Source organism: Rosa rugosa, chromosome 4 (genome assembly GCF_958449725.1).
Source record: "Rosa rugosa chromosome 4, drRosRugo1.1, whole genome shotgun sequence".
Taxonomy (NCBI): Eukaryota; Viridiplantae; Streptophyta; class Magnoliopsida; order Rosales; family Rosaceae; genus Rosa; species Rosa rugosa.
In genome coordinates, this window is record NC_084823.1 from 856,885 (window position 1) to 997,213 (window position 140,329).

At 40.2% G+C, this 140,329-nt stretch overlaps 12 protein-coding genes and 1 pseudogene across 33 annotated transcripts; 6 read left to right on the forward strand and 7 right to left on the reverse strand.

Annotated features, from left to right (window-relative positions):
* Positions 1-4,822: 4,822 nt before the first annotated feature.
* LOC133742641 (probable glutamyl endopeptidase, chloroplastic) lies at positions 4,823-9,399 on the forward strand. The gene is made up of 8 exons (XM_062170327.1): positions 4,823-4,826; positions 5,837-6,101; positions 6,176-6,634; positions 6,767-6,832; positions 7,059-7,119; positions 8,479-8,628; positions 8,817-8,954; positions 9,150-9,399. The coding sequence occupies exons 1-8, from the start codon at positions 4,823-4,825 to the stop codon at positions 9,321-9,323; spliced, it is 1,317 nt and encodes a 438-aa protein (XP_062026311.1). The 3' UTR covers positions 9,324-9,399.
* A 785-nt stretch (positions 9,400-10,184) lies between these two features.
* On the reverse strand, positions 10,185-16,376 carry LOC133745546 (TMV resistance protein N-like). Of its 2 annotated transcripts, XM_062173631.1 has the most exons (6): positions 15,688-16,376; positions 14,292-15,396; positions 13,865-14,140; positions 12,156-13,752; positions 11,892-11,989; positions 10,185-10,610 (listed from the first exon to the last, which is right to left on the reverse strand). In XM_062173631.1, exons 1-6 carry the CDS (start codon positions 16,233-16,235, stop codon positions 10,605-10,607), a joined length of 3,630 nt encoding a protein of 1,209 aa, XP_062029615.1. In that variant the 5' UTR covers positions 16,236-16,376; the 3' UTR covers positions 10,185-10,604. The 2 variants fall into 2 exon arrangements, 1 of the variants encoding a protein (XP_062029615.1); XR_009863666.1 differs by having other exon boundaries at positions 11,892-13,752.
* A 1,293-nt stretch (positions 16,377-17,669) lies between these two features.
* On the reverse strand, positions 17,670-37,814 carry LOC133745548 (probable cytochrome c oxidase subunit 5C-1; annotated as a pseudogene).
* Positions 32,008-36,680, forward strand: LOC133745875 (probable glutamyl endopeptidase, chloroplastic). Its single transcript, XM_062174039.1, has 10 exons — positions 32,008-32,861; positions 33,269-33,397; positions 33,655-33,954; positions 34,029-34,487; positions 34,620-34,685; positions 34,910-34,970; positions 35,069-35,218; positions 35,421-35,558; positions 35,759-36,072; positions 36,346-36,680. Coding segments are annotated over exons 1-10 (2,388 nt in total). The 5' UTR covers positions 32,008-32,091; the 3' UTR covers positions 36,347-36,680.
* LOC133745547 (TMV resistance protein N-like) lies at positions 37,004-42,088 on the reverse strand. Its single transcript, XM_062173632.1, has 5 exons — positions 41,386-42,088; positions 40,132-41,239; positions 39,729-40,004; positions 38,083-39,616; positions 37,004-37,910 (listed from the first exon to the last, which is right to left on the reverse strand). Exons 1-5 carry the CDS (start codon positions 42,006-42,008, stop codon positions 37,855-37,857), a joined length of 3,597 nt encoding a protein of 1,198 aa, XP_062029616.1. The 5' UTR covers positions 42,009-42,088; the 3' UTR covers positions 37,004-37,854.
* A 1,864-nt stretch (positions 42,089-43,952) lies between these two features.
* On the reverse strand, positions 43,953-45,644 carry LOC133706973 (cytochrome c oxidase subunit 5C-2). The gene is made up of 2 exons (XM_062132516.1): positions 45,344-45,644; positions 43,953-44,333 (listed from the first exon to the last, which is right to left on the reverse strand). Exon 2 carries the CDS (start codon positions 44,321-44,323, stop codon positions 44,132-44,134), a length of 192 nt encoding a protein of 63 aa, XP_061988500.1. The 5' UTR covers positions 44,324-44,333; positions 45,344-45,644; the 3' UTR covers positions 43,953-44,131.
* Positions 45,645-51,340: 5,696 nt separating this feature from the next.
* LOC133746122 (uncharacterized) lies at positions 51,341-61,616 on the forward strand. 2 transcript variants are annotated; one of them, XM_062174283.1, is made up of 20 exons: positions 51,341-51,517; positions 52,444-52,523; positions 53,176-53,280; positions 53,706-53,762; positions 53,874-53,944; positions 54,376-54,475; positions 55,035-55,102; positions 55,192-55,292; positions 55,369-55,472; positions 55,549-55,602; positions 55,834-55,889; positions 56,055-56,093; positions 56,207-56,351; positions 57,077-57,255; positions 57,345-57,412; positions 57,969-58,041; positions 58,110-58,171; positions 58,268-59,195; positions 59,825-60,115; positions 61,150-61,616. In XM_062174283.1, the coding sequence occupies exons 2-20, from the start codon at positions 52,449-52,451 to the stop codon at positions 61,421-61,423; spliced, it is 2,850 nt and encodes a 949-aa protein (XP_062030267.1). In that variant the 5' UTR covers positions 51,341-51,517; positions 52,444-52,448; the 3' UTR covers positions 61,424-61,616. The 2 variants fall into 2 exon arrangements, with proteins under 2 accessions (XP_062030267.1, XP_062030269.1); XM_062174285.1 differs by lacking the exon at positions 51,341-51,517 and adding an exon at positions 51,572-51,717.
* Positions 61,617-66,646: 5,030 nt separating this feature from the next.
* On the forward strand, positions 66,647-71,653 carry LOC133743372 (histidinol dehydrogenase, chloroplastic-like). Of its 3 annotated transcripts, none has more exons than XM_062171281.1 (15): positions 66,647-66,806; positions 66,928-67,066; positions 67,541-67,662; positions 67,778-67,830; positions 68,001-68,073; positions 68,211-68,312; positions 68,380-68,481; positions 68,605-68,676; positions 68,758-68,820; positions 68,901-68,942; positions 69,206-69,265; positions 69,386-69,496; positions 69,841-70,011; positions 70,286-70,376; positions 71,024-71,653. In XM_062171281.1, the coding sequence occupies exons 2-15, from the start codon at positions 66,934-66,936 to the stop codon at positions 71,305-71,307; spliced, it is 1,479 nt and encodes a 492-aa protein (XP_062027265.1). In that variant the 5' UTR covers positions 66,647-66,806; positions 66,928-66,933; the 3' UTR covers positions 71,308-71,653. The 3 variants fall into 3 exon arrangements, with proteins under 3 accessions (XP_062027265.1, XP_062027266.1, XP_062027267.1); XM_062171282.1 differs by having other exon boundaries at positions 66,660-66,806; positions 66,931-67,066; XM_062171283.1 differs by having other exon boundaries at positions 66,663-66,806; positions 66,925-67,066.
* Positions 71,654-76,648: 4,995 nt separating this feature from the next.
* On the forward strand, positions 76,649-79,008 carry LOC133746524 (uncharacterized). The gene is made up of 2 exons (XM_062174694.1): positions 76,649-77,247; positions 78,318-79,008. Exons 1-2 carry the CDS (start codon positions 76,809-76,811, stop codon positions 78,863-78,865), a joined length of 987 nt encoding a protein of 328 aa, XP_062030678.1. The 5' UTR covers positions 76,649-76,808; the 3' UTR covers positions 78,866-79,008.
* Positions 79,009-81,908: 2,900 nt separating this feature from the next.
* On the forward strand, positions 81,909-84,269 carry LOC133742590 (protein trichome birefringence-like 6). Its single transcript, XM_062170276.1, has 5 exons — positions 81,909-82,868; positions 82,993-83,185; positions 83,273-83,463; positions 83,551-83,709; positions 83,806-84,269. The coding sequence occupies exons 1-5, from the start codon at positions 82,159-82,161 to the stop codon at positions 84,089-84,091; spliced, it is 1,539 nt and encodes a 512-aa protein (XP_062026260.1). The 5' UTR covers positions 81,909-82,158; the 3' UTR covers positions 84,092-84,269.
* An 83-nt stretch (positions 84,270-84,352) lies between these two features.
* Positions 84,353-91,557, reverse strand: LOC133742589 (histone-lysine N-methyltransferase EZA1). 3 transcript variants are annotated; one of them, XM_062170273.1, is made up of 16 exons: positions 91,432-91,557; positions 90,616-90,977; positions 90,346-90,510; positions 90,174-90,258; positions 89,925-90,074; positions 89,785-89,832; positions 89,535-89,606; positions 88,191-88,906; positions 87,619-87,769; positions 87,115-87,335; positions 86,348-86,479; positions 85,957-86,044; positions 85,797-85,844; positions 85,179-85,307; positions 85,001-85,078; positions 84,353-84,930 (listed from the first exon to the last, which is right to left on the reverse strand). In XM_062170273.1, exons 1-16 carry the CDS (start codon positions 91,492-91,494, stop codon positions 84,742-84,744), a joined length of 2,697 nt encoding a protein of 898 aa, XP_062026257.1. In that variant the 5' UTR covers positions 91,495-91,557; the 3' UTR covers positions 84,353-84,741. The 3 variants fall into 3 exon arrangements, with proteins under 3 accessions (XP_062026257.1, XP_062026258.1, XP_062026259.1); XM_062170274.1 differs by lacking the exon at positions 91,432-91,557 and having other exon boundaries at positions 90,346-90,515; positions 90,616-90,761; XM_062170275.1 differs by lacking the exons at positions 84,353-84,930; positions 85,001-85,078; positions 85,179-85,307 and having other exon boundaries at positions 85,957-86,096.
* A 4,035-nt stretch (positions 91,558-95,592) lies between these two features.
* Positions 95,593-98,174, reverse strand: LOC133745715 (DELLA protein RGL1-like). The gene has a single exon (XM_062173834.1). It carries the CDS (start codon positions 97,744-97,746, stop codon positions 95,767-95,769), a length of 1,980 nt encoding a protein of 659 aa, XP_062029818.1. The 5' UTR covers positions 97,747-98,174; the 3' UTR covers positions 95,593-95,766.
* A 13,118-nt stretch (positions 98,175-111,292) lies between these two features.
* On the reverse strand, positions 111,293-117,026 carry LOC133745213 (uncharacterized). Of its 16 annotated transcripts, none has more exons than XM_062173239.1 (12): positions 116,489-117,026; positions 116,228-116,321; positions 115,394-116,113; positions 114,755-114,881; positions 114,285-114,389; positions 114,127-114,194; positions 113,327-113,373; positions 113,014-113,224; positions 112,673-112,713; positions 112,419-112,467; positions 112,189-112,235; positions 111,905-112,084 (listed from the first exon to the last, which is right to left on the reverse strand). In XM_062173239.1, exons 6-12 carry the CDS (start codon positions 114,140-114,142, stop codon positions 112,016-112,018), a joined length of 480 nt encoding a protein of 159 aa, XP_062029223.1. In that variant the 5' UTR covers positions 114,143-114,194; positions 114,285-114,389; positions 114,755-114,881; positions 115,394-116,113; positions 116,228-116,321; positions 116,489-117,026; the 3' UTR covers positions 111,905-112,015. The 16 variants fall into 16 exon arrangements, 11 of the variants coding, with proteins under 11 accessions (XP_062029223.1, XP_062029228.1, XP_062029224.1 ...); XM_062173244.1 differs by having other exon boundaries at positions 114,755-114,857; positions 116,017-116,113; positions 116,489-117,025; XM_062173240.1 differs by having other exon boundaries at positions 114,755-116,113; positions 116,489-116,521; positions 116,664-117,024.
* Positions 117,027-140,329: the final 23,303 nt, after the last annotated feature.

Genomic DNA, 140,329 nt, shown 5'->3' on the forward strand with positions numbered 1-140,329 from the left:
ATGATTATGTGCGTAATGTCATGTAATGATTAGTGTGTGGGTTAGTCGAGACTAGACCTTATCTTGGTTGTGTTCTGTGATGGTAGGACACTTGTTGTGTAGTGATGCATGATTCATTGCTACTATGATAGATTTTGTGTATGTTTTGACATATGGAAAGATTGATATGACCTCGTGATAGGATTGACTGTGAGGTGCTACAATTACAGAGTTATGACCCACGAGATGTTGGGTTACCACCAAGTGAGCAGTGATGTGAGTCATAGGTGAGATACTGAGTGCTGTACCAGTATCGACTAGTGGAGGCTAAGATGGTACTGAGTACTTGATTGAACAATCCATGGATCAAGATTATGGATACCTACCAAGACATGTTGGTCTGTACTAACGCTGAGAAGAAGAAGAATATAACTATGTTCCTTCTCTAAAGTGAAGCATGAGGATGTTGAGATTTGGTATTAGGGTTTACAGATAAGTATTAACAGAGTAGTCTTTTACCACTTTGTTAGTACTTGGACAATAGAGTTAATACTCCAAGCTCCTCATAGGAAGATACCAATTATGAAAGATGTGGGCAGCAGAGTTGGCTAAGGTTTTGAAAGAACAATGGGTGACCAAGGTTCGATCTATGGTGTCGTTGTTGGTTTGTTTGTAAAGAAAAGACTACCACATTCATTCAGTCTTATTACAAACCAGAAACACATTAAAGTTATTGTTCAACGGAAGTAAAATGCAGAAAAAGAAATAAAATAACTAGAAGGTGAATTGTTTTTACTTCTTCCCCTTTGAATGGGAAAGCTCACCAATCTCCTCCCTGAGTTTAGTGATCTGATCAGAGTCCGTTTCACTGTCCTGCGAGTCACAACTGGTTGAGTCAAGAGTTTCCCGAGGAACATGAGGAGCGGTCGCGGGCGAGTGGTAGCCCTTTTTGCTGGTTTCAGCCTCAAGAGGAGGATCCTTATGGGGTGACGCAGCAATGTCCTTGCAAGGAAACCCAGGAGGATGACTCTGCATGTTTTGGACTTCTTGAGCAAGCTTGTTCATTTCAGTGTGACAGCGGATCAAAGAGGAGTTCATATCAGAAATGTAATCGATCATGCATGTGACTCGCCAATCTGTCACCATGATACCATCGCGGAGAGAGGAACGCAGAGCATCAATCGAGTCAGACAAGCCTTCCAGGGTGACCGCAGATCGAGGAGCACGAACAGCAGATGAGGAAGGGGACTTGCTAGGATGCAGTCTGGAGGAGCGACGAGGCAGAGGAGGGGGACTACGGCTACGCTCACGTATAGGACGATGGTCCCCAGGACGAGTGAGGCCAGCGCGAGTGGCCGCTTGACGACCTTCTTCTTCCAAGGAGAGAATGCGGCGTTCATTGACGCCCATCCGAGTGGAAACCTTGGTTCGAACTATGAGGAAGGAGAAGAAATTTGAAACTGCACCCTTAGACAAACCCTAGTAAAATCTGGAAGAGACAAAAAGGAGGTTTATATAGAGCACAAAATAGAGTTGAGAAAATGTGAGAATTGAAGAAGATGATGATGCGTGTTTGAGAGAGATTGCTGTTTGAAGGATTGAAGTTGATGAACTGGTGTTGGGGATTTGAGTTTATCAGATGGAAGAAGAGATTTGAGTTATCGGATGGAAGAAGAGAATTGAGAGAGAATGGCTAAAACTCTGGGAAATTTTCTTTTCTTTGGTGTGAACAGACTCTTGCCAGAATGCACCTATTTAAGGAACAAGGCGTGTAAATCTCCACCGTTGGATGGACAATCTCAGAGATTCAAACTACGTGTTGGATTAAAGTTGCCTTAAAACACGGAAAAGCAAAAATTTTTGTCGCGTGTGGAGCGCGTAAGGGAACAGAACGAATCTCGAGGAGCTGTGGCGGACAAGCTTTAGCCGAAAGTAGATCTGATTTCCGTAAATCACGGAAAAGACGAGTCGTGGCATGTGGAGTGTGCAGGGGTTTGTTTTTATTCTATCGTTTATGATAGAATAAATAAAAGAATTGTAAGGACAACAACGAGAGCAGCTGGTGCTCTAGTGGTTGAGAGCGAAGCTTTTGTACAAGAGGTCTGAGGTTCGAACCTTGCCTCCTACAAGTTTTATGGTTTTTGTGTATGCTCGGTATATAGATGTATATACGATCAGTACGGTATACATACAGTATGTAAAACTTCATACCGTAGTTGAGCCGAAGGTAGTCAAACAGTACGGCTGAGCCGAGCCGAAAGTTGGTGGGCCGAGTTTTCAGCCAGATTGGTTTGGGCCGGTTCGAATTGCAGTTGGTTCTGTTTCTTCGGCCCAAATTGCCAGCCTTAGTGATTAGCCCAAGTCATCATCACTGGGTGACATGTTTTATTGGCATGCTTAAATTTTATTATGGAGGCTCACAGTGATGTTATTTGAGTAGCGAAAAGCTTTGTGAGAGTGTTTACTGTACTTGTATGCCAGTACAGGGTGACAAATTGTGTGAAAACAGCTATATGTGCAATGCCACGTGGTGATTTGAGTGTGGGTTGCTTGAGGCAATTGTGTGTTGTAATTTTGAGAAATGTTGATTGAGAAAGAATGTTGTATGGTTGATTTGTGTTGAAATGAAAGTTCATGTATGAATTCTTGTTGGGTGGGTTTACATTAGTGATGAATTGATTTAGTTACTATTGGGATATGACCTTTGTGGTTGAAACTGTTCGTATCTTGGATAGTTCAACGAAGAGGCTTCGTAGGAAGGAGGTTGAGCTTGTGTAAGTGTCGTGGAGTCACCATGATGATGGTGATGCATCTTGTGAGTTGGAAGCTGATATGAGATGGAGATATCCACAGTTGTTCGACGATGAGCACGCTAGAATTTCGGGACGAAATTCCTTTAAGGAGGGGAGATTGTAATACCCCGTAAATTCAAATTATTTTCCGATGACATTTAAGAAATGATTTTGTAGTCATGGGCACAAGTACGAAGCTTGGAGAAGTTGTGGAATTAGTTCGAACGAATTTATTTTCGAAAACGAACGTTATTTAGGGACTCGTGAAAATTGACTTTTTGTACGTTCAAAATTTGGAAGAACTTCCTTCATGAAAGTTGTAGAGCTCTGCGATACGAGTTCGTGCATATGTGGAACGCAATATTCGGAGTTCGTATGATTAAGTTATGAATTTTTGAAAATTTTCCTTTTGGGTATAAATATGTTTTTTTTTCATTTTTCCCTATTTTTTTCCAGATTTCCGAAATTGGAAATCTCTCTCCTCCCTCATCTCTCTCGGCTGGCACCTTCACTATGCAAATTTTCCTTCTGACCCGACCCGGACCCGCTCGACCCGACCCGAGTTTTCCGGCCGATTTCGACGTCCTCCGGCCAAGCCACCAGCGCAGAACGCTTCGCCCCTCCCTCGCCGTCCTCCCCGTGCTGCTCGTTCACGACAGAAACCACCGGAAGGTGGAGATCGAAGCCACCCAGCCACCGTTCGGTGACCCGGCCGGATCTCCCTTTTTCCGGCGATGCATGGGCCGATCCTCCCCATTTTCGTGATCTCCTCCTTTTGCTGATCATCCTCATATAGGCCTTGCACGACAACATTGAGCGTAGATCGGTAGATCAAGATTTGAAGATTTCGACGTCCCTGATTCAATCTAGGATCTGATCAGACGCACCGGATTAATCCAACTTCCAAGCTTGATCTAGGACGATCTAGACCAAATCTCGCTTAGCTCCAGGTATGAAAATGGATCACCCTTTTATTTTGAAGGAGTTTGTAGTTGACAACTTTGGCATCTGAGGTGGTTGACCGGCGTTGACCACCGCGTTGACCACCGTCTGACCTCCGTGTGCGGCGGCGCGTCGGACCATATTTTGAGTTGTTATTATCTAGGCGATGATCTATGCATCCATACGAGCATTTTGATATATTACATGGTCATGTTAGAAAAAGTTGATAAATAGTCAATTTAGGTTTTTACGCTCCTATTTTACGTTTTCACGTTTTATCTTCGGTTTACGATATACGGAGATCAGACCATCGGTTTTGCTTCAAATTTTAATATGTTGATCGTATGACTGTCCCAGTGACTTTGTGTGGTCATGGGCGAAGATCCGACCATTGGATCTTCGTATATTTGTAAAAAGATGCTTCGGAAGGCGATTCGTGAGAATCCGACCGTCGGATTTTCGTATAAATTCGTAGAGATGTTAGTAAGGACGATTAAGGAAGATCTGAACGTTTGATCTTCATGATGATTTTTGGAGGATGATCCTAAAGGCGATCCGTGAGGATCCGACCGTTGGATCATCGTTTAATTTCAATCCGACCGTTGGATTGTCGTTTGAGTATGTTTTGGGCTATTGGCTAAGTTAAAGTCATGTTTGATTAGGTGTTTGACGGTCTTCCTTGGGTGAGCGGTTTCGGTGTGTGTTGTGTTGAATGGAAGACGCAGCGGGAATATCGAGGTGAGTAAATCGCACATGGTTCATTTACGAACCGAAATTCAGTGATTTATATTCAATTGTGAAATTGTGGAAATTGTTTTTAAGAAAATAAATATTTGTTTTAAATTATATGGACTTGCTCAACTACGGTCCATAGGTAAGTAAAACGTATTTAAACTATAAAAATGAATTTCCTGATTTTAATGCATGTGAACTATAGTTGGTATTAGTGGTCACTTTTGTGTGGGTGACTACGTATATATATATTTACGTGAAATATATATTGGATGGTGTGACATAGGGTGAAATATTGGTGTGATTTACTGAGTTATATTTTGAGCATTACCCTCTGGAATTTATGATTTATCTTAGATGTTGTGTTGTCTAAGATAATGGGTAATTGAGTAAAGTGCGAGAGTTGAGTAGATGAATTAAATGAGGAGTCGAGTGAATTGAGGAAAGCTGTTATTCGTAAGCGTGAACCTTGGGCAAGGTGACACATTACGATTCAGTTGAGGAGTCAAGTGAATTGAGGAAAGCTGTTATTCGTAAGCGTGAACCTTGGGCAAGGTGACATGTTACGATTCAGTTGAGGAGTCAAGTGAATTGAGGAAAACTGTTATTCGTAAGCGTGAACCTTGGCCAAGGTGACACATTACGATTCAGTTGATTGAGGCAAGTTTTGTCGTAAGGGTGAACCTTGGCCAAGGTGACACATTACGATTCAGTTAGAGCTCTAGTCTGTCTGCCTTGTACTGCTTGGGGGATAACCTTGAGTTATCGTATGCCCTTGGGTACACTATACTGCTAGGGGGATAAATGAGTTATCGTATGCCCTGGAGTATAATATAGTGCTTGGGGGATTAAAACAAGAATCGTATGCCCATGAGTATACATTGATTTTTAGTGAGAGGTTGAGTAGTTGTGTTGTGGTGGTCATTGTGAGATGTGAGTTGATTTATGCTTGAAGTGACGTTGTGCACTTCAATTAATTATACTGAGAAATAATTGAGTTGATTTTGTTACTTAATTTGTGCAATCCTTAAATTTACTCATACGAGCTTTCAGAAAGCTTACCGGGTTTTGTGTTGTTGCAATCCCGGTACACTATTCAAACGGTGTAGCGGATAACCCTGCAGGTTGGGAGAACCAAGGTGGTGATCGTGCAGTGTAGAGTGACAGTATTGTTTTACAGCGTTGTATGGTGAGGTTTATTATGTTAATTGAGGTTTACTATTTTATTTGGTGAGAGTGTGCTGTAATAAGTAACTTGAGGATTGGTTATGTAATCTTGAGTGGTGTGAGGCGAGTTGGTTTCTGCGAAAAAAATTCAGAACGTTATTTGTATTTGTTTTTATTCATGTTTCGGATTTGAATTGGTTATTCAAAATTCGGGGCGTGAAAAGTTTATGAGTCATGGTACAAAACACGGAGAACAAGAACCTGGGTAATTTCTCCTGGATCAAATGATGTCAGTCCCCGCATCCTGTTTGATAGGTCATCGGAAGATGTGTACTCCGATCCTGGCTCCCCCATGCTCCGGAGAACTCCTGCTGGCACATATGTGCTTGCAAAAGTGAAGAAAGAAAATGATGAAGGCACTTATTTACTACTGAATGGAAATGGTGCTACATCAGAGGGGAATATCCCATTCCTCGATTTGTTTGACATGTACGTGTTTAATTTACTTGTTTCTAGTGCGTTCTCCAAGTTTTGCTGTAGTGGTCTAAATCAATTTCTTTCAGAAATACAGGAAATAAAGAACGAATATGGAAGAGTGACAAAGAAAAGTACTATGAGGGTGTTGTTGCTTTAATGTCTGATGAGAAAGAAGGAGATCTTTCCATCAAGACTTTGAAAATATTGACTTCCAAAGAGTCAAAAACTGAAAACACCCAATATTATATCCTAAGCTGGCCGGAAAAGAAAGCATGTCAAATTACAAATTTCCCTCATCCGTATCCACAGCTGGCATCATTGCAGAAAGAGATGGTCAGGTACGAGAGAAAGGATGGGGTTCAACTAACTGCAACACTATATCTTCCACCAGGCTACGATCCTTCCAGAGATGGGCCTCTTCCATGTTTGGTCTGGTCTTACCCTGGAGAATTCAAAAGCAAAGATGCTGCCGGACAAGTTCGTGGTTCTCCTAATGAATTTGCTGGGATAGGTCCAACATCAGCCCTGCTCTGGTTGGCTCGAAGGTATCATTGTTTGTCTTGCTATGTTTTGGTGATTTCTATTTGTATGGTTCGTCTTTGTAATTGACCTTTTCGATGTCTGGACTGTTTTGGAGAATATGCTAAACCAATTTTTGGTTGCTCCAAATTGTGCAGGTTTGCTATTTTATCTGGACCAACTATCCCTATTATTGATGAGGGTGATGATGAAGCAAATGATAGGTAAGCTGTTTGTCACTTATGTATAAATACAGGTTTTGGCGTTCAGTATTATGAACTTTTTTTTTTGGTGACAAATAAAACTTTATTGCGTAAGGACCAAGGGGAGTGACTGAAGATTCATGTTGCATATATTGTCCCATTTTTAACAAGAAAAATAAAACTATTTTATGACACGCCTGTAATGATTTGGATTTTGTCAATGAATAGCATGTGCATTTTTGACCAGGTATGTGGAGCAATTGGTTGCAAGTGCAGAGGCTGCTGTGGAGGAAGTCATTCGACGTGGAGTAAGATTCTTCATATTTTTGGCATGAATTTTGTTTACATGCTTTTGGCCTTAAAACTTGACCTGACTCCTGAGGTGACTGTGTTACCCATTGTTTGGACCCAAAATGAGCATTTTGGCCTGACAAGGCGTGTCTTAGAGAAATTGAGCCAAAGTCAGTGGCTCAAGCTATATATTGTCGACAAGTTCGAAATATACTATTTAGAGGCTAAATAAAGCCTACTATGGAAGATTATGCGAGCTGCAAGAAAAGGAAATGATGGAAGCTTGGAAATGAAAAGTCAACTTTAGCACATTTCCCTACTTCGGCTAGGAGAAACCGAGCTAAACTAGGAAGGAGGGGCGGCAGACTAACCAAATGAAATCCAAATGAGCTAAAACTTTCCAGATTAATTATAGACATCCCAAGGATCGTTTCTTATGAAGAGTTCCAGAGCTAGATATGAGTGGAAAGCCTTCAAACAATCAGTCCAATTTTCTGCAGAAGCAAAACTGGAAAACTGGACCTGTAAGGAGTCCAGCAGCATTTCCGGCCCAACCACATGGAAGAAAGCTCTGAAAATTTGGCACATTGATCTACACTCATTGTGGATCATTTGATATGAAGAAGTCGAAGGCCAAATTGAGTTCCTGGTGGAGATATAGTTGCAGCAAAATTGGTGCAATAAGTGCTTAAACCTAACATTCCATTAGTGTTTAAGTGCTTAAACCTAACATTCCATTAGTGTTTTAAGTGCTCAAACCTAACCCATCATGATTTGTTTAAGGCCAATCACTATGGCTTGGTATGGCTTGGTAGCCTATATATAGAGGCTACAACAAGTAACAAACAACAACACAATTCAACAACAATCTCTAAGATTATCCAAGCCTCTCTAGAGCAACCCCTCTCTTTCTCTTACCGGTGATCACACCCCAGTCCTAGTCTTCTCAGGAGCCGACTGTCAGTGCCACCAAACCCTCTGTCAAAGTGCTTCGGTCCTAGTCTCCTCGGGAGCCGACTGTAGTACCGCGACCACAACGGTTACGGAACCAGCCAAGCAAGGGTAACGCCCTCGCAAACCAGCCAAGCTAAAGTCACGCTTTAGCAAGATCTCAATACTTCCCGGTGATTTCGCTCTGCTCAATCTACAATATTGAGTATCGATTGTGTGACAAGAAGAAACTGCAGCAAAGTCCTCACCACAAGGCACAAAGAATCCTGCGACGAGGTTGGTGCTCTTCTCGTCCTCAATCGCTGAAAAGAAGTCAGGTCAAGGGACACCCCGACGACCGCACCCGAACGGTGCTGGCACGCCCACGCAAGAAAAGAGACTGTTGACCAGCTGCAACAAAACTGGAGCCAAACACCCATATTAAGGTGGCTCATCCAAAGAAAATTGCTGTTGGGGGACATTCATATGGGGCATTCATGACTGCAAACCTACTGGCACATGCTCCTCATCTTTTTGCTTGTGGAATTGCTCGTTCTGGTGCTTACAACAGAACACTTACTCCTTTCGGTTTTCAGGTTGGGCATTGCTTTGATTAGGATTGCTACATATTTTGTCAGATTATTAGCTGTTCCAAAAATTATTAGTGTTATTATTGAACGAATATCTATGTTTTCTTCTTCTTTCTTCTCTTTCCATGATATTGCGCCCAAGTAAACTTTTATCTCTTATTTTGATAGTCTGACTCATTAGTTCATTTGTATAGAATGAGGAGAGAACTCTTTGGGAGGCTACTAGTACTTATGTGGAGATGAGTCCTTTCATGTCAGCTAATAAAATTAAGAAGCCAATCTTGCTTATCCATGGAGAGGAAGACAATAATCCCGGGACGTTAACCATGCAGGTAAAAAGGCCCTCCATCCCCTTCCAACATTGCTTGTAATTATTATTTTTTTGTCATCCTTCATGCCCTTCATTGTTTCAAATAAGTAACCTACAATATTGGATGTTTAGTTTGCTTATATGTTAGTGGCATGATGGATTTCTCTTGTTTGTAAGTTGTTGACTTGCTATTCAAATGATCTGGTGTGCTGTGCAGTCCGATCGTTTCTTTAATGCTTTGAAAGGTCACGGTGCTCTTTGCCGCCTTGTGATTCTTCCCTTTGAGAGCCATGGCTATGCTGCAAGCCTGCAAGAGAGAGTATCATGCATGTGCTATGGGAAACTGACAGGTGGTTGCAAAAATATTGCGTGTCAGACACTTCTGATGTAAATGTTGATCAAGATGCGTGTAAAGACAATATAGGCACAGGATCTACAAATTCTGAACCAAAGCAGTGGCTACTGGTGGAGGCAGTGGCTCAGAAGTTGACACTTCTGAGCATGAAGGAGTTGACTCTTTGCCGAAGTCATTGTTATGGTAATTTCTTCTCTTACAGAAAATGAAGTATTATATAGCAATATTAACTCAAATAATGGTGAAAATAGGAACTCACTTGAATATGTTCAAAATCTCTTCATGCTTGTCACTTCTTTTTTAACATATCCAAACCTCAGACCTCAGCAACTTGTCTTCAAACATCAACAATTAATTGTTGGGTCAAATATATGCAATATATATAATTATAGATGCATGATTATTTTTTTTCCCGTAAAAAATTATAGATGCATTTTTGCCGAGTCATAAATTTGGTTTGTTACATATACTGCAGAGTACATTGCTGATCTTGGGTGCTGAGGACTATAAGTTCGCACATCATTTTGGTGTACAAACTATGTCAGAACAGCGTGATGCTCGCCCCTGTGAAAGCACAATAGCAATATGCTTCCTCAGGTGGAATTTGCATTTGTATTAGTGGTGTACTATTGAAAATTGTAACCCAATTTATTTCCCTCCAATATGCTTTCCGTACCATAATATTCAAAACGGTGAATGGTCAATCTGCTTGGGGAAGGAAGTTTGGGTGAGGGGGGATTAGGACCAAAACATTCTATCTGTTGTCTGTCTCGTGATTCATGAAGCTGTTGGAGTAAAATATTTGTGTATTATTTTGGCCAAAAAAAGAAAGAGATTTGTGCAGACTTATGCAATAGTATTCAGACCAAAAAAAAAAAAAAAAAGGCTTATGTAAATAGTGATTCGATGAATTTTTGTGGGTGTTTTGGATCTGTTACACATAAATTGTATGACGATGAGCAGTGGATGGTCAACTTTGATTTTACATATTATGAACCATTTATTTGTCAAAAGAAAAACGTACAGAAGCCTGGTTAAAATCACAATGAAGCAAACAACAATTTCTGTTCAAAACAACACTGTTGAAACTTGGAAGTGCCCGTGAATTCATGATGGGCTAATATAGCAGTTTAGCATCTCACTTGATCAACAAGACTGGTTTCTTCACCTTTATCCAGCAAGTCATAGAATTAGTGGCTTCACTTTTCTGTGGTCATTCTGGCGAGTGATGCATTAAAGCAAGGGCAGTGATGCTACAGATCTCATTGACAACACTTGGTCCTTCAGCATCAGCAATCTTGTGACCGGCCATTTCACTTAATCCTGCAATTGGGAAAAGTGTCATTAATTACATGATAACAGATAAGAAACAAGTATCTGGCCTATTAATTAAATCCAAACATAACGCACGCAGTCTAATGGAATATTGAAGAAGGTGCTGGTTTGGATCTGTTGCCGAAAAATTAGAGTTGGATCATGTCAGTGACTATAAAAGAGCATTCATACATGGCAAAGCATGGATTTTTTTTTTTTTGGCGTGAAGGCAAAACATATGTTATACACATAAACACATACGTTCCACTTGCGCAAAAACACAAACGTACACATAGCTGCTGAAGTATGGTGGTATCTGTTGAAAAGTTTTAAATACACACCCTTAATTACTTAATACACACTCCTTACTCAATACACTTACCATTTAATTTCTCATTCTAACATTTTACTAAATACACAACCCAAATTACCTAAAATATCCTTAAATTAAAAAACCATGAAATACACTATTATTTAACTACATTAAGGCTACTATTTAATTTGATTAGTATATATAATTGATCATATTAATTACTTGTGTTAGTTGTTGAGAAATCCATAAAGATTCATTATTGTTCCCTTCAAAGTTCAAATAGATGCTTAGAAATAGGTTTTATATTATTTGAGTTCTCACCCACCAAACACCCTATTGATCAAGTATAAATTTTTGAGTCAAACATTCAACCAAAACTGTATCAGTAGTTTCTCAACAATAGCGGAACTACGAAGTTGTCATTGGATAGTTAAACAAATTAACAATTACAAAGTTTTATACCTGTGATGTTTTATATTAGATAATAAATTGACTAATCATAACTTTTAGAAAAAAAAAATAAAAAAAAATGAACTAAAAAATGGGAGTAAAGCTATATGTTTTAAAAACATTTAATGCCATTGCTTTCAAAATTTTAAATTATATGGTCTCTCACCCCATTTAATTACAATTTATTTAAGGAAAATTTAAATTAGATGGTTTCTAACTTTATTCTTGTTTTAAATGAGGATGCTATGTATAGAAATTCATTGTGTTGATAATTATAGAATAATATAAGGAAGATATGATTATTATTATTTTTCTTCTAATACATAGATGTCTATTTTGGTCATTTAACCTTCCTATAAAATTTGATTTAAAATATAAAATAATAGGGATGTGTATTAAGTAGTTTGGGGTGTGTATTTAAAATTTCTCTTTCTTAACCATTATCACCAACAAAAAAAAAAAGAAAAAAAAAGGAAGTTCTTAACCGGTATACAAATTCGGAATGGTGAAGAATTTGAAGGACTAACCCAATTAAAGATCTTGAGTCCTGATGGTCCTTCTTCTCTTGACCTATTCGCCCACTCGCTATAGTCCCTTGATCTGCTTTCATCAGAATACTTGTCATCTGTTTTGAAAACTGGGGAAAGTTATCAACTAGCACCAATAGCAAAGAAAAACTGCATAATGAGTTCTACAATATCCGGCAGTCAACTCAAGTCCTAACCGAGAAAACACCATAATCGATAAAAATAAAATTAAAAATAAAGTCTCCACAACGAACAAAAAGAGACCTGCTTTGAGGCTATTCCTGAGGTTCTGTGCGTGGGATAGTTTCATATACTCTTCTTTGGGTGGCATTACCAGGTGCACTCCGCAGCTTTTCCAGGGAACCATGTTATAACGGAGTCTTTGATAAATACTAACTCGACATTGAAAAGGTGGCAGCGGACGCTGAGAACCAAACAGACCCATATCAATTCTATCGAACGGAATATATAACAGCCACACACGAGCCGGATCAGCTCCCCAAATGAGACTAGGAAGCCGAAAATAGGATCTATTCTGAAAACGAATATGATCATATAAACTATAAATCGGCAGTAGTACTTGGTTGAGAGAAATTTTGAATCCCCAATCTACCATCCGTTCGGCAGCAACACATAGAGCCAATCCTGTGTTCTGCCATTTGAAATTAGGAAGGACTTGAATATCACATTCAAACAGTCCATTCCCTTTGAAATCCATTTGACAGCTGAACCACTTTGGAATTTCATAACCTGGAAGTACAACCCCGAATTCAGACTTCTGAGAAGAGAGAAAAAGAGAGAAGAGATCAGCCTCCACCTGATGACCATCACCATTTACCAACAAACCTTTCTTCTCTGCCACCTGCTGAATCAGATTGTCAAACAGTCTCCAGCAATTGGTCAAGTCCAGCCACTCAAACATTTGCGATTCTTCATGTTTCAAAATGTTTGATAACTTTGAAATTCTTTCCAATGATACGCAGTCTGTCACATCTAACAGTTTCAACCTTGGTGGAAGCTCTGAAACTTCTTGAAGCCTCTCGCACCCATTCAAGTTAAGCTGCTCCAAGTTGACAAATTTGGTAAGGCAAGCAGGAAGACTAACAATATTGCTTTCTGGAAAAAAAAGTGCTGTTAACGTGGATGCACAACCAAGCCTCATAATAAAATCAGGGTCCGAACTACAACAACCTCCTGCAAAGAATAAACGTAGTGAAGGAAACGCTAAATTGCCTTGATCATCATCATCACCACCACCACCACCACCGTCACAATCACTCTCTATTTCTGATGAAGTTGCCTTGCCGTAACGTGAAATCTTTGAGCTGGACCTTGGAGTTGGCACTTCACAGTATTCCACCTTCTTCGGAAATGGAGGTAGCACCAGTTTTCGGCAATCTACGAGTATAAGAAACTCAAGCCTTTTCATCTCATAAATGCTGAGCGGCAGATTCGTAAGGTTTTTACATTTTCCTAAATACAAAGATTGAAGATTAAAGAGATTATATCCAATTGATGAAGGCAATTCTTTGATGGCGGATCCAGCTAGATTCATGGTTGTCAAGGATTCCATCCTTCCCACAATTTGTGGGAAGTTCTCAAGCCTCTTGCAGTTTCTCAAATCAAGATCTTGCAGAGATTTCATGTTGACTATTCTTGGAAACATCTTAAGATTATAGCAATTCCTAATATTGAATTTAACAAGCTTATCAAGGAATCCAACAGAAGGATGCAATTCAGCTAAACTGGTACAGAAACTTAAATTCAACATCTCCAAGTTTGGGAACATTCCAGCCAAGTTAGGGACCTCAGTTAGGAATTTGCAATTTTCAAAACTTAGAGATTTTAAATTTTGTAAATTCTGCAACACAAAAAAGGAAAGATAATATTATGAGCTTCAAAACAAATCTATAACGATTTAAAATAGAGAAGCTCTGCAAAATAGCAAATGGATAGTTAACAGCTTAGAATACCTTGAATCCTTGCCCAAGTCGTGAGATGTGACTGTTTGGCATATCGAGCTTGACCAGTTTTTGTGGATTGAAGTTGGATGGCAAAGATTGTGCTGGGAATCCAAGCCAATCAAGGAACCTCAACTGATTTGGGAGATAATTAACCTCTCCAGAGAAGCGTGCATTAATGTTTATAAAAAGTTGAAGATTTTTCATCTTTTTAAAGCATTTAGCACTCAGACATATCTCATCTTCTCTTGGTAGCTCTACTCTGATGCCTTTAACTTTATTTGAGCCCTGATATGGAACAAAAATATAGGATTAGCAGAGCAAGTACAATATATATATATATATATATATATATATATATATATACGGCTTTATTTTTCACAATTAAGAAGCTCTACACACACAAAAACAAATAGAAGAATACATGTTCTATACTTACTATGTTTTCAGTCAAAACACGATAAACATCCTCATGAAACCATAGTCTGCTACGTCTGCCAGCATCTTCGGGTGACTCTTTACGAACTATTTCTTTCCCCATTTTCTCTAGCAAGTCATGCATCCAAATCTTACCAGATTCATCAGTATTTATGAGGGCCTTTTCTTCAAGTACTTCAATAGCATGTACAGGGTTGAGGTAAGAATCATCTAGTGCTTGCATAACATAGACCTTATGTCTACCTTTTAAGAAACATGCAATGTCAAGAAATGCTTCTCTCAACGGATCTTCCAATGCACTGTAACTTGTTTCGAGGACTTTTTGGATATCACAATTAGGAAACTTTCTGTAATTATCTAATGCAGCATGCCATTGATTTATGCTCTTGCCACAGAGATGTGAACCTAAAATGTTCACAGCTAATGGAAGGCAGTGAGTATAGAGTAAAGCAGTATCAATTGGGAATTGCACACACTCATCTGGATTTCTGTTATCCTTGAAGGCATTCAAAATCAAGAGGTTACGGGCTTCATCATTATCTAATGCCTTGGCTGTGTATATTGGATAGACTTGATGAGCAATTAGCAAACGTTTATCTCTTGTTGTTATGATAATTCTGCTGCCACAACCAAACCAATCCAATCCTCCAGCTAATTTGTCCAACTGGTTCAATTTATTCACATCATCTAGAACTAAGAGAACCCTTTTACTACCTAACCTTTCCTTTATCACCTGGATTCCTCTATCAGCATCGGTCATCTTCATTTTTCGGCCCCCTAAAATCTCATAAAGAAGATTATTTTGTAGTCGAACTAGGCCTTGATGGGGTACTGAATTGGCTCTAACATTTCCCAAGAAACAACAACCTTCAAACTTACGAGCAATTGAGTTGTAAACAGTTTTAGCAATTGTTGTTTTGCCTATCCCGCCAATACCCCATATACCAACCATGCGAACATCACTTCCCCCGACATCTAAAAGCTCAAGCATATCTTGTAAACGAGACTCTATTCCAACGGGATGCTTTGCCACATCTAAATAGCTAAGTTTTGCTACTTCTGCTGAAATCTTTTCAGCAATCTTATTAATGAAATTAGCTTCATGCCTGCCAATTTAAATGCAAAAAATGTTTTATCAGATGCAGCTTCCCGATGGTAATTTGATCCAAAATTTTATGAAACAACAATATATCTATTTATTTATTTTTTAAAGATCTAAACTTTAAATCGGATAACCTCACACGGCTTAGAGCCTCCATGGTCTACTAAACATGAGCAAGTACTATTGAGACATTTTGGAGATTAGTATGCCTGCGTGTATCTACATGTATATATGTATAAGGGTTTGGCCTACGTTAAAAATTGAAAAGAAACCATGCTGAAATATGGAAATATACCCGTCGGAGAAAGTCCACCCTGATATATTAGCTGCATCCCTAAGAGCCGTCCTCCATCTTTTCACCTTGTCCATGTTGTCTTTGAATCTGAACTCATGTTTCGCAAGTGCCTCACCATATTTACCTTTCTGGTACCGTACATCGGAGACATCCACCTTGTAAAAAACGGGCCAAACCAGTTGTTGCTTCAACTCCTTACATTGAAGGATCTCAACAAGTTCATCCAAACACCACTTTGAGGATGCATAGTTTTCAGAGAAGATGACTATAGAAATCTTTGAACCTTGAATTGCTTTGAGAAGTGCAGATGATATTTCTTCTCCTTTTCTAAGCTCTTCGTCATCTATGAATGTATTGATTCCCTTCTGATCCAAATAAGTGTGCAAATGGCCTGTGAAGTTGTTTCGTGTATCCACACCTCTAAAACTCAAAAACACATCGTATGGACGTGAAGGGGTGAGACGAGAAGAGGAAGGAGAGGCATTTTCTTGTTGAGTAATAATGGAATCCGAATGGATTTTTCTTCTCTTTGGTAATGGCAAATCCATATTGTTTGATAACTAAAGAGGCCGATGTAACAAAGAGTTGGGAGTTTTAATGATCATATATACAGACTTTCGATGCCTCTTGCAATTTCCTGGGAGCTTCATTCAAACTTCAGGGGTGATTGACCAAGCTCGGAATGTGCCAAAGTGACGGACCTAAATAAATGATCATCAAAACTTGATGAAATATAATATGGTAATAATACTGTAAAGGAGACTTTCTTTGACACGGATTCGAATATTTTAGCATTATTTTATTATTATTTTGGTAATGATTTTTAAGTGGTCATCAGCTTGAATCCGACCGCAGGATTTTAATACCAAAACTTGACCACCTTCCAGGACTAGCGATGGCTGATAGTCCAAAAGAAGACTTATTTGTGAATTAAGAAGGCATATTCCATTGTAAAAATTTCAATGGGTGATTTTGATCTATCGCAAAAATTGTGTGAAAATAGGTAATGGCTTCGATCGGTTTACATCTTTGTAAATCGTTTTTTTCCTTTCCGAAATGATCTCTAGGCCACAGCCCAAGAAACATGAAATTCCCAATTTCCAGAATGAATAAACTCATGCTTCTATTTTTTGACCTTATTTGGTAATCTCTGATAATATACTGAGATACTGTAAGATCAATAACTATACCTGATAACAAGTTGTGCCATAAATTTTCTTGAAAATCATCACCTTTGTTCGTTACACGAAACAGAGAGGAAGAATATGGGAAAATCATCCAGATAACATAACATAAGCTCAGCTTGAGTAACCATGAAAGAATATCACCATGGCGCAATTAAACAATGAGAAGATTAATCAACTGCCATTTAATACAATAGTACTGTATTCCACAACGTACTGTTTGGGAAACTTATTCAGAAACCAGACAAAGCTACATCATCTTAACTTATTCCACAACTGTTGATGGAAGCTTCAGTGCAACTTCAGGCTTGGAATGTTTTGTACCGTGATCTCAATCGATTGTTATTACCCCACTGTTGCGATGTATTAAAATTTTGCTGAGGTAATGTAATGATAAGACTAATTATATATGTATTAGCAAACCTCTTGCAGTTTCCTGAAAGCTTCAATGCAAAAGTCATTGACTAATTTTGTCACCAACTGCTTGTATATTAGTCGATCAAAGAAAAGGACAACCGACCAATCGATCAAAGGATGATTTTCTTTAGCTGGTATATTCGTCCAGTTACCAACTTTGTGAACCATTTAGTGCTCGAGGCAAACAAAAAATGAACATCGTGATAACAAAGTGGAAATGCTGCTAACCCACCTTCGGTGCACCCTCTTTACTTAGAAAGTTATTTGAAAAACAAACAAACCATAATCATTCATGAAACGGGGAGAAAGAGTACGGGAAAATCACCAGATAACATAAAATAAGCTCAGCTTGAGCGATCATGAAAGCAATCACAATGAAGCAATTAAACAACGTACGACAAGATCAATCAACTTCCATTTAAAACAGTACTGTATTCCACAACAGTTTGAGAAACTAATTGAGAACGCAGACTAAGCTCATCATCTAAAGTTCAACAGCCCAATGGAAAGTAGGGACAATGATTAACAAATTTTAAATGAGTCCACAAAATCATATTCAAAACTCGGAAGATCTATTCTTCGGCCACAACTCTGATTTCATCTTTCTCCAGCAAGTTATAGAATGTCCTTATTTTCCTCTGCTCATTCCAGTGATGCATTTTCCAAAGGCCTCCAGTAGCCAAACCAAGCACCAGACAACGTTTGGTCCTTTCAATGTGGCATGAGCAATCTTGTGACCAGCCATTTCACTTGAAAAACAGCTCCTTTTCTTTTTCAAGGATGCTCTGGATGTGTTGCAAAGAAATTGAAAACAGCTCATGTCACTGACTACAAAGAACAGTTGGACATTATACTGGTATACCAAAACACATAGGTTCTTGCTACATGCACAAAAACACATACGGTCTACATACACAAAACACATACATACATATAGCAGCTGTAGGAGGGTAGATATGTGTTAATCTTAACTTTTTATACATCAATGTAACACCAGTTATTTCCAGATTAATGGAATGGTGAAGACTTTGGACTTACCAACCTAATTAAAGACAAATTTGTCCTCTCCTGACGGCTCTTCTTCTCCAGAGCTATTTTCCAACTTGCTGTCATTAGTTCTGATCAAGCAAACTTGATTCAAGAGTTCATCAACATAGTCCTCTGTTTTGAAAAGAGGGGAAAGTTATCAACCACCAATAGCAAAGAAACTCATACTTTCGACAAACGTACATGTAGCAGCAGCTGTAGAATGTATAATGTTACGTGTTATCTTAAGTTCCTAACCTTTTATCACCAATATATATATATATATATATATATATATATATATATATATATATATATATATATATATATATATATATATATATAAGCGTATACAAATTCGGAATGGTGAAGAATTTGAAGGACTAACCCAATAATTAGACCAAGAATATGACCTATATAGTACAAATTTTAGTGATGAAGATGATAGTCACCCGGATTTGTCTTTAGGGGATTTCTCCTCACCCGTATTTCTTTTGAGAGGATTACTCCTCACTTAGATTTCTCTTGAGGGGATTACTCCTCACTCAGATTCGCTTCGAGGGGATTTGGTGATAGCCCAAACCCAAAACAGTGAGGTTCTTTTATCTTTATATTTGTTGTTTTGGCAGTCATGTTTTCCAGCTTTGGTATCACTTAGATAAGGCCCCGTTTGGGATTGCTTCGCTTTTAAAAAAAAGGGATAATGACCATTTACACAATTTTGGGGTTAATTAACCCCACCTACCCAAACACTATAAGAGATTGCCTACTTACACAATATTTTATATATATTTTGCCCACTTACCCAATTAAGTATTCTTTTATTACTTTTTATTTATTTTTAGGACAATTTTGCCCTCACCTTCTTTGTCACTTAGAAAGAGAAGTCATCGGAGACCTCGCCAGACTCCGGTGACTGGTGGTCGGCCTTGGACTCCAGTGACCGGAATTCGGCAACCGGTGACCAAAATTGATACGCTCAAAGCAAGCGCATAATTTAACCCTATAAATATCATTAGTAGTATAAGCAAGTAGGGATCGTTCTATTCCGGGGATTGAGGGTACACCTGTCATTGTAAGACACTTAAACAATTAAAACAAACACAAAGTATTTTATTTACAAAAATAAAATAAAGTATATACATATTCACGAAATTAAGGGGGGATTTTGGATTTAGGTTTTCGAAAATAAACTAAGTAAAGAAAACAAAGAAAACTAAAAACATAATTACACGAATGAAATGAGAGAACAAAGATCAAAACTGAAACTTTGATCAAATTCAATTAAACCCTAATATTGTTCTTCTAAGTCATGAGAAAGGAGTTGATCATGTGAAATATTCGAAAACAAATAATTTCCCATTTTTTACTTTTCAATGCTAATTAACCTAGTGAAAGCACAAAGATTAATTCTATCAAACATGTAATCAAGCCCTAGAAAGCTAGTCAATCATGACATGTTAAACGCATTAAGCACATAGAAAGGCTATTAACTCAAGTGTGCAACTTAGTATGAAAAAGTCCACCTAATTGCAATCCTCTTTAATTAAATTCGGTCTTTGTCCAAAACCTTTACTACTTCGATTCAAGTTTACACAAAGCAAAAAGTTGATTCGTGTTCTTAAACCTAGCACCAATTACATGCATATATCCTAAGTTGGCCACCAAAGAACATAAACATATAAAAGTTTTCTGTAAAGCAAATTTAATTAAACAAACTCACATAAGCAACTCTCGAATTACAATATAAGAATCTGAAAATTTCATTCAATCATATAAAATTTCAGAATTAAAAACTTTGTTCAAACATAAATGTCAACTAGTACATAACCAACGAATTCAAAACAAGGTTTACAAAGGAGAGGTCGAATTACACCGTGGATGGAAGATGAAGATGGATGATTAACGTTGTGGTCTCTTGAAACTCGAAAGCAAGCTTCAAAGATGGGGATGGATGGTGGTGCTCACGGCTTCTTCTTCTCCCTTGGCCTTGATTGAACCCGTGGCTTGCACTAGAGGATGGAGGAGGAGAGGCTAGACTTTAACTATATGTATTTTTTGAATTTTCTAAAGTGTGTGGAACCTCCTTCAACGTCAAAGAGAGGAGTATATATAGGAGCATGGCTAGGGTTCACAAAGCAATCAGAAATTTCCACATAGCTTCCACCAATGAGAATTCGCCAAGTAAGCTTTGTGATGTAGTCCAACCAATCGTAGAATGCCAAGTAAGCCTTGTGATGTGGTCCAACCAATCAAAACTCTCTAAATTAATTCCCTAAATTCCTTTAATATATATCCTTGCCGAAATTATATAAGGATTTTCTGATTTTCTTCATTAATTTCGGCCAAGAATATCTTAGGAGAGAGTAATTGCCGAAATTCCATAAATAAATGCTGATTTGCTTCACCAATTTCGGCCACAAATATCCTTGGGAAAGTAATTGCCGAAATTCCATAAATAAATGCTGATTTGCTTCACCATTAATTGATAGCGCTAAAAGCAAGCGCATAATTTAACCCTATAAATATCATTAGTAGTATAAGCAAGTAGGGATCGTTCTATTCCGGGGATTGAGGGTACACCTGTTAATGTAAAAACAATTAATTAATTAGTAAAAGTAAAAAGTATTATTTACAAAAAAAGAATATATACAAATAACGAAATAAAAGGGGGGGGGTTTAAGAATTATAAAATCAAAAGTTAAAATAAATAAAATAAAGAAAATATAAAAAGGATTAATTACTGGTTACTCCCTATACTTATAGGGTTTCGTCGTTTCAGTCCCTGACCTTCGAATTTCACTTAAAAAGTCCCTGAACTCTCAATTTCCTTCTATTTCGTCCCTGCCGTCAAGCTCCGTCCAAATTAACCGTTAAATTGCTGGCGTGGCATCCATTTCACTTCAAAATGTCAATTTTACCCTCAATTACTTTTTCTTTTTTTCTTTTTTAAACTCTCTCTCTTTTTTTCCTTTTTCCTTTTTCCTTTTTACCTCTTCTTCTTCCTCCAGGCTGTCTTTCCTCCTCTGTTTATCCTTCAAGATACACACCTGTGGCTGCTCGCAATGCCAACACATATCGGTTTGTGCTTCTAGCCGCACCTGTATATGTAACCAAACAGTCCAAGGTTAGTCAGCACAGTTTTGGCACCCCTGAAATCATTAGCTTACTAGAGTAAGAAATTTAATGGCTTAACTAAGTAAGTATACCCACCCCTTCAGGCACCATCTCCCAACCAGCTAACTCTTCGCATCTAACACATCCAACTACTTCAACACACCCTATCTCATGCACAAAACCATAATTTGTCAAAAGATACAGTCATGAATCAGACAAAGCTACAAACTGCAATTGAAGAAGAAATCAACATTAAATGCAAATCAAGTTATCAAACCCATATTTAACTACCCAATCAGTATCATTACCTTAACTTAATTAAAATCAACATCAAGTGATCAAGATCAAAAATTCAAAAGGAAATTGAACCCATTTATAACTACCCAATCACTCAATCAGTATCATCACCTTAATTAAAATCAAGATCAAGATCAAAAGGAAATCAAAGCCATTTGAAATTGAACCCATCAGAAACTCAGAAGAGAAGAAGAGGAGGACTGGAGAAGCCGAGGAGGAGAAGAAGACGGAGATGGAGACAGAGATAGTGAGATACCTGGAGGCGGAGCTCGAAGACCGGAGATGCCTCAAAACCAATCCCGACCCATTCCTGCCGCGGCGGACTACCCATTGACCCGACTCGCGAGCTCGATCAGGTTGAGGACTACCCATCTCGAATTCTTCGCCGTCGTCATCGTTCAAGATCCGATTCTCTCCTGGGATATTATCCCCAGTCATGGACTTCACTCCCACTTTGACCAATGACCAAAACGATTCGTATAACTCGAGCTTTACTAGGTTCAATAGTATGCTCACGGTGTCGCTGCCGCAGCGGTCGAGCCCGACCCTTTCCGAAATGATGGCCAGCGAGGCCCAAATGGCGCACCCGAAGCACTTCAGATCCACCAAAACGGCGTCGCGCCGCCGCCGCCGAGGACTACCGACATGGGAGGTCGTTAACATTAGTTTAGGGAAGAGAGAGAGAGAGAGCGAATAGAGGAGAAAGAGAGAGTCTGGAAGAAGACAAGGTAAAAAAGGAAAAAGGGCTAAAAAAAAAAAAGGTAATTGAGGGTAAAACAGACATTTCGGCTTGAAATGGATGCCACGTCAGCAATTTAACGGTTAATTTGGACGGAGCTTGTCGGCAGGGACGAAATGGGAGGAAATTGAGAGTTCAGGGACTTTTTAGGTGAAATTTGAAGGTCAGGGACTGAAACGACGAAACCCTATAAGTATAGGGAGTAACCAGTAATTAACTCATATAAAAACATATATACAAGGGTGGAACACAAGGAACAAAGATCAAAACCAATTCCATGTAATCAAATCCGATTCAAACCCTATAATTGTTCATCTAAGTCATGAGAAAGGAGTTGATCATGTGAAATATTCGAAAGCAAATAATTTCCCATTTTTTACTTTTCAATGCTAATTAACCTAAGTGAAAGCACAAAGATTAATCCTATCAAACATGTAATCAAGCCCTAGAAAGCTAGTCAATCATGACATGTTTAATGCATGAAACACATAGAAAGGCTATCAATTCAAGTGTGCAACTTAGTATGAAAAAGTCCACCTAATTGCAATCCTCTTTAATTAAATTCGGTTTTTGTCCAAAACCTTTACTACTTCGATTCAAGTTACACAAAACAAAAAGTTGATTTCATGTTCTTAAATCTAGCACCATTCATATCAAAACCCTAAGTGTTTCGAACCACATAAGATTAAAATACAAAAGATATCTATAAAGCAAATTTAATTAAACAAACTCACATAAGCAACTCTCGAATTACAATAATAGAAAATGAAAACTTTATTTAAACATAGAAATTGGGCTTAAACTTTGCCCTAACGTTATTGTTAACTAGTAACAAATTCCTACGAAATCAAACAAGGAAATCAAAAGATTACAAGGAAAAAGAATGAAGTACACCGTGAGTGGAGATGGAGATGGAGAGCTTGATGGTTGGATCTTGAATCTTGGAAGCAAGCCTTCAAGGTGGATGATGGAGGATATGATCTTCACGGCTCCTTCTTCTTCTTCTTCCTCTCCTTGCTTGAAAACGCAGAACTTTGCAACTAGAGAATGGAAAGAGAGAGAGAGCTTATGATGTTATGGAGGATTTTCTGAATGAAAGTGTGTTCTAAACGTCTAGCATAGGGGGGTTTATATAGGGGAACGGCCAAGCTTTGCCACACAGCTTCGACCAATCACGTAGCGCCACGTCAGCTCTGTGTGTCATCCAACCAATCAAAAAGCTCCAAAATCAATCCCTAATATATTGTTGCTGATTTTCCCAAGATTATTTCTGATTTTTCTCTTAATTTTCGGCCAAATATCTAGGCATGAACCTAGACAATGTATCCGGACTCATTTTGGATCTTTTCTCCCTTAAATCTCTCCATGGCTTTATCCTTAACATCCTCCCCTTGATTTTCTCCTGATTTTCACATTAAAATTGCAGATTTTATTCTCTAATTTCAGCCAACATATCTTGAGGGAATTAAGGAACGAATCTGGACTTGTTTTGAGCCTTTTCTTGTTGCACAATCCCTTGAAATTCTCCCTTGATTTTCTCAACGTAATCTCCTTGATTTCCCATGCAAAAATCAGATTTAATCTCCCATAATATCTCCCACGTCATCTTCAAGCCATGTGGTCTCCTAATGCCTTTAGGTTTCCTAGCCTCATCAGGATTCCTGCGTTGACTGGGATTCCTAGTCAGACCAGTAAAACTCCATTTCTTCATTTCAGCTTTATTTCCTTGTCATTTATTCCAATGTACCTAAAAATAGAAACTGTTACCGAAAATAGAAACTTTCCTAAAAATGGAAACTTTCCTAATCAAGAAGGATTTATTTAAGGAAATAACTAAGTAAATATGAGGAAATAACAGTTAAAACGTCGCATTAAAATGCTCATATCACAACCGGTGACCGGAATCCGGCAACCGGTAACCGGATTCCGGCGTCCGATTTTATTGCCCATAATAATACCCAGTAATCATATTATTACCCCCTAGTAATCATATTATTGACCTCCAATAATCGTATTATTGCCCCCCAGTAATCATATTATTGACCTCCAATAATCGTGTTAATGTCCCCCAATAATCGTATTATTGCCCCCCAATAATCATGTTAATGCCCCCCAATAATCGTATTATTGCCAACACAATGAACACATATACAACAATATACATCATTTTTACATATTTTCACATACTTTTGGATACCACCACAGAAGAAGTAAAATGTTAGAGCTGAATTGTAGTCAGATGCCAACACATATACAACAATATATTAGTCGATCTGATGCCAACACATTAAAAAGTTCATCAAAACAAACAATGAAAAAAAAATTTGATTTGGGCACCCATCTAGGCACCCAGGTCGTCTTCTCTCTTCTTTCCGGTTGTAGATCCGGAACTTGGCACGACAACATGAGGACCTGCAGCGCCGTCGCGAGCTCACCAGAGCCTCCGTCTTGGAGTGAGCCGGGGTCGGAGACGTCGGGTTCGAACATTGGTTCGTCTTCCGAGATCAGATCGCCTGTGCTTCGGAGCTCCGCCTCGCTCAGCCCAGACGAACGAAGACCTGCAGCGCCGTTGCGAGCTCACCGGAGCCTCCGTCGTGGAATGAGCCGGGGTCAGAGACGTCGGGTTCGAACGTTGGTTCGTCTTCCGAGATCAGATCGGCGGTGCTTCGGAGCTCCGCCCCGCTTAGCCCAGAAGAACGACGACCTGTAGCGCCGTCGCAAGCTCACCGGAGCCTCCGTCGTGGAGTGGGCTGGGGTCGGAGACGTCGGGTTCGAAATCCGTCTCGGGGGTGGGGGGAGAGAGAGCGAGAGAGGTATGCATCGTGACTGGAGGTGTGCATCCAATCCAGAAGTCCAGATCTGTAGACATGGAGAGAGAGAGAGAGAGAGAGAGAGAGAGAGAGAGAGAGAGAGAGAGAGAGAGAGAGAGAGAGAGAGAGAGAGAGTCTGAGACGAGTTGGGAGAAAGAGAGAGAGAAATCGGTGAGGGGGAAGGAGAGAGAGAATAGATCGAAGAGGGGAGGGGGGAGAGAGAGAGAGTCTGAGAGAGAGAGAGATGAGTGTAATTTATTAATTAAAATGAGGACAATTCTGTCAATAGATGTTAGATTAGGTAAATGGGAGTAAAAAACTCTTAGTGGAGTATGTGGGCAATTTTTAGGCCAAAATTGTGTAAATGGTCATTATCCCTAAAAAAAAAATCAGTTTTTGTTCAAAATTTTAGATTTTATTGTATTTGGTAAATAAATAAAAAGCAGCTTTAATTGAAAATTATAGGCCACTAGCAGCAGATTTTAGAAGCAGACCAGAGGTTGCTTTTTTTTTTTTTTTTTTTGAGAAGAAACGTGAACACTTTCATTACTCCGGCCAACAAAGTTACAAAGGAACCCGCCACGTGTGTGGCCCCGTTAAAATGAGAACCTAAACATAACTCTGTACTGACAAACACAGCTCACTCTAACGGTAGAGACAAGAATAGGGAAGTACTCAAAAGCCTGCCTCATATGGCCCTAAACCCTCCATACCGAGCTCCGTTTCATTATTGAAAAAACAACAAAAGCAACGAACCAAAACCAAACAAAAAAACCAAGACAAAGCCAACGAAAGGGACAGTCCTCAAGGAGCGGAAGCCTTGTGAGATCCCGAATTTTGAAGTTGGTCAAATTTTATTTTTGAGGTTGGAAATGGAAAGTAGAGGTCACCACGAGTTCGCAGCATTTTTCGGTTAATTTTTCAGGTTCCCAAGCTATTTTTAACGAATTTTTGAAGTTTAGTTGGAAATCAAATTAAGTGACGACGTGGCGTGTCCTTATTGGTTGATAGGCTTGACTTGGAGACCAAGTAGCAGCAGCCAAACGTGTCTTGCACGTGCAAGATCAGATTGACATGTGTCAAGTGGTGGCATCATGTCTTTGTGTGCTTGACAAGTGGCATAAGCTTGTTGGTGTTTGATTTAGAAGTTGACAAGTGGCACCAAACCAACCATTCATGTCTTGATACGTGGCAGTTCTCTCCCTATAAATAGGAACTCAGCCACCCCATTCTTCCGTACCCATTTCTTCGGAGAGAGCTTCTCTCTCTACATTTTCTCTCTCTAGTTTCTCTCTCTAAAACTTCGGCGGATCGTAACTTTTGATCCGTAACTCCGATTCAGGATCCGCGAAAGGCTACGAATTCGTCTTGATGTCCTCTTTCTATCCATATAGGTTTGAGTTAGATCCAACAGTTATTTCTAGAAGGCTCGTTTTCGGAGGCTCGGTTTACGATGGGTATTCAGTGAGGCGATTCGTATTGTCGAGGTGAGTGGGTTTGTGTAATATGTTTCAAATATTCTTATTTTCTATAAAAATGGTGGAAAAACATGATTTTATCTATTTACGAAATATCTCTCTATTTTCAAGTGAAGCATGTCTATTTGCGAAATATGCAGAGTTTATAACTTTATATATATTATATGTTGGATCCATTGTTTGACTAGTCATGGAACATGAGAACTTCTTGATTGGTTATGCCGAGGTAAGGATGTGTCACACGGTGGTATAGGGCTAGAGAAGGCCATTAGGGTACCCGTGGTGGTCACTAAATTGAAGGATGATCAATAAGAAGGGATGATGCGATGTGATGAATTGCTGTGCATTGATGTGTATACGATATATTACTTTCTAGCGTGTGTAAAATGACATGGCTTTACTGGCATATTACATGATCTACTCACTGAGCGCGTGGTTTTGCTCACCCACCCATCTCTAATATGTTTTGCAGAAGAGTACTTAGATTTTGACTAGCCGAAGTGGGTTCGACGAGCTTAGAATGAAGAGCCTAGAAGAAAGAGTTTATTTACATTATGCTTTGTAACACTCACATATCGAATTCGGGGTCAGGTGCTTAAAATCCACCGACACCGGGTCCGGGGTGTGACAAGCCTCCTCCTCAAGCCTAGAAAGCAATGCACGATGCTTAGCCGCGGAGATAATCTTGGGTTTATGTTTCTTCCCAGCCCCAACCTTACCATTGGTAGGGGAAGAAGACTTCCCTACGTCAAATTGCAGACCTTTAGTAGGGGAGGCCTCCAACCCAAAAGTGGGAGCAGAAGCATGCACTCTGCGCTTCCTACAACCCAAGGAATTCGGGCTAAGAGGGGCCGAACGCATGCCATCCATAGTAACTCCAGATGAGTCTTAAAGCCCTTGACCAGCCCCAACTTCCAGTCTCCCTTTTTTCAGCGGGGAAGTGACCTCACCATCTCCGCCCCTCTTCCCAAGCAAATACCCAACCACGGTCTGCACCTCATCAACACTCTCTGTCAAAACCAGAGGCATCTCATCCACCTTACCTTCCAGCAAAAACGAACCAACCCCAGACTGAACACCCACCTCCTTGGACATCGGCAAAGCAGCAAAACCCGGTGGCACTAGCAACCCACTGGGCCTAGTAACTGTCTCCACCACCGCGGATGGACTTCCATGCACAACAACACTCCGCTGCCCACCCCCAAACGAGGTTGCAGCCATACCCGTATCCCATTCCGCCGTCGGAGGACCACCACAACCCCCCACACCATGCTAAAAAAAGCCACACACCAAACACAAACCTCGAACATTCAAATACTCAAGATCAATCTCTTTCACACAAGAATCAGAAAAAGAGTACAGAAAATGCCTTCGGAGAGGCCGATCGAGATTCACCACCACCAACACCTTCACCTCCTCATGCCGCTTCAGTCTCCGTTCATCCACATGGACAACCCGACCCAAGCACCCAGCAACCCTCCGAGCCCAATTCAATGTAGTAAAAGCCGGCGGCAGCCCTCTCATATGCACCCAGATCGACAACCGATTCAGAGGCACATCCATGACCTCACCCACCCCATCATAATCCCCTAAAACCAACGTTGCCGAACGGTAGTACCATGGTGATTTAGCCAATACCCTTTGCTTATCCACCGGATTAACAAACCGGAAGAGAAATCGTCCGTTCTGGCGTTCGCGGATCACCAAGCCATGGTCTGCCACCGGCCAAATCTGCCCAATTTGAGCCATGAACCGGGGCGGCGCCGCCTTCGTCGGCTCCACCGAGACCAGACGACCCACCAACCAATGGTAGGTTGGATCTGCCAAATCCATCGCTGGATCCTCGTGGTGGAAGTCATCACCCCCAATGGCAAAGGCCGCCGCAAGTTTCGAAGTCACAGCCTCAACACTAGCCATTTGGATTAAGGGAGAAAAAAGAAAGGGGAGTAGGAGAGAACAAGGCAAAGAATGATGGAGATCTGGCCTGACGGCTACAAAAGACGACGAGGAGAGAAGGGTTCTCTCTCGGACGAAAAAAGTTTCTTGCAAAGCATGTTTCATTTCATTACCAGAGGTTGCTTTTAGAAGCTAATGTTAATAAAAACACGCTCTGTAGTTGTTTTATGTACTGAAAGTACTTTAAAAAATATTATTTACCAAACACGAAACTGTTTTAATTCACAGCTGATTATTCTCACAATACAACAGCAGCAGTTTTTTTTTTTTAAAGTCACAACAATTCCAAACTAGCCCTAAGCCCTAATGTTTTGTTTTATTATTATTACTTTATTTAAAATGTTTTAGTTTAGATATTTATATTTATTTATATGTTTAATAATTAAGAAGGGGATAATGGTTGGCTGGTAGTCGACTAATAAGAAACGAGAGGGGGGACGAGGAAGCAAGTGGAAAAGGGAGAGGAGGGAGAAAAGGAAAAGTAAGAAAAACAAAGGGAAGAAAGGAGGGAGGTCGGGAAAGAAGAGAGAAGGAGAAGAAGGAAGGGGAAAGAGGAAGGTCGAGAGAGAGAGAAGATCAACACACAAAAAAGGAACAAGGAAGAAAAAGAGAAGAAAGGAAAGGAGCTGATGGTTCTCTTTGTTTGATAGAACTAATCGAAAAGAAGATGGAACTCCGTAAAGGTATTATTGCAAGAAATGGAATTCTCTACAGAACTAAGGTTCTGGTTTGAATTTTGGTTTCTTTTAAATGGTGAAATTGTTTGATTCTAGTTCTATTATTTCAATTATAACTTGCTGGTTTTCAATTGGAATGTAAAGGCCTCTGTGAATGGCTATTATATTAAGCAAACATTTGCTTTTACTGATCTCGTGGTTATTCTACTTTGCATTAACAACAATTAATCGGACTTCGATATTATGTCATTGCTTTCGTTTTGGTTTGGTATTTCATACTGTGAAGTCTACTTGTATATCCGATGATATCATTGATAAATATTTCTGGATGTTTGGTTCATGAGTTATCTTGTAGGAGCATTGGAGTCATAGTATCATGAGAACCCTCTAGCTAAACAGAGGGCAGTGTTGACAACTAGACATTGTGCAGATTATATATGATGTGCCTATGGTTAATGGCATGATCATCGGGCTTTGAAAGTCAAAGACATAGTTAAAGGACGTGCAATGGTCGTCCATTATTATTATGGTAATACATCGGGCTTAGGTAGCCTTAAGCTTGAATAGCCAAGACATAGCTAACGGGTGTGCATTGACAGCCCATTAATAATATATCGGGCTTAGGTAGCCCAAGGCTTTGATAGCCATGACATAGCTAACGGGTGTGCAATGGCAACCCATTATCATTACATTGTATAATTATGTATTGTAGCCATTGTTTTTTGAAAGATTATCAATCATTGGGTTGATCTTATTTTGTATGGAAGTTACTCGGTAAAGAAATAATTTTACCTTTGTGCTGTTATCCGAAAGAGAATTGTGAAACCATTGTACTTTATTTATGTTCTACCCGTAGTAATGATTTGGTCCAATTTCGGGATCGGGTCGTTTTAGGATTTCTCCTCACTCAGATTCGCCTTGAGAGGATTACTTCTCACCTATATTCACCTTTACTGAATTAGTTCTCACCTAAATTTGCCTTGAGAAGATTTCGTTTCACCCAAATCCATTTTGAGGGTTTCACCTCGAGGCATTTTTTGCAAACACGTTGTTCTGCCTCTCTATTAGGCTATTTTCAGACTAGAAACTATTCTTAAAATTTTACACCCCCACAAAACCTCAATATTCCATGTGTGTTTCTCTGTGAATAACTAATTAACTTTTTAATTTTTTGATTCTCTCGTCATATTTTACAGATATTTCTTCATTTTGTCAAAATATATCTTAAATATCTTATACATCGAGGATATTTGACGATATTAGAGAAATTTCACAGAAACGGTAGAAGATAAAATATTTTATATCTATGATACATCGGTCACTCCAAAAAGAGTATCGGGGGATATATCAGATACTTCAATCCTTGCATTGAACTCGCAGTGGCCCAAATCACCTCAAATACCACCTTCTCAAAAACTTAATCAAAACTGAAATCCAATCATACCAACGTGTAGACCGTGATGAGTATAGATCGAGTTTCATACCTTATGCATCACCGACAGTGAGCGGAGTCGCTGGAAATCGTTGCAAAGCCGCCGGAGCTGTTGAAACTTCTCGACTTGGATTCTTCTTCCTCGTTCGGATATTGAACGAGCCAAGACCAGAAGGAGGTTGGAGATGAGAAAACGAACAGAACAGCGTCTGTAGTTGTGAGGTTAAGGGTGGAATGAAGGCGGAAGTGATTTGGGTGGTGGAGGGATTTTGAAACCTGAATGTTCCTTGCCGGAGCCATTCGACTCTGATATCAGATATTAGGTGCAAAGTTATGAAAGAAAGCTCTGATATCAGATATTAGGTGCAAAGTTATGAAAGAAAGCTCTGATATCAGATATTAGGTGCAAAGTTATGAAAGAAAAGAAAACAGAAATCAAAAGTTTAAACAACATCCTCATTGCCAAGTCTGGCATGTTTGGTTACAAATTGTAGATTGGACAAAAGTAGAAGAAGACAGCAATGATACAAGACCTTGCACCTTCCAATAAAGTAGCGCCTGGGCCTATTGGGCCAATACAAAAGGAATTAAGGATAATTAAGTGGGCTGCTCCTAACAAGAGAACTAGGAAGGGGATTGCCTCTTTCTAAGAACATCCAAGTATGTAAAGGCATATTCCATTGTAAAAATTTCAGTGGCCGATTTTATCTGTCGCGAAAGATTTTAAAACAAAAAACTTGACCACATTGAAATCCGTCTCTTCTGCCACAGCTACTACTCCATTTGAAGATGAAGGTACTTAATTACAGTTATTTAAGCTTAATACTCTTCGTGAACCAAAATCTGAGCTTCAATTCTAGTTTCGTAGTCTAGCTATATTTGCTTTTATGTGATTTCACAACTTTTTTGAATCCAAAATCTGAGTTTTCCGTTAGGAATTTTGAATTTCTTGTGGAGCTTCATTGAACACAAAATCTGAGTTTTGCTGAAGGAATTTGAATTTGTTGGCTCTTTTCGTAATATAGAGTTTAGGATTGTATGTGAGTTGTGAATTTTTTTGGTGTGTGTAGAAGATTCCACGTTGGGATATCGTCTTCCTCCAAAAGAAATTAAGGATATAGTTGATGCTCCGCCGCTTCCGGCCTTGTCATTCTCGCCGCACAGGGATAAGATACTGTTTCTTAAGCGGAGAGCTTTGCCGCCGACTTGCAAGACCAGAGGAGAAGCTCGCTGGTGTTCGGATTGACGGGAAATGCAATACAAGGACTCGGATGTCTTTTTATACTGGGATTGGGATCCATCAATTGTTGCCGGATGGTACTCTTGGTTCCGAAGTTGAGGTACATGGATTCCCTGAGGGTGCTAAGATCAATTTTGTTACTTGGTCACCAGATGGCCGCCATTGGGCCTTCACCATTCGATTTGATGATGAAAATACACGTACTAAGCTTAAAGTGTGGGTTGCCCAAGTGGAAACTGGGGTAGCCAGGCCTTTGTTTGAGTCGCATGAATACTGTTTGAATGCGGTTTTTGACAATTTTGTTTGGGTGAACGACTCTTCTTTGTTAGTTTGCACCATTCCTCTGTCCCGTGGAGACCCGCCAAAGAAACCTTTGGTACCTTTTGGGCCTAAAATTCAATCTAACGAGCAGAAAAACATTATTCAAGTTAGGACCTTCCAGAATTTGCTGAAGGATGAATATGATGAAGATTTGTTTGATTACTATGCCACCTCACAGCTTGTTTTAGCTTCTTTGGATGGCATGGTGAAGGAAATTGGTCCACTGGCTGTATATACATCAATGGATCCCTCCCCAGATCACAAATACCTTTTAATTAGTTCGCTTCACAGACCATACTCTTTCATTGTACCATGCGGAAGATTTCCCAAAAAGGAAGAAATGTGGACAGCTGATGGGAAGTTTGTAAGAGAACTTTGTGATTTGCCTCTTGCCGAGGACATCCCCATTGCATTCAATAGTGTGCGAAGAGGGATGCGCTCTCTCAACTGGAGAGCGGATAAACCATCAACACTCTACTGGTATGTATATGTAACCCTGATGTCAAACTATTTGGATGTCTTAAATGACATGTTTTAGAGATGCTATGTTGTAAAAGATAAGTTCATGTATTCAATAATAATTTTCTATAAAGGAGTACAATTCATGCATTAGAAAACTACCCAACATATTAACAGCTTTGGATTTTCTCTTATTCGTCCCCACAATGCTTTGTCAACCTATATTTATAAGCAGTTTACTGAAGCAACTCTTAGTCACCATATATAGGACCTCAACTTCTTGTTCCTTTATTTATTGGGTTTCGGTCCAGGCCCAGACACAGTTTACATTTCCAAGCAAAGTCTAACCCATGGTCAAGAGATTACTTGCACAGAGTTGCTTTGTGTATATTGTTTCAGTGACCTGTTTGACTCTCTCTCATTACTAGGGTTGAGACCCAAGATGGAGGAGATGCAAAAGTGGAAGTTTCTCCACGTGATATTGTTTATACACAGCCTGCTGAACCACTAGAAGGTGAAGATCCAACAATCTTACACAAACTCGATCTCCGTTATGGGTATGAATTTGTCTTATTTATTTTTGTTTTGTAATTTCATAACAAAAGCCAAAATTTTGAAATGGTGGATGTTCTCTTTGAAAAGAATTCAACTTGTTTATATATGATTCCTATGAATTTGGAAGAGTGATGTTTCCAAAAGGAAGTTTATTTCTTGAGACTTCTGAAATTGTTGTAAGCATAAGGTACTTCATGACGTGTCTTACAGAGTTACAGTAGCCATACTTGTTTTCATGTGTGAGAACTTCTTTTTTCAGAGGGATTTCTTGGTCTGATGATTCACTAGCTCTAGTTTATGAGTCATGGTACAAAACACGGAGAACAAGAACCTGGGTAATTTCTCCTGGATCAAATGATGTCAGTCCCCGCATCCTGTTTGATAGGTCATCGGAAGATGTGTACTCCGATCCTGGCTCCCCCATGCTGCGGAGAACTCCTGCTGGCACATATGTGCTTGCAAAAGTGAAGAAAGAAAATGATGAAGGCACTTATTTACTACTGAATGGAAATGGTGCTACACCAGAGGGGAATATCCCATTCCTCGATTTGTTTGACATGTAAGTGTTTAAATTACTTGTTTCTAATGCGTTCTCCAAGTTGTGCTGTAGTGGTCTAAACCAAATTCTTTCAGAAATACAGGAAATAAAGAACGAATATGGAAGAGTGACAAAGAAAAGTATTATGAGGGTGTTGTTGCTTTAATGTCTGATGAGAAAGAAGGAGATCTTCCCATCAATACCTTGAAAATATTGACTTCCAAAGAGTCAAAAACTGAAAACACCCAATATTATATCCTAAGCTGGCCGGAAAAGAAAGCATGTCAAATTACAAATTTCCCTCATCCGTATCCACAGCTGGCATCGTTGCAGAAAGAGATGGTCAGGTACCAGAGAAAGGATGGGGTTCAACTAACTGCAACACTATATCTTCCACCAGGCTACGATCCATCCAGAGATGGCCCTCTTCCATGTTTGGTTTGGTCTTACCCTGGAGAATTCAAAAGCAAAGATGCTGCTGGACAAGTTCGTGGTTCTCCTAATGAATTTGCTGGGATAGGTCCAACATCAGCCCTGCTCTGGATGGCTCGAAGGTATGATTGTTTGTCTTGCTATGTTTTGGTGATTTCTATTTATATGGTTCTTCTTTGTAATTGACCTCTTTGATGTCTGAACTGTTTTGGAGAATATGCTGAACCAATTTTTGGTTGCTCCAAATTGTGCAGGTTTGCTATTTTATCTGGACCAACTATTCCTATTATTGGTGAGGGTGATGATGAAGCAAATGATAGGTAAGCTGTTAGTCACATATGTATGAATACAGGTTTTGGCGTTCAGTATTATCAACTTTTTTTTGGGTGACAAATAAAACTTTATTGCCTAAGGACCAAGGGGAGTGACTGAAGATTCATGTTACATAATGTTGTCCCATTTTGAACAAGAAAAATAAAACTATTTTATAACATGCCTGTAATGATTTGGATTTTGTCAATGAATAACGTGCATGTTTTACCAGGTATGTGGAGCAATTGGTTGCAAGTGCAGAGGCTGCTGTGGAGGAAGTCATTCGACGTGGAGTAAGCTTCTTCATATTTTCGGCATGAATTTTGTTTACATGCTTTTGCCCCTTAAAACTTGACCTGACTCCTGCAGTGACTGTGGTACCCATATTAAGGTGGCTCATCCAAAGAAAATTGCTGTTGGGGGACATTCATATGGGGCATTCATGACTGCAAACCTACTGGCACATGCTCCTCATCTTTTTGCTTGTGGAATTGCTCGTTCGGGTGCTTACAATAGAACACTTACTCCTTTTGGTTTTCAGGTAGGGTATTGCTTTGATTAGGATTGATAAATATCTTGTCAGATTATTAGCTCTTCCAAAAATTATTAGTGTTATTATTGAATGAATATCTATGTTTTTTCCTTTCTTTTTTTTCTTCTTTCTTCTCTTGCCATGATATTGCCCCCAAGTAAATTTTTATCTTTTTGTTTTGATAGTCTGACTCATTAATTTATTTGTATAGAACGAGGAAAGAACTCTTTGGGAGGCTACTAGTACTTATGTGGAGATGAGTCCTTTCATGTCTGCTAATAAAATTAAGAAGCCAATCTTGCTTATCCATGGAGAGGAAGACAATAATCCAGGGACTTTAACCATGCAGGTAAAAAGGTCCTCCACCCCCTTCCGACATTGTTTGTAATTATTAATTTTCCGTCATATATCCTTCATGCCCTTCATAGTTTCAAATCAGTAACCTACAGTATTGGATGTTTAGTTTGCTTAAATGTTAGTGGCATGATGGATATCTTCTTGTTTGTAAGTTGTTGACTTGCTATTTAAATGATCTGGTGTGCTGTGCAGTCGGATCGTTTCTTTAATGCTCTGAAAGGTCATGGTGCTCTTTGCCGTCTTGTGATTCTTCCCTTTGAGAGCCATGGCTATGCGGCAAGAGAGAGTATCATGCATGTGCTATGGGAAACTGACAGGTGGTTGCAAAAATATTGCGTGTCAGACACTTCTGATGTAAATGTTGATCAAGATGCATGTAAAGACAATATAGGCACACAATCTACAAATTCTGAAAGCAAAGCAGTGGCTACTGGTGGAGGCAGTGGCTCAGAATTGTCAAGTTTTGAGCATGAAGGAGTTGACTCTTTGCCTAGGTCATTGTTATGGTAATTTCTTCTCTCTGTATATAGCAATATTAACTCAGGAAAACAATGATCAATCTAAGAAGTTAAGAACTCACTTGAATTTGTTCACAATCTCTTCGTGATGCTTGTAACTTCTTTTTGAACATATCCAAACCTCAGACCTCAGCGACTTGTCTTAAAACATCAACAATTAATTGTTGGGTCAAATATTAATTATAGATGCATGTTTTTTTTTTCCCCGTCAAAAATTATAGATGCATGTTTCGCTGGGTCATAAATTTGGTTATACTGCAGAGGACATTGCTGATCTTGGCTGCTAAGGACTGTAGTTCACACATCATTGTGGTGTACAAACTATGTCAGAACAGCGTGATGCTCGCCCCTGTGAAACCGCAATAGCAAGATGCTTCCTCAGGTGCAATTTGCAAGTGCTGTACTATTCAAAATTGTAACCGTAATTTATTTCCCTCCAATATGCTTTTCACACCATAATATTCAAAACGGTGAATGGTCAAGCAGCTTGGGGGAAGAGGTTGGATGAGGTCCAAACCATCCATTCTGTTGCCTGTGTCATGTAAAATATTGTGTACTATTTTGGCCGAAAGAGAGAGATTTGTGCAGGCTTATGCATTAATATTGATACCAAAAATAAAATAATATAAAGGCTTATGCAATAGTAATTGGATGAATTTTTGTGGGTGTTTCGGATCTGTTACATAAATGGAAATATGGTATGATGATGAGCAGTGGATGGTGAACTTTGATTTTACGTTTTATGAACCATTTATTTGTCAAAAAAAAAAAAAAAATCGTACAGAAGCCTGACTAGCATCTTGCCTTCAGCACACATGGTTACTTGAAAGAGTCATGGAATTCTGTTGAAAATTATCACGCTTTGATTCATTTAGATGAAAGAAAGTTGATTCATTTACATGAAAGAAAGTGAGAGTACGAGAAAATAACCAGATAGCATCTCAAATTGAGTAAAACCACAAAAGGGAATCACAATGAAGCAAAACACAACAATTTCTGTTCAAAACAGCACTGTTGAAACTTGAAAGTGTCCACAAATTCATGATGGGATAATATCGCAGTTTAGCATCTGACTTGATCAACAAGACTGATTTCTTCACCTTTATCCAGCAAGTCATGGAATTAGTGCCTTCACTTTCCCGTGGTCATTCCAGTGATGCAGTAAAGCAAGTGCAGTGATGCTACAGATTGATCTCATTGACAACACTTGGTCCTTCAGCATCAGCAATCGTGTGACCAGCCATTTCACTTAATCAGCATTTAAGAAAAGTTTCTTTAGTTACATGATAAGAAACAAGTATCAGGCATATCGATTACATCCAAACCATAGCGCAGACAATCTCATGGAATATTGAAACAAGGTAATGAAACTTCTTTTTCAAGGAAGATAACTGCTTTGGATCTGCTGAAAATGTAAGATGGCTCATGTCGCCATGTCGGTGGACTAAAAGAACATTCATTCATGGCAAAGCATAGGTTATACACACAAACACATATGTTCTACTTGCGCAAAAACACAAACGTACACATAGAAGCTGTAGAAGGGTGGTAGGTGTTATCTTAAGTTCCTCACCTTTATCACCAACAAAAAGAAAAGAAAAGAAGTTCTCAACAGGTATACAAATTGCGAATGGTGAAGAATTTGAAGGACTAACCCAATTAAAGATCAATTCAGCCTCTCTTGAGTCCTGACGGCCCTTCTTCTCTTGAGCTATTTGCCAACTCGCTGTGAGAGTCACTTGATTCGAGTTCATCAACAAAGTCGTCACTTCATTTGAATTCAATAAGATATTCGTCACTTGAATCGGATTCATCAGGATAGTCGTCTGTTTTGAAAACAGGGGAAATTTATCAACCAGCACAATAGTCCAATAAGAACGAAAAACTACATAATCACTTCTACAATATCCAGCAGTCAACTCAAGTCCTAACTGATAACACCATAATTGATATTAATAAAACTAAAAAATTAAGTCTCTGCAACGAAAAAAGAGAGACCTGATGATTCCATTCTTGCCTGAGATAGTTTCATACACTCTTCATTTGGTGGCATTACCAGGTGCACTCCGCAACTTTTCAAGGGATGAGCCACGTCAGGATCGAATATTTGATAGATACTAACTTGACATTGAAAAGGTGGCTGCGGACGCCCTGAATCAAACCGACTCATATCCATTATATTGAACGGAATATTTTGCAGCCACACGCAAGCCGAATCAGCTTCCTCATAGCTTAAATAGTCATCAGCTGAATTACTCCACACTAGTACTCCATTGAATCGAATTCTGAAATGCCAATATGTTAACTTTTTGGAGGTAACACATAGAGCCAATCCTGTATTGTGCCATTTGAAATTAGGAAGGACTTGAATATCAAATTCAAACAGAGTATTCCCTTCGAAATCCATTTGACAGCTGAACCACTTTGGAATTTCGTAACCTGGAAGTACAACCACGAATTTATACTTCTGAGAATAGCGAAAAAGAGAGGAGAGGATAGCCTCCAGCTGATGATCATCGCTTACTATCAAACCTTCCTTCTTTGCCTCCTGAACCAGATTGTCATACAGTCTCCAGCAATCGGTCAAGTCCAGCCATTCAAACATTTGCGATTCTTCATGTTTCAAAATGTTTGATAACTTTGAAATTCTTTCCAATGATACGCAACCTCCCACATCTAAATTTTTCAAATTAGGTGGAAACTCTGGAACTTCTTGAAGCCTCTTGCAATCCCACAGTTGAAGCGTCTCCAAGTTGATAAATTTGGTAAGGCAAGCGGGAAGACTGACAAGATTGCTTTCTGAAAAATTAAGCACTTTTAAGGTTGAGGCACAAGAAAACGTCACAAGGATATCAATGTCTGAACTATAGCATCCTCCAGCCCTGAAGTAACCCAGTGAAGGAAATGCTAAATTGCGTTGATCACCATCATCATCATCATTGTCACCATCACTTTCTCTTTCTGATGAAATTGCCTTGCCGTAATGTGAAATGTTTGAGTTAGACGTTGGAGTTGGCACTTCACTGTATTTCGCTTTCTTCGGAAATGGAGTTAGCACTAGTTTTGGGCAATCTGTGAGTTCAAGAGCACATAGCTCTCGCAACTCATAAATGCTCAGTGGCAGATGCGTAAGGTTTTTACATTGATTGAAACGCAAAGATGAAAGATTATAGAGATGATATCCAATTGATATAGGCACTTCTTTGATGGCAGTTCCAGATAGAGTCATGCTTGTTAAGGATCCCATCCTTTCCGAAATTTCTGGGAAGTTCTCGAGCCTCTTGCAGCCATTAAAATTAATATGTTGCAGAGATTTCATTTTGTCCATTCTTGGAAATATCTTAAGGTTATAGCAACCTATAAGATGGAATTCAACAAGCTTATCAAGGGATCCAACAGAATGATGCAATTCAGCTAAACTTGTACACAAACTTAAATTCAACATCTCCAAGTTTAACATTCCAGACAAGTCAGGGACCTCTGTTAGGAATTTGCAACTTTGAAAACTTAGAGATTTTAAATTTTGTAAATTCTGCAACACAAGAAAGGAAAGATAATATTATAAGCTTCAAAACAAATCTAAAACGATTCAAAATAGAGAAGCTCTGCAAAATAGCAAATGGATAGTTAACAGCTTAGAATACCTTGAATCCTCGCCCAAGTCGTGAGATGCGACTGTTTGGCATATTGAGCTTCACCAGTTTTTGTGGACTGAAGTCGGATGGCAAAGATTGTGCTGGGAATCCAGGCCAATCAAGGATCCTCAACTGATTTGGGAGATAATTAACCTCTCCAGAGAAGCGTGCATTAATGTTTATAAAAAGTTGAAGATTTTTCATCTTTTTAAAGCATTTAGCACTCAAACATATCTCATCTTCTCCGGGTAGCTCTACTCTGATGCCTTTAACTTTATTTGAGCCCTGATATGGAACAAAAATATAGGCTTAGCAGAGCAAGTACTATATATATACGACTATATTTTTCACAATTAAGAAGCTCTACACACACAAAAACAAATAGAAGAATACATGCATATTCTATACTTACTGTGTTTTCGGTCAAAACACGATAAACATCCTCATGAAACCATAGTCTGCTACGTCTACCAGCATCATCGGGTGACTCTTTACGTACTATTTCTTTTCCCATTTTCTGCAGCAAGCCATGCATCCAAATCTTACCAGATTCATCAGTATTTACGAGGGCCTTTTCTTCAAGTACTTCAATAGCATGTACAGGGTTGAGGTAAGAACCATCTAGTGCTTGCCTCACATACTCCCTTTTTTTACCGTTTAATAAACATGCAATGTCGAGAAATGCTTCTTTCAACGGATCTTCCAATGCACTGTAACTTGTTTCGAGAACTTTTTGGATATCGCAATTAGGAAACTTTCTGTAATTATCTAATGCAGCATGCCATTGATTTATACTCTTACCACAGAGATGTGAACCTAAAATGTTCACAGCTAATGGAAGACCGTGAGTATAGAGTAAAGCAGTATCAATTGGGAATTGCACACACTCATCTGGATTTCTGTTTTCCTTGAAGGCATTCAAAATCAAGAGGTTACGGGCTTCATCATTATCTAATGCCTTGGCTGTGTATATTGGATAGACTTGATGAGCAATTAGCAAACGTTTATCTCTTGTTGTTATGATAATTCTGCTGCCATGACCAAACCAATCCAATCCTCCAGCTAATTTGTCCAACTGGTTCAATTCATTCACATCATCAAGAACTAAAAGCACCCTTTTACCATCCAATCTTTCCTTTATCACCTGGATTCCTCTATCAGCATCAATCATCTCCATTTTCTGCCCCCCTAAAATCTCATGAAGAAGATTAATTTGTAGTTGAACTAGGCCTTGATGGGGTACTGAAGCTGCCCTAACATTTGCCAAGAAACACCAACCTTCAAACTTATAAGCAATTAAGTTGTAAACAGCTTTAGCAATTGTTGTTTTGCCTATCCCGCCAATACCCCATATACCAACAATGCGAACATCACTTCCGCCGACATCTAGAAGCTTAAGCACATCTTGTACACGAGACTCTATTCCAACGGGATACTTTGCCACATATAAATAGCTACGTTTTAATACTTGTTTTGAAATCTCTTCAGCAATCTCACTAATGAAACTAGCTTCATGATGCCTGCCAATTCAAATGCAAAAAATATTTTATTATACACAACTTTGAAATGGTAACCATGATCCAAAATTAAAGAAAACCATGTATAGGGGTTCGGCCTAGCTATATTAGAAATTGAAAAGAAACCATGCTGAAATATGGAAATATACCCGTCCTCGAAATGCTTCCCTTTTAAATTTGCTGCATCCGTAAGAGCCGACCTCCATCTTTTCACCTTGTCCATGTTGTCTTTGAGTCTGGACTCATGTTCAGCAAGTGCCTCACCGTATTTACCCTTCTGGTACCCTACATCGGAGGGATCCACCTTGTAAAACACCGGATAAACCAATTGTTTGTTCAACTCCTTACATTGAAGGATATGAACAAGTTCATCCAAACACCACTTTGAGGATGCGTAGTTTTCAGAGAATATGACAATAGAAATCTTTGACCCTTCAATTGCTTTGAGAAGTGCAGATGACATTTCTTCTCCTTTTCTAAGCTCTTCATCATCTATGAAGGTATTAATTCCCTTCTGAACCAAATAAGTGTGCAAATGGCCTGTGAAGGTGTTTCGTGTATCCATACCTCTAAAACTCAAAAACACATCGTATGGACGTGAACGGGTGAGAGGAGAATCCTCCTCGGTGATCTCGTCGAGCTGGACCGTCGGCGGCAGAGGCTGCATCTCCTCCAAGGTGCGAGAAGAGGAAGAAGAGGCCTTTTCTTGTTGAGTAGCAATGGAATCCGAATTGATTTTTCTTCTCTTTGGTATTGGTAATGGCAAATCCATATTGTTTGATAACTAGAGAGTTGGGAGTTAGGAGTTTTTAATGATAAACCAGACTTTTGAAGGCTCTTTCCTGGCAATATTGGGGGCTGGGAGATGGGGGCCGGGTGACCAACCTAAAGTAATGATCGTCAATAATTTTGATGCAACATGGCAGTGATACCTGTAAAGCAAACTTTCCTTGACACGGATTTGAATATTTCAGCTTTTAATATTATTTATTTACTTTTTTGGTAATGACTTTCAAGTGGTCATCAGTTTGAATCGGTCGGAAAGATTTTAACACGAGAAACTTGGACCACCTTGCTGAGTAGCCAATCAGTTTGAGAGAGTGCGCGTCAAATATGGGGAAATATTGCCTTTTTCTATAAACATCCCTTATTATTTGTGAAGGCATATTCCACTGTAAAAATTTCAATGGGTGATTTTGATCTGTCGTGAAAGTTGTGTGAAAAACTGAAAACATGTAATGGCTTCAATCGGTTTACATATTTTCCTTTTTGAAATGGATCTCTAGCCCCGCGTGACAGGAAATTTCCATTGTCCAGAATGAATAAAAGTCATGCTTCTACCCCTTAACTTTTGACCTTATTTGGTAATCTCCGATAAATATACTAAGAGAACAGTTAAGATCAATAATTGTACCAGATAACAATTTGTGCCATTCATTTTCTTAAAATCATCACTCTGTGTTCATTGCATGAAATACAGAGGAAGAGTATGGGAAAATCATCCAGATAACATATAACATAAGCTTATCCTCATAAGCTCAGCTCGAGCAACCATGAAAGAATATGACAATGACGCAATTAAACAACCAGAAGATTAATCTACTTCCATTTAAAACAATACTGTATTCCACAAAAGTTTCTCAAACAGATTCAGAACCCAGACTAAGCTCATCATCTTAACTTATTCCACGACTGTTGATGGAAGCTTCCGTGCAACTTCAGGCTTGAAATGTTTTGTACTGTGAGGAGTTCAATCCCTTCTTATCACCCCACTGTTGCGATCTATTAAAATTTTGCCGAGGTGATGTAATGATAAGACTAATTATAAATGTATTAGCAAACCTCCTGCAGTTTCCTGAAAGCTTCAATGCAAAAGTCATTGACTAATTAGTCTATCAAAGAAAAGGACAACTGACCAATCGATCAAATTTCCCGGCAGCTTCATTATATAGAAACTTCAGGGGTGACTGACCAAGCTTGGAATGTTGTGTGGTGCACAATTGGACCATGTTGCCTAGTAAAGAGGCTTCAGTGCAACTTCAATTCGAGCGTGATTTTTCTTTCGTCACTACCGTATCGCATCACATATTGGCAATCGTGTCTTTTAAGTCGGTCGTCATTTTTTTTCTTTGGTCAAAAATGACGACCAACTTAAAAGACACGATTGTCAACATGTGATGCGATACGGTAGTGACGAAAGTTTTTGACAAAGTGGTCATCATAGGCTACCATCTTCCGGGACTGTTAGGGAGAGAAGGTTCGATATTAAGTGTTTGTTTTTGTTCTATGATACTCATTTGTTGCCTGCCAAAGAAAACTATTTGTGAAGGCTTTATTAATATCAAGAATTTCAATCACTGGTGCTTTTGATCAGTGGTTTCACAGCGTGCTCGGAGAGTAGATTCCCTAAACACACACATGATACCCCAACAAATATGAGATCCTGGACCAGATAAAACCCCAATTACGATCTTGCCTTCAGCGCTAGAGACATGCCCCCAAATGTCAAGGATGAAGAAAGTCATGCTTATATTTAACTACTTACTTAAGTTGGTGATCTCTCAATAAACCAGATAACAAGTCGTGCCATTCATTCTCCTGAAAATTATCAAACTGTTCATTACATGAACCAGGGAGGAAGAGTACGGGAAAAATAACATATAATAAGCTCAGCTTGAGAAGCCATGAAAACGATCACGATGACGCAATTAAACAATGAGAAGAAGATTAATCAACTTCCATTTAAAACAATAATGTATTCGACAACAGTTTGAGAAACTTATTCAGAACCCAGACTAAGCTCATCATCTTAAGTTCAAGGGCCAAATGGAAAGTAGAGAGAGTGATTAACAAACTTTGAATGAGTCCACAAATCATGTTTGAAACTCTGAAGATCTATTCTTCAGCAACGACACTGATTTCCCCTTTCTCCAGCAAGTCATAGAATGTCCTTATTTTCCTCTGCTCATTCCAGTGATGCATTTTCCAAAGGCCTCCAGCAGCCAAACCAAGCACCGCCCCAATAATTATCTCCTTGACAACGCTTGGCCCCTTCATTGTGGCATGAGCAATCTTGTGACCAGCCATTTCACTTAATCTGGAATGCAGAAACTTTCAGTTACTTTGGATTCTTAGGCACAAAACCATAAAGAAGCCATGATAAACTAAAACAAATAACAGAACTATCAACTGAATTCAAAAGAACATTCAATATTATTTAGATAAGATAAGTAGGAGTAGACATTACCCTGATACAATATAGTAGCGGTAGGGTTTAGTATCAGTGCAAATCCCCATTATGTTAGCCCTTGGCTTTTCATTTTCAGATTTCCTTTTTAGTTAAAGATAGAGGGCATAATGTAAGTGAGGAAGCAGGACAATGCAAATGGAATGGTACATAAAATGGAAACTAAAAACTAAACATGGGAAACAATTCTCAATTCATTTTCTTTTCAAAGCTAGTGTTTTCATTCTTCTTCATCTCTCTCTCCCCGCTTTTTCCCTTATATTTCCCACTATGTTTCAGTAGAAACTGAACTCCAAAACCAAAAACAAAAAGGTACCAAACAGGTCATCTCGTGGCCGTAAGGTCTGGTGGTAAGTCCCGCAATGGGGAAGGTTTCTAATGCAACACAGGAGGCCTTAGGTTTATCAACAAGCTTTCCCGTGGCCGCAAGTACATGTATCAAAGAACAAACATAAACAACAATGCTAAAATTAGCCAATCCAAGGACACTCGAATCAAGTCAAATGCCACAGTGAGGTTCCAACCCGAGCAGCATCAAACATTTCAGCTCAAAAATTTCATCTTTTGATAATATTCCTATACACTCAACAACCATTTGACTTCAGATTGATGAAAAGAAAACAAACGGAATCAATTTGCGGTATTTTCCTACATGTTCAGGCAAATCAAATCCTCAACCAATTAGAAACGTAAATAATTGGATTCGATAGCAAAGCATTGGGAACAGTAAGGCGTCAAAAATTCACAGACAACAAACCCTATGTGTACGATTTGATAAGCTAAACAGATCGATAGATAGTCGAAACATGAAAGAGAAGATCGAATACGAGAGTAAGCCGAGATTGAATTTAGGGTTTCACCTGATGAGATTGAGAAGCAGGACAGAGAGAGAGATTGTGAATCCACCAATTGGGGCTTTTCTTCAATCCTTCGCAAATGACGAGTTATTCAGAAGCCACGAAAAGTAGGCTATTCGTTGTCCGCCGTTGTTAAATCTCTGTTTTGCCCTTCGATATGTGGGGGAATTTTGGGCCCGGTGAGATGGACTGTTCTGTTCATGTCTGTGCTGTTGGGCTTGGGTCTTCATTGGGCCTAGTTCGAAGCATAGGCCGCTGGGCTTGGATATTGGTCGACTATTATTTGACACTCGAACTCTTTCGCAGGATGTCTTGTCACTTATATTGATACGTACCTTGCGTTTCAATGAGAATCTATATGGAAATGTTTTTGATATGATGGGAGTCTGCAACTTCATCAATTATAATTCTATTAATGACAATTTTCATTATTTGGCTGTTTCCATTTAAAATTTGGAATGTGTAATAAATTAAGAAAATTTAACTATTTTAGTCAGATGATATCTTGTCACGTTCATAGATACTTATGCTGCGTTGGAATGAGAGAATATGAGATAAATATAAGTTTTTTATAAATTTTGAGATGATGGAATTTACAACTCCATCAATTACAATTCTATTAATTGCAATTTCCATAAATTGGTTGTATCCGTTTACAATTTGCAATGTGTAATAAATTAAGAAAGTGTAACTATTACTTGCACACTTGTAACTCTTTTTGAAGATGCCTTGTCACTTTCATTGATACAATTAACATTTTTTGGGGTGGAATTGAATTATTTGATAGTCCTCGATGCCTCACCCACTGACCCGAGGACGATTCTTTGCAGTCGAGAGCGGATTCAGGGGGGGTCAAGTTTAGGCAATTGCCTAATCTCGAAACTTAAGATAAGTTATGGAAGTCTCTTTCGTCTTAGGGTTATGTATAATTTTTTTTTTTCTGAAGGAGAGGGCAAGAAGGTTGGGATGATACCCTGCACGTCATTTCTATTTCTTCTCTCCAATAAAGACACCATCTGGTAGTTTGAAATCTTTAATTAGTGATATGAGTCATAACTTAAATACAATTAAATATAAATAACACTAAAAACTGTTCACACCTTATGAGTGTGGAGAAGTGGGTGGTCATCCGTCTAGAAGTGGGTAGTTAGTTTTAGAAAATAATAAAATTTCATATTAATTATTATTTAAGTTTTGACTTTTTAATTCCTAACAATTAGAAAAATATATGAAACTATTTAATTTTTTAGGGGTATAAAAGTAAAATAATTAGTTATGGTGAGCAAGCCTTATTCTCTAAAATATAGTATAGATAATACTTGTCAAAGATATAGCATAGCATACGTGGCATCAGGCCATCAGCATCCATATTCTACACTAGGTTTAGAGAATTGTGTATTTCTTTAAATTTTTTTGTTTATACTTTTATAAACTACATACCATACTTCTCTCTTCGCCCCTTGATAATTTTTTTTTCTTCATAATTTTGCTTTAGTAATTGATATCTATTTGTGCTCCATCTTACTTCATTTTTCAAATTATATGGAGTGTTAATTTCATTCTCCATTGTAAATTCTAGAGATATTTTGAAATGATGGAGTTTTTTTTTTAAAGGAAAGACGACAAACTATATTAAATGAAACTAAGGAGTAAATGGGGCGATACAAAAGCGTCGAAAGAAAACAATAAAGCATAAAAAGATGCACAAAAGCATCTATAATGAAGAAAGAACAATAAAAGATAACAAGATGCACAGACGCATCTAGAATGAAAGGTAACCAAGATGTGACTTGATGCCGAACGACATCGTTGCACTGTATATGTCACAAGAGCAGTGTAAATGTAATAGTAACCGTAACCATAACCGGTGATATGATCACCTAGGATAGGTGATTCGCTCACCAGGAGTTCGAAAGTAACCGAGGGTGTCAAAAACTCGAAAATGATGGAGTTGTAAACTCCATTAATGACAATTCTATTAATTACAATTTCCATTATTTAGTTGCTTCTATTTAAATTTTGGAATGTGTAATAAATTAAGAAATCTAAACTATTTTGGACATTTAAACTCTTGTGGAGCACTTTCATGATACTCTGAGTTTGAATGAAATTATTATAATTTCTGAAGGGGTACGGCTATTGCCACCCTATTAACTACTTTGTTCACTCTACATTCTCTTCTCATCCTACATATATTTTTTTAATTCTAAGTTTACTTTGTTCACCCATTTACAGTATCTAAAATACCCTTTTTCCAATATAGCTTACTACGGCACTTGAAAACTATGCAGGTTCTTGTTCTCTTTACCTTAGCAGAGCTAATTTTTACCTGATACATTCACTCAGGTATCAGAAAAAGTATAGAAAGTTAAAGCTTAAACTTTCCAATAGTATTTCATTGAAATATTCAACTGGACATCTAAAAAACTCAAACTGAGAGCAAACAACAACCTCCAGTTGTATACTCATTCATAGAGGCATTATAACAAACACCATTCATGCATATTTTCTAGCAGAGCTAATTTCCATCACCACTCATAATTAAAGAAACCCACTTCCAGTTGTATATTCATTCATAGAGGCATTATATCAAACACCCACATTTCTTAAAAAAGCTAATTTCCATCATGACTCAAAATTAAAGAAACCCACTTTCCTTCAATATTAGCAAGTGGGCGGCACTTTGAATCAAGAATTTGGTCCAACTTTCAAGTAAACATCTTTATCAACAAAACCCAAAGTACCATAGATAACTGAGCAAAGCACATTTTCCTTCAATATTAGCAACAACCTCCAGTTGTATACTCATTCATAGATGCATTATATCAAACACCCTTCAGGCACATTTCCTAGCAAGGCTAATTTCCATCACAACTCATAATTAAAGAAACCTACTTTCCTTCAATATTAGCAACAATCTCCAGTTGTATGCTTATTCGTAGAGGCATTATATCAAACTATCAAACACCCCTCATCCACATTTCTTAAAATAGCTAATTTCCATCATGACTCAGAATTAAAGAAACCCACTTTCCTTCAATATTAGCAAGTGGGCAGCACTCTGAATCAAGAATTTGGTTTCAACTTTCAAGTAAATATCTTTATCAACAAAACCCAAAGTACCATAAATTTCTAAACAAAGCACACTTTCCTTCAATATTAGCGACAACCTCCAGTTGTATACTCATTCATAGAGACATTATATCAAACACCCTTCATGCACATCTCCTAGCAGAGCTAATTTCCATCACGACACAGAATTAAAGAAACCCACTTTCCTTCAATATTAGCAAGTGGGCACCACTCTGAATCAAGAATTTGGTTCCAATTTTCAAGCAAACATCTTTATCAACAAAACCCAAAGTAGCCATAGATAACTAAGCAAAGCACAATAAAATTTGACAGCAAAAGGAGGCAAAACTTCGAGCTTTAATGGAAGCAGTTAGAAAGAGAACACAAACTTGCATAACGGGTGCCATCGTGAGCTATAACCAAACCCCACTTAAACCCATAACAGGGGCAAATATACATACCGAAAAAGGCGTGGTTTGCACGACACGGATTCTAAAGCAATAATAAATGAAAAGGGTAGGTCAATTTGACAGCAAGTGATTAATTTCAAAGTGAGAGTGATAGTGAAGGGACAACGCCCATGTGTAATTTTCAGTTCTACAATCATAAACGAAGAAACATGAAAACAAAAACGCAATTATCTCATTTTTAGGCTCCAAGTTAGCGTTAATATGATATATTTTTGAGGCATAAAAGTTATTAGCATAACACGAAAACGATTGAAAAAGATGAATGCTAAGAAAGAATTATGGTTTAACGATGAATGAAAATATTAAAAATGAAGTTTAAGTATGTGTTTTGTACGATTTTTTTAATAAGATATTTTCCTTTATTGTAATTTTATATTGGAGTATTTTAGTTTTTCAATAAATCAAAAACTTGTAGGGTGAACACTGGTGGCAATAACCGCACCCTTTTTGAAGAAATTTTGAGATGATAGAATCTACAAGTCCATGAATTACAATTCTATTAATTTTAATTTTCATTGTTTGGTTATACCATTTAGAATTTGGAATGTGCAATAAATTAAGAAAGTTTAACTATTATTTGGACACTTTAACTCTTTCGGAAGATGTCTTGTCATTTTCATTGATACTTATAATGAGATAATTATAAATTCTATATAAATTTTCAGATGATGGAATCTACCACTCCATCAATTACAATTTTATTTTTTTAGTTGTATCCATCTACAATTTAGAATATGTAATTTTTAACTATTATATGGATACTTAAACTCTTCCGGCAGATGCCTAGCTTTGTTACTTTTAGGATTAATTTTAGTTTACCCCCTGAGGTTTAGGGGTGTCATCATTTCACCCCCTGTACTTTCAATTTTGAATTTTTACCCCCTAAACTTTCCAATTTCAATCAACCGTGTCCAATTTCTACTATTCCGTCCAAATTGGACGTTAAGTTTGACTTTTGAGGGCTAAAATGGTAATTTCAACATAAAAAATTAAAAAAAATAATTTAATTATTTTTTTCTGTTTTTTTTTTTTTTTTTTTTTTTCTGTTTCTTCATTTTTTTTTTAATTTTTAATTTTATTTATTTATTTTGTCTTCAACCTATACACCACAAGTTATAATAGGTTTATAAAAACAAAAAAAATACTCTACGTGGTTGAAAGCCGCTCGCTGGTCTATGATATTTCTGATATATCTCTGATAAAGTGAAGAATTTTAGGATATATCCCCAATAAAGTGAAGAAATATTTGTAAAAAATAATTTTACACTTTATCTGTAAATAAATATCTGTATATCCCCAATAAAGTGAAGAAATATCTGTGTAAAATCATTTTTGGTCTACGATATTTGTGATATATCTCCAATAAATTGAAGAATTTTATGATATATCCCCAATAAAGTGAAGAAATATCTGTAAAAAATGATTTTATACTTTATCTATAAATATCTATATATCCCCAATAAAGTGAAGAAATATCTGTGTAAAATCATTTTTTACAGATATTTATTTACAGATAAAGTGTAAAATTATTTTTTACAGATATTTCTTCACTTTATTGGGGATATATCCTAAATTCTTCACTTTATCGGAGATATGTCACAAATATCGTAGACCAGCGAGCGACTTTCAACTACCTAGAGTATTTTTTTTGTTTTCATAAACCTATTATAACTTGTGGTGTATAGGTTGAAGACAAAATAAAATAAATAAATAAATAAAACGAAGAAACATAAAAAAAAAAAACAAAAAAATGAAGAAACAAAAAAAATAAAAAAACGAAGAAACAAAAAAAAAAACTAAAAAACAAAAAAAAATAATTTTTTTTATTTTTTAAAAATTTTTAATGTTGAAATGACCATTTTAGTCCTCAAAAGTCAAACTTAACGTCCAATTTGGAGGGATATAATAGAAATTGGACACGGTTGATTGAAATTGGAAAGTTTAGGGGGTAAAAATTCAAAATTGAAAGTTCAGGGGGGTAAACTGAAATTAATCCTTACTTTTATCAATACAATTAGCATTTTTTGGGGTGGAATTGAATTATTTGATAGTCCTCAATGCCTCACCCACCGGCCCGAGGACGATTCTTTGCAGCGTCATTTGGATAGAGATGCTCTGGCATCAAAGATTAAGCCGAACAACAACGTTGATTTATATTATTTTCCCACATAAACCGTGCTTCATTTTCCACAAAGTTTATTGCTTCGATTGTACCATACGAAGGTTCTAGTCAATGGTCGTATATATATATGGCAGGCGGCAGGCAGTTCTATGATTGGTTTGTCAACCTGAACCAGTATCAATCTGACCACAAAAATAGATATAACGTCGAGGGAAGCTAAAAACGAAGGTCCCCTCAATACCATACACCACATTATTTGAAAGTTTGGTTTTTAAAAAATGGACAAAAATGCTACGCGCTATAGTTTCGTTTTAGAATTGCTTTTATTTGTTAGAAATCAAAATCAGCTCCAGATAGCCGAGTGCCACCCGAAACGAAAGAATGAGACAAACACAACTCAACAAAACGGTCAAAACTCACATCTTTTAAGATCACCAGACTCTCTGGAAAAATCCATAATTCGTCGAAACTTGTCTGTGCAAGCCCAGTTGGAATAAACTGTCTGTCTGTCAGGTTAGTCGTGCATTCCTTTGTTTTCTAACCAAGAATAAGATGATTGGATTGGAAGAAACATGCATGTTGAATAAAGATAGTGGTTCTTTTTATTTTTTTTATTCTGGGATACTCCTCAGAATTTGGAGTTGGCTTGAATTTTTTTTCGTATCAAAATGCGATGTTTCTCGTTGGATTAGATCCCCGATTTTCTTACTGAGGTGTTGTTTAGTTCTAAAGAGTTGGATTGGTTGAATGCAAATTTGGCTTTATTTACTTTTTGGGTTTTGTTTTTTGATCAACTGGGAATTTGTAAAACATGTTTGATCAACTGGAGTTTGTAAATGTCAGTTTATAAATTGTGATTGGTAAATTGGAGCCGTAATTTCGTTATGGTTGTGGAGTAGTGTTTTTTTTATGCTGACACTATATACCAGGAATCTGATTGAAATGGTGCAATGAAAAAGGGTCTAATGTGTGAGCCGCTTGTTTGGATCGGCATCTGGAGAGAGACTAAAATGTGCAGTCGTTCTTGTTTAGCTGTTTTTAAACTAAGGCCATTGAGTGTCTGTAACTTATTGGAATTGGTGTAATATTCCTTGTACTGATAGCAGAATTACGTTGTGATTGATTTTGAGTTTTGAGATGGTGGTTCGATTAACAGATTTTATCTACTGTTGAGTTGGTAGATGAAGGGATAGTGTCAAAATATTGGGTAGGGAATAGAGAGGGATGGAATGAAAAAGGGGATAGAGGATCTTCTTCCTAAGGGGGGCTAGTTTGGAACAGCCCAATAGTTGTCTAGAATGAAGAACCACACAGTAACAGTAGAATTCAATATTTGTCGATTAATCAAAGTGCTTACTTAAAATCAAAGAGCGTGAAATTTACGAGTCAAATTATGCAGAGCAGCTCAGCCTGATTAGCTCATTGTTTATTTAATGCAGGAAATATGGGTGACAAGGAGATATTGGAGAATGGGTTTGCTGAAAGAGATGAACAACATTCTGAGTCTTCAATTGGCAAGGTAGGCTTTGTGAACATCATATTCCGAAAAAGTAAACTAGCAAACTTTCCTTATATTTGAAACAAGTGTAATTAAGCATAGTCTTTGTGTATGGAAGGCTTCTTTGAATGGTGAAATTATATCTACTTGAATGATTTATCTAAGGAATCTTTGCATTTTCCCCATTACCTGTGAGTATCTATGCAATTCTGGTTTGTCATGGGAAGTTGTACATTTGTGACCTTCCAATTATACACTGCTGCTAAAGATGTCTAAGGAGGACTTCAGTTTCAAGCTTTCAATATCATCAGTTGTTGTGCATCTTATAGCGCAAGCATATTTGTGATATCACATTTGAGCTAAAAGATGAACCAATAGTCTTCTGGGCCTTTTTTTAATGTGGTTAACTATATAAATTAAACCTGCTTATCATTTCACCCTTTTATATTGAAGATCCACCTTTCATGTTTATACTCATGATGAGCTGCCAGTCTGTTGAAATACTGGTATGTGCAATGAAAATAGACAGTTTTGATTTCTTAACATAGCAGGTGTGATGAAATTTTGATATTTCACAGGTGACCGAAAACTGTTGATTGACTTTTGTTTAAGACTTGAAGCTTTTCCCCTTCCCTCTACATTCCTTCTAATATCTGATACTTTTGTATGTAAGGTTGACCCAGGGAAACCTGCATCACTGACGTGGCAGCGAAAATTAAACAGCAAGGGAAATGATATCGTGCAGTTCAATCTAACTTTGAAAGAAGTTATTCATTTGGTAAGTTTGGAAGATATTTTGGCATAAACTATTGGATCTGGACTTAAACTTAAGCATGCTCACCTTGTCAACACTTGGATACTATTGGTAGTGCATGTCCTCTATGGCCCAAAAAAGAAACAATCTATTATCATCAGTGTTAAACTTATTATAGGATAGCGGATTTGAATAACACCTTCTTTGCTAAGGATTCGATCTATATCATCACCGGAATTGTAAATCTAAATAACTGAATATGACATTTTCAATTGTTACTCCTAGATACATGCTGTTCACTTGCTGATATGAATGCATGTTTCTCTTAGGTCTTGATGCAGCATATCTGACTGCCATTTTAATGTCAGACCTACTTTCTCTTACTGTTTTTGTCAACAGTGCTACCTTCTTCTTATAAATATACTTTTTTTTTTTTTTTTTGTTATTAGGCTCCAATTGGTCTTCGTCTATGGCGCCATCTACGAGAAGAAGCTGCTAAAGGAAGGGTAAATATCTTTAATTGAAAATGCTGAACTATTATAAATAGCTTATTGGTGAGGAATCCATCCAATTGAAGTTCTTCATGCCAATTTTGCACCTATTTTTTTTCTCTTCAGGAGGCTATGATTGATCCATTTGCTAAGCGCAGTCGATCATCTAGTCATGGTGTACCACTGGGTGGTATTGGGTAACCCCTCTCTCTAAACCCTAAACCCTCTCTCTCTCTTCCCCCTCCCCCCTCCCCCCTAAATAACAAATTGTGTGTCATAGAAGTAAAACATGTTTCTATGTATCTGTCACCTCTTGTATGTGTTTGCAGAATTTTGGCTTTGTGTATTTCAGTTAACTGACATGTATATTTTTTTGTATATCATACTTGACTCTGGTTTTTTAATCAAAGATATATATATTATCATTTGAGAAGGCATATAACTTCACAAGATGGAATGGAAGTATAGAAGATAAGTTTATTCCCAGATTGTCAATATGGTGACTGGTTGTCATTGAGAGAAAATTCTTGGTGTTCCCCAATCAGTAGAGATTTTGTGTTTGTCTGGTTGGTGAACCTTTATGAATCATTTCAATTTTCAATCATACAATCTTTTTGTGTCTTCTTAGTGGAGGAAGCATCGGAAGAAGTATAAGAGGTGAGTTTCAGCGCTGGCAGCTACTCCCCAGAACATGTGAAGAGGATCCAGTTTTAGCAGATCAATTTTCTGTAAGTTTATTCTTATAATAAAAATAGACAAATACTGCAATTTGTGTGCCTTGTGTCTTACATTTCTTGACTATGTTTTCGAGGAGAGGAAGGAGATAATATACACAATTAATAAAGAACTGTGTTTGTCGTATAGTCAGTGGTTTGCACAGTGCACACTGGACATGTCCATGTAATACACTGATGGTCTAACGAAAGAGTTTGAATTAGTCTGAGTGTGCAGATGAACCTGTGTATTTCTCTGTTCTTACATTCACAATTTCTGATCAAAGTTAATAGTTTTGCTCATTTTATAACCTTTATCGTTTTATGTTTTGACTAGTTATAGTCATGTAAAGACGTATACAATCACTATTGAAGTTCTTTAGCTACATCATTTTCTAGGTTTATTAAGATACCGCTCTGCTGCATTTTGAGAAACTTTTTATCTGTAAGAGTTTGGCAATGTGCTAAAATCATTGGAAGTGACCCTAACCTAAAACTAATGATAGCAAGAATTTTTGTTTTTGGGTTAGTGAAACTGATTGCAGATGGTTTTTTTTTTTTTTTTTTTTTTCAGGTATTTGTTTCCCGTAGCAATGGTGAAAAGTATTCTACTGTACTCTGTCCGAGGAACCCAGAGGTCAAGTAAGTTCTTAAAAGAAAAAAAGAAAGAAGACATTTAAAAATAAAAAGAGAAAACACTAATACTTTAATGATAATGTGTACATAAACAGAGGAAACAACGCTTCAGGGATTGGATCTTGGGACTGGAATTTGAAAGGGGATAAATCTACCTATCATGCCCTTTTCCCAAGGGCTTGGTCTGTTTATGAGGGTAAGCTACGTTAAATCTTAGACTTTTGAGTCTATTACGTGCTTCACTTTTGATTCATATGTTTCTTCTATTGCAGGTGAACCTGACCCAGCACTCAAAATAGTCTGTCGTCAAATTTCACCTATTATTCCCCATAATTACAAGGAGAGCAGCTTCCCTGTCTCAGTTTTTACTTTCACTGTAAGAATGGTTCTTTTAAAAGATATTTGCAGAAAAACCTGAGGCAGCTGTATGAATATATTTTTTTTCTTGTCAGCTATATAATTCCGGAAGTACTGCTGCAGATACCACTTTGCTTTTCACATGGGCAGTAAGTATTTTGTTGTTGTTTTTTTTTTTTTTTTTCCCAGTTGTCAGCAGTCTTGAACTTGATAGCACCTCTACATAAAACCCAATATTATGTTGGAATCCATCATTTTTACCACAATTATTTTTGTGATATTATAGCCAAGTCTTTGTATTATTTAGTTTCCAAGAAAAAGTATGACACATGAGAAAGCATTACAACTGACTTCAAATTGTATCGGTATGTCACATTCAGAATTCTGCTGGAGGGCTTTCTGAATTTTCTGGTCAACACTTCAATTCAAGAGCAGAGTAAGAATGTTGTCCTTATCTTGATTTCTTTTCTCTTTTCCAATTTGAAGTGAGTCAAATAACATGCATATGTTGATCCACAATGTATCTCTGCATTTACCCTAAAGGTTTCTTGTTGCCGTGCCTATAGTTTATTCTAACCAACAATATGATTTAACTCGTTAGGGTGAAGGATGGCGTGCATAGTGTACTTCTACATCACAAGTAAGTTCCTTTCATTGATATGGATGGAAATGAGATTGTTGAAGTGGTTTGCTCAATATAAGACTTGTTTGTTCTAATCCTCTACATTTAACATCCATTATTTGCCAATACAGGAGTGCGACCGGAAAATCCCCATTGACGTTTGCAATAGCAGCAGAGCAGACTGATGGTGTTCATGTGTCAGAGTGCCCTTGCTTTGTGATATCTGGTGACTCCAAGGGTATTAGTGCTAAAGACATGTGGAATGAGATAAAACAGGTAAGCAGAGTATCTTACATTTCCATATCATAGAACACTTTCCTAGGTCTCATCTTGCAAGTTTTACAATGTGTACTTTAGGATCTATGTTCCTTTCCCTAAGGAACTCTGCAAAATGCAAGTTTTTAATAACATTTTTTCAGCAAACATTGATGACAAAAGAATTTCTTTACTGTAAACTTTTGTTTTTAATAACTTTTATTTTTTATATTTTTAATTGTCAGAAACTGAAGTCTATTTATCTGTATACTAGTCTAAGCTTTATCAATATCGGGTCTATACACATAGGTGCACGTATATTGAGAAGTTTCCTGCTTTGAATCTTTCTACATCTTGCTGGAGCTAGCAATATCTGGCTTCTGTTGAGAAAACAAATATGCTTATAGTAGTTTGGTTGATAAAGAGTTGCAACAGTTTTGACACTGCAATTGAAAACATTGCTCCATCGAATAGGCAAAATGTTCTCAACATGGCCATAGATAACTGTCTGTCTTGTGGGGGCATTCCTACTTCCTGCTTGGCTTTGTATTCTTCGTTCTCTCTCTCTCTCCCCCCAAGTATGCATGTCTGTTTTCTTTCTGTGGGACATAATGATGTCCTTATGTGATTTTTTTCATTGGGTTGGGGTGATGGTCTTATAGGAAACTGTGCCGGGTATGAGGCCTTGTTTGTGGTTTATTTGATTTATGCTCATTCTTAACATAATATTTGTGCATCTACTACAGCATGGATCGTTTGACGGTCTTAATTCAGCTGAAACATCATTACCTTCAGAACAAGGATCGTCTATTGGGGCAGCCATTGCTGCATCTGTGACAGTACCATCAGATGGAGTACGTACTGTAACATTTTCACTGGCATGGGATTGCCCAGAAATAATTATGGGTGGAAAGACCTATTACAGGTGAGTGCTCAATGTGGTAATGCCAGGCACTTTTTGAAACATCCAAGAGAGAGGAACAATATTTACTTGCTGAGAAATTTTATGAACAGGCGTTACACTAAATTCTATGGCACACGTGGGAATGCAGCTGCAAATATTGCTCATGATGCTATTCTCGGTAATGATTGTTTATATACAATATCATACCAGTGATATTAAATTACCAGATATTTAGGGATTAATAATACTTTTAACATTATGTGTTTAAAGTTTGATCATCCTCCCACATTATCACCAAATTCAGCTTAATAAAGTTGATGTACATTATATTTCTTCAGGGTAAATCGTACGAAAATCCTTTTTGCTTTAATTGTAGTGACATGTTTAATACTAGTTTTCGCATAATTTCTTCAGAATATAATCGCTAATGAGGATCTTCTTTCCTCCCTGTCTCGATTGCTTTCCTATTAATAGAGCCAATGAAATTCTAGTATTGTGATCCCTACCCTTCAATGTCATTGAAGGGTTAAGGGAGATCCTTGATTTTTTATACAACCCTAAAGGATGTTGGTGCTAGGAATTGGACATAATATTTTGACTGGTATAAAAAAAAGTTGGTGGAACTTCTCGTACTTCTTCATATTAGGAAATGCTAATTTCACTTGAGTTTCTCACTATTGTTTGTCAGTCACCTTACATCCATTATTTTTGTTTTTGTTGTCTGTCAAACATAGAGCATCACAATTGGGAGTCCCAAGTTGAAGCATGGCAAAGACCAATTCTTGAAGATAAGAGACTTCCTGAATGGTGAGTTTAGATGTGTAATCTGATTTCTGGCTTTTCATGTTCCTAAGATCTGGCAAGGTTCTTTGCAGGTACCCTGTTACTCTGTTCAATGAGCTATATTATCTTAATTCTGGCGGCACAATTTGGACAGGTATACTGTTTTGTGGACTTCAGATCTTGTCTTATGAGAATGGATTCTTGTATTGAAACAGTAGTTCATATGCTTCTTTTGAATAATATTTTCTAGATGGAGCACCTCCTGTGCATAGTTTAGCAAGTATTGGAGGAAGGAAGTTTTCCCTTGATAAGTCCTCATTAGGTTTGAAAAACATCATTGATTCACCCCAGCAAAATGATACTGCTGTTGACATTCTTGGAAGAATGACTACAATACTCGAGCAAATTCACACGCCCATGGCATCAAATTCTGCATTTGGACCAAATCTACTTCAGGAGGGAGAAGAAAACATTGGTCAATTCCTTTATCTTGAAGGAGTTGAATATCACATGTGGAACACTTATGATGTCCATTTTTACTCATCTTTTTCATTGGTCATGCTATTTCCAAAACTTGAACTCAGCATACAAAGAGACTTTGCAGCAGCAGTAATGATGCACGACCCCAGTAAGATGAGTCTTTTATGTGATGGAAAGTTGGTCCAAAGAAAGGTTCTTGGAGCTGTTCCCCATGATATTGGGATCCATGATCCATGGTTTGAAGTAAATGCTTATAATCTTTTCAATACGGATAGGTGGAAAGACTTGAATCCTAAGTTTGTTCTCCAAGTTTACAGGGATGTGGTTGCCACTGGTGATAAGAAGTTTGCAGAAGCTGTTTGGCCTTCTGTTTATGTTGCAATGGCTTATATGGAACAATTTGACAGGGATGGTGATGGTATGATTGAGAATGAAGGCTTCCCTGATCAAACGTATGATACATGGTCTGTCTCTGGTGTGAGTGCATATAGCGGTGGATTGTGGTTAGCAGCTCTGCAGGCTGCTTCAGCCATGGCAGGTGAAGTAGGTGACAAGGGTTCTGAGGATTATTTTTGGTGCAAGTTTCAGAAGGCAAAAGCGGTGTATGAAAAATTATGGAATGGATCTTACTTCAATTATGATAACAGTGGTCAAAGTGCAAGCTCATCAATTCAAGCAGATCAATTGGCTGGACAATGGTAGGTTGCAAGTCTTGTGACCGGATTACCTAGATAGTTTCAAATACCGTCACAAAACCCAATTTAAAAGTGCGGTCACAAAAACAAACATACATAAGCTCACATACTTGCACTGTCGGAAACTTTGACTTCTAGCTAGAGCATGAATTGATTAATAGGCATAGATGAAATTATGAAAAGTAATTATTAGGCTATATTTTTTATTTTTTTTTAATATCCCATTGCCCTTACAGGTTTCTCTAAGATTACCAATATAATTAGGTCATCTCTCTGTGATTGAACCACAGTTCCATTTACCTTGTAGATTTCAAAATACAAAATGCATAGGGTTCGCCTGTTAGTTTATTTCTCGGTTTTTGCATCATACATGAAGTTGATTGCTCGAATTGTAAATATCAGGATGTGAACCTTATGACGAACTTAATTAAAAACCTGAGTTGTGTATCATCATCATCATTATCATTATTATTATTATTATATATATATATATATATATATATATATATATATATATATATATATATATATAGCTTATTAAGATTACTGTATACTGTGGTACACATGTGGTTCTCTGTTCTTTTCTTAATGCATGGTAATGGATTACAACTTACTATTAAGCTACTTTGTAGGTATACCAGAGCGTGTGGACTTTTGCCAATCGTTGATGAAGACAAGGCACAAAGTGCATTGGAAAAGGTTTATACTTATAATGTCTTAAAGGTGAAGGGTGGGAAACTGGGGGCTGTTAACGGGATGCTTCCTGATGGAAAGGTTGACATGACATCAATGCAGTCGAGAGAAATATGGTCAGGGGTCACATATGCTGTTGCTGCAACAATGATCCATGAAGATATGCTTGATATGGCATTTAACACTGCTGGTGGAATCTATGCAGCTGCTTGGTCTGAAGAAGGTCTTGGGTGAGTTAACTTTCTAAAACAGCTAAGATGTTTAGTTTGGCATTGTTAGCTTCTATATATATTGTTGGCTGATTCCTAACCACTTAAAATCTTGGAGGGTAATGGTTATCTAACATGGTATTAGAGCTGAAGTTCCAGGAGTGATTCTTGTTCCCTAATTTGTTCATCTGCAAGGTGCAGGGTGAAGCTGCACCTTGCAGATGAATGAAGTTGAGGGAAGGTGTATTTTGATATAATTGTTGTCTCGTTCCCCAACAATTTAAGCTTCTAGGGTCTAGTGGTCATACAATATAGTTTCAGAGTTATGGACGGATGAGGTCCTAAATTTGAAACATCCAATCCCATTTTCTCCTCCTTTGTTGATCTGCAAGGATAAGGCATGTCCTGTTTAGAGCAGGAATATCCCATCTGGAGTTCTAAGCCTTGGATTAACAATGTATGAGAGGTTCTCCACCGAATTGGTCTTAGACTCTTAGGTTGATTGTTGTAGCTTTCAAACGGTAATTTATGGTCAGTTCCAATATTCAGTTATTCACACATGCTCTATTTAACCAAATATAATCTGTTCAAGTGTTTGTCTGAGACGCGTGAGGGGTCTTGTCGAGAATATTAAATTTCACATAAAAACATTTAAGCTTTTGGGCCCCCCCATAGCCATTGGTTTTGGGTTGGATTCTCCCATAACATCTCTCTAGTCTCTGCCATGCATGCAAGATGGTTGTAAATGTCGGTCTTAGCTTGATAAACATTATTGGTTCACCCGATTAGCCTAAGCTTTTGGGTCTAGTTTTCTAGGATCTATAAAATGTGTAAACTATGAAATTTCACATTCCACACTTTTCTCTCATCTTTATTTTGATTTGTTCCATGTTTCTGCAAAGGTTAGTTGGTCAACTGTGGAATGCATGCTCTGGAAATTTAGAGTTGTTATATAGTTTCAAATTATGCAACAGGACCTTTTGACTTGTCTGTCATCTTCTCTGGTTTACATTTTCTTTCTTATTAATATTAACCCGTTAATATCTCCTCAACAGATACTCTTTTCAGACCCCTGAAGCTTGGAACACCAATGAGGAATTCAGATCATTAGTTTACATGCGCCCTCTGGCCATATGGGCAATGCAGTGGGCATTATCAAGACCTAAGGTTCTTAAGCAGGAGACGAGATCAGAAGTAGATCAAGTTTCTTTGCTCCGGCATGAAGCTGGATTCGCAAGAGTTGCTCAGCTTTTAAAGTTGCCGAAAGAGGAAGCATCAAGAAGCATTTTACAGGTTGTTTATGATTATACTTGCAAGAGGATGAAGTGAGTGAATTTTATACCAGTGACATTACAATTCGATTCAGACCAGAAATATATTACCCTACATGAATAGAGTGATATTGTTGGGTTTTCAACATTAAGAAAATAATGATGCTTGTGTTATATGTATATACCATTATATGGACCGGATAAAAAAAAATACATTTATATACAATTATATACCATTTGATTTGAAAGATGATTGTTTATCTATATTATTGCATGTGTTACAATCTGCCTTACATATTTATTTATTTTATTTATTTTATATTTTTTTTGAGGTGAACAATCTGTCTTACATATCAAACTAGAAATGAGAAATGTAAATGTCAAGTGTAAAATAATATTTTCATTCATTTCAATACCTCTATTTATGTTTGGTTCTTTTTCATGAAAATGTTAATATATATTAATTTGGGTCAATTTTCTTATTTTTGTGAGTTGTAGACAATTTTATTGAGGATCAATAATGATGCAAAGTCACAATTTTCTTGCTTTTATGACTAATAGACAGTTTTACTGAGGGTCAATAAACAAATTAAGCTTCAAAATTACCTCTAAATTTGGTTTCTTCTCATCTTCTTCCTTAATAAAAATTTTATTGACCCTCAATAAAATATTTTGTGAGTTGTAGTCAGTTTTATAGGGGTCAATAATGAATGCAAACTGAAAACTTGAAATTTTTATGAGTCATACACAGTTTTATTGAGGGCCAATAATGAGCCCAATATCACTAATTTTTTGCTTTTGTGAGGTGATGCGGGTAAACAAGATTCATGAGCATCACACTTTTCAATCAACATTATTGTTTTCATGTCAGTCCAAAAACTCGTGAAAGAGAAGAAACGGTTAAATGACTTAAATCCACACTTGTCTAAGCTGATCATTTGAAAAATGACAGGCAAAAAGTGTTCCTAGTCGATCAGCTCAATTCACTTTACTAACTGATAGAATTACTTTGCTTAATAAAAAATATCGACGCAATCAATGATTGATAACTTATTTGCTTGCTTCTTCAATATATATATAGAATAACTGTGAGGTAAAAGAAGGAGAGAAGAGAGAGCTTTGCCTCCTCATGCACCGTCCCGCCCCACAGCATGTTGGTGATCATGCTCAGCACGTTCAGGAACATTTGCTCGCCCACGTCCACCGGCGATCCGACCCTACTGTTCACCGGACCTGCTTCCGCCATTGCCACACAATGTCAGATCGGCCGTACGAGGTGGCCCGGCCCGCGGCAAGGACGTCCACCTTCTTCCCGTACTCTCTCCCGGCGAAGACCTCCAGCACCATGTAGTACGTCGTGGAACCACGTAGTGAGCTGCGTGGCCGTCGCGACACGTGAGGGTTCGGGCCTCGTCGGCGTCGCTTGGACAGAGAGAGACTCACCGGTGCCTTTGCAGGGAGAGAGAGAGAGAGAGAGAGTATTGTTAATTTGTTATTAATTGAACATATTACAAAATGACAATTTTACTATTTTTTGAGTTAAATTGGGCTGATGGTAAACCTTTGTACTTAGGGCATGTTTGTTTCACGGGACTACCATGCCTCACCTTAATTTCTATGAGAGTCCTGGACTTCTCAAGCCTGACTTATGCTAAACTAATACTTGAACCATGTTTGGTGCTCCGTAGGACTAAGAACTATAACAGAAGAACGAACTCTTAATAAGAAAGAACAACACAAGAAAGAACACCAGGAGAATGATTGGTGGAGTAGAAAAAGAACAAAGAACCAACTGATCGATTAAGGATTAACCAAGCCTTGATGAACTATCCAAAAAACATAGAGACAAATCTCAACTTATCTGAAATTTTTGAAAACAGAACATATGGTTTGGCAAGGCAACCAATCCCCCAATTTCTCTCAGATTTTGTGTCGTCATCCATCCCAGATCGGCGTCATCCAGCCCAATCATTGATATCCATCCCAGATTTTGCGACCTCAGATTGATATCCGCCCAGTATTCAGCATTGAGATTCGTCTTCCTTGTTCAGACCAACAGATCCGGTCTCAGCCTCGTCAACCAGATGGTCTGCAACTTCATCAACCAGATCGTCTTAGGCCTGTCAACCAGACCGCCTTCATCAACCTAATCCTGCAACTTCTCCAACTCCAGATCGTGTTCCTCCGTCTCTCAGCACCAGATCAGATCATCAACGCAACTTCTCCAGATCGTGTTCCTCCGTCTCTCAGCACCAGGAAAGAGTGAACAATGATTAACGCAAGAAAGGGAGCATGATCGAGAAAAGAGAGAAACTGAACCTGGTTTAGTTGAAGGAGACCGAAGTGAAAGATGCGCGTGAGCGACGAGAAGCGAAGAACGACCGAGCGTTGCTTCCACAGTCCGGTGAAATTTGGGGAGACTATGTAAGAAGATGTTGAGGTTGATTTGGGGACTACATAGTCTCATTTATTATAGTCCTTGTTTCAGCCAAACATGGGATAAGTCTTAATTTATTAGATAAGGCAGTCCTATCCCATCCAATCCCATGTAACAAACACCACCTTAGAGTATTTCTAGTGAAGATATCTTTTGGCTTGTATCGAGTTTAAATTTAACATATGACATGACAAAATTGACTTGTTATTTTAAATTTAACAGTTGGCTAATTTTATCTCCAACCAATATGTCAGTTAAAAAATGTTTCATTTCTCTTGGTGAACACTGAATTGACATTGGGAAATAGAGGGTCAAATTTGACATATCAAATGAGATGTCTTTTGCCATGTGGACAATTTTTAAGTTCGCCCCAAATATTCACCATCTTTTGTAATTAACAATAATAACTTTATAATTTTCTAATTCAACCATTCATGTTGTATTACATAATACAAAGATTAGCTCTGTAAAAAATCAATCAAATTGAAGACCTTTTTTTTTTTTTTTTTAAAGGGCAACGGAAGACTAATCCATTGATGAAAATCATAACGACCTCACTCGGTCAAGCATGAAGGGTACAAACACCCTTCATATTACAATGCAAGCTCATCAAAGAACTCAAAAACCAAAGGAACTCCAAAAAAATAAAGTTCAAAAACAAAGAACTACCAGCAAATTAAAGCAAAAAAACTAAAAAAACAAGAACCCTACAGCTTCCAAGGTGTGACACCTCCTTGATTCAGTTGACGCCTAAGACCCTTCTGGTGTACGCCGCCCAAATCAAACAAGCCCCATCACACCCTAGCTAGTAGACATAGGGGAACATCTCCTAATCGGCCCGGGAAGCAAGCAAAGGTGCCGCTCCCTCAAGCCTACCATGCACACTGCCAAGACCATCCTCAACGGATACCATGGACCCGGAGCCACCACACACAGACACCGCCGACTTAACCTTGTTTCTATGTCCTTGAGGGCTGCCATTCTTCTTGTAAACCTTAGGAGGTGACATCACCTTCACCTCCACCAAACCTTCAGAGGAGAATTCCAGACCTAGGTTTTTCGGTTGCAGAGTGGTTGGAACCAGAGCTAAACTATGTTTAGCTCTTTTACCGTCATCCACGTCCTCCTCCTCCCTAGGACGGCACATCCCTACCACTGGGACAGGAGCAGAAGTGTCTTCAGTCCCAGGCGAAGATTCCAACTCCGGAAGAGATCGGATCTGTACTTGTTTCTTCTTCAATAAGTTAGGAACCGTGAAGGTCGAAAGCAAGGAAGGAAAAGGCTGGGAATTAGCCCTAAACACGAGGGCTGGGAGAGCCGGCCCCGGTACCTGCTGCGAACCCTCCTCCACCACAGTGACGGTCTCCGACTCATCCTCCCTCGGACACCTCTGTCCTCCATCCTCCATGATTCAAGGAGGCACACAGCCTACAACGCCCCAAAAGCCGCTCATACTGAAACCGCAAAGTGAGGACGTCGGTGTGCAAAACCCTAACTCTACGATCCAAACGCACCGGGTCATTGATGGCCAGAGTAATCCGGACCCGAGCATCACCACGTCGAAGAGCCAAACGATCCACCTCCAAAACCTCTCTGATCGTTCCTCCCACCAGCCGGACAGTGGGTTCCGTCAAGATACCCGGTGGAAGACCGTGAAGCACAACACAGATCCAAACAAAATCAAGCTTCACCTCAGCAATCTCCGAGAAGCCATCGTAATCATTCAGCAGAATCATAGCACATTGAAATCCCCACGAGCCACCCTTCTTCACCCGCGCAACATCACATTCATGAGTGAATGTGAACAGAAACCGATCACCTCGTGGTTGGACCTCCACGGTCCCCGTCAATCGCCACATTGACTGCACCACACTCTGGAATGAATCCAAAACCACCGCCCTACAAGTGTTGAGTTTCCCCACCAAGTAGAAGCGACGAGCAAGAAACTCCTTCCCCGGAACCCTAAGGTTTCCGAAGTCCACCAGTTCCTCACCCTCTCTGAGCGATAATTTGGTCGCTAGCCTGGCCGTCATGGAAGCAATAGCAGCAGCCATGAAGCGGGACGCCACACAACTCAAAGAACTCAAAACCCTAACGGCCTAACCCTAGCAGAGCGAGAGAGAGGGGAGAGAAAGTCGCGGTATATTCTAATAAACTTCTTATTTTTCTTAAATTGAAGACCTTTTAGTTATTCATTTTTATGAAATACATGGACGGTTCATCATAATAGTAGTAAGTGTTGTTAGAACCATCCATTTGTTTGATTCAATTAGATAATTAAACGATTTTTGGTTCGATTGATTTTTTACAGAGATGATCTTTAAAGGCTAATTTAAGATATGGACCGTTAGATTATAAATTTATTAAGTAAAAATATGTTAATCAACAATAACGGTGAATATGCTCGTTCACCCCTAGGGTGAACGTAAGAATTGTCCATTGAGATATGGATTGGAGGAACCTAATATATCAAAACTTGTTGTTGGACTTGTCATGTGGCAAAAGACATCTAATTATGTCAGAGGACTCAAATTTTCCCTTAAAATTGGCTGACCGATGAATAATATAGGTCCTACCAAATTTCCTAAAATTTTATAGTTACCGGAATATGTATTTCGTGATAAAATCATATACCATATGGAATTTTGCCCATATACCATATACCAATGACTTTACACTTTTTTATCTACAAAATTCTTTCTCCCACTATGAAATTTGTGGCCGATACACGTCAGTACCATGTCATAACTCATAACTATATATATATAATAATATAATAAAAACAAAAATAAATTGGGGTAATACCCAATTACCCAGGCCCGTTAAACACAAAACCCGGGTATCTAGAGTATAGAAGTGATAGAACTATAGACCCGGTTTCCGGCACGAGGCCACCACCGAACAGACAAACACACTCCATAGTCAGACACTCAGAGCTACCCTAAGCTTACGTCATCACCGCCGCCCGCCGCCGCGCTGAGTTCTCCATTTTTTTTACTTTCAGGTAATCTTAGTTTCTTAATTCTAATGCTTCCATTCTTAAGCTCGCGCCTCTATTCAAAATGCCTTCAAAAACTGAAACTTTAATTGCCGTAAATTTAATTGAGTTTAATTAAATTGAGCAGCAGGTGATGATGGACAGTCAGGTTCTGTGTTTTAATCGCAACCACTGTTTTGTCAAAACGGTGCCGCAGCAGCTGCAGCGTCTCCAATTTCATACACTACTTGCTGCTCACAAAAGTTCATCTCTTTCTTTTCGACAAGGTAATTGGCCCTTTTTTTTTTTTTTTTTCGGTACCAGAAATTTATTGACTTGTACTCACCATGTGTGTCAAATTTTAAGTAAATGCAATGCCCTGTAACAATCTCATGTGTATTGTGTTAAAGTTACTCGCTTTATGATATTTGTCATACAAGAAATTGAACATTGTTGACAATATGAACCTTTCGGCTATTGAAGCAAACCTTGTTCTACTACTTCTTCCTATAACTCCTGCATCACATTGTTATTTACACTTGTATCACTTAATCGTGCGCTATATATGCATACTTACTCTGATGTATATATATAGGTGGTTAGTGTCAGTACTCAGTAGTGTGTGTCCCTAAATGCTTGAATGCCTACATATATGCTTATGTGGTCTGTGATAGATGTTTAGCGATTACCCTGTTTGAGGCGATTGAGCTTTGGACGCAGAATTGGAGTTATGTTTCGTATTAATACTATTGCTGTCTCAGGGTTTGCTTGCAAGGGGACAAGTTGCTCGATGAAGTCGTACAGGCTATCTGAACTTACGCCCGCTGAGGTTCAGAACCTCAAGGCTCGTCCTAGGATTGACTTCTCTTCAATTTTCAGCACGGTGAGCCGTTGTTTGTTCCTATGTCTTGATTGTTCCTTAAGAATATGAAACCTTTGTGGAGTCGTGTTCCTGAATGAAGTTACTCATCAGTTAGAGATGCTGTACTTGATATTAGGTCAACCCAATTGTAGATGATATTCGCAAAAGAGGTGATGCTGCTGTTAAGGAGTAAGTACTTTTTTGATCCTTTTCATAAATTTCTTGGTTTACTATTATTTATATATATTAATTTTTTTTTTTTTTTTTTTTGGGCTCATCCACTTTACTAATGAATTTATGTTTGATATCTTTAATGTTTTTGGGTTGAGTTAAATCTTTAGTTCTGTCTTCTCATACAGCTATACTGCAAAGTTTGACAAAGTTGAACTGGATAAGATAGTTGTAGAAGTATCTGAGCTTCTAGATCCAGAGGTATATCAATTTAGACATGATTTTAGATACAACATATCTCCTTGATTATCAAGTATCCTTTTTTATTGCCTATATAATACAACTATATATAATTGAATATTTGTAATTTGGTGAAACTAATCATTTCCTCATTTCAGCTTGATCCTTCTATTAAAGAAGCATTTGACGTGGCATATGACAATATATATGCATTTCATTTTGCCCAGAAGTCAGCAGAGAAAACTGTTGAGAATATGAAGGCAAGTCTATATTTTACTCCAATTCCTTTTATGTAAACAGTCCTTGAAGTATCCCAAAACTTTTCAGGGTGTCAAATGTAAACGAGTGGCAAGAAGTATTGGTTCTGTAGGTCTTTATGTTCCAGGAGGAACTGCAGTTTTACCTTCTACTGCTCTGATGCTTGCAGTTGTAAGTTGATCATATTTCTTAAAACTTTTCTTTTCATAGTGGGTCATCCTGTGATGTTTATCAGGATTATCAATTCTGAGGTTACAATGATTTAATGAACATCTGCTTTATTATGTCCACCAGCCTGCTCAGATTGCTGGATCTAAAACCGTTGTACTTGCGACTCCCCCAAGTCGGGATGGCAGTATATGCAAGGTGTGATTCTTTACTCTGGGGGCTATGCATTGTGAGGACATTCTGATTTGAGAGCTGATCGTTTTTGTTTTTACTCCTTAGGAAGTACTCTACTGTGCTAAGAAGGCTGGTGTAACTCACATCCTTAAAGCTGGTGGTGCTCAGGTGTACAAAAACTGCAAAATTTACCTGGATATTTCATTACATAAATTAGTACACTACTCTGAACTATTTTCTTCTTACAGGCGATATCTGCTATGGCTTGGGGTACAGAATCTTGCCCAAAGGTATTAGTCTCCCTCTCCCATTATCTTTGTCCTCAGAGTGTCACTAAGTTATTAACTCATATATTCATGTTGGCTTTAACAGTGATTTATGATTTCTTGTAACAAAACTGAGGATCAGTAGTATAGCAGTAAGCTGAAGACCAATTTATCTATGTTGTTGTAATTTCTCCTTGAAAGTCATTTATTTTTTAAGTTTCTTAATTTCATTAAAGTTGCATTATGTCTTCCTCTTTTTCTAATTTTTGTTTTCCCATGATTTGCAGGTCGAAAAAATTTTTGGCCCTGGAAATCAGTATGTCACAGCAGCAAAAATGATTCTCCAAGTACGTATACTTATGATCAAATGTTGTTCACATAGTTTTTGTAAAGGTGAAATGGTGGAGTGAAAAACATTTTGCATTTAACTGACTACGCCCCTTCCTCTATTTAATTTCTGTTAACAGAATAGTGAAGCCATGATCTCAATTGACATGCCAGCAGGCCCTTCCGAAGTTTTGGTCATTGCGGACAAGCATGCCAGTCCTGTTCATGTAGCTGCAGATTTACTTTCTCAGGTGCTTATTTGTTCTGCAATTCTTCTATAAGTTTGTGATGGATCACTTTCATAGTGAAAGGTTCAGGTTGTTCATCTAAGACTCAAATTTAAGCATTAAACCAACTTCAGTTGATTGAAGTGGCTTAAAGCAGGAGCTGCAGGATACTTTTCTTTATTTTCCCCCCTTTCCTTCTTCAATTACATTGCAGGTGATATCTAGTTTTTTAATAATTTAATTTAGTATAATGGGGTAGATATAATTTTTATTTTCAGAAATTTTAGCGTCCCATATGAAATCTAAATATTTGATATTTGGGAATGCTTGTGAGAAACTGATGTATTGAGTAAATGATGTAATTTCAGGCTGAGCATGGCCCTGATAGTCAAGTTGTTCTTGTAATTTCCGGAGATGGTGTTGATATTAAAGCTATAGAAGAGGAAGTTAAGAAGCAGTGCGACAGCCTACCAAGGGGAGATTTTGCCTCAAAAGCACTGGGCCATAGTTTCACAGTGTTTGCTCGTGATATGGTTGAGGTGTGTCCCTCCATTCTAATATTGATATGTCTATCACCAAGCCTAATTGAATCACAAGTTTTACGGGGAAATCAATAAAGGGCACTGATCAGTGTTCGAGGGAATTGTAGCATACAAGTCATTTCCTCAGATGTTGAATTACCTCTGGAGCTTTCATTGTCTAGCAAATCCTAGAGTGTCTAAATATATATATGGATGCATTCTTGTTTTCTTATATGTTATTGTTGGAGATTCTGTGCGATTCTGAAACTAGACATGATGATGCTTGTCTCAGGCTGTCTCCTTTTCAAACTTATATGCACCTGAGCATCTGATCATCAATGTCAATGACGCAGAAAAGTGGGAGAGTTTCATTGAGAATGCAGGTACAATTCTCTTAGACCGTTTCTTGGACATATTTTGTTGGTTTTTGCTGCAGGATATCAATGCCATGTTATAAGCATAGTTTACCTGACATTGTGATAAAAATCATTTGCAAGTTTCACAATGAACATTGGATTGTTGATCCTGCTTGTTTATTATCCCCTATTTCATGTCTGCATCTCAATCACACAATTCCATATGACACATATTTGTTGTCTATCTAATTGGTGCTTGAGCTGTGTTTAATATAATTTTTACTGAAACATATTTTCCATTCTCTGATGGGATGAATGAAGGTGGCAATGTTCTCCATCTACTGGCAAAGTCCGTTTGGTACTCAACAATATCATACAGAAATAGGGGTAGTAGTGTAGTTAGAAAAACATTCTTTACCACATATAATTGTACATAACTTTCACTCTACAATGGGACTGTTTGAGCTTGCTATGCCTATCATACTAGTCCGTTGCTACTGATATGTTCTGAGCCGACTTTCCGAACATTGATTGTCATGCTCATAATTTATTTGATATTATACCCTTTAGGAGATGAAGACATGACATTTACTGGCTTCATGTTTTGCCCCCTTAGGTCATCAATAAGCAATTAGGCATCTGAAGTTCTGAACTTTGATTCACTTCTCCTGCAGGTTCTGTGTTTTTAGGGCCGTGGACTCCAGAGAGTGTTGGAGATTATGCGAGTGGAACAAACCATGTCCTTCCAACATATGGCTATGCGCGGATGTATGGTGGTGTGTCTTTAGACTCCTTCCTTAAGTACATGACTGTGCAGTCTCTAACAGAAGAAGGTCTGCAAAAGCTTGGCCCCTATGTAGCCACGATGGCTGAAGTTGAGGGATTAGAGGCCCACAAGAGAGCCGTAACCCTTAGACTTAAAGATATTGAAGCCAGGCAGGTTCCAAATAGCAGGTGATTGTTACACATCCTTTTGCGAAATTTGTTCTCCCCTTCAGGGGAATGAATTGCCATTTTTATGAGCATATAGCTACTACCGAAACCGAATTTTGTTTGATCTTATAAAAAAAAAAAATAATAATAATAAAACCGAATTTTGTTTGTAACTGGCTCTTTCTTCTTGAACATATCTCTTGTTAAGGCCGATGTATTATAAACTTGGTTGAATATATGACCCCAAGATTGATGTTTTGGGTCTCTTATCATGTATTAGTAGAAGCAATCAGGTTGTTGAAATGGTGGGGAGAAAATAGGTTCATCTGTGAACACTACAAATCATTAATCTTTTTTTTCTTTTGAAGCTGTTCCCTTTTGTTCTAAACAGTGCAATAGATGGTCATCAAATTCTTCTTTTTTCCAAGGCTTGGAAACTCATTCTTATATTCTATCGTTGATTCTCATTTTGAAAATTTTACCTAGTGCGCTGTATCTGAAGCCAAATGTTTGCTCTCTGAAATGTGTTAGACTATTTTTTGGATGGTGTTGACCAATTGTACGATAAACGCAACGTAACCCATCAAACGTGAAACAAAGAAGCTTTTGCTTCAAAAAAATGAAGGGCTAAATGCTGATTACTATCCTGTAGTTTGGCTCCAGAATCAATTCAGTTCTTGAATTTCTAATTTCATCAAGAACACCTCTGTACTTTCAAGTTTGATCTAATAGGTCCAAATCTGTTAGTATTCCGTAATTGGGTCATTTAACTTGTTGACGTGGCTCATATATGGTCTATGTTTTATGATGTGGTGTTGAGTTGACATGCATAGTTAGTTTAGGAGTGGGTCTCACTATTAGAAATTTATGAAATAAAAAGTTTTTCAACAAATAATCAAACTATAACTGGAACCCACAACAGAAGATTAACGAATTGGACCTATTAGATCAAAATTGTAAGTTCAAGGGTGTTTTTGATGAAATTAGAAGTTTAAGGACTGAATTGATTTTGGACCTAAACTATAGGGTAGTAACCAGTATTTAGCCCAAAAATGAAATAGATCTGCAAGGTTACTGACTTAGTGGTACTCACCTCCCACTTTTGCCACACCCCGTACCAAGAGTTATCCGTTTACTAGTCAATTAGACAGTAACATATAAGATTCTTCTTTTTCACCTTCGTAAAATTATTTAGGGAGTTCTAGAGTTGACTTTTTAATCAGTTCACATTTTGAAGAAACTTTCTTCACCAAAGTTGTAGAGGATGTTAAACCGAATTCATGGACAAGTGGCACGCTGAAATCGAAGTTCGTATGAAAAAGTTACAATCTGAAAAGCAAAAGTTACTATTTCAAAAAACCTACTATAATTAACATTTTCACCTTTTCATTCGAGGAAGTTTCCATTTTAGTCAAACCCTAAGTCTCAATTTCTCTCGACACAGACCCGGTTACCGACCTGACTCGAAACACCCAGTTTACATGCAGGTTGTTTATGATTATACTTGTAAGAGGATGAAGTGAGTGAAATTATTACCAGTGACATTACAAGTCGATTCAGACCAGAAAATATATTACATGCTGATAGAGTGATATTGTTGGGTCTTTCAACATTAAGAAAATAGTGATGCTTGTGTTATATGTATGGGTAAAGCTATGGTATGTTAACATTTCTCATACATCAACTATTTTTACCACTTTAAGGACTCATGTTACCACTTTGAGGACTAATATTACTATTTTGAGGACTCATGTGGTAACTAAGAAAATTTACCACTTTAATGACTCATGTTACCACTTTGAGGACTAATATTACTATTTTGAGGACTCATTTTACCACTTTTAAGGCAATTGTATGCATGTCATACGTTAAAACATTGTAGAATTTTCCTATATGTATATACTATTATATGGTGGGGATAAAAAAATAAAAAATAATAAAAGTATACATTTCCAATGAAGACCACTAAAATGAGGACTTTTGTGTTAGACCCATTTTTCGATAACATTTCTACAAATCAACCGTTAGATGTTTATGTGTAGATTATTTATGCAAATTTTCAACCAAATTGAAAATTGTTAAGACATTCATAATTGTGATTTATAAATTATGAAAATGAGCGGTTCATGTTTGACAGATTTGGTTTGTCCATTGATTTAATCTAGTTCGGTACCTTAACGATTAGCAATTTAAAAGAAACTTTTCAAAAATAGTCTACTCATGCATACATAAACATCTAACGGTTTCTGACAAAAAAAAAAAAAAAATCTAACGGTTGATTTGCCGTAATATAATCAAAAAGTGAGTCTTCCAAATTGTTGATTATAAAATCTTCATTCTAGTGTTCCTCATTAGAAGGGCTCCCTCATATATAATTACATACCATTTGATTTGAAAGATTTTGTTGATCTCAAACTAGAAATGAGAAATGTCGTTGACCAACTATATGAGTTTTTGTTTTTATTTTTGTTTTTGTTTTTGTTTGTGTTTTTGTTCAACAACTGTAGCAACTGTGGCAAGTAGAAAGCAGTTTACTCCTAGAAGTGAACGAATCGCAGCAAATTGGGTGTTTGGAGACACTCTTTTGCTGTCTGATTTTTTATGGGAGGCACTATCTGAAAATGATCACTTTTAATTTACTTTATTCAAGCAAAAATATCAAATGATTAATACCGAATAGTTTCAGGAAAAAAAAGAAGATATCAATTTCTTCTAATTTGTCATTTTCTTTTGTCTATCAAATCACAGGAGCTTCTTAGAAAAAAAAAAAAACCTAGTATGCATAGTTGAACTTTAACCCTGAACACATCTCACCAAAAATTCTCAAATGAGTCGGCTTAGCTAAAAAGAAAAAAAAAACATTATTATGCATATTGAACTTTAACCCTGAACACATCTCACCAAAAAAGGTCTAGCTTTGACCCATTAGAGTGATTACTGTTTCATCTTTGTGATCTCAAATGAGTCGGCTACTTAGCTAAAAAAAAACATTATTATGCATAATTGAACTTTAACCCTGAACACATCTCACCAAAAATGGCCCAGCTTGACCCATTAGAATGATTAATGTTTCATCTAGAAAGCATCATCTTTTGGGAAACTATTAGTGAAGATTTCTCCGACCTAGCGCTCTGCTAGGGTTTTGGGGGAGTGCGTCTGTTCTTTGCCCTATATCTACTGTCTTTGATGGCTGTCTTCCGATTTGCTTGTCTCATCGGCTTTTGTTCTTCCTTTCTCTTCGTGCGTGGTGTGGTTAATCAGAATACATTTGGCCAGGTCGAGTCGCGGGCGGGTTTGAGCCCTGGCTTCGGGGGCGGATTATTGGTCCTAGAGTGGTCTAGATCAGACTGGTTTGTCACTGAGATTGTGCCACCTTGGCTGGGCGTAGCTTTTTCTTCAGACGGCGGTTGGGTCATTTGGCTGGACGACGCGTGTGTGGCTATTAGATCCGGTTTTACTGTGACAAGAATCGGAGCGTATGTTGAGGGCGGTGATGTATTCGGTTTTGCCGACCTTTGTTTGCTATCGGCGGTGGCGAAGCCTAGGTGCGTGGGTTTGGTGGTTGCAGAGCGTATTGACCTGAGGTTGATCCTGAGTGCTCAGAATTCGGCGCCGACCTGGGTGCCTTTCGATCCTGGTGATGGTGCATTCCTTTCTGCTGTGACCCACGACGGAGGTGGCTTGTTTGGCGGCGGTGGCCTACTTGGGGTGCCCTTAGCAATTTTGCCCTATTGGGCCAGTTGGGCCTGGCGCTGGTTGAAGGGCCTGATGGATGGTTGGATGTGGGTGGGCTGGGTCCTACGATTTTTTAGGGCCTGGTTTGCCTTTGGAATGGGGGTTGAGGGTAATTGTTCCCTTTCTACTTCCCCTGTGAGTTGGGTCTCTATGGCCCATAGTACTGTTTAATTTATGTTTGGGTGACAAAAACCAGTGCCTTAGTTGAATCTATTTTATGTCTGCTTTGAGGTTTCTTGGTTTTTGTTAGAATAAAGGTGCGTGGATTTCCTAAAAGGTGCGTGTACTGGGGAATTCTTGGGATTTTATTCTTCTAGAATAGGTATTTCGGGAGGTTCTGAGGAATGATTATTTCTGTCGACCCCATAGGGGTGTTTCGTTTTTGTACTGCTTGCTGAACTTAATGAAAGGGCTGACCTATTTCTCTAAAAAAAAAAAAAATGTTTCATCTTTGTGATCTCTATGAGTCGGCTACTTGGCTACTTTTTGAGAAGTAACTATCTCTTAATCTTACAAATTAAAATTAGAATTTAAAAAGAAAGAAAAAACCGACATGAAGCAAATGTCGATTTTTATTTTCATTCCATAAAAGAAAAAAGAAAAAAAGTATGATCTATTCTTACTTAGCTTAATGTTTATGATGTGATGCAAATGAGTCAATGGTCGTATGTGGCAGGCGAGGTGATAGTCAATGGGTGAGCTACCCAAACCTAAGTGCTTCTTAACAACCAGAGCTTGCGATTTGTAAAATTGATTGAATAAATATATGAAGCAAAATTGTTATAGGTTAAAAAGAAGCACAAAACGAAAGCAGCCCATCATCAAATATTTTGAATGATACAAGAAGAAAGTTGGTGTTTTAGTAATACAAGCACGCAACAAGACAATTTTGTTTTGTATTTCTATAGTGGGGATGCTAATAAACTAGTTTTGTGAATCCACCGCGCACTTTAGGACAAGACATTAGGCGATATTTTTTTCTTTTATCATTCAAGACATGTACATGTGAATATTTAACCAACAAAATCAAATCATACACTAAACAATGATTAAGTATTTTCTTTTTGCGTCTACTTTTTCTTTTGTCAAAGAAAATTGTATCATGCCAGCAAAACTTTTTGTTTTAGATTTTTTAAATGAACATTTACGCTCATATTGTAAGTAGTTCAATTTATAAGTCAATAGATGACTTTCATTAACCATCTTAGCAAATGTTGGGTAGCCAAGTGCGAAGCATATAATTATTGAACCTCCATGAAAAACATATTTTCTTATTTTGACTTTGGATTCTCTTGTGTAAATTCATCGCACAATATCACTAAAACATTTTCATTTCAGAGTTTGAGTACATCTTTTAAGCGAAATATTTGACATATATACATTTAAATGGAATGATATAAAATATTAATAAAAATTTATTATAAATTCAAATTTGATCATATATATTTTGAAATTTATTTATCAGTGAACCGTGACTTATTAATCAGCTAAAATTAATACCGTAGATATTACAAATTCAAATCTCATATAGATACATAAATATAAAAAAATCATCTTTTCTGTTTTCCATAAAGCTTGGTTGTTATTTATTTCTTTTATATTAGTAAGGAAGTGACATTAACGTGTGAAAATTAAATGATATAAAATAACAAACCTCGTTGTTTTCACCAAAATTCATTCATAAGATGAAATAGCCCCCCCATTTCGGGCACTTCGTATCAGAACTCTCTTCAGTTTCTCACTCTCCACCCAAATCCAACCAAACACAAGAGTTAACTCTCGACTCCAAAAATGGCGCTCTGCTGGTGCTGTTCTCCCAGATGCCTCTTGCTCTTCTTCTTACTCTCCGCCGTCCCCGTCGCCTACCTCATCTCCCTCGAGCGCGCCGCCCCCACCACCCACGTCTACCACTACCACTCCGCCGGCTGGTTCCGCGAGTGCGCCAAGTGGGACGATCTCAACCGTCGCTTCCTCGTCTCCTTCATGGACGGCGGCATCGGCCAGATTCCCGTCCCCGACGATCACACCCCCGGCGCTGTTCTCGAGGAGCTCCCCTTAGTCAAACACGTAGACTTGGCCAAAAACGCTTCCCTCGGATTCGTCATCGACCGCCCCAGGAACCGCCTCCTCGTCGCCACCGCTGACGTCATGGGCAACCGCTACAGCGCCCTCGCCGCGTACGACCTCTCCACGTGGAACCGCCTCTTCCTCACCCAGCTCAGCGGCCCAAGTAAGTCCAGTTCTTAGTAAACTTGTATTATTCTTCGACTTTTTTATTTTATGTAAAGAGAGTATAAAAACGAGTATATATGGTGAAAAGTTTGGACATAATTTGTTGAAATAGAAAAATGCAATACGTGTAGGTTTCTATGGTTCAGATATATGAGTACAGTATAACCAAGTTGGTTAGCTATTCATACAAAAAAAAAAAAAAAAAAAAAAGGTTCTTGGGTATGTCGGTGTAATATGGGAAAAGAAGGATTAAGTCTTTTAAGCTCTTGAGTCTTGATTTGAGTTTGACTATTACTGAAGTTAGATATCTGGAAATTGTTCTTGAGTTTCATGGTCTAAACTTGCCACCCACCAGAGGACAATTGTTATAATGTAGCTACAAGCCTACCCGTTAAACATGACTTTATGTTATTGTCTAGACAAATTAAGTTATTCTGGTACATCAGGTATCAATTAATTTAATAATTGATCAAATTAATAAATGCCACACGTATAGGTACACCTGTAATCTGTTTTAATAACATAGTCGACGTGGGGGTTTTTTCTAATTCACGAGGCATAAGCATGGGCTTGTCAGTATCACTTGAAGCATATGTATAAAGAACTTTGTGCAACTTGTGACTAGATTTTTTGTTCTTTTTTCATTTTGTATATTTACTGCAGGTAGTGAAAACTGTAAGCCCTGAGAACAAAAAATATTCGTAGTAAATCTAGAAAACATTCAATTTAATTAAACCTGGCTGTCCATCTCTGACTTTGGTCAATATTTGTGGGTAGACTATGGTTAAACTGTTATACTATCTAATGTACTCTCACCACTCAGTTTAAGAAATTCCAAAGTCCTCTTTGGATGGCTCACCAACTGAGTTGGAAGTCGGAAAGGAAGACAAGATTCTATCGTATATATTTTTTTTTCAAATATTGTTTGATACCCCGAGCCCCATTCTTGAATGCTAATGTCAAATCATGACCATCGATTGCAATCTGTATTCTGTAATATGTAAGGACAGCTGTGCTTAATTTATAGACTAATTAATTGTATTTTCCTTGTTCTGTGGTGTGATATAGGTGATCCAAAAGCATTCGCAGATGATGTTGCAGTCGATTCAGAAGGTAATGCATACGTGACAGATTGCACAGGCAGTTTTATTTGGAAGGTTGGAGTGGATGGCAAGTTCCTATCAACTATCAAAAGTCCTCTCTTCACTCCAAAAGAGTGGTACAAAGCCATTGTTGGCCTAAATGGAATCGTTTACCACCCAGATGGATACTTGATTGTTATTCACACTTTCAGCGGCAATTTGTTCAAGATCGACATATCAAAGGGAGACGAAGTGAAGCAAATTAAGGTCGTTGAAGGTTCGCTAAAATTTGGAGATGGTCTAGAGCTACTATCTCCAACGCAGATTGTAGTTGCTGGGAACCCATCTGGTAGACTAGTGGAGAGCACTGATGGGTGGGAGACGGCTTCAGTTGTTGGAAAGTTCTCAGGGCCTAAGCATCGGTTGGCCACAGCAGCAACTGTTAAGGACGGGAAGGTGTATCTCAACCACATGGTTGCCATGGGATACCCTAAGAAGAAGCATGCCATTGTTGAGGCAGTCTTTTCTGCTTAAAACGAAAAAAAGAACTCTAAATCAAATGTAGATTACTTGCTGTTGTTGTCTGCGTAATTTTACTTTGATTCATGTATCAGTAACAGACCACATCTCTATGACTCCATGAATCTTCAATGTTTTCAGAGCATTTGTTTTTCTTATATTGCGTCTCATGTTCTCTCTTTTAGTTGTTTTCCTGCACAGCAAAGAGGAGGAAAAAGAGAAGAACTAGTGAAGGGGAGAAAAGCAAAAGGAAAACTTCTTCCAAAGAAAAACATCTTCTTTCTTGGAGAGGATAAAAATGGGCTTGGTTTTTATGTGTGAGATGTCTGGGCTTGTGCTCTTCTACATTCTTTTAGTGTCCCAAATATCCTTATATTTTGGTCATTGTTTTGGAGGCCCAAGGGCAAAGATAAGAAATGACTACATCAAAACAACACAAGTGAATTATGAAAGACTACCTCCCGTGTATTGCTCTCTGTCTTCAACGAATTTCACTATTGACCAAAATAAGAAAGGAAAAGAGATGCTCGCCTGCTCGGTAGAGGAACGCGGATCATCGGAGATAGTTATTTCCAATCTCGTGTCCAAAGAGAGGGCAAAATTAGCAATAGAGTCAGCAACAAAGTTTCGTTAGTGAAGCACTAACCTTCACGAACTAGAACTTGGCACGCATTAGGTAGTCCAACACTTGGAAGTTTTAACACAAAGACAAGCTACCTACAAAGATGGAATAATTGCTTCTCTTTGATGTAGGACGAGAATAGACCCAATTGAGCTGAAAAACCATAAAAGCAAAGAAGCGGCGTAGAATCAAGAAGAGTGATTGGAAAATAGGTAACTCACGCGTAATGAGATTATTAGCCGCTGGAATATTCAAGAAGATTTGGTTTTGGACCTTTCGAGTTACTCGTACAAAAAGTCAGGTTTTGATTTTGAATCAGATTTGACTAACTTTTGGCCAGAATGTCCGTTTGAGATGCATGATACCTTTCCGGAATGGGAACGACGAGATCTTCAAGACTCACTTTAGTGAGCTCTATCAAATTTAGGCCAAAATGTATCGCCTTAATTATCCGATTCGTGATTTAGTATTTTTAGGCTAGTTTTTACTGACGCGGGCGGAAGTAACGGGGTTTACAAGCGATAAACCCTAAAAGACATAATTCTGGAGTCCACCAGAGATAAAAGAGAAAACTCTCAATTTTGATTGATAAATATGATAAAAGATATTTCTGCAGCCGTTTAAGGTTGCTTATATATGGGAAAAGAAACCCTAGGGCGACTAACAATGAAACCCTAAAGCCCACGGATTAAAACAAAACAAATCCAAAATAAACTAGAAAACCTAAAATAAGAAATGACTACATCAAAACAACACAAGTAAATTATGAAAGACTACCTCCCGTGTATTGCTCTCTGTCTTCAACGAATTTCACTATTGACCAAAATAAGAAAGGAAAAGAGATGCTCGGTAGAGGAACGCGGATCATCGGAGATAGTTATTTCCAATCTCGTGTCCAAAGAGAGGGCAAAATTAGCAATAGAGTCAGCAACAAAGTTTCGTTAGTGAAGCACTAACCTTCACGAACTAGAACTTGGCACGCATTAGGTAGTCCAACACTTGGAAGTTTTAACACAAAGACAAGCTACCTACAAAGATGGAATAATTGCTTCTCTTGCTACGTGACAACATGTGAGTTGTAACCTAAGAACCATTGAAAGAAAGTACGAGACTTGTATAGAAAAGATAATGGGGTTTCCACCAAAAGGGAAGGGAAAATCGGTTACAGCGTTAAGATCCATGCATATTACATACAGCTCAGGATGATGATAACGGCAAATTTGTCACGAGCTAGCAATTAAGGATTAGATTGGAATCTCAATCTCTCACATTCTCAATTTTATTTTATCTGGCATTTATTGCTTTCTGTGGACACCATTTCCCCTTTACGTACTAACGTACCACACGACCTCACCATGATGTTCCTCAGATTTACTTTCCTGCCATATGCTTTTCATAAAGACATTATACCCCCTTTGTTTTCGTGATTTACATTCTTGAAAGATCAAGTAATAGTGCATGCCTTGCAAGGGAAGCAGATTCAATTAGTACAATGGTGAAAGTGTCAAGTAAAGGAGGACCTCGTTAAGCATTAGTTTTTAAGAATATATATATATATATATATGAATGCCAGAACAAAATTAAAAGCTTCGAGTATCAATTGATTGAGTTACTTTAATTTTTTTAAGTGCGTATAGTAATAGTCTAACATGGTATCAGAATTGTTTGTTATATATCTGTTTCAAGTGCATAATGAGAGTTATAATTTTAAGGAATAGTGAAAGTTCAACAAATGTAACTAATTCAAATGATAACTCAGTCTCTTATTTTTTAGTTGAAGAAGAGTATAACTTCTTACCTAATAATTTTGATAAAAGAAAAAAGAGTTGAGAAGAATACCGAATTCATAAGCTAGCTAAATAGTTGCCACGATAAAGCAACGTCCATGGCCTTCTCATTTTCTGATCTATGTGTGTGACTGTGTCCCTTCAAAAAAATTTCGATTACTTTGAAAAAGTATTTCGCCGATCCCTTCTCCGATCATCTGATTCCAATGAGAGTTATAATTTTAAGGAATAGTGAAAGTTCAACAAAGTTACATACTTCAAGTTCAAATGATAACTCAGTCTCTTATTTTTTAGTTGAAGAAGAGTATAACTTTTTACCTAATAATTAGGATAAAAGAAAAAAGAGTTGAGAAGAATACCGAGTTCATAAGCTAGCTAAATAGTTGCCACGATAAAGCAACGTTCATGGCCTTCTCATTTTCTGATCTATGTGTGTGACTGTGTCCCTTCAAAAAAATTTCGATTACTTTGAAAAAGTATTTCGCCGATCCCTTCTCCGATCATCTGATTCCAATGAACTCCAAAGGGTATGCATGTCATTTTACACGCATTATTCATCATTTCGTCTGGTGCCCATTCGGCCGGTTGCGTAGTCTATTCAGAATAAAGACTATAATATAGATATAGTACAGAAAATCATCTACTTTCTTTGTTTAACAACCCACTTCCGCGGTTAGCAACTGCTCTGCTTTCTTTAGCATTTTCCACTCCGACATACTCACATTATCAGATTAACACTACCGGAAAACTTGCTCTGATAGTCTAATGCATGCCTTGCCATTTTACCTAATTCTTATTCTCACCCAACTCTCTTATTGACTTTGAGAAGTGTGTATATTTCCCACTCTTTCTCTGTTTCTCACTCTCACTTCACAACTGGGAAATTAATAGACTCAGTTATGGAGAGGCAGAGAAGCTTCTCACTGAAACCCACCAGATTCTTGGTTTTCTCTTTCACAATCTTCTCCTCTTTCATCTTCCTCACTTTCTTCACCACTTGGCTAATCAAAGCCACCCCTTCAGTTCCCCAACAAGTCCATCTCCAGTTCAACAAGTCCTCATTCGTTTTGGGTTTCAGACCCACAACCGTTCAGTCCTTAACTGGTTTCAGTGGAAACTTACCCTTAAATGGTCTCAAAGATTCAATCTTGAAGACCACCCATTTGAGCAAACCTGAAAATGCTTCTGGGTCTGCTGGGATTTCACTTCTTAATGAATCCAGAGTGGCACCACATGAAGAAGAGAAAGGCGGTGGTGGGATGGATGGTAATTTCACAGCATTGGCACAAGTAGAGCAAACTGTGAGAGCAGAAGAAGTGGAAAAGATTGAATTAGTCTCGAGCAGTAGTAAGAAGATTGAAGAGAACAAGACTGAAGCAACTGCATTTGAAAAGATTGAAATTTCAAGAAGTGGGAAGGTTGAAGATAAGAGAAAAAATGGAGTATGTGATTTTACAAGAGGGAGGTGGGTTTATGATGAGAGCTATCCTTTGTACACAAATGGTTCGTGTCCTTTGATAGATGAAGGTTTTAATTGTCAGGGCAATGGGAGATTAGATAAAGACTACATGAAGTGGAGATGGCAACCCCAAGATTGTGAAATTCCAAGGTACTTTCTACTTCAATCATTTAGTTGTGATGAGCTTTTAAAGCATGGTAGTTTGGTTTAGTCACAATGTGGTTTGATTGCAATGTTAAAGACTTAAAAGTTGAGTACTTTTGGTGTGGTACAGGTTCAATGCAACAAAGATGCTGGAGCTAATAAGAGGGAAGAGACTAGTTTTTGTGGGTGATTCAATCAACAGAAATCAATGGGAATCCATGTTGTGCATGTTAATGGGAGCAATAAAAGATCCAAACAAGGTCTATGAGACTCACAGGCGCAGAATCACCAAAGGAAAGGGAAATTACAGTTTTAGATTTGTGGTAATTCTACATATATGACCCTTCTTTCTTATCTTTTCATTTGCAAGCTATTTAGGATTCAATTCTGAAGTTGTTTTCTTATCACAGGATTACAAGTGTACTGTTGAATATTATGTGAGCCATTTCTTAGTTCATGAAGGCAAGGCAAGAGTAGGGCAGAAGAGGAAGCAAATCTTGAGAATTGATGCAATTGATCATGGTTCATCTAGATGGAGAGGAGCTGATATTTTGATATTCAACACTGCACATTGGTGGTCTCATTATAAAACTAAAGCTGGGTCAGTCCCTTTTTTGATCTATTAAGCTCAGTGTCGTGAGATTTTATTTATTTTCAGTTGTATGATGACATTTGGAGTTGATAGCAGGATTAATTACTACCAAGAAGGCGGCCAAGTTCATCCAAGGCTTGATGTTTCCACAGCTTTCAGAAAATCTTTGATGACCTGGGCTTCATGGGTTGATAGATACATCAACCCACGCAGAACCCGAGTTTTCTTTCGTAGTTCAGCACCATCCCATTTCAGGTTTGCCTTGTTAGATTACATGCTGCATAAACTCTATACTAGGGTAATTTCAAACAACATTTTCTGAGTGGTTTTTAATGCAATCCATTTAAACAGGGGAGGTCAATGGAATTCAGGCGGGAGTTGTAAGGAAGCTACTAAACCACTTGACACTTTAGGTGCTTCTTCTAGTGAGAAAAATGTGATTGCAGAGGAGGTCATAAAGCAGATGAAAACTCCCATCACATTCTTGAACATAACTGGATTATCAGAATATAGAATAGACGGTCATCCATCTATATATGGAAGAAAATCAGCCTCAGGCAGTCAAGACTGCAGTCATTGGTGTCTTCCTGGCATTCCTGATGTGTGGAATGAGTTGTTGTATGCTCATTTGCAGTAACTGAGAGTTACCGCTTACGATTTTTCTAAATTGTAAATACTTTAATTCTTTCATTATTTCTTATAGCTAGCTTGTAATGAGAGCGACCTGGAAATGCAAGCGAGGAGAATGTTTGAAACTTTTGTAGTTCTTATAAGAAATTCATCAATTAACCCTGCATGCATGACTATCTTTACCTACAGCTAAAGTGAGGTCCAACTTCTGGGTATTTATTATTTAAATGTCAAATTGAAGGCTCTTTCTGTTTCATCAATATAAATATAAGTAAAGCAAATCTGAGGTTTTTCTTTTTCTATAAAGAAATTTTTACAAAGCAATTCCATTTATCACCATGATGACATGCTTGTACGAGATGATTGGGATTGACACAAGTATAATATCAAACTGCTAGAAGAATTTCTAGCTTATTGCTTCCCAAATTTATAAAATGAGCCTTATTTCCATAGTATCTTATTGTCTGATCTTTATCTTTCTGAAGTCAAGAAGCAGGCTTGATCATATCAACATGTAGAGCCAATTTAACTGGCAGGGAAGCAGCTGGCATACCTCCTTACAAAAAAATTCTCAACTGCTGTCATGTATAAAAACCCCCAAAATCGAAATATGTCTCATGTTCAGTATGTACATCCCAAGCCATGCCAATTTTCCATTCAGTGAGATTGGTGTTTCTTCGCTCTGACTTGGGAGACAGATGAATCATCCCTCTTTGTACCCTCAGCTTGAGCCCATGGGATTTCTGTTTCTGGTGGATAACAATAATCATAGAAGATCTCCTCACCAGCATCAATATGCTCCTTGGCAAATATGCCTACTCGGTGATCTCCCGCCACCAGCATTACCTATGCAAGCCACAAATCAGCTCAACTACTAATAACTAATCAAACAGTAGGATCGGTGAACCTTAAATACCTTTGCGTGACAGTTAGGTTTCTTCGAGTGGTTTGCAAATTTAAGCTTGTCTCCTTTTCGGTAAGCATCTAGGACCCACTGTAAGTAAGTAAAACTTGAGATATATCCCAGAGTAAAGCTATAGCTATTACATATTTCCCATGAATACACAATGTCAAAAACATCAATCTTCACTTGCCTGATCATTCAAGTCAAAAAGGAATGATGAGTCTGCACGATCGTAAATCTTCCCACGTCTGTCTGCTTCCTCATGGGAGATGAGTTCACCAGTATATTCTCCAAGATAATCATTTTTGTTTACAGGGTTCTGAAATCATATAATTCAATTTGGTGACAAGTAGATATATATATATATATACACACACACACCCACACACATGGAGCCGATCGAGAGAGGACGTCCGCACTTTCGCTAAAGTGCGGACGTCGACGCTGCAGCTCTGCTCAGGCCACGACGGCGCGGTGCGGCGCCGCTTGCTGGACGGAGGCCATGGGTCGGACGGACCAGTCTGCAGTCGGGTGGAGTCGCCGGCAACGAGGTTGCAGCGCTGCAGGTCAGGTTGCTGCCCAGAACCTGCAACCTCAATCTCCTCCGACCTCAATCGCTGCCCAGAACGGTCTGCGATGCCTCCGGCCTCCGTCCGGCAAGCCTCGAGCCGCCGTCGCCGCCTGAAATGCCGTAGAAGCGTCGACGTCCACACTTTAGCGAAGTGCGGACGTCCGCTGTAGATCGGGCCTCTATATATATATGTGTGATTATGCATGAAGCCAAATACAACTGCACTTATCTGCCAACCTTTAAAAAGGCTCCCCATCCAGCAACATCAGATTTACCCAAGAGAATCTGAAAAAGAAAAAAAAGAAAAAAAAAGAAGAAGAAGAAGAAGTCAATGATAAATCACCAAGTGAATTATGCAGACCACACAAGCAACTTTTTGAATATACACTAAGATCACCCTTTGTTGTTGCCTTAGAAGAAGCCTCATGTTTCCACATTGACTATCACCCTGTTTTGGTGGCTCGCCTAGTGAACTGTCCCCACAACTGCATCAAGTATGCAAGATTCAAAAACACCACCAAAGGTATTACAAACAGTCTGCAATGACATAAAAGGATAACTACATATTTCAAAAAAAAAAAAAAAAAACAAAGAGAAGCTACAATGGCTTTAATAAGAACCCTTTCAAGATAAGATTGAGCTCAGATTAAAAACTCTATCCATGGTTACACACAGCTCAACTAGCTGGTCCATATACAGCAGCAATTTGACATATCTTTCTGCAGTAAACAGCAGGAATAGACTATCCAAATTCGACAAAGAAACAGTATAAATATAAAACTCATTACCTAACCCAACAATTGCGACAGACATCTGGGTCACATTCACGATCTGCGGCAAAGCATGGGCACTGCCGACTTCTGCATTGACTTTTTGCACAGTGGCATCCCCTGAACCTATTTTTGCAGCTCTTTGAGCATCTGAAGATGTAAGAGTTAATGGGTCAGAATTTCATATTAACATTTACCATCTCATTTATAGGTTCACTGTCTAGCATAATGGAAATTTAAGCTACAAAACTTCCATTTTGCGGCTACAAAACCTCACATAGTGGGATCATTTAAAAAGTTGAAGCAACTTATAAGCTGAGAAAAAGAAAAACCCTTGAACAAATCAAGCTTAGCATCACTAAATAAATTGATGTAGAATTCAGGATGCAGCTTCAACCTCTTATTTTAGTTGAAAGGTTTGGCAGAACGGGTTATCATTCATATCCATCTTATCTCTTCCCCAACCTTGTTGAGGCAAGATCTGAATCAGGTAGCTTGTATGAGGCATGAATATATAGCTTGTATGTATCATTCCTTTCATATAATTCACATTTCATATCTCACAACTTTCAACCACACACATATCACATCAAAACTAGACTGAAAATGAAATCCAACAATACATACAATATGCTGTGGTTTTTCTTATCAAACTATTGTTATTATTGTTAGTATTACTTTTATTTTATTTAAACTTATGATTTCTATTATGAAGCATCTTAGCACCAGTTCTGTGCATGTCTTTGCATGAGCAGTTAAGGACATTAGAGACAAACCCAACATACCCACAGTATTTTTCGCAGCAGGTTCCATTTTGCAGACAAGAACATTGCTTTCCACATGTAGACTGGCATCCACATGGTATATATTGTTTGCGGGACTGGTTTTTGCCATCAGCAATCCTTTTCCAGACTGATGGATGACCAGCAGACTTCCAAGAATATTTAAGCCTCCGTGCTTTGCCCCTTCTACGAAATGATCGTGACTTTGTCCGCATCTCTTGTTCCTAACACAAGTAAAATAGAAGGTAAAAGAAGCGTAACTCTAGTTTGCAGAATCAATTGACTGGGCTATATTGGGGGATGGTAAAAGAATAGCGGTCAACTGACAAACATAGATTGGCTAGCAACTTGAGAATAAAATTCGACAGACTCATGCAGTCATTACATGAACAGAAAGGTACGCCTGCTAGCTCAAGTCAGTAATAGTTCCACAGGCCTAGTTGGCAAAACGGATTCTTACAATCACCTTATAGAAAATAGGGAATCAAAAAGTTCTTCGATGCTTACACTCTGATCCGTATCAGCTATTCCGTTTCCGTTGTCTTCCATAAATCCAACTACAGATCTGTTAGGCATTGAAGCTTCAGCATCATGCATGAACATGGACACTTCCAAGCAAGTCCTGAAGCCAGAAAGTAAGTTCCTGGCTATAAGGCAACTGCAGAAAATAAGTTACCCATTATAATAATGAAACAAATCTAAGATACAGTACAACCATATACACAAAACAAACAAAACTAGGAAGATCAAAAGTATATTGCATAACTTATGCAGGTGTTCTCTACGAAACTCAAACTCCCCTACCAACTCGGATGGTTGCAATAGGGAAATAATGTCAAATTGGTCCATAGGATGACTACATGGACTTCTGTAAGATGACATATATTCCAAAGTGTCAAATTGGCTCTCTTCCAAAGAGTTTCCTTTGGGGCACACAGTGTCCAGGTAACATTTCTTTAGAGAAAACACAGTAGTTATCTCATTATAATGAAGAGATACAATCAAAGACTAAGTACTGGAGAGGAAGGCTGAAGTCAATGATCATATAACATGGTTTTCAATTAAAAAAAAAGGCCTACCTGTTTCTCCCAAATATCTCTAATCCCTTCATGTATAATTCTTTCTCTACTGCCTTCCATTCAGAGCTGCTACTACACTGCCCTTCAACTTGCCCTCCTGTAGATTTGGATGGTTGCTTCAGTACTTCTATTACATCTTTTGGCTTATCTTTGACATCGTCCATAGATTCCTCACAGGAAGAACTACCAAAAAAAACAAGTTCCTTTGAAGTATGTCTGGTGCATTCGTTGTTGGGCATTTCAAGTTCATTTTTATTGGGTAAATCACCATCTGAGTTCTTAAGTTCAGAACTGGTAAAGTGATCTTGAACCAGGATTGGTGTACTAGTTACTATGTGCAAGGCATCTAATCCCTTCTGTTTCTTGCAAGACCCCTGCAAATCATCCGGCACTATAGTTTGGTCGTGTGCCACTTTGTCTGTGTACATTACGACCTTCCGTTTCCCTGAATTTTCATTGTGAGTCATCATCATATCTGTATCCAAACCTAAAGCTCCAGTATTGACATCTGAACTATGAATAGTTTCTGAAGTGACAACCACAGATTTTCCAGGAATGTATCTTTCATCATGTATGATGTCCATACTACAACGAGAACTTAGTTGTTCAGCATTAAAGGATGATGCTGGAGCACTTTCTCTCTCTGATTTTGTTATATTTGTCCTGCGCAGAGCATCAATATGTGGACCTTCCAGCGGGTTGTCAACTGCCTTTAACTGCAAGAAGGATTGGAAGTCATACTTCAATATCCCATGAACTGTGGCAAAAACTCAAAACAATACATGGATCATAGGAATCATCAGAATTGTGATAAATACACCCTATATAAAGTAGAATGCTGAAAAAGAACTATGTCCAGATTCCATTTAGAAAAAAAAAAGCAAAAAAAAAGAAGAAAGAAATGGTTTTAGTCAGCCAGGCTCAAACTGTTTGGATTATGCATCTTAGCAGTCTAATTCATCACAGTCTATAACATGGAAAAATCAATTGAAAGTGAGAATTTCAATTGTACAAGTTCATGATATGAAGAACCGTTAGATTAACACTGCCCTACTAATAGAAGTCAAGAGAAGGAAAAGAACTAACACAACTATATAAAACTTAGATAGCAATTACAGAACACTGGAAGTCAAAGCTAATATTTTACAGATCAGTGCATCCAGTGCCTGCCAGTATTCTTTGTTTGATAAAATTCCTCAAAACATCATAATTATAAGTTTCTTCATTTAAAATCAAAATGAAACTAAACTGAGACTACAATGCTGTAAACCAGAAAGTTCATAGACAAAAAATCAGGAGTAGAAAGATCATGTCCACTGACACATCAAGAAAGAATGGTCGTACCCTAAGGTAACATTGATCACTGCAAGGTTTGTCGTCCTCATCATGTTCTGACCAATGCAACTGCTTTTCAGTCTGTCAAACAAAGCATTTAACGAAATATAGAGTATCAACAGCTTGAGGGAGGGTGAGATAATTGGTAACTATTAGGATAGGTGACAGGTATCACTGGCTCGAAGTCTCTTCCAATGTAACTGAAACAATAAATGAAATTCAGAGTAAAGTGAAACATATGAATAATGTTGCTGCTTACAGGATAGATTAGAGGCTGAGAACAGCCATGCAGACGACAATCAAATATCTGTTGGATAGATAAAAGGCACTCAAGAGTTACATCAAATAACACAATACAAATGATTCACTTTAACAATCCATTTTTGATGACACCCTTACCAGGCAACGGCGACAGAAAAGGTTATCAAAAGAATCTAATGCAGCACTGAGACTCTTATCAAGAGAAATGTGCTTATCTGACCCAGAGTCCCCAGAATCTTTTGATTCATGTTTCTCACAGTCCCGCTCCTTAATTGTAATGTACCGCTCCTGCAAGTGCAGATTGTATAATGCCACAAAACTTAGACACCAAAATCTTGATGACTATCCTTCATAACATAACATGCAAACACATCTTATTCCAGCTACCTGGATTTCCGAAGTGGTGGCTCCAATAAACTGGCTCACAGCTTTCATTACTTCTTCTCCTGTCCCATGCTCCTGAAAGGCCATCCTACCAAATTCAAAGCAGAAAAAGTAAACACCACAGAATATGACAAGTTAACAAGCAGACATAGTCGTTAAGCTTATCTAAACTTACGACAGAATTCGATCTTCTCCTCCAGAAAATGCACGTTTCACTTCTTCAGGTTCTGTCATCTCATCATCAGTGTCACTGTAGACTAGAGCTTCAACGCCATGTTCTTTATCGTAGTAAATTTGCCTCCTCCCAACTACTGATTGGTCCTCAGCCATTCTCTGATTCCTGTGCTGTGAAAGACAAATTTGAGATAGGAGAAACAAGCAACATATTCACATTAATCCCGAAACACCAAAAACAAAATTAGAGCTAAAGCAACGTGTACCAAACCTGTCCAACCATATCCAAGTTGTATAAGGATCAATCTTGTGAGCTTTTGGAAGCTCAATACTTGATGAGAGTAACTCATCTTCATTATTACTATAATCTTTGTCACCAAATCCCTTAGAAAAGCCACTGAATCTGCAGGGAGGATGTTGAATTCTTAAATTAAGCAATCTAGAGCTCCCACTTGGCTCATTTTCTCTTGAAATTACTGACGATATTTCCGAAACGTAACTTTCTAGCTTCTTCCTATTCTGCTCAATTTTCTCCTTCACTGACATCACTCTCTCTGCTTGAATTTGCTTCTTAAGCTGATACATCTTCTGTGCCAAGCCTACAGTATCTCCTGATTCATCTCCATGTGATCTCTGCCCACATCAATCAAATAGTATACATAGTTCAGGAATTTTAGATCATACAAAAATTTAATTTTACTAGCTTTTTGCCGTACAGAAAGAGAACTACATCAGAAATTCTAAAAAAAAAAATTCATTTTCTTTGATATCCAAACTGAAATAAATAAGAAACTCAAAAGCATCTAAACTAGATTTTACTTTATTGGCTGCAGAGAAAACAGTGAACTGCTGATTATCTCAGTAAGCATTGCTCCAAGCTATGATTTTTAACAATGGGAAATCTGAAATTTCATTCCTTTCATATCCAAACTGCAGTTGGATTCTGTAAAGATAAATGTTTTATGGCTGTTTGATCATGAACAAATTCCAATTCTGATGAAAAGCATCTAAATTTTTTTTTATTTCAAAGAGAAAAAAATTGAAGGATCAATCGGAGAGGGAAAGATTTAGAGAGAGAGATACTGACTTTGAGTTTAGTTGCAGAGTCGGCAGCTTTGGACATCATCACGCCTCGCGCGGTTGCGCTCATTTTGCTCTCTGCGACTCACCAGAGAAAGGCGTGAGAAACGGAAGGCTCTGGAGGTAATAAAACTGTTTTGGGATTGACACGTGTCAATTCTGGTTTTGTGGACTACATGTCAGGGTATTGGTGACGTGGCTTACATGCCGGACATGTGACGTGGTTTACACGTCGGATTATAATTTGTTGTATGCGCGTTGGTTATATGTATTAATTTTGGAATTTGAATTTACTCACCACATTACCAAAAATGGCGATACCAAAAACTCTCTCTTCCTCCCCATCAAACCCAGCAAACAGAGAAACATTGCAAACTCAGTTTTGTATTTTGCAAATCTAGGATTGATCGAATACCAAAATGACCCAATTTCAATTGCAGTCCGTTTCTCCCTAACTTCTTCACTATAAGGCAAACTCATTTTGCATAAATAATCCCACCAAACCCAGATTTGAGATTTGAATGTGGTGAATAATTCATCAAAGTCATTGGTACTCTACCATCAGATAGTGAAATAAACCTAGAGTGGAATTTATTTTGGTGGAATAATTCATCTCTGCCACCACAATCTCCTGTGGCGAAAAGCTTCGACGCTAACGACGTCCAAACAGAAACGTCTCTCAGCCTCACCAAAGCAAAAAATATCGTCCTCTTCATTGTCTCAAGAGCCAGATAAGTAGTTGGGGACCTGGGGTCGTGTGGCTGTGGTGGACGTGATTAGGCCTGGCAACGTGCGGGTATAGTGCGGGTTCTTAACGGGCCGGGTTCTTAATGGGTCGACTCGGTAAGAACCCGTTAGCTTAACGGGTTTCGCGGGCTAAACCTGGCGGGTTTGCGGGTTATCCGTTGGAACCCGTTAAAGACCCGTAAACATTTTTTTTTTTTTTTTTAAACTTTTTATCAAAGCAACTAAAAACCAATTAAGACTTATGTATATAACCCCGCATTTGCCATTTTCTCTATATGAACTTTTTTGGTTTTCTATTTTGAAATTTTTTATTTTCTATCTTTTTAGATTTTTTTTCCTTTCCTTTTTTGACAAAAAATAATTCACAAATCACAATTATACAACGATCCAACGGTCGGATCCTCACAAATCACCTAGAGGATCATCTTTACCGATTTATACCATGATCCAACGGTCGGATCCTCACGGATCGCCCTTAGGTTCATCCTCTCAAAATTATACGAAGATCCAACGGTCGGATCACCTAGATGATCATCTTTACCGATTTATACGATGATCCAACGGTCAGATCCTCACGGATCACCTAGATGATCATCTTTACCGATTTATACGATGATCCAACGGTCAGATCCTCACGGATCGCCCTTAGGTTCATCCTCTCAAAATTATACGAAGATCCAACGGTTGGATCGTCCCGGATCGCCCTTAGAATCATCCTCACAAAATTATATGACAATCCAATTGTCGGATCCTCACGGATCGCCTTTTGAATCATCTTTTCACAATTATACGAAGATCCAATGGTCGGATCCTCACGGATCACCCTTAGGATCATCCTTTCAAAATTATGTGAAGATCCAACGGTTGGATCGTCCCAGATCGCCTTTAGAATCATCCTCACAAAATTATACGACAATCCAACGGTCGAATCCTCACGGATCTCCTTTTGAATCGTCTTTTCACAATTATACGAAGATCCAACTGTCGGATCCTCATGAGGAATAAGAAAAATTATAAAAATGCCCTGGTTGAAAAAAAAAAAAAAAAAATGGGGAACCCGTATGGGTAATGGGAAATGGGTTTTAAGTTAACAGGTTCCAACGGGTTTTAACGGGTTTAGCCCGCAAAGCCCGTTAATCTGCGGGTTTTTTGCGTGCGGGCTTTTTTTAGCCCGGATTAATAGACGGGCGGGTTTGTGCGGGTTTTTAGCGTGCGGGTATCGTGCGGGTTTGCAGGTTACGGGTTTAAATGCCAGGCCTAGTGGTGATGGTGCGTGAGAGAGATAGTGATGGCAATTTAGAAGAAACAGGGAGAGAATTGCAGAAGTAGTGAAGCCAAGAGGCTTTTATGTTTTATTAAAAAAGTAATAAAATATTTAATTAATAAGATTTTTTATTATAGTTAACCATGGTTAAAATATATACGACGTGGCAAATTTTCATAGGATGGTGATATCACCAAATGGGGTGAGCAAATTTGAATCCTTAATTTTGTTGGCAACTTGGCGTTCATAGATTTGTAGAATACACCTTCTTAATTAGTTGCATTCGAGATTTTGTGACGTGGCATAAGCTAGGGGACTAGTGATATGGCTTACCAGTATTGGTGATATGGTTTTTATGCCGGGTCCTTAGAGCAAGTTCACCCGTTGGGTCACCGGGTCACCTACTATTCACTGCTTTTTAGTGTATATTTTCATTCTCTGGGTCACGTAATACACTGTGCCCGTGACCCAGGGCACGAAATACACTGTGCAGGTCACCATGGTGACCCAGAACACTGTACAGGGTGACCCAGGGCACGAAATACACTGTGCTCGTGACCCAGATAGTGAAATTAACACTAAAAAGTAGTGAATAGTGGGTGACCTGGTGACCCAACTAGTGAACTTGCTCTTAGCGTCGGATAACATATGACGTGGCTTACATGCCGAATTGTAAATTATTGTATGCGTAAGTTATATGTACCATTTCTATTGGCATGTACAGAAGATGAGGATATTTACTATATCTGAAAACCATAACGAAAAACAATAACTTCCGGTACCAACAGGTAAAGATTTAGAGATACTAAATTTGAGTTTAGTTGCAGAGTCAGTAGCTTTGCACATCATGCCTTGTGCTATTACGTTTATTTTTCTCTGCAACTCAATAGGGTGTGAAACAGATGACATTTGAGGTAACAAAATCATTTGGTTGCCAGAATGTTGGTGACATGGTTTACATGCTCGGTTCGTGCGTCTAACCATTTATGACGTGATCTACATGTCGAAAAACAAATTAACGTATGCATCAATTACATTCACTATTTCTCGCGTACAATGTATAAATTTGTAGAATATATCTTCATGACAAGGTCTAGTTTTTGTGATGTAGCACAAGCTAAAGGATTCGCGATATGACTTTTGAGTCGGTCAAAGTCTTAGAAACATGGCCTGTGTGTAATGTTTTTCTTATGACATATGTATAGATTCATTGAATACACCTCACTCTCAGAGTGATGTGATCTACATGCTAAATATGGCATTTGCCAGAAGATTAGTGACATGGCTTATAAATCGAGTGAGTGATTAGTAGAATGACCTAGTTGCCGAATAAAGAATTCGCTTTGGTGAGACATGATATTCCTTGATGTAGTGTCAAAAGCCGAGATTATACAGACAATGATATGATTCACATATAATGCACAAATTTGAAAATTACACCATTGAGTATCATTTTTGTTCTTCCTTCACTCATTCAGAGCAAGATTATTTGCCTAATTGAGTACGTTGAATTAGTTACTTAAAAGGTTCGAAGTGTATTCATGTCAATTTTTATTTTTATCCGTGGTAGAAATATCTAGAAATCTAAATGTAATAAGTGTAGAAATTTAAAATCAATTTGGGCTAGCATTTTTGAAAAGGCACGACTCGTCACAAATAGTAAGAGAGAATAGCCAGCTCCTGGCCTTCAGTGGGAAGCAAGTTTGGTTACCCCGATGAGACTCCTACCGGTGCTGGCCTCCCTTCCTTTTGCTGTCCGGGTAAATTTTAGCTAATACTTTTGCATGAGACCTTGGCTTGCTGTATTTTTTTTATTGGAGAAAACTAGATTACGAACGGTAACCCCTACTACAACAACCTTGCCATAAAATGATAAAATAGAAAACAGAACGAGTAGGAATGGTTGAAATGACTCAGATAGAGAAGCTGCCTGATTGCCATGCCCCAAATTTGCCATACCATACGCAACTACATTGACCTCTCAATGATGTGAGCAAGTGAGCAACGATCATAGTTTTAGATAAGCTTGCTGATTTGCTGGGGAGAGATACACTGCAACCATAATTAAAAGCTAGCAGATGTCTAACTTAACCACTGAAGACAAGTTTGATGTGCATAGATTCAGAGGCCTCCAAATAACAGGAGGTGCAATTTGCCTTGCCAAATTAGTCTTGTCTTTTTCAATATCATTCATACTACAGAAATAATTGAACCTTCAATCTTAACACGGTTGTTTTGGGTATACATACAACAATAACGCAGAAAACTTGTTATTTACATGTCATAAGGATAAAAAAGTTTTCTGCTTTCAGTATTTAGAACAAGCCTATGCTACATTTTTTCAAGACGGAACTTCCAAGCGGAAAGAGAATGAATTGGGGTTCCCTTCCACCCAACAGTGAGACATTTTCCATTCCTATCAAGTGTGGTGCAACAGAACTTTTTAGCCACTAGACTAGCTAGATAAAATGATGAGTTACTAAAGCTCATTTCCACCATGCTAAACCTTGCAAAGAAGGCCCTCCACACATCCATCTTCACACTTCGAGCAACCCTTTCACTCCCTTCCGCCGCCACTATGTTCCGGATTCCCTCACGCAACCAGCCTTCCATGATCACCCTGTACTTCTCCTGTTTCATACAGGTTTCAAGGCAGTCGAAAAATGCACTATAAAAAAACAATGTATCAATGAAACGGTGCACAAATGATGGGGAGTTATGGTTAGCTTCCACTTCAATGACCACCATCAAAGAAGGGTTGATATTTCTCATCACCCTCATCAAGTTCTCCAAGCACCTAGGCCTTGCTATCATTGTCCTCAGTATTAATGGCGCATACACAATCACAGCTTCATCATCTTCAATGTCTTCGAATAACTGGTTATTAATGTCTTGCATGTCTGATACAATAACTTCCTTAAATTTAAAGGGTAGGTTCAAGGACATTGCAACACTTGCCAACCTCTCCCCTGTCTCCTTTATATTCTGTTTGCCTCTAACTCCCACAGCAGTAATAGTAAGAAGCTTAACCGGGCATTCCTCTCGTTCTGCAATTGCTTCCATCCACCCTGTCCATTGCACACCACTCCTGATTTCCAGATCAATCAAATGGATCCTACTCTCATTTGCAACATTTTCGATCATGGCTTGGATTGCCGCGAACTGCAGTACTGGATGGAAAGGGACTTCTTGGTGGCATGCGATGTATGCAAGGTTTGTCCCCAAACCATGTGCATACTGAGACAATTCTTCATTTCCCTTAGATGTATACTGTCCTGTTTCTTTTTCGATCCTCTCACGAAGTGCCTCTGCGAAGTAGCACACAACTTTCTGAACAGGAGTACCTTTGAAGGATGGAATCCATTCACACTGCAGAAGCAATCTGCTTGCTCTTTCAAATTGTTGGTACCCTACTTTCTCTGCTGCAGCTAACAGTAAGTGAACAAGTTCTACATCTTTCGTTTCTTCTTCGCAGAGACCTGAAAGCGCATAGCCAAAAGGGTGCATAGACATGTACAAATTTTCATACCCCTGACTAGAGAATTGCACATACCTTGCTCCAGCAACCCTCATGACCTCTTCGGTGGACAGTTTCTGATTACCATTAACAACGTACCTGCTGTTTTGATCAATTTCATTACCCTTAACTGCCCTGCTACTGCTTTGTCTTTCTCCCTTCAACTTCTTGAAGGCGCTTCCGTAACTGTTAAGGAGCTCCAGTGTTCCTAGAGAAGATTGAGGAGGAGGCAATTGCTTGTTCGTTTCGAAAATGTCTGAGCCTCTAATCTGACTGTGTGTAAACCGAGCACCATCCTCAACTGGTTCTGTAACTTGTCCCGAGGGGAAGTAAAAATCAAAGTTATTAAAATTCTCCAAAATTGAAAAACTTGACTTGGATTGTTGTTGCTGTTGTTGGTAATGGTGGTGTTGGTGATCCTTCCCCACCTTATTGGCATGATAAAAACCATGTTGAGAAGAAACAGTCTCGAAGTTGAAGTCATCCAGAATCAAAAAGTCTGTCTTGGATTGCAGTTGCTGCTGTTGGTGTTCAAGATCACGGTGTTGGTTTTGATCTTTGGACAAATGGCATACTACTACTCCTGTCTTGGCGTTGTTGTCTTGGTAGAAACCATGTTCAGAAGGAGGAGTATTCATTCCTCCCAACTGATCTTCTAGTCCAAACAAATGCTCTCCCTTGCCAACATTGAACATTACTGTTTCTTCGTTGTCATAATCTTCAAGCTGGGGGGGACTCAAACCGCCTCGGATATCGAAATCAAATGGTGTGAACGAGAATAATGCATTTGCCATCTCAAAGATTATATTCTGCGGATCAAAAACTACACAAACCAAATAATATTCTACTCCCTTTAAAAAAAAAACAAAAAATATTCTACTCAAATGAATTGCTGTTTCGGATTAATATCCAAGAATGTATATCTGCATCAACTTGTATATAAGTTTGATCGGTAATAACCAACAGTACAAGTATGGTTCAATTCAAGTACCTTTACTCGTTAACTAGGAAAATTATTAGAAAAATCAAGCGAGAAATGCAACTAATGTTGCGACATCTCCGATAATGTCGATCAACACAATATCCAGCCATGAATGCCAAAGATTAATCTTAAAAAAGACCCTTTTAGTCCTTCTAAGACAAAAAGACAAGGAAATGTAATTACTAATTAGCATATATAATGATGATATTCAACATAAAATTACAAAGTTAATCAATCAAACAAGATAGGAATAGGAAATGAAGGATTAAATAAAGATGGGAGATGTGACTGACTGACTGCCTTGAACGAGTCAAGTAAAGAAGACAAGCTCAGCAAAAAGACAGATAAAAAGGTTGAAAGGAAAACACCAATTTGAGGCAGTAATTTGTCCGTCGATAACTCAGTTATTATCAGATTACCAGCTGTAACTCAATTATTATCAGTTTCTTAATCATACAATTGCATGAACTTAGCGGTAAGATGAGGAATAATCTGGCTACGGACGGACTAAGTACTGCTTCATTTTTGTACTTTTCTACTGTAATTACAGTAGAAAAGTACAAAAATGAAGCAGTACTTAGTCCGTCCGTAGCCCGATTATTAGTAGTAATTTAATCTTACAACTGAGCAGATATGTGGTAATAGGAGGAATATTACTATGGGAAAGTACAAAAGTGATGAAGCAGTAATTAGTCCGTCTGTAACTCAGCTATCAGCTTAATTACCATATGTAACTCAGTCGATAGAAGAATATCACTGTCTACTAAACATTTTTTAACCACATATATACCTGAATGGATTTGGAATTCAAAAGATAAATTTTCATAGCTTTTGATCGTGACGAATTCTAATTCTGGTGCAATTCTAAAAACAGCATCTAAACAAGATTTACTTGTTTGGCTGTAGAGAATACAGTGAACTGTGGCAAAAACTCAAACAATATTATATGGATCATACGAATCATCAGGGTTGTGACAAATACACCCTATATAAAGTAGAATGTTGAAAAAGAACTATGCCCAGACTCCATTTAGAAACGGTTTTAGCCAGTCAGCCTCAAACTTTTTGGATTATGCATCGTAGCAGGATAATTCATCACTACAATGCTAGCTGTAAACCAGAAAGTTCACAGGTGATAGGAGCATAATTATGCGATGTTAATAACGTTAATCTCTATACTTTCTTTGTTAGTTTAGTGTATTTTCTCATTATTTACGTTGTTTATTTGTTTTATAGGTACCTTGGATCAAAGAAGGAGAAAAGAAGTAAAAAAGGGATTGAAAGGCGAAATCAGGAAATCTGCTTGTGCAGATCAGTAAACTTAGACAGATCACTGAGACCAGCTCACAACTACCTAGATGTGGATATTTATATTGATGGAAAGCCTCGGATGTCTAGTTTCCAGATATTTTTACGGCTCGTCAATATCAGTTTTCTAGAAGAAGTTATGGCCAATTTAGTACAAGAAGGTCAGGCTGCACGTGAATCTGATGTTGGACGGGAATTTATGTTTCAAGGCCCAAATCACACCGAGAAGCCCGAGGACGAGTTTGTGCTTCATATTTCAGCTTAATATAGACAAATGGCATGATGTGAATGGTTGGAATAAGTTATCAAGTTCAAGAGCCAATAGGAAAACTCCACCTAAGCACGTGAACCCTAATTCTTTTAGGTTTTGGATTTCCTGCACAACAAGAAAGATGAAGGCAACTTCTAAGCATATAAAGGGAGATCAATCTGCAGCAGCTCTCTCTCTCTCTCTTCCTCCCATTCTTTAGTTAATTTTGTTTCTTCTATGTTTAACTAGTTTTTATTAGTTAGGGGGCTGCTTGAAGCCCCTAGACATAAACTACAAGATGATCTGACTTTTGATGTTATTTTCTTTTAATTCAAGATGAGACTTTTGTTTACTACTTTTTCATTGATGAATGCTTGCTTGTATGCTTTGAGTGCACGCTTAGTATGCATGTCAGGATTCTACCGCTTTGATTGTTTGATGCCTGTGTCAATAGTTGGACTCCTCAAACCTTCTAGAGAAGCAATTGTTAGTTCTCACTATCAAGTAAACTAAGTCCTACATTTAGCAAGGCGTGCGCTAAGTTTATTGCGAGGCCTAGTGATGTCTGTAAGATCAAATATGGACATAACACATATCATCATAAAGTAATTGATGATTAGCTTAATATCAATCCTAGTTTAACATGGATACAAACAGTGACTCAATACTAGTGACTTAATGAAGTAGTGTATCAATTCATTAAGGATAGTAATCCATTGCTTAGTCTACAAGAAAGGCTACAAGATGTGATACATTAAGAATCTAACTAGGAAACCTAATCCGATGAGGAATGCTTTAATGGGAAGCTTCTTGTGAGGGTTAAGTCACCTATATATACAGATGAATTGGTCCCTGATTACCACCACGACTATTGCATAAGTTCTGTCCATTGAGAAGCAAGTTGGTAAGTAACAGAAGACCATATTCAGTGATCAAGTTAAGCAGCTGCATAAGATGGAATCCATGCCAGTGATTGCTGAAGGTAAGCCTTGATCCCTTTTATGATTGTTGTGCATATGTTGTGAGCATGTAATTATGGTTTTACAATTGGTATCAGAGCATAGGCTCACAAATATGAAAAATCATTTTAGGGTTTTGCAAAACAAACATAAATTTTTTTTTTTAAGGGTTTTTGCTTTACGGGTCAAGTAACTGATCAAGTTACTGACCAAGTCACTGGTCATGTAACAGATCAGGTACCTGACCAAGTAAGTAACTGACCCAGTAACTGGTCAGGTACCTGATCAAGGTAAGTTACTTAAATTGATTGCTGCATCTGGTTAAATATCAAATTCATGCTTCCGCTGTGATTTTTAGCAGCAAATTGGGGAAAAAGCAAAAACAGGTTTTTCTGTGAGATTGATTTCGATTCATAGCATGATAATTGAATTTTTGATTGTGCTCAAGAACCCTAGTTGCATTCCTGGCGTGCGTTAGGCTAGAGTAGATGGTGACCGGATGAAATTTACAATTTCTTGATTGTTCTGTGGTTTCTTGGAATCGAATCAATTTTGGTTATGCTTGAATATGCATGTTGAATTGATTGATGATATGGTATTGTATCTGTGATTGTGTAAAATTGTATGAAGAACAAAAATCTCCCAGATTTTGTTTACACGTTGTTAAAGTTGACAGATACAAGAGCTTAATTTTCTTACAAGGATGAATCTGGATAGAATATAAAGTAAAAGAGCTCATATGTTTTGTGGTTTTCTGTTGGCATAAGTGATTATGATGCACAAAGCATCCTTCATTGATGTTGGCAGAAAACATTGATCAGGTACGTGTAACTGGTCAAGTAACTGACCAAGTAACTGTACCTGATCGAGTAACAAAACTGAAATTGTGTTTTGTGTTTTCTATGCTTCAGTTTTATCTTCCAAAGAAGTGGTTAAGTGTGGTTTTAGAATGCAAGACAGCAGTATGCATGCTTAATGGAAATATATTTGGATACTTGGAAATTTTTCTTCTGTCTAAATATGTGGATGAATTTCCTTGGATAACATGTTTTGATTAAGCATGGCATATTGATAAAGAACTACAGGATATTAAGTTTCTGCTCAAAAGTGATGCTTAATATTTGTTAACGTTAGTGACCGAGGGGTCTCTAGTTAGCTTTAGAGAGAGAGAGAGAGAGTGACACGAGATGTATAGTGGTTCATCTCCCTCCTTAGCGGGAGACTACGTCCACTTGAATGTTTAACTAGTGTGTTGAGCCTTGCAGCCCAAGGGGATTACAAAAGATGTAATGGGATGTCTTTCTAAGTGGGAGGAGAGTTCCTTTTATAGGTGAAGGAGTGCTCTTCCTTTACATTTTCTTAGATGTGGGACAAGAACCCACTATTCTAGTATAGAAATGCATATTGTGGAGGCAACTTGGCAAGGCCGGAAAGGTGGCTTCCCGGTGACGGATTTGCGACTTCTGGATACCGTAGCGTAGCTTGAACATAGGGCTACAAGATGCAAGTAGCGGTTGGGTCTCACCATGGCTTGTGGGTGTCCCAAAGAGGGTGTTACTTATGCTTGGTGATGTAGTAAATACTCCATATTGTTGGAGGTATGTACAAGTCCCCGAAGTCCCCAAGTAAGAGGAGCTTCTTTGTTGGGGAGTTATACACATGACGTCACCAAGCATAAGTAACCGGGTGGTACGGAGCCCCTACAAGTCCCCGAACTCCGTAAGCAAGAAGGGACTCGTTAACCTGCACAACAAAGACGAAAAAGAGGCATATGTAGAATGCTTGTTGCATTGGGCAACAAATTTGAGTGGCATTGATATGCGTTGGCATATACGAATGTATGAGGTGCGTGATACATGTTGATGCATATACGCGAATGGTGCCGAGTACGATCGATTATGGCGTACAAACTCGAGAACGCGTATGGTCGTGTGAGCGTATGGATTGAATATGATGAATGTAAGTTTCATGAGCGGTGCGAAGGTAAGCGTTTGTAATTCGGGAATGATGAATACGTGAACGCTTGTGTTTGTTTGGTTTTCGCTCGTATTAATGGAACGCGAAAAGAATTTGATTTGTCGCGGTTGGTAAACGACAAATGGTAGAAAAATTCAATGTTCCATTAACGTGTGGTGTGTCAAGTAGACATGAGCGTAAAGCTCGAGGATTGCCGGGAAGGCATGAGCGGAAAGTTCGTGAGCGGGAAACTCGGGGTTGCCGGGAAGGCATGAGCGGGGAGCTCGTGGGTTGCCGGGAAGGCATGAGCGGAAGCTCGGGGTGCCGGGAAGGCATGAGCGGGAAGCTCGTGGGTTGCCGGGAAGGCGTGAGCGAAAGCTCGGGGTGCCGGGAAGGCATGAGCGGGAAGCTCGTGGGTTGCTGGGGAGGCATGAGCGGAAGCTCCAGGGTTGCCGGGCAGGCATGAGCGGAAGCTCCAGGGTTGCCGGGAAGGCATGAGCGGAAGCTCGGGATGCCGGGGAGGCATGAGCGGAAACTCAAGGGTTGCCGGGGAGGCATGAGCGGAAGCTCAAGGGTGCCGCGAAGGCATGAGCGGTAAGCTCGTGAGCGGAAGCTCGTGGTGCCGGGAAGGCGTGAGCAGTGAGCTCGTGAGCAGAAGCTCAAGGGTGCCGCGAAGGCATGAGCGGGAAGCTCGTGAGCGGAAGCTCGTGGTGCCGGGAAGGCGTGAGAGGTGAGCTCGTGAGCGGAAGCTCAGGGGTGCCTCGAAGGCGTGAGCGAAAGCTCGGCGGTGCCGGGAATGCACGAGGGCGAAAGTCGGCAGTGCCGCTGAGGCACGAGTTCGAAAAGTTCGACGGTGCTGCTGAGGCACATGCGCGAAAGCTCGGTGGTGGTCGCTGAGGCGAGAGCGTGAAAGCTCGGCGGTGCCGCTGAGGCACGAGCGCGAAAAGCTCGGCGGTGCCGCTGAGGCACGAGCGCGAAAAGTTCGGCGGTGCCGCTGAGGCACGAGTGCGAAAAGTTCGACGGTGCCGCTGAGGCACAAGCGCGAAAGCTCGGCGGCGCATTAACGGGTAGCTTGAGGTGATGCCCTGAGGCATGAGCGTGACCGTTGCTAATTATGCTGGGCTGTATGTACAAGTCCCCGAAGTCCCCAGTCAAGGAAGGTGTTCTTGCGGGTTGATACCAAAGCGTAGCTTTGTGCCGTATATCAAGCATAATTAGTGCGAGTGCGTCGTCCATCTAGAATTGGTTGGAGCGAACGCTTTTGCCCTTTCGGGTCGGCCCCTGCTAGGCCCTGCGAGGAGTCCCCCACTCCTGGCTATAGACCTCCGGATGGTCGGAAAATTGTTTGATGAGGGGAGCTGCGCGGAGCAGAGGGTGTTGGGTAGCGAGCCCAATCTTAGATACCCAAGCGTCGGGGTTAACTGCCGGATCAATGGCTGCCGTGGGCTGTGTTAACTAGTCCCTTGCTGTTTTCTCGAAGGAGAAAAGCTTGACTGCAATGCCGCGTAGCGGTCATTGTCATTATGAGGCGTTGCCTTACCGCTTGGCGGTTGAATGAAAAAATGATAAACACATAGAGCAAGTAATAATATTTTGTTTGAGTGTCCCATGTTTATTTAATTGAGTTGCAATTAAAATAGAAGCATGGCATATGTGTATAGCATGTATTTGTAGTAAAGTTGCTACTAACATGTTTGCATTTTTGTAGATATGCTAAAGGATCATTGAGATCGGTATGTGAAGCATGGCATATCTAGCATGTAAGGCCTAGAAGGTGTTGCCAAATCTACAAAATGTTGTAGGCATGCTCAAAAGTTATGAAAGCATGGCAATAGCTCACATTGAAAGAGTGTAAAAGAGAAGATATAGTTACTTATCTTATGCCAAATTGGAGGCTAGAGGAACACGACGCGCTATTGCTCCGGCGAAACACCTTAGTCAAAGGATGATAATTTCGCTAATTGGAAATGTGATCGGTGATTATATCTCCTTGAAACAAAATAGGTGATTAGTACATGAGTATGTAAAATCAACACTAGTATTTTGTATATGTATTTTGACAAAATTGTAAGTAAAGTGTACAAGCAATGTAGTGGTTGACACCAAATGACAAATTTGATTGTGTGCCGCTAATGCGAGATTTAATGTTGGGCATGAAATATAGAGAAGAAATTTCGATGTATTTACCATATATGATTTGTTAGCTAATTGACATAACAAATGTGCATGCATGTCATGGACATGGACTAAGCATTTTAGGTGGATATATATGTACCACGAATGTCAAATATTGGCAGATGGGCTAGTCAAACCATTTAAGCATGGGACCTAAATATTCATGAGAACTTTGACTTATTCTTACTGGAAGAATAAGCAGCATGGATACATGGTATATATGGATCATGAGCCTTAGAAATATATGATCTTAGAAATACATATCAATGTCAAATTTTGCATGCTAGCTAGTATGCATGCTGCATTTTGGAAGCTATTATATGTGTAAGAGAGAAGCTGGCACAATTTGATTGCTTGTACATGTACAACCAGTTTATAGAAAGTAAGGACTATCATGCTTATATGAAGTCGTTGGGGTCACAAGAACCACAAACATATGGACAAGCCTGCATGGTTTTGAGCTTTTGATGGATGGTTTGAATGACGCATGTAGCATGACTATATCAATATGCAATTAACAAGCATGCAAAGCATGTGGCCGACACAGGCATGTGTGCTGCAGGTGTGCTATTGGTCATGTATATAGAACACATAAATCAACGACATGTGAGCTGTAGCAGGCAGACTATGCTACATGGTATCACTAATTGAAAGCAGATCACGTGTATTGAAGCAGGCATAAGCGGCGTGGGTTCATATAGTCCACATATGATTCCATAAGACAAACCAGAGGGTAAGTTATTGGTGTGAAAAACTTAGCTTATTGGTGACAGTCGCGTCGAGAAGAGTTTTCAGCTCTGAGATTCAAATTTTGGATCTGGCTTTGGATTCGTCGGCGAATTGCAGGGGGTGAGTGTGATGCTTGCAGTGGGTGAGTGTGAGTCCAGATCAATTGAGAGAGGGAGCTGATCGAAGATGCTTGACGCTTTGGCCAGAGGTAGCCTTAGCCGGCAGTGGAGTTGTGACCAGCAGTAGCCTTGGAACGCCTGGGTTGGTCTAGCGGTGATCGCTGCAATTGCATATTGCAGATTGACGGAACTTGGCTAGCGGGTTGGCGGAAGATGGAAGCTAGAGGTAGTCAGCGGAGGTGGAGCGTTGGGCCAAGCATCGGAGGTTCGCAGCTCGGCGGAGGAGATGGTCAGAGAAAGGAGAGCTCAGCGGAGGAGGAGTTCGGTGGTGCCGCTGACTAAGTTCGGCGGAGGTTTTGCCGTTGATAGTGTTGGGCGGAAGATGCCGGCGCTGATGCCGGTGCTGGCAGGCTGGCTAGCCGCTGGCGTTTAGCGGAGTGAGCTCGGGTCAGCGATGGTGGGAGCTTGTTGTAAAGCTGGTGGAAGCTAGCTTTGCCTCCGGAGCTGGACGGAGCCGGTGGGCGGCCGCTGACGGGTTCTAGCGGAGGAATGTGCCGCTGACGGGTTCTAGCGGAGGAATGTGCCGCTGACGGGTTCTAGCGGAGGAATGTGCTGCTGAATGGAGCTTGGCGGCAAAAATGCCGCTGACTGGATCCTAGCGGAGCCACCGAGGTTGCTGCCAGAGCTGGGAAGGCAAGCGGAGCTGGTAACCGCCGGTGCCGGCGGAGCTGTACCTAGAGGTTGGCGGGTACCTGCTGAAGTTTGAGCTGGCGGTAGGTTACCGCTGGGTTGTGCAGGCGGTGGCCGCCTGTGGTGTTTGGCCAGCGGTGATGCTCGGCTGAGCTTGGCGTTCACCTGGAGCTTGGCGGAGATCACCGAGCTCAGTGGAGAGCTGGGGCTCGGCGGAGACTCGGAGCTCAGTAGAGAGCTGGAGCTCGGCGGAGACCACGAGTTCGGCGGAGGCCCGAAGTTCAGCAGACTTGGAGCTCCGAGTTTGGCGGTGTTGTAGCTCGGCGGAGGCCTGGGCAATGGCTGGCTGCCATGATGAGGAACTCCGAGGCAGCGGCAGTTTGAGTCGACGGTGGTGGCCAGCGGAGGTGAGTTGGGCGGAGGTAGGGCCGCTGCAGTGAGCGGAGGAAGCCAGCAGAGGCTGCAGGTGTGGTTGGTTGCTGCTGCTGGTAGGGACTGGCGGAGATGGTTCCCAGTGGAGGAGGAGTTCTGGCGGAAGTGGCTGGGTGCCCACAGAAAATCTCTGGGTGTCCAGAGAAGTTTGCCGCCAATTTTTCAATTTTTTTTTTTTTTTTTTTTGTTGTTGCCGTCGCTAAGTCCGCCAAGGATGGGATTACCGCTGAGTGAGTTGCCGCCAATGATGGAATTTGTATGTATTGCCGCTAAGGATAGAGTGTTGATACTAGAGCAACATGCCAAGTTGACAGAGCATAGGTTGCCAAAGAAAAAATGTTCTTTTTTTTTTTTTTGAAGTTCAGCGTTGACTAACCATGGTCAGTGTTGACCAAGCTAGCCCGGCGTTGACCAGCCCTAATGGGCGTTGACCGACTCCGCCGGGCGTTGACCAAGCCCCAATTTGATGTAGAATGAGCGTTGACTCGACACTTTCGGGTCAAAGTTCGTGGTAGGTGACGAAGCCTTTGTGTTGGCTTCCCACAGACGGCGCCAATGTTAACGTTAGTGACTGAGGGGTCTCTAGTTAGCTTTAGAGAGAGAGAGAGAGAGAGAGTGACACGAGATGTATAGTGGTTCATCTCCCGCCTTAGCGGGAGACTACGTCCACTTGAATGTTTAACTAGTGTGTTGAGCCTTGCGGCCCAAGGGGATTACAAAAGATGTAATGGGATGTCTTTCTAAGTGGGAGGAGAGTTCCTTTTATAGGTGAAGGAGTGCTCTTCCTTTATATTTTCTTAGATGTGGGACAAGAACCCACTATTCTAGTATAGAAATGCATATTGTGGAGGCAACTTGGCAAGGCCGGAAAGGTGGCTTCCCGGCGACGGATTTGCGACTTCCGGATACCGTAGCGTAGCTTGAACATAGGGCTACAAGATGAAAGTAGCGGTTGGGTCTCACCATGGCTTGTGAGTGTCCCAAAGAGGGTGTTACTTATGCTTGGTGATGTAGTAAATACTCCATATTGTTGGAGGTATGTACAATATTGTTTTTGTTATGGACTGACATGAATGCAAGTATGAATGTTTAGGTTTTCTGTATGTTCTTGTTTTGATTGCTTAAAGCTAAATAAAACACAGAAAACTTAAAATTAATTTTCTTTACAAAATTGAGAACTCACATGAATTTTGTTTTGCTCCTTAGGTAACTCTTACATGAACTTGAACAGTGTCTTGATGTTAACTGGAACAAATTATAGAGCTTGGCTAGACTCCGTAGAAAACTACATGGGAATGCATGAAAACATAGATTATTGCTTCACTGAGGACAAACCTGAAGAGTTAACTGAAAAGAGCACTAAGAAGGAAACTGATCTTTACAAGAAGTGGCATAGATCCAATAAAATGGCTAAGAACCTCATTCGAACCTCTATGTCTAAGACTGTCAGGGGAAGTATTGAAGAGCCTGAGCTAGCATCAGATTTTCTGGAACACATAGGTGCTAAGTTTAAAGAAAGTGAAAAAGCAGAAGCAGCTAGGCTGACTAAGGAGTTTCATGATTTGAAGTACATGGGTTCAGGGGGAGTTAGAGAGCATATTATGAAGATGATCAATATAAATGGCAGACTCAGGGAGCTCTTGATGGGAGTTAGGGATGAGCAGGTAGTGCATTATGCACTACATTCCTTGCCTAACAGTTTTAGTCATCTTAGGACCAGTTACAACTCTCAAAAGGGAAACTGGACTCTAGATGAACTTATATCCATCTGTGTGGATGAGGAATCTAGGATCAAGGAAGAAAAGGAACCTGCTACAACCATTAACCTCATTGAGAAGCCTAAAAGGAAAAAGCCCCAGAATAAGCTCAAGCCTACCAAAGCCATAACTAAAAGTTCAACAGCTGCAGTGGCCAAGGAAAACAGGCCATTCAGGTTCAAGTGCTACTTTTGCAAAAGAGTAGGACACATGAAAAAGGACTGCACTGGCTATAAGAACTGGTTAGCCAAAAAGGGTAAGATTTTTTCTAATACAGTTTTTTCCTTAGAAATTAAACTTATAAATGTTGAACCACAGTCTTGGTGGATAGATTCAGGCTCACCTATTCATATTACTAATTCTTTGCAGGGATTCATAAGGAGGAGAATCCCAAAAAGTGATGAAGTAAACCTGTGTGTAGGCAATGGCATGAGAGTGGCAGTCAAGGCTATTGGAACCTTAAAGCTCGATTTAGGATTAGGAAAATTATTAGTTCTGGACAATGTTTTTTATGTACCTTCCATGAGAAGGAATTTGGTTTCAGTTTATCTTTTAGTAAAATCTGGTTGTAGACTTGTTATGGATAGTAATGGAATTCTTATTTCTAAAAATTCTGTTCAAATTGGTTCTGGTGTTATTATGAATGATTATTTACAGTTAAATTGTTCAATGGCTCAACAAGAAATTTTACTTGTTGAAAATAACACCAACAGTACTAGCACTTTAACAGGTGTTAAAAGAACCAAACTAAATGAAAAGTCTGCATTTTTATGGCATAGAAGACTCGGCCATGTTTCAAAAGAGAGACTGAAAATTTTGGTGAAAAACAACATCCTAAATGAACTTGATTTTTCTGATCTAACAGACTGTGTGGAATGCTTTAAGGGAAAAATAACTAATATTAGAAAGAAGACTGCATATAGAAGCCAAAATTTATTAGAACTCGTACACACCGATATATGTGGACCATTTAGGCATCAAACTATCTGTGGGAATGTGTATTTTATCACATTCATTGATGACTTTTCTAGATACAGTTATATTTATCTACTTTCAGAAAAGGCACAAGCATTGAAAGCCTTTCAAATCTTTAAGTCTGAAGTAGAAAATCAACTAGAAAAGAAAATCAAAACAGTAAGATCAGATAGAGGGGGTGAGTTCTATGGCAAGTACACTGAATCCGGCCAACAAAAAGGTCCATTTGCCTTGTTTTTACAAGACAATACAAGACAATGGAATTAAAGCTCAATATACAACACCCTATAACCCACAACAGAATGGTGTTGCAGAGAGAAAGAATAGGACTCTTTTGAACATGGTTAGATGTATGATGTGTACAACAGGTTTGCCTAAATTTCTGTGGGGTGAGGCTTTAAAAACTGCAAATTATATTTGCAACAGGACACCTAGCAAAGCCATAGAAAAGACTGCTTTTGAGCTTTGGTGTGGCAGGAAACCTAGTCTTCATCACTGCCATGTTTGGGGATGTCATGCAGAAGCTAGGATTTATAATCCAAGCATGAATAAACTTGACCCCAAAACTGTTAGTTGCTATTTTATAGGGTATCCAGATAAATCTAAAGGCTATAAATTATATTATGCTCATCATTCACCTAGAATTTTTGAAACACATCAAGTAAAGTTTCTAAGTGAAAAAGTTCACAATACAAACCTTGAGGATTTATCCTCAGATTTTGAGGAAATTGTGTCAGATGAGAATATAAGTATAGTATTGCCTTTAGAACAAGATGTAACTGATCAAGTCACTGGTCGAGTACCTGACCAAGTAACTGATCAGGTAGCTGTATCTGGTCAAGTAACTGATCAAGTAACTGGTCATGTAACTGACCAAGTAACTGGTCAAGTACCTGTAACTAGTCATGTCACTGACCAAGTAACTGGTCAAGTACCTGTCACTGGTCATGTCACTGACCAAGTAACTGTCATTGGTCAAGTAACTGATCACGTAACTGACAATCCTTAGCCTCGAAGATCACAGAGAGCAAGAAAACCAACTTATGGGGGGGGGGGGGGGGGAGATAGTGACTACATTGTTTATCTGCAAGAAGCAGAAATTGAAATGGACTGTGCAGAGGACAATGATCCGACTACTTTTAACTAGGCCATTGAAAGTAATGAATCTCATCAATGGCAGCTAGCAATGGAAGCAGAAATTAATTCCATGAGTCAAAATGCAGTTTGGGAATTAGTTGAACCTGACCCTAAACAGAAACCTATAGGTTGTAAATGGGTTTTCAAAACTAAGAGAGATGCAAATGACAATGTAGAGAGACATAAAGCAAGATTCACTATGCCAAAAAGGCCTTCAGACGACAGAACTGTTCTGTCGTCTGAATGAACCAAAATATGTCGTCTAGTACGGTGTCGTGTCTTGGGGGTATCAGAAGACAGAACACTTCTGTCGTCTGATTTTTCAGACGACAGAAACAAATAAAAATCTTGTGTCGTTTGATGAGTTTTGCATTTCAGGACCATTGCGATATGTATCTTTAAACGTAATCACACAACAGTTTTGTGTTGTATGAGAAACAAAACAACTACATTATGATATAAATTCTATTGTGTGAAGCATATTTGCAAGACATATTTCTGTCGTCTGAGGTTATTAACATGACAAATATTTGTGGTCTGAATATAAAAGGGACCACAAATTGTAAGTCTTATATATTATCTTTGGTTAAATCCAACCACACTTATTTGTTGTTGTGATACGCTTTAGCCAACATTTTTATCAAACTTTTGTTGTTGTTTTTCCATTCAGACTACAATTTTCTGTTGTACGAACGCCAAAAAGACAATACACTTCTAATTGATTTTTGTGTTGTTTGTGTGCAGTTGCAACCACACATTTTGGTGTGCTTTTGTTGTAGCTTGCAATTTGAGATAACACATATTAGTTGTCCCCCGTTACAATTGGTATGCATACATTCTGGAAACTAAAATTGCCCATTTATGAAAGTACGAAACCATAAAATCTACATCCAAAATCATTCATTACAATTTCCATTAATCCACCATTGTCTCATGTACACAAACCTAATCATGAATATCAATTCAAAATGACCCATATCTACTAATCTGGACATGCAGACAAGTCCAAATGCTTAAAGAAGGAAGAATTTCTACTAGACACAAGTTAATAAAAGAACTAGCTAGCCATACTGCTGTACCAGTTTCACAATCTGATCATGAATGGAATCACCCGAATCATAGAAGTGGTCATCGAAGACGGAAGGTATTCCGGGGTGCGTGAGTATATATGCATAACCCTGCAGATAATATGCACATAGAATGAAGTTATATCCTTGTTTTGCTGGATCAGATATCATGCAACCAAGGACAAAGCAGTTTAGCAGAATAATAAACAAAATAGCAAAACATCAAGCCACATTACTCAAGTGTCCTTACCAAAGAAAAGAAAAGAAAAAAGCTTACCAAAGCATGATTAAATTTGTCTTTGCTATTGTGGGCATCCATGAAAATGATAGCCAGTAAATAAGGATCCATTTTCTTACAGCAAGCCAGCACAAAGAGCAAAATGATGTCTTACAGCCCTTTGAAGCAAATCAGAGAATAGATTAGAGAACATATTAGCTTGCAAGAAAACAACACAAACCTTCAAACGACGAGCCCAATTAGAGCAAGAACATAGCAAGAAACAAGATGATACCTCATGACTAACAAACTAACTAGAAGCAAAATCTTGACATCGATTATATTTCAAACAAACATCTTTCATGGCTTTACGTGTTCCCTTATAAGAAAATAATAAAATAAAAAATTTAAAAGCTTTCAAACACCATAGTAAGAATGCTAAAATAAAGCAACAAGTGCATATTGACCGAGAGTTGACTCTACTAGATCTGCTTTATTCCCAGCTAGTGCCATGACCATATTTGGATTGCCTTGTCATAAGAGAATGATCCAAGTAGATAGAATTAGCTATATTGAAAGACGCAAACTCGCATAGAAAGTTAGTATACAGAGTACAGCACCTAAACAAAACTGAAATTAAAGTTATAGCCTAAAATTGTTTAAAGCAGCCAAGGACTGAGTGAGTTTAGACAGCAAGAAAGTGCGAGCAATACCTTGTGATTTCAGTTCTAGCACCCATTTTTTTGCTCGCTCAAATGAGGCCTACAAGAGAAAAAATAAAGTTGAATTTCTGTTTAAGGCATAATCAAGTAGCAGAACTTAGAGCTTTCCTGGCACTATCCCTATATTCAACATATGAAACGGAAAAGAAAATTTCAAATGATACTTAGTTACACAGAAACACATTGTCAGCTCGGGAAGACTAAAATACTTTCATTGTTTTAACTTTTATTTTTCAGAACTAGACCTCTTCGCAAAACGCAGCAAGGCTGACGTGCATTCCTTCACCTGCCACAGAATAAAATTGCCAGAGCTCAGTACTTTCAGTCCTGAAGCCATTGTATGGTATTATAATGTGAGGTTAGTGTTTTTGATAATCTCACAAAATTCTTGTTTTGTGAGATTATCAAAAACACAAAATTTTAATCCTTAAATTAGATACAAATTCTTGTTTTCAATTGAGAACATGTGTTTCTTGCTTTCCAAAAACTATTCAAGGTTTAGTTTAATTGAAAGAAGAGATTTATAGTGTATCAGATGGATAACTTGAAGAAGAAAAAGCTAAGGATAATGATTGATGATGCTAACCCAATCTTTGTCCGGATTGATGTCGATTGCAAATCTCAAACAGTGGAGAAACTCTCTGCTGTTGGTCGGATCCTCCTCCTCCTCCTCCTCCTCCTCCTCCTTCCCCCGTTCTCTGGAAACAAAGAATAATTATCATTAAAGGACAATTATCGAGAGGACCTTCTCTGCATAATGCTAGACCACTCCCCGCTGAACCAAGGTTCACAAACATCTGTGTAGTTACCAGAAGACGATTATAATCTAATGCATTGTTCACTCTTCAAATAAAATATTAAAAAAAAAAGGTACAGAATACTAAATAAGTTCACCACACCTTTCCAATCAATGTTATGAAAAGTAGGACACCATGAATTCCGACCCCTGAAAACAACCAAAATAAATCCCTGGTAATTAAATAATAATAAAGTTACAAGCCTGAAGGACAAACACAGTCAGTGGTAAAAATTCTGATACAGAAAATACCATTTATAGATGCATCCAGTACTAGTTAAATTCATTATAAACAATACAATTTTGGTTAACCATATAATTCATTTCTAACAGCAAACAAAAGCTTTATCTACTGCATTACAAGTTAAAACTAAAAGGCTGCTCATTCATCTTACTGTTTTTACATTGATACTAAATCTTGTTTCACTAACCAACTCTAACCCTTTCTAACATCAAACAAAACTTCTATTCCTTGTGTTACGATGCAAAAACTCAAACTCTGAATGGTCAACAAAATTCATCATATCATAAGTAATAATTCTTGTTTCAGAAAACCCTAACCAACTCTAAACCTTGCACTCAAAAAAAAAAAAAAAAGTTTAATGACCACATTGCAATGCTACAACTAGTCCCACCTAACGAGAGAGAATGCTTAAAAAACTTATAAGACAAGAGTTAAGGTAAATAAATCAAGAGACACCTACTGCAGAAAAGCCAAAAAAAAAAAAAAAACCAATAAAGAGAGGAAGCTATAAGGAAATATGTAATACTCACCTTACTGATCCCAAATATGTTGCAAATCCCCCCTTCTTGATTCCCAATCTTGATGATCTCTTATATATGTGCATTATTTTAAAAGAAATAAGTAAACAAACCTTGCTGGGAAGGGATCAGCTGGAGTACCTATCTCTGTTTGCATAAAGTTGCTCCTCCGGCCAGTTGCATCACTTACAAAATGATTGTAGATGTCCCTGCAAATACAACATATATAGGGAGTAACTAGATTGATAGAGCTGAGAAGGTTGGTATGTAAGAAAGTGGGAGTTGTCACATAGCTTTACCCTTGTTCAATGCCTATATCCTTATTGACATACACCCGTAGGCACCTCTTATTCCTGGTGCGTCACATAGCTTCAAGGGTCCATGTAACCACCTCTCTCAGTTAACTAATAAAAAGAAGTTTGGTCAATGATGGATAATATTGGATATGCAAAAATAAGGATATATAAGTTTTAATTTCTTTAGAGATGCTTCAGAAAAGAAGAAAAAAAGTGGCTTTACAAGGGACTGACTAGAGTTATATGATTTGCTCAGCAATAATGACTAGTTTGCATCTGGATGGGTATACTTAATATGACTACTGTAAATTATAACTTGAGAAACTATAAAGAAAGTGGGAGGTGTCACATAGCAGTATTTATCATTATAACTTCGACTTACAGCACCGCAACAAACAAACATTTTCTTATAATATCAATGTAAATGGGTCATGTTACATAGGTAACCAAAATAGAAGACATTGATGTTGTACCTCTTTAACAAGTGCAACCGGGCAAAGATCATCGAACTTGTCAAACTTCAAGTAGTTGGAGTCAAAGTATATGTAGCTAGCATTCTTTAAGTAACTACAGGAGCTGCTTGCTCATGAAGCATCAAGACTGCAAATTAGGGTACCGAAAATGGAGAAAATGGGAGTAAACTATCCCTTATTCATATATTTTTTGTACACAATTAATATCTTTTAGGGGATGGTGTAAATCAGTCACTGACTATATCCTTATTTACATCTCTTTCATTATGTCCTACAACATCAGACTATCTAAAACCTTGTTACTTACACTCTCAAGACATTCTCATCTCATCTCATTCTAGACTTTATTACTCAAACACAAGACACAAGAAAACACAATTCTACTAGTACCGAAAGTGCTCAAAATATTATGCTTACTAGTAAGTGAACACATGATACCAATTTCAAGGAGTGGCATTCAAACACAAACGGTCAAAAACTTTGAAACCCATATCAAAACCACACTCTCAACGCATCCACTTATTGGCTATATATGGTTAACCACCTATTGCTAAATTCCAATGTCAAAAAATTTTCTAGCAAATTCCTAGAAATCAAAACAAAGAACTTAGCAAAGCAAACATGAAAAATGACCTTTACCTAATGTAGAAGGAGGAGGAGGAAGAGGATGCCTAAGTTGGGTTGTTGATGGAAATGCTGAAGATGGAGAAAGAAAATGCCTTACCAAGAAATTTCTCCTTACCAAGATCTGCTGAAGATGGAGAAAGAAAGTGCCTCAACAAGAAATTTCTCCTTCAGCAGATCAAGAAAATGCCTTAGCAAGAAATTTCTCCTTACCAAGATCTGCTGAAGATGGAGAAAGAAAATGCCTTACCAAGAAATTTCTCCTTACCAAGATCTACTGAAGATGGACAAAGAAACTGCCTGAGTTGAGTTGGGTTGAAGATGGCAGATTATTAAAGACATTTCTCCTTACCAAGATCTACTTCCGGTGGTTTTGAATTGGGCGATTAGGCTAACAGCAACCTCCCAATTTCAGTAAAACAAAAACCAAAACAAAATCATTTTGATGCCACCACCAATAGGAAATCCCATTGAAAACAAAAGCACACTCAAAAATCAAAGCCCAACACAATTGTGAATACTCTACTTCATATCATATGAATAATCCTAGAAAATTAAAGAACATATTAAGAGGGTTAAAGGCTTTATCTTTATCAGTTAACTAATAACATGAATAGAAACACCATTGATTACTGAACTGTAAGCTTGGTCTTGATCGATCTAGAGTTGTCGACGAAGAGTTTGAGGTGGTCTTCATAGCTAAATCGATCATCTTGCTACTGAAATTCCCTCTCCCTGTACAAACCAAAAACACATAAGCTCAATGATATATACCAAAGCAAAGAAACTCTACCCTGAAGACTAACAAAGTTTACATTCAAAACGATAATGCTGATGCGCAAATAATACCTATGTACAAAAATATTAAATGTTCTTCTATAACCAGACTGCTCCCACTAAACACAAAAATTCTCTTGAATCTGGATTGCCTCTAGAACGCCTCCTGCAGTCATCCTCAGAGTGAGGAACCACAAAATCAAAGTCAGAAACAAACCCCAAAATCAAAATCAGAATGAAACCCCAAAATCAAAATCAGACAAAAAAACCCCAATTTGGTTTTACCCATTACCCACAAAAGATAGAAAAATTGAGAAGGAGAGAATGGATTACCCATTCGTGTAGTAGCCGGAGCAGTTCCATCCTCTGAGACCATGACAGAATAATTTTGATTTGATTTAGCAAGCCCCAATGTCCACTCTCAGATTAAACACAAACGAAAACACCAGATTTCTTAAATTTTGCCAAATAATCAAAACCCTAATCTAAAATCTCGAATTTAACTCACCAGCTATGGATGTCAAAGTAAACTGAATGAATCTAAGCAAGATTGGATTGTCGAAGTGGCTAATTGAGTACCCGTGAAATCCCCAAATCGAGAAGCCCACAAATGGAAGAACCTAAATAGCGAAGAAGCCTAATTTTTCTAGAGTGCTCTACTGGTTGCTGGAGAGCTCCATAATCCGGACGCGAAAGATGAAATAGAGACCAAGAAGAAGAAGGAGAGGCTAAGAAGAAGAATCGAGAGAGTGAGAATCGAGATCTGAGAGAGCTGATGAGAAGGATAATTGTGAGGGATAGAGGTCAAAAAGCACAAGTCGCGGGTTCCAGGTCAGGTTGAGAGAGCAGAGTGAGAAGGAGAGAAAATGACTTAATTATTGCGAGGGATAGAGGTCAAAAAGCACAAGCCAAAATAACTCAAAATTTTTTAAAACAACCTCCACAATTAGACAACATTTAAATGTTGTCCAAATGTCAATTTCTAGTTAACTAGGGCTTGGCTATTTGAGAGGGAAAAGCTCATCAACTTTTGGATATCCCTCCAAATTTGAGATAGGAAATCAACACCTTCTACAACTACACAAATGTGTTGTCTGAATGCTCACCATTTATCCAAATTAAACCAGTATGGTTTTAGTGTATATTCAGACAACAGAAACAAAAATTATGTCGTCTGAAAAACTCAGACGACATAAAACAAAACTTATGTCGTCTGAAGTGTGTCGTCTGAAGGCCTTTTTGGCATAGTGATTAGTTGCCAAGGGTTTTACACAGAAGGAGGGCATTGACTTTACTGAGACTTTTTCTCCAGTTTCTACAAAAGACTCGTTTAGAATAATCATGGCTTTAGTGGCTCATTTTGATATAGAGCTACACCAAATGGATGTTAAGACAGCTTTTTTGAATGGTGAACTAGATGAAGTGATCTATATGAAGCAGCTAGAAGGTTTTGTGCAAGCTGTAAGTGAAAAATTAGTATGCAGGTTAAGAAAATCAATTTATGGCCTTAAACAAGCTTCTAGACAGTGGTACAAGAAATTTGATTATGTGATTTCTACTTTTGGATTTACAGAGAATCTTGTTGATGAGTGTGTTTACTTGAAGACAGTTGGGAACAATTTTATTTTCCTAGTACTCTATGTGAATGATATACTTTTGGCTAGCAGTAACATTAAACTGCTTAAAGACACCAAGAGCTTTCTGTCAAAGAATTTTGACATGAAAGACTTAGGAGAAGCATCCTATGTACTAGGCATTGAGATTAAAAGAGATAGAGCACAAAGACTACTTGGTTTGTCTCAACAGAATTATATTACCAAAGTTTTGAAGAGATTTGGTATGGAGAAGTGTGTAGCTGGAGAAGTCCCCATGTCTAAAGGAGATAAACTAACCAAGAAGCAAAGTTCCAAAAGTGATGTTGAGAAAGAAAATATGGAGTCAAAGCCTTATGCTAGACTTGTAGGAAGTCTCATGTATGCACAAGTCTGCACTAGGCCAGACTTGTCTTTTGCAGTAGGGATTTTATCGAGATTCCAATCTAATCCAGGCCATGAACATTGGGTAGCTGGGAAGAAAGTGTTGAGGTACCTGCAGAAAACAAAGAATTACATGCTAGTTTATAGGCAAGTGGAGGATCTGAAACTCGTTGGATTTTCAGATTCTGATTTCGCAGGGAACTATCCAGACTCCAAGAAGTCAACTTGTGGATATGTGTACATGCTAGCAGAAGGTGCAGTTGCTTGGAAAACCATGAAGCAAACTCTAGTTTCAACCTCCACCATGCAAGCTGAATTTATTGCAGTATATGAGACTGTGTGTGAAGGACTTTGGATCAGGAATTTCTTGATGCAGACCAAAGTGTTAAGTCACATTGTGGCAGACACACTTGTGATTTATTGTTGTACATACCTCCAACAATATGGAGTATTTGCTATCTCACCAAGCATAATTAACACCCTCTTTGGGACACCCACAAGCCATGGTGAGGCCCAACCGCTACTTGCATCTTGTAGCCCTATGTTCAAGCTACGCTACGGTATCCGGAAGTCGCAAATCCGTCGCCGGGAAGCCACCTTTCCGGCCTTGCCAAGTTGCCTCCACAATATGACTTTCTACACTAGAATAGTGGGTTCTTGTCCCACATCTAAGAAAATGTTAAGGAAGAGCACTCCTTCACCTATAAAAGGAACTCTCCTCCCACTTAAACACCATTCACTTCATTACATCTCTTGTAATCTTGTTAGGCCGCAAGGCTAGACACACTAGTACACATTCAAGTGGACGTAATCTCCCGCTAAGGCGGGAGGTGAACCACTATACATCTCGTGTCAATCTCTCTCTCTCTCTCTCTCTCTCTTTCCTTATCGTTAATTAGATCCCCCGGATCCAAGCATTAACATTGGCGCCGTCTGTGGGAAGCCAACACAATGGCTTCGTCACCTACCACGAACTTTGACCCGAAAGTGTCGAGTCAACGCTCGTTCAACATCAAATTGGGGCCGGTCAATGCTGGAGATGGTTGGTCAACGCCCGGCGGGCTGGTCAACGCTCATCAGGGTCCTGTCAACGCTGACAAGGTTGGTCAACGCTGAACCTCCAAAAAAAAAAAAAAAAATTTGAAAAATTGCCGCCAAACTTCTCTGGACACCCAGAGATTTGCTCTGGGCACCCAACCGCCTCCGCCAAACTCTTCTTCTCCCCTCCGCTGAGTTCCAAATGCTGCCCAACTTGCAGCTCCGCCAGTTGCAACTCCTCCGCTCCGCCCAACTTGCATCTCCGCCGGACTCAAGCTCGGACGCCGCTCCGCTGCACTCCAGCTCCGAATCTCCGCCAAAATTCGAGCCTCCGCCGAGCTCCAATCATGGCAGCCAACTATTGAACCAGGCCTTCGCCGAACTCAAAACTTCACGGCCAAAGCCTCCTCCGCTGGCCAATCAACCGCCAGGCTTGACTCACTCATTGCACCTAGCGGCATCAACCAAACACCACCGCTAGCAACGCACAGCTGGCCAGGAACTCCACCGCCGAGCATTACTGCTGGACAAAGTTCCGCTAGGAAAATGGCTCCGGCAACCGCTGGCCACGCCGCCGTCCAAGAGCTCCGCTGAGCAACTCCCGCTAGCAAGCTCCGCTGCACCGCTAGGAGCCTCCGCTAGCAAAGCTCCGCTCCGCCTAACTTCAATCATCATCAGCGCCTCCGCTGAGCTCCAAGCACCAAAGCTCCATCAACGAGTTCCTCCGCTGAGCATCACAACTGCTGTCTCCGCCTCTCTCTGAGCCTCCGGCAACCTTGGGTCTCCGCTGACCTCACGTGTCAAGAGCACCATGTCTCCGCTGACTCCATGCCCCCGCTGACCAAGAATACCGCTGGGCAACCTCGCTGGCATCCTCATCTGGACAGCATCACCGCTGATGTCCCAAGGCTACCGCCGACCAAATCACCCCCGAGCTTCGCCGCTGGCCAAAGATCCGCTGAACTTCACCGCCGGATAGCTTCACCGCTCCACTAGCCACCACTTCACTAGACATCCGCCGCTGGGCACCACCGTCATTGCCAGCTTTGGATACCCAACTGATAGCACAACCACCACTGCTTTTCCTTCTTGGCCGGATGCAGTCATGACGTAGCTTCAGCACATACACCACAATACCGCACATCGTTCAACATCTGCTCAGCTCGCGGTATTCACCAATCAAGAACTGGAGCTTACTAGGAAACTGATTTGGCCATCAAGCTGATTTCTCCTTCAGTTAACCAACCCACTCGCCTGAGCACCTGCCTTCAGTCATGGCTTCAAGCTTCGCACTTCCGAGTTACTGTGCTGTTCAAAATAGTCAAGCTAAGTCTCCCTCCGCTACACACTTATCTTATCTTTACTGATATGCACAGTTGCACACCACGTGCTCACTTGTGGACATAAGCATGAATTCTAGTGTCGCCACGCTATATGCTTATTTGTACATACTCTGTATACTTAAATTCCCGTAAGACTGCTCATCAATCACATTTTCTCTAACTTGTCATATCTCACCGTCCACTTATGTGCATGGTTTACTTTACTATGCTCTACGATCACATGCCACGCACCAGTATCATGAGAGTGATGAGACACTTGTTTGCCAATATAGACGTACAACACACATCCATAATTTCTTTACATAATCTACTATATATTATTGAAATTGGTTGCATGTCAGTTGTACCACAATAGGGCAGCTCAATGCATTATGTGATTCATAATTGTGCTAAATATAATATGTTCAATGCCATGTACAGAGCAGTACACATGGACATGTTTATATCCATTACATTATATATTGGCTGCATGCGCCAATCTTATCAACTCACAAGTACATAAGCATGTACTATTATGATTAGTTATCAGATGGATATATAGTTACATATATGTGCAGGGGGATAGGTCTTTGCCAGCTAATTTGTCAGCATTTATAATCGTTTGTGATTAAAAGAACATGCCCAGATGTCAAACATATGATATTCTCATATCTCTATATTGACCACATGATTAGCTAACTTACACACAAGCATGTATCTTTGACATCAACCGTCAAAACCAACAATTTATATATCTAGCTAAGTCTTATTTGAGCTGCTACATCGATCACATATAGCACAGAAATGCACGCTGAATCCATGCTGCTATGTCATTAATTTAGGTGAACGGTCACCCTCTTCAAGGACTTATATCTCACATATATGCTCCTACAACGATATCTCATTATCTACTAGACATGGACATTTGACATGTTAAACTCCATCGAAAATTCTTCTCTAAATTTCATTGCTAATTTGAAATTCATGTTAGAAGCGTACAATCAAACATGTCATTGTCATCAACTACTACATCGCCTATACACTTTGCTTAATATTTTTATCAAAGTACATATGCAAATTATTGATATTGATTTTACAAATCCACATATTAATAATCTATTTTGTCTCAAGGCAATTCAATTCTGTCTATAGAGCATTCAACCTCAACTACGAGTTGACGGACATTATCGGAATACTTTATCCGCCACAAGCAATGGACCGTCACGCTCGGCCAACTCCGCTAGCCTCCAAATCGGCATAAGATAAGTAACTATATCTTATCTTTTACGCTCTTTCAAATTGAGCTAATGCCATGCCAATCACTTGCTTTTACTACTTCTAAGCATGACTACAGAATATCACACTTGATATATCTTTACATGCTTCCATAACTTTTAAGCATGCCTAAAACATTTCGTAGATTTGGCAACACTTTCTAGGTCTCACATACTAGATATGCCATGCTTCACATACCGATCTCAAACGATCTCTAGGCATGTTTACAATAATGCAAAAATGATATTAGCATCCCCATTACAAGTACATGCTATACACATATGCCATGTTTCTATTTAATTGCCACCAAATTAAATAAACATGGGACGCTCATACAAAATATTATTACTTGCTCTATGTGTTCATCATTTTTCATTCAACCGCCAAGCGGTAAGGCAACCCCTCATAATGACAATGACCGCTACGCGGCATTGCAGTCAAGTTTCTCCTCTGAGAAATAGCAAAGGGACTAGTTAACACAGCCCACGGCAGCCATTGATCCGGCAGTTAACCCCGACGCTTGGGTACCAAAGATTGGGCTCACTACCCAACACCCTCTGCTCCGCGCAGCTCCCCTCATCAAACAATTTTCTGACCATCCGGAGGTCTATAGCCAGGAGTGGGGGACTCCTCGCAGGGCCTAGCAGGGGCCCACCCGAAAGGGCAAAAGCGTTCGCTCCAACCAATTCTAGATGGACGACGCACTCGCACTAATTATGCTTGATATACGGCACAAAGCTACGCTTTGGTATCAACCCGCCAGAACACTCTCCTTGACTGGGGACATCGGGGACTTGTATATACAGCCCGGCATAATTAGCAACGGTCACGCTCATGCCTCAGGGCATCACCTCGAGCTACCCGTTAATGCCTCATGGCAACACCGAGCTCCGCGCTCATGCCTCAGCGGCAACCGCCGAACTTTTCGCTCTCGCCTCAGCGGCAACCGCCGAGCTTTCGGCACCGCCGATCTTTTCGCGCTCCGCCGAGCTTCCGCTCATGCCTTCGCGGCACCCCGAGCTTCCGCTCATGCCTTCCCGGCACCACGAGCTTCTGCTCACGAGCTTACCGCTCATGCCTTCGCGGCACCCTTGAGCTTCCGCTCATGCCTTCGCGGCACCCTTGAGCTTCCGCTCATGCCTTCCCGGCACCACGAGCTTCCGCTCACGAGCTTTCCGCTCATGCCTTCCCGGCAACCCACGAGCTTCCCGCTCATGCCTTCCCGGCACCCCGAGCTTCCGCTCATGCCTTCCCGGCAACCCTTGAGCTTCCCGCTCATGCCTTCCCGGCAACCCTTGAGCTCCCCGCTCATGCCTTCCCGGCAACCCACGAGCTTCCCGCTCATGCCTTCCCGGCAACCCTTGAGCTTCCCGCTCATGCCTTCCCGGCAACCCACGAGCTCCCCGCTCATGCCTTCCCGGCAACCCCGAGTTTCCCGATCACGAGCTTTCCGCTCATGCCTTCCCGGCAATCCTCGAGCTTTACGCTCATGTCTACTCGACACACTACACGTTAATGGAACATTGAATTTTTCTACCATTTGTCGTTTACCGACCGCGACAAATCAAATTCTTTTCGCGTTCCATTAATACGAGCGAAAACCAAACAGACACAACCGTACACGCGGTCATCGTTCATGAGTCACAAGCGCTTACCTTCGCACCGCTCATGCAACTTACATTTATCATATGCAATCCATACGCTCACACGACCATACGCGTTCTCGAGTTTGTACGCCATAATCGATCGTACTCGGCACCATTCGCATATATGCATCAACATGTATCACGCACCTCATACGTTTATATATGCCAACGCATATCCATACAACTCACATTTGTTGCCCAATGCAACGAGCATTCTACGTATGCCTGTTTTGTGTCTTTGTTGTGCAGGTTAACGAGTCACTTCTTGCTTACGGAGTTCGGGGACTTGTAGGGGCTTTGTACTACCCGGTTACTTATGCTTGGTGACATCATGTGTATAACTCCCCAACCAAGAAGCTCCTCTTACTTGGGGACTTCGGGGACTTGTACATACCTCCAACAATATGGAGTATTTGCTATCTCACCAAGCATAATTAACACCCTCTTTGGGACACCCACAAGCCATGGTGAGGCCCAACCGTTACTTGCATCTTGTAGCCCTATGTTCAAGCTACGCTATGGTATCCGGAAGTCGCAAATCCGTCGCCGGGAAGCCACCTTTCCGGCCTTGCCAAGTTGCCTCCACAATATGACTTTCTACACTAGAATAGTGGGTTCTTGTCCCACATCTAAGAAAATGTAAAGGAAGAGCACTCCTTCACCTATAAAAGGAACTCTCCTCCCACTTAAACACCATTCACTCCATTACATATCTTGTAATCTTGTTAGGCCGCAAGGCTCGACACACTAGTACACATTCAAGTGGACGTAGTCTCCCGCTAAGGCGGGAGGTGAACCACTATACATCTCGTGTCAATCTCTCTCTCTCTCTCTCTCTCTCTCTCTCTCTCTCTCTCTCTCTCTCTCTCTCTCTCTCTCTCTCTTTACTTATCGTTAATTAGATCCCCCGGATCCAAGCATTAACAATTGTGATAATGAAGCAGCTGTTTTCTTTAGCAAGAACAGTAAAATATCAAATAATTCTAAACACATTGATTTAAAGTATTACAGTGTTAGAGAAAGGGTTAAGCATGGTGAGATAGCTGTTTTGAGCATTGACACGAATTCACAGCTAGCAGACCCCTTCACCAAGGCATTGTCAGTAGCAGCATTCCAGAAGCATACAACCAGCATTGGAGTTTTAGCTAATCTAGATGCTTAGGTTCAGTAGAGAGTTAATCCAGTTGGAGCAATTTAAAATTCTAAGGTTTTTTGAGTTCTTGTGTATTAGTTGTGATCTTTTGTTTTTGTTTATCACAACTTGTTTGTATTGACAGATTTTATTATTATCAATAAAATTTTGAGGTATTTCCAAATATGTTTTTGCTGCAGATTTGTTGTTTTATTTTGGAAATTATCATCTTGTTTTGAATATCATACTTGCTATCAGATGGCTTAAATCATGTGAAGCATGATGTTAAGGTTCAAGCAATATTTTTAAGCCATCAGTGTTCAGTGAATTTGCTTGAGTTTCTAGTTTTAGAAACATAAAGTAGGACCTAATATATGTTTACTTGTTGATACACATTAACATATATTGTATCACTTCTGGTTGGACATATGTGGATTGCAGGAGCTTCTGTTTGTGGTTTTGAAACTCTGCATTTTTGTTAAAATGTATACTGTTTCTTGCTCTGCATAAGTAACTGTGATCTGACCATGTTGGAATGGATTTTCGATTTGAGTTTGTTATCTAGCGCGCACTTCAGTAAGTTAAGTAGGTTTTGATGTTCTCTGGTGCAAATCATCGAGCATGATATGTGTGAGTCCAAGGGGGAGATTGTAAGATCAAATATGGACATAACACATATCATCATAAAGTAATTGATGATTAGCTTAATATCAATCCTAGTTTAACATGGATACAAACAGTGAATCAATACTAGTGACTTAATGAAGTAGTGTATCAATTCATTAATGATAGTAATCCATTGCTTAGTCTACAAGAAAGGCTACAAGATGTGATACATTAAGAATCTAACTAGGAAACCTAATCCGATGAGGAATACTTTAATGGGAAGCTTCTTGTGAGGGTTAAGTCACCTATATATACAGATGAATTGGTCCCTAATTACCACCACGACTATTGCATAAGTTCTGTCCATTGAGAAGCAAGTTGGTAAGTAACAGAAGACCATATTCAGTGATCAAGTTAAGCAGCTGCATAAGATGGAATTCATGCCAGTGATTGCTGAAGGTAAGCCTTGATCCCTTTTATGATTGTTGTGCATATGTTGTGAGCATGTAATTATGGTTTTACAATGTCTCAAACTCTTTTAGACCTTAATGATCTCTGCATGTTTAATCTAATAAGCGTACCTTTAGGTTTCATTGTTAGGGAATAGTCTAGGTGTAGAGCACTTCCTGCCTAGCGTACGAAGTAAGAAAGGGTAATAGGTTGTGTTCAAGCGTACCGAGCCAACCTGAGCATCTTCATCTAGATTAATTGAATTAAGATTGAACAAATTATCTTGTGTGTGATTGTTGGGGGGGGGGGGGGGGGGGGTGGATGCATCTTCCCTAACTATCTTTATCATATTGTTTTCAAACCATCTTAAAACCTGTTTTCGTTACTTTCTGTCCTCTATCTTTTCGTATTTGTTTAATATAGTAAATCAGTTCCAAAAATCTCCAAATTTTCTGTGCTGGACTCACTGTGTGTCTAGTACGTTACTGTAAATTTTCATATTTTTCTGAATAGTTTAGGTTAGGTTTTTAATTAGATTTTCGACTTCTGTTCTCTAGGAACAGTGGTCATTTTTGTGACATTGTTTTCAGTAGTTAGAACTTTAGTCTTCTGCGGGAAAGACCTTTTTTACCCTTGCTACAATTGACAATCTTAAGTGTGAATAAGGAAAATCAATAGTTTATAAATTTAGCTATCAACAGACAAAATATACAATAGATATGGGTAGGGCTGAGATTTTAGCCCGGAAACCCGAAACCCGAAACCCGACCCGGAACCGGCCCGGGCTTTACAATTTATTTTATCTGTTTTGCAAGGCCCGGTCCGAAATAAATATAATACGGTTCGGGCCCGGGTCTAAGAAGTAAAAAAAAAAAAGCCCGAAGGCCCGAAGATGGATGCAATCGACACATGTTTGCATATTATTGGTAGTTATATTCAGGCTTACAATATGTGTGCATAGGTGATTCCTAACCCAACTAAGTCGCCTAACCCTAAGTCCCTAGCCGCTCACTGCCTCACTCTCTCAGTTCACTCTCTTTACTCTTTAGCAACTCAGCAGCCACAGGCCCGCAGCCTCTCGCCTCGACAGTTCGCCTCTCTCTCTCTCGGAGTCTCGGCCACCATTTTCTCTGAACCGCCGACACTTCGACTCTCTCTCTCTCTCGTCTCTTCGACAATTGACACTTCGACTCTCTCTCTCGGAGTCTCGGCCAGTCGGCCACCATTTTCGGCTTTTTGCTCAACCTCCGCCGACCCACCCTGTTGTCGTTCCAAGTTCTACCTCCACTTTGCTTCGAGTCTTCGCCGGTTCGATCTCTCCGACCCACTGTAAGTAAAACCTTCTCTTTATAGTTTATACTTCATCAGTTCATTATTGGGATGTTGGTCTCTGACCCATCGGCGGTTTGAAACCACCTCTGTTTTGATTCTTTTTTCTTTTCCTCAGCTTCAGTCAATCACACTGCTGCATAGTCTCATTATCTCATACTTTGAATATGGCCACTGATGATGATTCGACAAGGGAGAAAGAAATTGTTCCAGCTTCTGAAAAAGAAGGAAAAGAAGAAATTACCTAGCCTCCAACTTCACCGATGTACATACATGTACATTTGCAAGCATAATTAGCTATAATGGGCTACGCTCATTGTACTGCCAGAGGTACTAATTCCCGCCAAAGGAATAACACACAGATACACAGCCAGGCGGGCCACAGCCGGGGCCTCGAATCACCCCCAGATCATCGCCGACGCGCCGCCACGCGCTTCGCCAAGATAGCATCAGAAGCTCCCAGAGCTGGGGACTGAAGCACATCAGTCCCACATCGAAAACAAAGAGAAGATCAACCTCCTCCTCACCTATAAAAGGTTCTCTCCTCTCTCCTCATTAATTACGCATTTAAAAACTTACCTACTGTTACTCTGTCAACATAAATACATTGACTAACTTAGGCATCGGAGAGTCGAAGACCGCCCAGCGCGGTCTCCCTCTGACGCCCTTTGTATTTTACTTGACAGGTAGCGGAAACTTCGAGAACGTCACAAGTATTGATCCGCCCACCGGATCAGCGTTAACAAGGGTTCAGCTACCGCTGAACTTTTAGACATTAACATTGGCGCCGTCTGTGGGAACCCCTGAACAAAAGGTCATCCCACCACAATTACCATGACTAACGGTAGCGGAGGAAACGCTGAAGAGCAGGCGGACCAATCCGCCATTCCCCAACCCTCCAACCCAGCGGTAGGCGTTAACCGCGCACTATTCAACACCCCAGCCAACCCCGGCGGTGAGGCGAATCCAGGCAGCAGCCGCCCACCGGGCCAAGATCTCACCACTATGTACGAGCTGGCACTGGCGGACCTTCACAAGGCAAACAGAGAGCGTGAAGAAGAGCGCAGAGAGAAGGCCGAGGCCCAAAAGCAGGTGGCTACGCTAATGTCTCGTTTTGATGAAGTAAAGAGGACGCTGGAAGCCACCGCCAATCCAGCACAGAGCGAGCAATCGCGCAGCACCAGGCGTAGTCGGCCCAACACTGGAACATTGGTACCAGGACCAGTCATACAGATGCAGGTACCGCTGGACCCACCTGAACTATTTGGGATGGGACCACCGCCCATCCCCCAATTAATGTTGGAGCAGGAGGCGGAATCACTACCGCACACCAACCGCTCGGAAGCTAGGGCGAGGACCGAGGGCAATCCGCCTGCACCGAGGCGCAGGCAGGTCCAGCGGAATGTCCAGGCCGGTTCCGCCAGCGGTACAACCGCCCAGATATTGGAAAGGATGCAACAACTAGAGCAGAGATTGATCCGGGCGGAGTCGGGCGCCCCAGCGCCAACTCAGAACCCACTTTTCGCTTCCAGACCTGGGCCCTTCACCGCTGCGATTCTGCAAGCTGTCAGACCGGCGTATGCAAAAACCCCAAAGATGTCACATTACGGCGGCATGTCTGACCCCTTCGTCCATATGGACACCTTCAAGAAGGTCACCAACAACAAGGGATTTGACGACGCCACCCTGTGCCACTTGTTCAGCGAGACGTTGGATGGTGAGGTAATGAACTGGTTCTTCGAGTGTCCGCCGGGGTCCGTCAGCTCATTCCATGCACTATCACACGCCTTCCTCTCTCGGTTCATCTTATTGTCTGCCGGACATCACAACACAAGTCAGCTGTTCAACGTCAAGCAGGGGGAGGACGAATCACTGAAGGCATTCGTCACAAGATGGCGAGCGGCAGCGTCTCAGTGCCGCGACCTAGACAAAACAATGGCATCGGCGGCCTTCAGGAAGGGACTTCTCAAGGGGCCATTCCTCTATCACCTCAACTACAATCATCCAAATGCGGCGTATGACCACGTCATGAGTGAGGCAGTCATTCACGCCCAGGCGGAATTCATCACATATGGAGAAACCCCACCGCCACCAGCAACACCAACAAAGTCAACCCGGCCATCCTCCAGTCATCAGGAAGTCGCTAACAAAACCACTTCAGCACCGCCAACTGACAAGAAAAGGGAGTGGCAGCAGGGCCACCACCAGAACAAGCGGCAGAAGGACCAGCACTACAACAAGGGCAACCGCCCAACCCATGGGGATAACCGCAACAAACAGGCGGAGTCCTCTCAGCGGTATGCAGTGTTTACAGTCCTCACAGCCTCGTATGAAGAAATATACAATCAGTTCAAGGATCAGATACCACCGCCACCCCCACTAAGATACCCAAAAACGGGAAAACCAAGAAACATCGGCAAGTGGTGCAAGTACCACGAGGACAGCGGCCACAATACCAACAGCTGCAATGCTCTCAAAACGGCCATTAAGACCTTGTACCGTGACTGCAAGATGGAGCAGTTCAAGGTGCGCCAACCGCCACCTGTGATCGCCAATGTTGAGACTTTGGGCCGCATCAACACCATTGATGGCGGTGCCCCAATCACTAGCATGTCCCACAGGGCACGGAAGCGCTATGCACGGGCTAATCACCCAAAAGAAGTCTGCAACATCAGCTACGAAAGATCCGCCAAACTCCCAAGGTCAGGTTGGGAACCTATTACCTTCTCAGAGAAGGAGGAGCGCGAAGTGCATTTACCCCATGACGACCCATTCCTGGTCGACGCCATTCTTGGCAAATTTTCAGTGGGGAGAATCCTGGTGGATAGCGGATCCGCTGTCAACGTCATCTTCAGCGGATGCTACGACCATCTTAAGCGGAACAAGAAACTACTTCAGGATCACGAGCCACTGCTCAGCTTTTCCGGGGATGTTACGCAACCGCTGGGGTCAGACTACATGCGGCTGGTTATTGGCACTAGTCCATGTATGGCGGAGGTACATACGGAATTCATAATTGTCGATTGTTTCAGTTCGTATAACGCCATCATTGGACGGCCGGCACTCAACAAGCTCAAATGCATCATTGCTGGATACATGCTTCTCATGAAGTTCCCCACACCCAACGGCACGGGCTGTGTGAGGGGAAGTCAGCAATTGGCACGCGAATGCTATTCAACAACTATAGCGCGGTCAGCACGCCGCCATGAAATCCTGACGGTGGGTAATCAGGCACCGCCACCAGATATCTTCGAGGACCCTAGGGAGGAGGAGAAGAAGTATGTAAAGAAGGAGTCGGTCGACCCGGAAACATCGTTGAGGGTTGTCTCCATCTCAGACGAGCACCCTGAGCGAACAGTCCACATAGGCGCCCAATTGGACCCAGAGGTAGCGGCGGAACTTACTCAGTTCCTACGTGACAACGCTACAGTCTTTGCATGGTCATACGCGGACATGCCAGGTATCTCCCCTGAAATCATTACACACAAGTTAACCATCAAACCATCCTTTTATCCCATCAAACAGAAGCGGAGGGCCTTTGATGAGGAAAAGTACCGGGCAATAGGAGAGGAGGTTGCCAAGCTCCAGGGCATTGGGTTCATCCGCCAGGTCATCTATCCCCAGTGGATTTCCAACTTGGTCATGGTCAAGAAGCCCAGCGGAAAGTGGCGGATGTGTGTCGACTTCACAAATCTCAACAAGGCATGCCCAAAGGATAGTTTCCAGCTACCCCGCATTGATCAACTGGTTGATGCAACCGCCGGGCATGAGCTCCTTAGCATGATGAACGCTTTCTCCGGCTATAATCAGATCAAGATGCATCCCGGCGATCAGGAGTGCACCACCTTCACCACCGACAAGGGTCTCTACTGCTACAATCTTATGCCTTTCGGTCTCAAGAACGCCGGGGCAACTTATCAACGACTGATGAACGCCATGTTCGCGGAGCATCTCGGAAAAATAATCGAGGTCTACGTGGACGACATGCTGGTCAAGAGCATAAAAGCCAGCGGACATGTGGCAAACCTCAAGATCATAGTAACTATTCTCTTGGCCTATGGTATGCGCCTCAACCCAGAAAAGTGTTTCTTTGGCGTAACCGCCAGCAAGTTTCTGGGTTATATCGTCAGCGAACGAGGCATCGAGGCTAACCCGGACAAAGTACAAGCCATCCTTGAGCTGGCGGATCCTGAGTATAAGGTACACGTCCAATGCCTCCAGGGCAAGTTAACCGCCCTATCCCGATTCATCTCCAGACTCACTGATAGGTGCGCCCCATTTTTCAAACTCCTCAAAACAACCAACAATAAGGTCATCAACTGGAACCCAGAGTGTCAGGCGGCGTTCCAGGGCCTGAAGGAATACCTGGCGGCAGTCCCTCTCCTCTCTGTCCCCGTGCAAGGAGAAACACTGTTCATATACCTAGCGGTATCGGTATCAGCGGTAAGCTGCGCCATTGTCCGGCGGGAAGGCCAGGATGAGCTCCCAGTGTTCTACGCCGGCAGAGGCTTGAACAGAGCAGAAACAAGATATCCTCCTTTGGAACAACTAGCTCTCGCACTCATCGTTGCCGCCAGGCGCCTCCGCCAATACTTTCAGGCTCACACAATCCACGTGTTAACCAATCAACCGCTGAGGCAAGTAATGCAGAACCCTGAACATTCGGGGAGCCTCAGCAAGTGGGCCATTGAGCTCAGCGAGTTCGACATCGATTACAAACCAAGAACCGCCATGAAAGGCCAGGCAGTGGCGGACTTCATTGCTGAACTGACCGAGCGTCAGCCAGAACCCGACGCGGAGACCGGGTCCGGAACGGGAATGATAACAGCTGAAGAATCAGCTCCCCTACATTCTGACTGGAACCTGCATGCGGACGGCTCCGCTAGCGCCAAGGCCAGTGGCGCCGGAGTCATCTTAACAGGACCCGGGGGACTGAACGCAGAGTACGCATTGAAATTCAACTTCAAAGCTTCAAACAATATGGCGGAATACGAAGCACTCATCGCCGACCTACTCCTCGCCATCGACTCTGGTGCTGACAGCGTCAACATCTTCATCGACTCTCAATTAGTCGTTAACCAGGTCAACGACAGCTTCCAAGCCAAGGACCAATAGTTAGCGGCATATTTGGGGTACGTCAAGACACTACTCAAAAAGTTCAAATTTCACACCATCACACAAATCCCAGGGAAAAAAACGCCAATGCTGATTCACTGGCAAGACTGGCAACCGCCCAACCACATCAGAGTCCAGCGGACACAAGAGTAGAATGCCTTGACAAGCCAAGCATCACAAAGACCCTGGCGGAGATCTTCAACATTGAAGTCAACCCCAGCTGGATGGACGAGATTATCGAATACAAGCGCAACGGGACATTGCCGGAGGACAAAGTCAAGGTGCGACAGCTCAAGCGGAGAGCAACCCGCTACAACATCCAGAATGGCAAGCTCTACCGCCAGGGATTCACCCATCCCAACCTCCGCTGTCTAACCCCAGAGGAGGGAAGGGTTGTTCTAGCAACAATACACGACAGAGAATGTGGAAATCACTCAGGCGCCAGATCCTTGGCCAATCGCACAATGCGACAAGGCTACTTTTGGCCCACACTCGGTGATGACGCCCGACGGATATCAAGATCCTGCCACAAGTGACAACAGTACGCTGATCTCCCACATGCACCGGCGGATCCGCTGTCAATCATCATCGGCCCATGGGTTCACTCTACGTGGGGCCTCGACTTGATGGGAAAATTCCAAACCGCCAAGGGCCAGTTCAAATACATCATTGTTGCTGTCGACTACAACAGCAAGTGGATGGAGGCAGAGCCACTAACGGCAATAACTACCGCCAAGGTAATTCACTTCCTCTGGAAGAACATCTACTGCCGCTATGGTGTCCCACATACAATCATTACAGACAACGGCACGCAGTTCAACAACAAAGAACTCATATCGTTCACCGCCAACCTTGGCACCAAGATGAGTTTTGCGTCTGTCGCTCACCCCCAAACCAACGGCCAGGTCGAAGCAGCAAACAAGATAATCAAGAAGCTACTGAAAAAGAAACTCGACAACGCCAAGGGTTTGTGGGCGGAGAAATTGCTAGAAGTTCTATGGGCCATCAGGACAACGCCAACTTCCGCCACCGGCGAAACCCCTTTCTGCATGATGTTCGGAACAGAGGCTGTCCTACCTGTCGAGGTAACTCAACCTACCGCTAGGGTCGAAGGCTACTGCCCAGAGACCAACAGTGACGGCATCAACCTGGACAGGGACCTCCTGGAGGAAAAACGACACAAGGCCCATTTGCACAACTTGCAAAACAAGCAGCGGGTATCACGTTTCTACAACGCCAGGGTCAAGGCCCGGAACCTCCAATTGGGGGACTGGGTAATGAAGGAAGTTATTCCACCACCAACAAAACTCCGCCCAACTTGGGAAGGTCCATACAAAATTGTGGAAGTCGTTAGCCCATGCACTTTCTACTTAATGGACAAGGATGGCGTCACAACGACCCACCCTTGGAATACCGAACACCTTCGGTATTACTACAAATAGTCATGCCGCTACCCAGGAGCATCTTGACTTAGCTAAATTTTTGTTCAATATTTAGCTATGGGAAGCTACCCAACGGGTACTACCCCACTTTTGTACACGCTGATCAATCAGCTATCAATGAAACGAGGAATTATTCAAACCATTGTTCCCAAGTCTAGCACCGAGGGCAACTGGCAACGCCAGCAATCGCCAGCGGACCACGTCCGCTACGCGGTGCACTTGGACCAATCTTAATCCCTTTAATGTTTCATTGATTGGCAAAAGAAAATCCTAAGTCCAAACCCTAGCGGTACAGGCATATCATGACAAACACCAAAATTCAAAATTTCATTCCATATAAAAATGTTCATTACAAAAATTTGTTACGCCTCAGCGGCTACAAAATAAGAGGGAGATTCCAACATCTCAGGGGTTGGCCTCGGCTTCTTCACCTTCGGCGCGCGGCGGCGGGTGCGCACGGCTTGTTTGGTCAGACCCTCGGGCGGTGGGATTGGGAGTCTCTATGGTACCGTCCGCCCGAGTATGCACCGCCATGAAACCAGCACGGGACACCTCCGACTGGGTAGGAGGAGGAGTCCGCTGGGAACCATCCGCCGGGCGTGCGTTGCTTTCTCCACTTCCCGAGCGAGCACCTTCCGCTGGAACATGAACCACACCTTTCACCGACGGGGCATTCGTGGCTGCCGGCACAGTGGGCTGGGTCGCCTTCGCAAAGTCAATAGCGCCCTTCTGCTTCAACATCTCCACATTTGCTAGGGCCCCAGCCTTCATCGCCTCAGTCATGGCCTTGTTATACTCTGCCGACTGTTTGAATGCCTCAACAGCGGCGGCTGCAGCACTGCTCCCTTCAGCTTTCAGGCGAGCGACCTCACCCTCAAGCCTCTTCACCACGGCCAATCTGGCGGCGGACTCCCGCTGCAGGATATCGATCTTCTTATCCTTAGCGGCTACCCACTCCTGCAGCAAGGCTTGGTCCTGCTCCAACTTGGAGACGCGGTCATTCCTCTCCAGATCCCGCTTAATGGCCACCGCCAGCTTACCACGGGCATCCGCGGCGTCGCAGTCCGCCTTTGTCAGGCGCCGTTCCACCTCCGCCAGCCTGTCCCTCACCTCCGCCAACTCCCCCTGAAGACTTTGGACCTCATCCCTGAGCTCCCGCTCAACCCAGGGCTGCTTCGACGCCGCCAGGAACATCTCGTGCAGCCCAGCTGACAATTGACCAAAGGCCGAGCTATAGGGCGTCTGGTCAATAGCCGTTGGCCGCGAAATTCCCGCTAGGCCGCCAAATCCCAGCCGCTCGCAGAGATGGTAGAGAAACTCCCGTTCACCATCAGTCATGAATTCGGCGTACGCGGTGAACGAGTCCAGGTCACTCGCGGGCGTCTCTCTCTCCACTACGGGAGCCTTGAGCGGAGCTTGCCGAGCCTTCTTCTGCTGGCGGATCCCGATGGCCTCTGCATCATCCTCTTCTTCCTCAGCGGGGGAGTCAATCTGCCGGCGCTTTCTCTGGAGCACCCCTGTGTTCCCGGCAGTGGGCTTCGATCCCTTCGCCGGCTGACCCTCCCTTCCAGTGGTGACAGTCTCCGCCGGCTGCACCACTCTCTCCTTTTGAGAACCACGCCTGTTGGCAGGCACCCTCTCCTTCTGCGGCGCGGCGTTAGCGGATCCCTTCTTCCCACCAGCCACTTGGGCCCCCGCCTGAACGACCGGCAGGCCGTCATCACCAAGGTGGGAGTGGTGCGGCATGGGTAGCAACACCGGAATCTCGGACGGGCTCAGGGCCAGCGTCTCGGGGTTCACAACAGTCTGCTGGGCCGCCAGCCCTTCGGCGTACATGGTCTCCAGGAAGTTTTCGATCTCGGCGCGGTCCATGGTCTTCTCGAAGGCGTCGCGGCTCTCTTTGTTGCCTGGCGGAGTTTCTAAAAAATATATATATATATATATATATATATATATATATATATATATATAATGTATAACCGGTTAGCCTGAGGTACTCTAATCGAAGGAACAGTGTGGCGGAGATCTCTTACCAACGGCGCGAGTTAGTCGTTGATCGACCAACAACTCCCAACCGGTAAGAAGACGGAAATCCAGCAAGTTGCGATTCCGCCAGCAGCCTCTTATGCGCGCCACGCGACACTCTTCTTCACGCGTCAGGTTATACCGCAATCCCGCTGCACAAACACAATCATCGTTAGTAAAATTATAAGTCTACGCATTGGAGGTACCGCCAGCTATGTTCAGCGGAGACCGGTAAACAACCTCGGATATGTTGAAACTCCGACTTAATCCTAAACGTCGGCTCCCCCTCGTTAGACCCAGCTTGGTACTCCCACCCCTCCGTGGCAACGCAGAAGGTCCCCCGCCAGTAGGATATGGAATCCCTTAGATTCTCAATCAACTTGGGCGCTCCCTGGCGGCGGCTCAAATTCACCTGCCCTCTGCAACCTTGGCGCTTCACATACACCAACTCGTAGAAATGAAGCACCTCCGCCACAGTAGGTCCCTCACAACCGGACAACCGCCATAGTGAGTTCAGCGCCAGCATTAACCGCCACATATTGGGGCAAATTTGCCCAAAGGCAAGGCCAAATTCACACACCAAGATCTGAAGATTTGGCACCAGCGGGAGTGTCACTCCTAGGCGGAAAATCGCCTCGTGCACGGCGGCAAACTCCTCTGGGAGAATCGACGCCTTCTCACCCACCGTCGGCGGACGCAGCTTCACCCGATTAACGGCGGCATCATTCATCCGCCCGCCTGCCTCGTCAATAGGGGTGTCGTCCTGGAGGACCCACGCTGACTCGGCATCCTCCCCCGCCATCTCTCCCCCAACGCCAAATCTCACTTCACACCTCAAAGCACACCAAAGAAGACCAGAAAGCACCTCAAAAACAAAAACCCAGCAAACAACAGATCCAATGAAACAGGAACAAGAATCCAGATACCAACCTTGGTGGAGAAAACTCCGGGGTGATTGTGAGCAGTAGCCCTCAGTGGGGAAATCTTCGTCTCTCCGGGTGCGATACCTCCAAACTCCGGCAGTCTCTCTCTTCGGTATCGGACGAGCAAAGGGCGAAGACGACGAAGAAGAGTTTGAAGCAAAGTGTCAAATCTCGTTCAGTTCCCCCCCTTTTATGTCAACATCAACGCATTCTAAGCCGTCCACTCAAAAACGACATCGCGCACCAGCCGTACACGTGTCCCACGTATCCACTTACTCTCCGGATTAACCGAGGCGTCGCCTCGGTTACGGAATCCATAATTAATAGCATTAATGGCGAGAAGACGGCCAGGCTTAGGAGACAAACCTCCAGACGCTAACCCTCTAGGGGTTGGACACGTGTCGACCACCATCAGACGAAGCGTCTAATGGAAGCAACCACTTGGGAAGGATTCACCAACCGTCCGAAGTCTCCGCTGAGCGAAACCCCGCCAGCGGAATTTCTCCCTTGTCATCTTTCAAGCATCGAAGTCTCCGCTGAGCGAAACCCCGCCAGCGGAACTTCTCCCTTGTCATCTTCCAAGCGGCGAAGTCTCCGCTGAGCGAAACCCCGCCAGCGGAACTTCTCCCTTATCATCTGCCAAGCGGCGAAGTCTCCGCTGAGCGAAACCCCGCCAGCGGAACTTCTCCTTTGTCATCTTCCAAGTGACGAAGTCTCCGTTGAGTGAAACCCCGCCAGCGGAACTTCTCTCTTGTCACCTTCCAAGTGACGAAGTTTCCGCTGAGCGAAACCCCGCCATCGGAACTTCTCTCTTGTCACCTTCCAAGTGACGAAGTTTCCGCTGAGCGAAACCCCGCCAACGGAACTTCTCTCTTGTCACCTTCCAAGTGACAAAGTCTCCGCTGAGCGAAACCTCGCCAGCGGAACTTATCTCTTGTCACCTTCCAAGTGACGAAGTCTCCGCTGAGCGAAACCCCGTCAGCGAAACTTCTCTCTTGGCACCTTCCAAGTGACGAAGTCTCCGCTGAGCGAAACCCCGCCAGCGGAACTTCTCTCTTGGCACCTTCCAAGTGACGAAGACGAAGTCTCCGCTGAGCGAAACCCCGCCAGTGGAACTTCTTCCTTGTCATCCTACAAGCGGGGCGTCTTCCGCTACACACATCTAGCGGAACCTCCCTTTCACCTTGCAAGTGGTGTACTTTGTTTAGCGCAATACCGCTCAATAAAATACCCCCAAGCACGTCTACTGGACGTTGTTTCCTGCTTCAACCAGCGGGGGGTATCCGCCAGCGGCGGATCCCGAGGCCACGCCTCATGCTGACAACGACCGCCACACGGCGTTACTATCAGTACGTCCCTACGGGACACGGGGACTTGTCAACAGTCTACGACGGCCCTGATCAAGCATGTTGACCCCCGTCACTTGGGTACTAAGATTGGGCTCGCTACCCAACACCCTCTGCTCCGTGCAGCTCCCCCTCAACAAACAATTTGCCGACCATCCGGAGGTCTATCTTCGCCGGGGAGTGGGGGACTCCCTGGGGGGCCTAGCAGGGGCCCACCCGAAAGGGTATAAAACGTTTGCTCAGTAAATCCATGGTTGACGACGCACTGACGCTAATTATGCTATTGCAAGTCTAGCGGAAGATAACGCTTCAAACCGCCGAACAACTCCCCAACCAAGATTGCCCTCCTTGACTGGGGACTTGGGGGACTTGTACATACATGTACATTTGCAAGCATAATTAGCTATAATGGGCTACGCTCATTGTACCGCCAGAGGTACTAATTCCCGCCAAAGGAATAACACACAGATACACAACCAGGCGGGCCACAGCCGGGGCCTCGGATCACCCCCAGATCACCGCCGACGCGCCGCCACCCGCCGCGCCAAGATAGCATCAGAAGCTCCCAGAGCTGGGGACTGAAGCACATCAGTCCCACATCGAAAACAAAGAGAAGATCAACCTCCTCCTCACCTATAAAAGGTTCTCTCCTCTCTCCTCATTATTTACGCATTTAAATACTTACCTACTGTTACTCTGTCAACATAAATACATTGACTAACTTAGGCATCGGAGAGTCGAAGACCGCCCAGCGCGGTCTCCCTCTGACGCCCTTTGTATTTTACTTGACAGGTAGCGGAAACTTCGAGAACGTCACAAGTATTGATCCGCCCACGGGATCAGCGTTAACAAGGGTTCAGCTACCGCTGAACTTTTAGACATTAACATCCGAATATTAAGAGAAAGAGGGCAGAGAAGGAAAAAGTGAAGCCACTGAAGATTTTAAATTTATTTGGGAGTTGGGACTGTTTGATTATGAACTTGTTTATTTGGAACTTGGAAGATTTGATTATTTGAATCTGGAATTTGTTCTGTTGGAATGTGGATCTTGTTCAGTTGGACTTTGAACTGTTGGAATGTGGAAAACTGGAAGTCTGGAACTTGTTTTGTTGTTCATTTGGTTTCATTTTAATGATTTTATCAGTGAGCTGTTATTTTTTTTTTCTTCCCCCCTAATTAGGTTTTTGGGCCCGAAAGCCCGGAAAACCCGGCCCGTAAAAATCGGTCCGGGCCTAACTCGGTCTCAAAAATAAAAAATCATTAATTGGGCCCGACCCGCAAAAAAAAAAAACAACCCGGGCCCATCAAATTTTACACGGGCTCGGCCCGATCCCAGCCCTAGATATGGGCTTGTTCTATTCCTACAGAGAGAGAAAAAAAAAGGACAAAATAATGGAATCGGACACCATTGGCCCAAAGGTCGTCGTTAACACCACGCGCCTCCGGCTAGAGACCGGGGAGCGCTGTAGGTGGCCGGCGTCCTCCCTCCCTCCATCACAATGATGGTGACATTTTGATGGGCTTTGTTGATGCAGGGTATATAGTTGACCCTCGCAAAGGTCGTTCCCAAAATGGTTATGTTTTTATCATGGGAAGCACTGCGATATCTTCGAATCATGCATAGATTATTGCTCTTCATGAAGCAGTTCGTGAATGCATATGGTTAAGGTCCATAATTGCACGTACACATTCGAAGAACATGTGGTTTGAAGTCTACCACAGATGAGCCTATGTGCATTTATGAGGATAATATAGCTTGCATTGAACAAATGAAGCAAGGTTTCATCAAGGATGACAACTCCAAACATATATCGCCTAAATTCTTTTACGATCAGCAACAACAAACACTTCTAAAGATTGAAGTGAATCAAATCCGATCAGAGGATAATGTAGCGGACTTATTTACTAAGTCGTTACCTAAATCCACTTTCGAGAAACATGTGAAGAGTGTCAGAATGAGAAAATTATCCGAACTCCCATGATTGTAGCAATTAGGGGGAGATCTTGACATCAAGGGGAGGTATGATGTCTACATGTTTGATCTCGAAGAGTAAAGGGCGTGTTGTACTCCTTTTCTCCTCATCGAGATTGTTTTTGTCCCACAGGGTTTTTATTACTCGAGCAAGGTTTTTAACGAGGCAACGTTAGAAGCGCCATGGTGTCAGGACGACATCAAGTTTGAGCGGCACAAGGGGGAGTGTTGAAGGATATTTGACTTTAGTGTGCCTTGTCAAACTAGGATTACTTTATATAGTTGTAATAGAAGAAAATGTTCTAGATTCCTACTTCTAATTAGAATAAGATTCTATGTAGTCCATGATTATGTATTTGTACTCCCTATATATAGGGGCTCTTATTATCAATGAAAAACACAACTATTCTCCCAACTCTTTCTACAATTCTCTTTTCCTTAAACAAAAACAATTTGGAATTGCATTTTAAAAAAAGGCATGGAGTTGTCACAAATAGTATTAGAGAACCACCCATGCTCCTGACTGTATTGTGGGAAGCAAGTTTGGTTATGCTGATGAGACTCCTACGGTGAAGGA

What these genes read in the sequence shown, in the direction of transcription:
- LOC133745546 (XM_062173631.1), bottom strand. Translation starts at nt 16,235, where the DNA reads ATGGATTTGCCATTACCAAAGAGAAGAAAAATCCATTCGGATTCCATT. An exon ending in GTGTTTTGACTGAAAACATA is followed by an intron (nt 14,141 to 14,291) that starts GTAAGTATAGAA and finishes GTTCCATATCAG; the next exon opens with GGCTCAAATAAAGTTAAAGG. An exon ending in GACTTGGGCAAGGATTCAAG is followed by an intron (nt 13,753 to 13,864) that starts GTATTCTAAGCT and finishes TTTGTGTTGCAG; the next exon opens with AATTTACAAAATTTAAAATC.
- LOC133742641 (XM_062170327.1), top strand. An exon ending in AGGAAGTCATTCGACGTGGA is followed by an intron (nt 7,120 to 8,478) that starts GTAAGATTCTTC and finishes ACCCATATTAAG; the next exon opens with GTGGCTCATCCAAAGAAAAT. An exon ending in TTACTCCTTTCGGTTTTCAG is followed by an intron (nt 8,629 to 8,816) that starts GTTGGGCATTGC and finishes TCATTTGTATAG; the next exon opens with AATGAGGAGAGAACTCTTTG.
- LOC133743372 (XM_062171281.1), top strand. Translation starts at nt 66,934, where the DNA reads ATGATGGACAGTCAGGTTCTGTGTTTTAATCGCAACCACTGTTTTGTC. An exon ending in TCTCTTCAATTTTCAGCACG is followed by an intron (nt 67,663 to 67,777) that starts GTGAGCCGTTGT and finishes ACTTGATATTAG; the next exon opens with GTCAACCCAATTGTAGATGA. An exon ending in GTACAGAATCTTGCCCAAAG is followed by an intron (nt 68,943 to 69,205) that starts GTATTAGTCTCC and finishes CATGATTTGCAG; the next exon opens with GTCGAAAAAATTTTTGGCCC.
- LOC133745213 (XM_062173239.1), bottom strand. An exon ending in TCATAACATTGATTGGAAAG is followed by an intron (nt 113,225 to 113,326) that starts GTGTGGTGAACT and finishes GTAACTACACAG; the next exon opens with ATGTTTGTGAACCTTGGTTC. An exon ending in TTGCTGCGTTTTGCGAAGAG is followed by an intron (nt 112,468 to 112,672) that starts GTCTAGTTCTGA and finishes TTTCTCTTGTAG; the next exon opens with GCCTCATTTGAGCGAGCAAA.
- LOC133745547 (XM_062173632.1), bottom strand. Translation starts at nt 42,008, where the DNA reads ATGGATTTGCCATTACCAATACCAAAGAGAAGAAAAATCAATTCGGAT. An exon ending in GGGAAGCATTTCGAGGACGG is followed by an intron (nt 41,240 to 41,385) that starts GTATATTTCCAT and finishes TTGAATTGGCAG; the next exon opens with GCATCATGAAGCTAGTTTCA. An exon ending in GTGTTTTGACCGAAAACACA is followed by an intron (nt 40,005 to 40,131) that starts GTAAGTATAGAA and finishes GTTCCATATCAG; the next exon opens with GGCTCAAATAAAGTTAAAGG.
- LOC133745715 (XM_062173834.1), bottom strand. Translation starts at nt 97,746, where the DNA reads ATGGCAAATGCATTATTCTCGTTCACACCATTTGATTTCGATATCCGA.
- LOC133746122 (XM_062174283.1), top strand. Translation starts at nt 52,449, where the DNA reads ATGGGTGACAAGGAGATATTGGAGAATGGGTTTGCTGAAAGAGATGAA. An exon ending in CCGAGGAACCCAGAGGTCAA is followed by an intron (nt 55,103 to 55,191) that starts GTAAGTTCTTAA and finishes GTACATAAACAG; the next exon opens with AGGAAACAACGCTTCAGGGA. An exon ending in TGTGGAATGAGATAAAACAG is followed by an intron (nt 56,352 to 57,076) that starts GTAAGCAGAGTA and finishes CATCTACTACAG; the next exon opens with CATGGATCGTTTGACGGTCT.
- LOC133742590 (XM_062170276.1), top strand. Translation starts at nt 82,159, where the DNA reads ATGGAGAGGCAGAGAAGCTTCTCACTGAAACCCACCAGATTCTTGGTT. An exon ending in CAAGATTGTGAAATTCCAAG is followed by an intron (nt 82,869 to 82,992) that starts GTACTTTCTACT and finishes GGTGTGGTACAG; the next exon opens with GTTCAATGCAACAAAGATGC. An exon ending in ATTACAGTTTTAGATTTGTG is followed by an intron (nt 83,186 to 83,272) that starts GTAATTCTACAT and finishes TTCTTATCACAG; the next exon opens with GATTACAAGTGTACTGTTGA.
- LOC133745875 (XM_062174039.1), top strand. Translation starts at nt 32,092, where the DNA reads ATGTCTTTTTATACTGGGATTGGGATCCATCAATTGTTGCCGGATGGT. An exon ending in AAACTCGATCTCCGTTATGG is followed by an intron (nt 33,398 to 33,654) that starts GTATGAATTTGT and finishes TTCTTTTTTCAG; the next exon opens with AGGGATTTCTTGGTCTGATG. An exon ending in CAGGGACTTTAACCATGCAG is followed by an intron (nt 35,559 to 35,758) that starts GTAAAAAGGTCC and finishes TGTGCTGTGCAG; the next exon opens with TCGGATCGTTTCTTTAATGC.
- LOC133706973 (XM_062132516.1), bottom strand. Translation starts at nt 44,323, where the DNA reads ATGGCTGGTCACAAGATTGCTCATGCCACAATGAAGGGGCCAAGCGTT.
- LOC133746524 (XM_062174694.1), top strand. Translation starts at nt 76,809, where the DNA reads ATGGCGCTCTGCTGGTGCTGTTCTCCCAGATGCCTCTTGCTCTTCTTC. An exon ending in CACCCAGCTCAGCGGCCCAA is followed by an intron (nt 77,248 to 78,317) that starts GTAAGTCCAGTT and finishes GGTGTGATATAG; the next exon opens with GTGATCCAAAAGCATTCGCA.
- LOC133742589 (XM_062170273.1), bottom strand. Translation starts at nt 91,494, where the DNA reads ATGAGCGCAACCGCGCGAGGCGTGATGATGTCCAAAGCTGCCGACTCT. An exon ending in GTGATCAATGTTACCTTAGG is followed by an intron (nt 88,907 to 89,534) that starts GTACGACCATTC and finishes TCCTTCTTGCAG; the next exon opens with TTAAAGGCAGTTGACAACCC. An exon ending in GAGATATTTGGGAGAAACAG is followed by an intron (nt 87,770 to 88,190) that starts GTAGGCCTTTTT and finishes TATTTTCTGCAG; the next exon opens with TTGCCTTATAGCCAGGAACT.